The 113,202-nt window shown below is 33.1% G+C and overlaps 5 protein-coding genes and 2 long non-coding RNA genes across 7 annotated transcripts; 4 read left to right on the top strand and 3 right to left on the bottom strand.

Annotated features, from left to right (window-relative positions):
- Window positions 1-362: 362 nt before the first annotated feature.
- On the bottom strand, window positions 363-8,000 carry LOC134239733 (E3 ubiquitin-protein ligase RMND5A-like). The gene is made up of 9 exons (XM_062721885.1): window positions 7,846-8,000; window positions 7,466-7,611; window positions 7,196-7,333; window positions 6,981-7,081; window positions 6,025-6,191; window positions 5,585-5,750; window positions 4,634-4,736; window positions 837-991; window positions 363-546 (listed from the first exon to the last, which is right to left on the bottom strand). Exons 1-9 carry the CDS (start codon window positions 7,979-7,981, stop codon window positions 483-485), a joined length of 1,176 nt encoding a protein of 391 aa, XP_062577869.1. The 5' UTR covers window positions 7,982-8,000; the 3' UTR covers window positions 363-482.
- An 11,100-nt stretch (window positions 8,001-19,100) lies between these two features.
- Window positions 19,101-20,316, top strand: LOC134239732 (fatty acid desaturase 6-like). The gene has a single exon (XM_062721884.1). It carries the CDS (start codon window positions 19,165-19,167, stop codon window positions 20,224-20,226), a length of 1,062 nt encoding a protein of 353 aa, XP_062577868.1. The 5' UTR covers window positions 19,101-19,164; the 3' UTR covers window positions 20,227-20,316.
- A 21,226-nt stretch (window positions 20,317-41,542) lies between these two features.
- On the top strand, window positions 41,543-44,338 carry LOC134239728 (uncharacterized). Its single transcript, XR_009986281.1, has 3 exons — window positions 41,543-42,315; window positions 42,929-43,000; window positions 43,636-44,338. It is a non-coding gene; the product is annotated as an uncharacterized LOC134239728 (long non-coding RNA).
- A 3,672-nt stretch (window positions 44,339-48,010) lies between these two features.
- Window positions 48,011-49,587, bottom strand: LOC134239729 (uncharacterized). The gene is made up of 2 exons (XM_062721882.1): window positions 48,386-49,587; window positions 48,011-48,094 (listed from the first exon to the last, which is right to left on the bottom strand). Exons 1-2 carry the CDS (start codon window positions 49,352-49,354, stop codon window positions 48,011-48,013), a joined length of 1,053 nt encoding a protein of 350 aa, XP_062577866.1. The 5' UTR covers window positions 49,355-49,587.
- Window positions 49,588-53,625: 4,038 nt separating this feature from the next.
- LOC134239731 (cholecystokinin receptor type A-like) lies at window positions 53,626-94,253 on the top strand. Its single transcript, XM_062721883.1, has 2 exons — window positions 53,626-53,735; window positions 93,128-94,253. Exon 2 carries the CDS (start codon window positions 93,159-93,161, stop codon window positions 94,233-94,235), a length of 1,077 nt encoding a protein of 358 aa, XP_062577867.1. The 5' UTR covers window positions 53,626-53,735; window positions 93,128-93,158; the 3' UTR covers window positions 94,236-94,253.
- A 12,169-nt stretch (window positions 94,254-106,422) lies between these two features.
- LOC134239730 (uncharacterized) lies at window positions 106,423-108,808 on the bottom strand. The gene is made up of 3 exons (XR_009986282.1): window positions 108,032-108,808; window positions 107,352-107,422; window positions 106,423-106,901 (listed from the first exon to the last, which is right to left on the bottom strand). It is a non-coding gene; the product is annotated as an uncharacterized LOC134239730 (long non-coding RNA).
- Window positions 108,809-109,263: 455 nt separating this feature from the next.
- Window positions 109,264-110,008, top strand: LOC134239735 (uncharacterized). The gene is made up of 2 exons (XM_062721886.1): window positions 109,264-109,410; window positions 109,490-110,008. Exons 1-2 carry the CDS (start codon window positions 109,264-109,266, stop codon window positions 110,006-110,008), a joined length of 666 nt encoding a protein of 221 aa, XP_062577870.1.
- The last annotated feature ends 3,194 nt before the right edge of the window (window positions 110,009-113,202 follow it).

Genomic DNA, 113,202 nt, shown 5'->3' with positions numbered 1-113,202 from the left:
TATTTTGATTTGCATTGCCTTTGGATTACATGTAACTTCAGTCTAGATGAAATCCTATCTAACAGACAAGGCTCTCAATGAAATTATAAAGGCTTCCTGATTTTTTGTCTTTTTTCCTGTTCTGATGATGGATCATTTACAGATGAAAGACACCAATAAATCACACCTGTCCAATATTTCACTTGAGACAAACGTAATTCTTTTAAAACAAAGATTCTTACTTTGGTACAAGTCTTAACAAGGGGTCAGCACAGCTGACTGATTGATTCTATATTGGGTGAACTATAGACATAATCAGACTGGTAAGAGATCCAATCACAAATATAAATCTGAATAGCAGGAAATCTACACCCCCTTCTTTATTTTTGCTGTATCATTCACACTGATTTATTCCTCCAGACGTTAAAACACTCTGAATATCATGAGATACATGTGAGTGTAAACATGCCTCATTGTTTGCTGCACGTTGAGATATAAGTCACTCAGAAGAAGACTTGTTTAGCATCTGATGGGAGCTGTTCTACCGGGCAGTAGGGGCACTTCACTCTGCAATAAAAAATTATACAGAGTAAAACTCATTTCATCAACATTTATTTTCAAAGAGTATAAATATTTAACACAGTGATGCTTTGTTTAATGTTTTATTGAAGCTAAGTATTTTTATTTGAAAAATCTGGAAAATATATTCGCCTTCAATGTCTTTTTTTTTATGATGATGGGACAATTCAATTTTTAAGGAGTAGAGAGAGGATATAAAACTTTACTCATAAAAACACATACAATTTACTGCCTTACAAAATGTTAAGGCTCATAAAAATGTTGTATTATTTACATACTTGTTGTTATTTGAGAGTTTGTTGAGGGCGTCGCGAGAGATCACATGACCACAGATCAATCTCATTGGAGGGTTGACATCTGTACTCTGTTGTCTGAGGATCGGACAAGCAAAGATAGAGTGATATCTGTACTCCCTACCCAGGTCTATCTCCACCTACAAATATTATCATCAATAACATCAACATCATAAAATTAACATCATCAACAAAGATAGAGTGGTATCTGTACTCTCTGCCAAGGTCTATATCTATCTACAACAAGAGGCCCTTGGGCCTTATAGGTCACCTGAGAATCATGCAACAACTGTCAAATGATAGAATTTGGCTCAAGTTTTAAGGTAGATGTTATGGCATTCACAATTTTGAAAGAGACTGGCAGTCTGGCACCATTGCTAATCATAACTATGAACTTTGCAATTGCTTAGTTTGGTTACTTAAAGGGGCTGGGTGGTCGTGGCCATTTTTAGACTATTTCTATCTCCTTTAAAAGAAGAGCTCCATATAAAGATAAACAAAAATAATCAAATTTTAAAACTAATATGTATAAAATTTTTCTTTGTCAAATGATAGTTGACAGCTAAAGATATCATATCATTTAAGTTATATCTGGTGGTTAATTTGTTGTTAATTTGTTGACCCCAAGCCTCCTTAATACCCATGGACTGGATAGGGGAACAAAAACCAAACATGAACCCCTGACCCTAGGTCAACACATTGCACAATTTTTGAAAAGGCACACTTGCTTATCAAAAATGTTTGATTAATACCAAGGAGCAGATTTCAAACAATTCATTTTCAGTATTAAGAAGAGCCCTACCCCCCCCCCCCCTCCTCCCTGGTATCCCTGACCCAGGAGCCTGTAAGTTCACAATTCAAGAAGAAAAACCCTTGCACATCATAACTATGTAAGTAGTTCATCTGCTTATAACCCAGGAGCAGAGAAGAAGATTTTCAAAAAATTAATGTATTTTCACTATATAATCATTATAGAGCCCCGCCCTAACACCAGGACCCCTGACCCTGGGGCCATGAAATTCACAATTTTAAAAGACGCACTCCTATTTATCATAAGTATGTACTTTAGTTATTTTAATTAATACCCAGAAGCAAAGAAGATTTTCAAAGTATTAATGCATTTTTACTATATAATCAATAGAGCCCCGCCCTAACACAAGAACCCCTGACCCTGGGGCCATAAAATTCACAATTTTAAAAGATGCACTCTTACTCATCATAGCTATGTACTTGATTATTCTAATTAATACACAGAAGCAGAGAAGAAGATTTTCAAAGAAATAATGCATTTTCACTATATAATCAATGAGCCACGCCCTAACACCAGAACCCCTGACCCTGGGGCCATGAAATTCACAATTTTAGAAGAGGCACTCTTGCTCATCAAAACTATATACTTAGTCAGTTTATTTGATACCCAGAAGCAGAGAAGAAGATTTTCAAAGAATTAATGTATTTTCACTATAAAATCATTATAGAGCCCCACCCTAACACCAGAGCCCCTGACCCTGGGGCCATAAAATTCACAATTTTAAAAGAGGCACTCTTGCTTATCATAACTATGTACTTAGTTAGTTTATTTAAGGTAAGTCACTCGTCAGCTTTTTAGAAAAGTTCACGCAGAAGCTTTTACTTCAAAACTACTTATTAAAATTCAATTTTTATAACATTTTTAAATACAACAATGTAAATTTTTTAAACTTTTTTTTTTTTTTTTGAAAAAACTGCTCAAAAATCTACAAAGAAGAAAGATTTATGAGGGACTATTTCTTTTGGTGGAAGGATATTTAGCAGAAAATTCTGCAAATCTGCACATTTATAAAATTTAATGTGATGGAAATTCAGCCTCACATACTTTTACTCGGAGAATATTTTCCGTTTTGATATTGCTAAAAATATTTAATATAGGTCTTAATTTATATTTTTAGACTAAGTTTTACACCTTCCCTCAACAAACTTTTCAAAAAAATGAAAATATATTAAAGAAGTCAAGGTCAAATTTACACCATTTTTTGCCTGAAAATCACATATTTTGACAAATATTTCAAAATTAACATCAATGACCCCACCTTTTTCTTTCATTATTTTAAACTACTCGATACTTGTGACTGATCAGCACTCAAGTCGTAAAAAGTTTGATATAAAAATTTTTTTTATTGCCTATTAAGTTTTTTATATCCCAAATATGTTATTTTTTTTAGTGCAAAAAGGTCACACAATAATTTACGCGCATTAATTTGCAAGATTTGTTTAATGATAAATATTATTCAAACTATTTTACGTAAAATAAGATTATATTTATTGCCATGCTTACATCTAATCAAATATAATAAGGGTTAAAGTAATTAATCAAAGAGATGAAATTTAAGTGCAAAAAGGTCAACTTAAATGTACCGTAGATCAGTAGGATGCACACTGACCCCCTATTTTCTTTGCGATTTTGAGTTACACTTTATGAGTTCTTATCCAAAATATACTTCTCAAAAAATCCTTGATATAACAAATTTCAGGAGTGACTTACCTTAATACCCAGGAGCAGAGAAGAAGATTTTTAAAGAAATAATGCATTCTCACTATATAATCTATATAGCCCCGGCCTAGCACTAGAACCCCTGACCCTGGGGCCATGAAATTCACAATTTTAGAATAGGCACTCTTGCTTGTCATAACTATATACTTAGTCAGTTTATTTGATACCCAGAAGCAGAGAAGAAGATTTTCATAGAATAAATGTATTTTCACTATATAATCATTATAGAGCCCCACCCTAACACCAGAACCCCTGACCCTGGGGCCATAAAATTCACAAATCTGGAAGAGGCACTCTTGCTCATCATAACTATGTACTTAGTTGGTTTTATTTAACACCCAGGAGCAGAGAAGAAGATTTTTAAAGAAATAATGCATTTTCACTATATAATCTATATAGCCCCACCCTAGCACTAGAACCCCTGACCCTGGGGCCATGAATTTCACAATTTTGGTAGAGGACTCAATGCTGATTACAATCATGCAAACAGTTTGACTGCTTGATGTCCAGGAGTAAAGAAGAAGATTTTCAAAGATTGCACTAATTTTAATGGTTTTGGCCCCACCCCCCAGGCCCCAGGGGGGCAGGGACCATGAAATTCATAATTTTTGTTCATCTTCACTCATAGATGCTATATGCCAAAATTGGTTGAAATTGGTTCAGTGGTTTCAGAGAAGAAGCTGAAAATGTTCAAATGTTAACGCACGACGAACGACGCACGACGAACGACGACGGACGAAAACGGATAGCAATAGGTCACCTGAGTTTACTCAGGTGACCTAAAAACATCAACATTGCTATCTACATCAACATCATCTTCATAGACATCATTTCATCAAAAAATTCATCATATCATCAACATTATCATCATAAAAATCTTCATCAGTGTAACAATATTACAAAACACATGTACATCGCACAGACTTAACTTAGTTTGAAATTTATGTTCTTATGTATACATTTGTGAAATCTTTTTTTTTCTCTATGTCTATTGACTGTAAACCAACTTTTATTTGGCTGCGAGAAAAATTCGCAAGTTTCATGCCCTATTTTAAGTCATGAATATTAATCGCCGCGGACCATTTATTTTGTTTTGTTTTATAGAAAATGTTTACTTATTTGTGGAAATTGATAGTCGCAGATTGATTTCAAACTGATGAATTGCAACTAAAAGATGACGCGAGTAATAGTTGGTTCACAGTATATTGTACTTTGTGGTTATTTGACAAGGTGCCATTTAACCAGTACTGACCGGCAGTTCCTCCTTGCTGCTCCAGACCCCAGACACCTGTCTCTGCTGCATCACCTGTCTGATGTTAAGGAGTGGTGGTAAGGCCAGGCAGCCAGCGCGGATACTGAAATAGAGGAGCAGGGTTAACTAAAACTATATAAACAGAGGAGTGGTGGTAAGGCTAGACAGCCAGCACGAATACTGAAAATAGGAGCAGGTATAAGATTTAACTGTATAAACAGAGGAGCAGGGTTAAGTTATATCTTAAGGAGTGGTAGTAACGCCAAGCAGCAAGCACAAATATTGAAACAGAGGAGCAGTGTTAACTATAACTATATAAATAGGGGGGGGGGGGTTTTTGTATTAAAGGAAAGAATTCTTTTTAACCAGAAAATAAATATAGTATAAGTTTTCTTAATACTTATCAACTGTAAAAGCAAAATTATATTTAGGCACCTTCCCCTATCCAACAAGAGATGTTTGTAAAACACTTATGCACCACTTCCCCCAAATTGGAATTTTTCCAAGTCCAAAGGGCATAACTCTGTCAAAAATGGCGCAATCATACCCAAATCAGAACTTGACCTTGATATTCATCTGATATATCTGTATACCAAATTTCATTTCAGTATGTACAACGGTTGCGAAGAAAATGAACGGAAACGGCAAATAATTGAAATTTTTCTAAGTCCTAGGGGCATAACTCTGTCAAAAATGGTGTGATTGTACCCACAACAGAACTTGACCTAGATATTAATGTGAGATATCTGTATACCAAATTTTATTTCAGTATGTGCAATGGTTGCGAAGAAAATGAACTGAAACTAAGTGGACCGACAAACAGACCAACCGACCGACCAACAGCAGCAAAGCATATTGCCCTCCCTTCTTCGAAGAGAATTTATACACACAAATGTGTAACTAAATCTCCTTAAACTCCACTGCAAGGGGATAATAATTTTAACTGCTCACCTGACACTGAGTGGACTCTCTACAGACATTCCTAGCAGTGTGCAGGCGTCCCTGGTAAACACATCACAGATCTCGTCCCAGTAGATTGGGGCCAGGAGGTGGGAGTATGGAGAATTCTCAATACCCTGCTGTAGATACAGCATACTGCCCATCAGTATCTGTAAATCTGCAGGGGAGAAAAGACAACAGAATGAAAACAATGCCCTGCTGTTTATACAGCATAGTATCGAATATGCATATCTACATTGTAAATTAAAAATACCAAAATCCTAGTTATAGGAGAAAAATTATGATAAAAATTCAAAAGGAAACTCCCTGAATCAAGTATCAAAAGACAATTGATTCTTTAAAGAAACATGTAACAAAAAACAATGTATTATTTAAAAGTCCATCCATATTGTGTAAAGAAAAATTTTCTGTCCAGTAGACAAGAATGTTACCTCTAGCGTGTCTGTCTGCGAATGGGGCGAAGTTCCTGGAGTACTGGAGGGCCTGAGATTGGAGGGAGGGGCCCTGTTTAAGGAGATCAATAAACTGCAGGCGATGGAGCTTAAACTCCAGGGAGCTCCGAATCTCATTTAACCGTTCTCTGTTCTCCTCCGCCCACCTATATAAATAAAGTTAATATTATTTAATATTAAGGTTTGTCATGCTTTAACTTTCATACTTTAAATATGCTCAAAGAGAAAATTTAAATTAGTCATTTTATATCGGAATTACATGTATGCCATATCCATAAACTCTTGCTTTAAAAACAACTGCTCCATAATAATTCATGGTTAGTAATATTTAGATATATGGAGTCATGATATGAATCAGTTAGCTGCAGATCTGTAGCGTTATGGTTTTATTTATTTGTCTTTGACCATAACGCTACAGATCCCGTAGTGCAAAAAAAGTGCAATTTACGGCGCAATATTTTTTGCGCTCTTTTGGGGAGAATTTCTCCACTTTCCAGCATCGTTCAATCAACTACCTTTCAACCCCTAATTCTAGACACATTACATGTATTTAATTAATCTGTATATTTTATCCATCTCCCAACCCTTTATAGTCATCTCTACAAGTGATAAACTCGCTTGATTAAAATTATTTGTTAGATTACTGAAAATTCATATCCAGCGAGTTCATTGCATGTAGAGACAACTATAAATCGTTGGGAGGTGGATAAACTATACATATTGGCTACAGAATGTGTCTACAATTAGGGAGTGAAAGGTAGTTGATTGACCAAAGCTAGAAAGTGGAGAAATTCTCCCCAAAAGAGCGCAAAAAATATTGCGCCATAAATTGCACTTTTTTTGCACTATGGGATCTCTAGAGTTACGGTCAAAGACAAATATATAAAGCCATAACGCTACAGATCTGCAGCTATGAATCAGTAAACTCTGGTCACCTTAACGCTGGATTCAGATCCTTCTGTTTCAGTCCCCCCAGAATCCTGTGAAGCTCCAAAAACGGCTCCTTCTTGTCTGCAGCAATTTCTAAATTTGCATCCTAGAATGCAAAAGAAATATTTTGGATCTTTTTTTCACTTTAAACAGATATGATTTAGAGAGAGGTACTCGATACAAATGTGATTCAGAAATAGCTTAAATTAGTTTCTCTTACCTCAATCAGAGCATCTGCAATGTGCAGCATGCCCTGTCTCATGAAATGTTCCGCAATCACTTCATTTAGTAGGAGTTTCTTGTTTTCGTCCTCTAAATTACAGTCTTGAGATATGGAGGTAAAGTCTGTCACAAAATTCTGGGAGGAGAAAGTGATATGTTATGGATAAAGCAAATTAAATTCTAATACAAATAAACTCTTTTTTATTTAATCCATGCTATGATGTGCTTTCAAATAGAAACTAAACATTTTACAAGCATAAAATCTCACCCTATCGACAGCCTTGCCAACTTTTGACACGGTGCTGTGTAGGTCTTTGTGTTCCTGACCCATCCTAGAAATGGCTTCTTTTATTTTCCGAATTGTCTGCATCAGGATTATGGACTGTGTGGGTGTAATTTCATGATCAGTTGGGGCTACAAATCACAGAGGAAATTCGAGTTAGAAATTTAAGAACTCCTAATAAGTAAAAATGGATTAAATTTAATTAATATTATTAATAATTCTTATGATTTATATGCAATTGTTTTAAACTATCTTGAATGTATTAAAGTATTAAAAGAAGATAATTTCAACATTTCCTGGACAAAGAACTAAAGTCAGTGGTGTTTATATGGAAAATATTACATTCTGGAGGATGAAACGCATACCTTCATTAAGTTCTTTTTGAATACTCTGTATGGAAGAAATTAATTCTTCTAAATTTTTCTTCGAGTGGTCCTGGAGACCGCTAAATTTTGATAAAACTCGTTCCACTTCTCTCTCCACTGCTAAACACGACTCCATCTTTGTTTTTCGTCCTTCACCTCTGGATTATGGGATGATTCATTAATATTATTACATTTATGCATAAATCCCCGCTTTTTGGATGAATTTGAAAAATAGAAAAAATATTTTATTTAATAAATTCATATTTTAATAAAATTAAATAATACAAAGTAATTTTTAAGTGAGTTTTATTTAATATTTATAAAGTTACTTTTCTAAATTAATTATTATTCCCTTGGGTTCAAAGTGCACCACATGATTATAGATAGCAGAAGGATAAAACGTACGCTGAACTAGGACCTGGGGTCCCCCGCAAATAGTTCGTCATTTGCGTAGTAATAAAACATTCTAGGAACTCTCCAGGCATTAAAGGCACAAAAGTAAATTCATCGATATCATCAATACGCAGACCTCAGGTCACCTTATATATTAATTGAATTTTATATGATAGACAATTTTCTTTGTCTTACTCCAAAATAATCATATTTATAACTTTATAAAGATCAACTTTCTAATATATATATTAGCAGAAACGAGAAATAATAAAGGGTGACCAGAGGTAACCTAATATTTTACATCAATATAGGGGCCCAAAGATCACCTTACATTGTACATCGGTAGGGGGACCAGAGGCCACCTTATATTTAACATCATTAGGGAGACCAGTTGTCACCTTATATTGTACATCATCAGAGGGATCATAGGTCACCTTACATTTTAAATCAATAGGGGTCAAATGATAATCTTTTATTGCACATAATAGGGTGACCTGGGGATACCTTATATCGTACATCATTTTGCGGACCAGAGGTCACCCTATAATGTACATCAGTAGGGGGACTACAGGTAACCTAATATTGTACTGTACATAAGTAGAGGGACCAGAGAACACCTTGTATTGTTCATCAGTAGGGAGACCAGAGGGCGCCTTATATTGTGCATCACGGGGGGGGGGGAGGACACCTTATACTATACATCAGTAGGGGGACCAGTGGACACCTTATATTGTACATCAATACGGGGACCAGAGGTCACCCGATATTTTGAATTAGTACGGGGACTATTGGTCACCTAATATTGTACTGTACATCAGTAGAGAGACCAGAGGTCACCTTATATTTTACATCAGTAGTAAAACCAGAAGTCATCGTATATTGTACATCAGCAGAAGGACCAGAGGTCACTTTATATTGTACGGGGACTACTGGTCACCTAATATTATACTGTACATCTGTAGCGGGACTAGAGGACACCTTATATTTTACATTAGTAGTAGGACCAGAGGTCATCTTATATTGTACATCAGCAGAAGGACCTGAAGTCCTCTCTTGTATATAAGTAGGGGGGCCAGAGGACACCTTATACTATACATCTGTAGGGGGACCAGAGGACACCTTATATTGTACATCAGTGGGGGAAAAGGGGTCACCTTTTATTGCACATCAGCAGGGGGACCAGAGGACACCTTATTTTGTACATCATTACGGGGACCAGAGGTCACCTGATATTTTACATTAATACGGGGGCTAGTGGTCAACTTATATTGTACTGTACATCAGTAGAGGGGCCAGAGGCCACTTTATATTGTACACCAATAAGGGAACCAGAGGACACCTTATATTGTACATCAGTAGGAGGACCAGATGACACCTTATATTGTACATCAGTAGGGGGACCAGACACCTTATATTGTACATCAGTAGGAGAAACAGAGTTCACCTTATATTGAATATCAGTAGGGGGAACCAGAGGTCACTTTATATTGTACATAAGTAGGGGGGACCAGAGGTCACCTTAGATTAAACATCAGAAGGATGACCAGAATTACATATGTACATCAGCGGGGGTACCTTATATCACCTTTTATTGTACATCAGTAGGGGGACCAGAGGTCACCTTATATTTAACATCAGAAGGATGACCAGACGTCATTTTATATTGTACGGGGAATAGTGGTCATCTAATCTTGTACTGTACATCTGTAGCGGGACCAGAGGACACCTTATATTTAACACCAGAAAGGGGACTAGAGGTCACCTTATATTGTACATCAGTAAGGGGATGAGAGGTCACTTTATATTGATCATTAGCAGTTGTACCAGGGTTCAACTTATATTGTACATCAGTTGGGTGACCAAAGGACACCTTATATTGTGCATCAGTACGGGGACCAGAGGTCACCCGATATTTTTCATGAGTACGGAGACTAGTAATCACCTAATATTTTGCTGTACATCAGTAGAGGGATCAGAGGTCACCTTATATTGAACATCAATATTGGGGACCAGAGGACACCTAATATTGTACATCAGTAGTAGGTCCAGAGGTCATCTTATATTGTTCATCAGCAGAAGGACCAGAGGTCAGCTTATATTGTACATAAGTAGGGTGACCAGAGGTCACCTTATATTATACATAAGTAAGGGGACCAGAGGTCACCTTATATTTAACATCGGTAGGATGACCAGAGGTCACCTTATGTTGTACATCAGAAGGGGGACCAGAGGTCACCTTATATTGTGCATCGGTAGGGGGACCAGAGGCTACCTTATATTGTTCATCAGTAAGGGGGACCAGAGGTCACCTTATATCTAACAACAGAAGGGGGACCAGAGGTCACCTTATATCTAACATCAGAAGGAGGACCAGAGGTCACCTTATATTGTACATCAGTAGAGGGACCAGAGGCCACTTTATATTGTATATCAGCAGGGGGACCAGGGGTCACCTTATATTTAAAATCAGAAGGGGGACCAGAGGTCATCTTATATTATGCATCAGTAGGGGGACCAGAGACCACTTTATATTTTACATCAAAAGGGGAACCAGAGGTCACCTTATATTTAAAATCAGAATGGGGACCAGAGGTCATCTTATATTGTACATCAGTAGGGGGACCAGAGACTACTTTTTATTGTACATCAAAAGGGGGACCAGAGGTCACCTTATATTTAACACCAGAAGGGGGACTAGAGGTCATCTTATTTTGTACATCAGTAAGGGGATGAGAGGTCACTTTTAATTGATCATTAGCAGTTGTACCAGGGTTCACCTTATATTGTACATCAGTTGGGTGACCAGAGGACACCTTATATTGTGCATCAGTACGAGGACCAGAGGTCACCCGATATTTTTCATGAGTACGGAGACTAGTAGTCACCTAATATTTTACTGTACATCAGTGGAGGGATCAGAGGTCACCTTATATTGAACATCAATAAGGGGACCAGAGGACACCTAATATTGTATATCAGTAGTAGGACCAGAGGTCATCTTATATTGTTCATCAAAAAGAGGTCATCAGAGACCACTTTATATTGTACATCCAAAGGGGGACCAGAGGTCACCTTATATCTAAAATCAGATTGGGGACCAGAGGTCATCTTATATTGTACATCAGTAGGGGGACCAGAGACCACTTTTTATTGAACATCAAAAGGGGGACCAGAGGTCACCTTATATTTAACACCAGAAGGGGGACTAGAGGTCACCTTATATTGTACATCAGTAAGGGGATGAGAGGTCACTTCATATTGATCATCAGCAGGGATACAAGGTGTCACCTTATATTGTACATTGGCAGGGGGACCAGAGGTCACCTTACATTGTACATTAAAAGGGGACCAGAGGACATCTTATATTGTACATCAGTAGGGGTACCTGAGGCCATTTTTTATCATTTTATATCAGTAGGGGGACCAGAAGTCACCTTTAATTGAACATCAGAAGGGGACCATAGGTCACCTTATATTGCACATCAGTAAGGAGATCAAAGGACACTTTATATTGTACATCAGCAGGGGGACCAGGGGTCACCTTATATTGTGAATCAGTAGGACCAGAGGCCACCTTATATTGTACACCAGTAGGGGGACCAGAGGTCACCTCATATTGTACATCAGTAGGGGACCAGTAAGGGGACCAGAGGTCACCTTATATTATACATCATTAGAGGACTAATAGAGTTTTATGAAGAGACTTACTTTTACATTAGACAGCTGACTTTTACATTTTAAGTAATGGAGTACGTCATAGTTAAAATTGTAAAAGTCAGTAGTCGATTGTAAATGTAAGTCTCTTCATAAAACTCCAGTGGTCACCTCATATTGTACATCAGAAGGGGGACCAGATGTCACCTTGTATTGTACATCAGTAAGGGGATCAGAGGCCACTTTATATTGCACATCAGTAGGAGGACCAAAGGTCACCGTATATTGTACATCAGTAGGGGGACTAGAGGTCACCTCATATTGTACATCAGTAGGGGGACCAGAGGACACCTGATATTGTACATCGGTAGGTCACCTTATACAAGGGTCGTTTAATAATGTCTTCGGTGCTCGGAAAGAAACAAAAGTCGCTTTTCAATAATTAAGTTATAATGATTTAACCTAAATTATATTTTTATTAAAACACAAGTAAGTAACATTTTTTATCCAATTTCTGATTCATTTTCATTTCTTTTTTGAACTCATTTTCTGGTATGAACCTTGGTATACTGGATTATTGCAGATCCTATGATTTCCTAGACTTGTTTCTTCCTTCTGAAAGGCGTTTTCTCAAGTTTGGCAAATGGAACAAATCTAAAGGCGAAAGATCTCGCGAATATTGTTAACGTGAATGAACATTAACTTTTGTTTATCCCCTAGACTCTTTTACTCTTCAAGGCTTTCGGATTTGGACGCTGGAAAAAAATCTTATGTTGTGGATTCCTTATTCTCATTAACCTTTTGATTTTTTGCCAATAAATTGCTTTCTAGATTCCTCCAGAAATTAAACTGCATCCCCGAATACGAATCTGAACAATAGGACCACTAATATTTAAGAAAATTGCCTATAAATCTATCCTTGTGCTCTTGCAATTCTCTGCTCTTCTTAGACCTTTGCTTTTTTTGTCAAGTACATCTTATTGTAAATTTGTTTTGAGGGTTTTAAGCAATAGATTCAAGTTTCATTATCTGTTTGAAATTCAAATAAACGTGGATAACTACAATTACTGATATTTTTAATAATTGTTCATATATTCTTATATGCAGTCGTTTTCACTCATTTTTTTAATGGTTACTTTTGAGTAATAAGCTTTTTTTTCTGACAAACGTTTTTAAAACAGTGTGAACTACTCCCGAAATGATGTGTATTTTGAAAGAGGGCGTATAAGGCGTGTACAATCCCCCGCTCTGACAAAATGTTTTTCAATTTTTAAAATCCACAAAAAAGCTATATTTTTCTAAAATCATGTTTTCAGTAATGTCATCTTCAAAATATTTTATCATTTTATTTTTCTGAACGACTTATCATTTGATAATATTTATTTCAAAGTTGAGAATTAAGCATATTTAGTGGAAAATGGGTTTAATAGAGCTATAAAAAACGAATTTTGAACATGAATGGGTCAAGTCTCCATTCTTCGTGAACGCTTAAATGATGAAATGTTACAAACCCGTCCATTGAATTATAAATTATTCATAAATTATGAAAACAATGAAATAAAGAATTTGATATGTAAAAGATGATATAAACCATAAAATTTTGAAAAAAATACTACTTTTCGAATTGAGAAATATCTTTTTTCAGAGCGCGGAATTGTCCTTGCCTTGTACGCCTCCATTCTTTGCTATGTGTCGTATAGTCAATCATACACCATCAGTGATTATTTGTTAAAATTTGGCAAACAGTACATTATTTGTTTAATTTTTGTTTGCAAGTAAGGTATTCATTTTTGATGCCCATTATATACATTTTATCAGTGAAATCCACCTGCTCAATTGTCTATAAAACAAACATTGATTGCAGTTAATTTTTACATATTTCAGTGAGTATTTCTTTGGGATTCTTAACAAATTTTACAGCAGCTTTAATGGACGGTTTAATTTTACTTTAGTTTACTGATTCTTTACAATTTATTTTTAATGCAGTGTCTCGAATACCCTTGTTTTCCAGCTTCTCACAATTAAACTATGTGATGAAAAGTAGTCACATCAATTGTTATAAATTTAACCTTAGTATTGTATGTAATACAGTTCAGGACACTATTTATTGAACAGCCCTCGTAATTTTTACATCAGTAGGGGGACAAGAGGTCACATTATATTGTACATCATTAAAAACTAATGATAACACTATTTTGAACGACAATGAAGAAACCGGAAGACACTTTATATTTTACATCAATAAGAAGACCAGAGGTAATCTTATAATATTATATTGTAAGTCAACAGGGAGACCAGAAGACACCTAATATTTTACATAAATATTGAGACCAAAGGACTCCTTATTTGGTCACCTGAATCAACGCATGTGACTTATTGCTATCAGTTTTTTTTTTGGCGTCGTGTGCTGTGCATTGTGCGTTAACATTTGAACATTTTCAGCTTTTCTCTGTAATCCCTCAACCATTTACAACCAATTTTGGCATAAAGCATCTATGGGTGAAAGTGAATTTTTTTTTTAACTCATGTTCCCTGCCCTCCACCCCCTAAGGCAAGAATGTTTGGGCGTAATTACTACAATTGATGAAATCTTTAAAAATCTTCTTTACTCATTAACATCAAGCCGTCGAACTGTTGGCATAATTATTATAAGCATTGACTCCATACCAAAATTGTGAAATTCATTGTCCCAGGGTCAGGGGCCCTGGGGTAAGGACAGGGCTATAAAATTTATATTAATTTATAATCTCTCTCACTTCGTCTGTCCGAATATAAATTAATTATACTTTTTATTCTGTATTGAAAGAATAATCAACTCATATGTATGGAATGCTGCTCGTCAGAACGTTTAATACAAATTTAACACATTTGTATTCATTTCAACACACGTTATTTTTAATCATTAAATAATACTTATATATACATACATATATGTGTGTGTGTGCCTAATTTACTGGTTTTCATTCCTTACACGTTCTGTACGAGCGGTAGAGTAACTTTTTAAGCATGCACCTGCTATTTATATGACCATGTCACGTGACATAAAAACCACACAGATCCACCATTCTGTTCACACAGGAAATACCCATTACGACAATAATAATAATTATGAAATGTATTTATTCTTTGAAAATATTTCCCTCTGCCCCTGGATATTAAACAAACTAACTACATGCAAAGTTGTGATGAGGAAGGGTATTCTCTCCAAAGTTTTGAAATTCGTGACCAAAAGGTCAGGGGTTCCGGTGTTACGCTGGGGCTATATAAACTGTAAAGTTTATAATCATTAAAGAGGCTGAGGGGTGGCAGCCATTTTCAGACTATTTTGATCTCCTTTAAAAGAAGAGCTCCATATAAAGATATACAAAAATGATCAAATTTTAAAAACTAAAATGTATGATTTTTTTCTAAATGCCAAATGATAGTTGACAGCTTATGATACCGTATCTAAAAAAATAAGTTAAAACTGATGGTTATTTTGTGGTTAATTTGTTGTCCCCCAGCCTCCTTAATTCTTTAAAAAAAATCTTCCTCTCTGCTCCTGGATATTAATTAAACTAACTACATATAGTTATGATAAGCAAGGGAGTGTCTTCCAGAATTATAAATTTCAAGGCACCTGGCTCATGGGTACCATGTCATTTGTAGACAATACTGTAATTGAATTAATGCTTTGAAATTTGTTCTTGGTATAAACCAATTTTTTTATGAACAATGGTCCTTTTTTTCAAAATTGTGAAATGTATGACCTCAGGATGAGGGTTTTTGTGGTCAATGAGCACTACTAATTATTGCTAATTATTACCGCTTATTTGAAATGAAAGTTTTAAAGTTTTACAAGATGTTCAAATGACCTATAAGATCCATAGGCCTCTTGTCGTGTTCTTAAGTGAACGTCTAGCATCGCGTTAATATGCATTTTATCTGTACCCACTGGTCCGTCCTTGTTTTCTTTTTAGGTGTCTGTTGGTTAAGACAAGTCTAGAATCGTTGATGCTTTATCTCTCTGCATTCATATTATATTTTTTATGTCTGATTTCTTTAAAAATGTACAACAAAGGGGACCACTGGTCTCCTTATTTATGTACAATACAAGGTGACCTCTGGTCCCCCTTGTGATGTAAAATATAGAGTGACCTAAGGTCCTCATAATGATCTACAACATAGGGTGACCTCTGACCCCCTATTGATGTATTAGGTGACCTCCGTTTCCCCTTATGATGTACAATATAATCTGACGTCTGCTTTTGTACAGTATAAGGTGACCTATGTTCCCCTTTCTGTTGTACAATATAAAGATGACCATAAGTCTCCATAATGAAATAACATATAAGGTAACCTTTGGTCAACTTATTATTGTACAATATTAGTTTACATCTGGTCCACCCAGTAACAAACGTTAAAACTGAACTGAAGGCTCTGTCTCCCTACTGATGTACAATAAAAGGTGACCTCTGGTCCCCCTACTGTTATCTCCAACTGATGTACAATATAAGGTGTCCTTTCGTCCTCCTAATGTTGTACAATATAAGGTAACCCCTGGCCCCCTACTGTTGTACTACATAATGTGACCCCTGGTCCCCCTACTTTTGTAAAATATAAGGTGACCTCTGGTCCCCCTACTGATGTTCCCTACTTATGTACAATATGAGGTGACCTCTGTTCCCCCTACTGATGTACATAAAAGGTGTCCTATGGTCCCATTACTGATGTACAATATAAGGTGACCTCTGGTCCCCCTACTGCTGTACAATATAAGGTGACCTCTGGTCCTCCTTCTTATGTACAATATAAGGTGACCTCTGCTCTCCTACTGATGTCCCCTACTGATGTACAGTATAAGATGACCTCTAGTCCCCCCCACTGACGTACAATTTAAGGTGACCTCTGGTCCCCCTACATATGTAGAATTAAAGGTGACCTCTGGTCCCCCTACTGATGTAGAATATAAGGTGTTCTCTGGCCCCTTTTCTGTTGTCCCCTACTTATGTACAATATAAGGTGTCTTCTGGTCCCCTACATATGTAGAATTCAAAATGCCCTCTAGTCCCCCTACTGATGTACAGTATAAGGTGCTCTCTGGTCCCCCTACTGATGTACCCTTCTGATGTACAGTATATGGTGACTTCTGGTCAACCTAATGATGTATTATATAAGGTGACACACTGGTCCTCCTACTGATGTACAAATAAGGTGTCCTCTGGTCCCCCTACTGATGTACATTAAGGTGTCCTCTTGTTCCCCTACTGATGTACAGTTTAAGGTGACCTCTGGTCCCCCTACTTATGTACTATATAAGGTGACCTTTGCTCTCCCTACTGATGTCCCCCTACTGATGTACAATATAAGGTGACCTCTGGTCCTCTTACTGATGTACAATATTACTTGTTCTCTGGTCACCTTACAGTTGTCCCCTACTGATGTGTACTATAACGTTACATGGAATAATATCAGGCTTGGGGTCAATTACTTTAAAATGTAATTAATTACTTTCAAATACATTAACAATTTTGTCAATTACTTGCAATTACAATTACATTGATTTTTTCAAATGTAATTAATTACTTTCAATTACTTTGACAAATGTAATTAAATACATTTCAATTACTTGAGTTTTATTTAAAAAAAAATAAAGATTTTTTCTATAGTGAACTTTTATTCAGTGTTTTTGTTCTTGGGTATGAGAGGGGTTCACACCTGGACAAAATTAGACCTTTACCTAATGCCTTGGGCAGTGTGACACACTGTATAAACGGCTGCATTTCATTTCCGGAATTTTTGGTAATTATCAACTTTTCATTTCCGACATTTTCTAGTTTACATTTCCGACATTTTTTTGTTTTCGTTTCCGACATTTTTCAAATACATATGTAGTACATATAGTAACAGATTTGATAACTTTACATATGAAAAATTTTAAGGAATAAATCATAAATAAATCATTGAAATCCAATTTTGTAAATCTATCAGTGACTTGGACATATAAGTATGGTGCTGTCACTGACATTTAATTTAGTGCACATTAAATGTCTTGAAACAAGTTTTATGCTCATTGAACTTTTTTACCTAGACTTAGTGCTACATATATGCATATATGTATACATATTCTTTTGAATTTTCATTAATATTTTGGTATAAATACTTTTAAAATTCAATTTCCCTTTACTTAGAAAGCATTGAATTGCCGCACAGGTAAATTCCGGAAATGAAAAGAAAATTATGTTGGAAATGAAAACAAAAAATGTCGGAAATAAAATAAAAAAATGTCGGAAATGCTATGCATATTTCCGGAAATGAAATGCAGCGGTATAAACAAATCAAAACATTATGAGACATTTGATTATTGTACAAACACAAGCCCATGCTACACCAGTATAGTGTATGGGAAAATCTTTTTTGTTACTTTCTCAAATCCAATTTTTGAATGAAATAAATAATATTTCTCACAAATCTATTCATTATTTTCTATCTTAAAATGTACAGAATACAGGTAAATCTAAAAGGGGATGTAGGTAGTCTAATTACTGTAAAAACAAATAAACCATCTTATAAAACAATCTATTGGTATTTGCAAGTGGGAATAGGTAGAATTTAGATTTTTAAAAAGTAGGGATAGGTAGTATAAACCCATCTGTATAAAGACTGTGTATCAGTATAAGACACCTTTTTTTTATTATAAACTTTCATTTTGAAAAAAAAAGTAATTGAAATGTAATTGAAAAGTAATTGAAAATACATGACCTTTTTTGAAATGTATTTAAATACATTCAATTACTTGTAATTGAAAGCTCAATCAAATACAAATTACTTCCAATTACTTTGAAAAATGTAATTAATTACGCTCAATTACAATTACTTTATTCAATTACCCCATCCCTGAATAATATCATAGGGAGACCACAGGTCACCTAACGTAATCAATAAATGTTAAACGCTTATATATCATATATCGCATAAAATTGCAGTTAATGTTGCTCAGCACCCACCCTCCACCCCCTCTATCTTTTCTAATACCCATCAGATGGTTATTCCTTTTAAAAAGTTGTTTGTTTTACACTTTAAAGGCTTCACAGTATTACGATTTATTCTATTTTCACTTTACGTATGCAACGCACTACATTTTGTAGCGGAGTAAACAGGCCCGATAGTCGTGAACTGAGCAGGGGACCTCAGGTCCTAGTTCAGCGTACGTTTTATCCTTCTGCTTATAGATATCGTTGGCTCAGCATTTGCTGTCACTTTTCTCGTCGTTACCAGCGACCTCGCATCAAGATGTCATTCGCTGTCTCGGAGAAAGATCTCAACAAAGAAAGTGGATCGGAGATTGTGTACGATCGCGTCAATATAGAAAAATTACCGAAATTCTCAGACTTAAACAAAGAAGTGACTGCTTTTGTGAACCAGTGCAGTTGGTGGGATAGATATGGTGTGGACTGGTGCATCACTTCTATGGGATTTATCGCGGTGTATGTGGCGCTGATCTGTATGCAGTCTTCAAATGTGATGACCTTTTGTCTCGGAGTGTTCATGTATGGGTATTGCTTTCAGATGTTTTCTGTGCGCTGTGCTCATTCGAGTGTGCACAATGCAGTCTGCGAGTCCCGCTTTATGAATCGCTTATGGGCTTTTTTCTTCGGAGACATGTGTGGATCATTTTCCGCTGATGTTGGATATGATATTCATATACGTGTACACCACCCCCACACCAATATTATCGGCCTGGGAGACTCGAGCAGTTGGAAGGTTTCCTTCTTGCCCGCCCTTTTCTACATGTACTTTGCCCCCCTCCTGCTTCCGTTACTGTCCATACCTATCTCAATCAAAGAACTTTGGGGCCAGTGGATGAAAATGACCAGATATATCCTCCTAATGCTGACTGGATTAGTCGTCAACTTCACGCTGCTTATGAGAATTTCTGGATTTTCCTTTACCGGGGCTTTGTTATGTATACTTATATCTCGATCCCTACTGATGATACCTTACATCCATGTCAATATATTCCAACATATCGGACTTCCCATGTACTCGCGAGACCACCGACCAAAGAAGATATACCTGATGTCTACTGGAGTGTTAAATCTTCCACGGAATCCCATACTGGACTTTACGTTCGGACATTGCATCATCAGCGCTCATGTGGAACACCACCTGTTTCCTCATATGTCGGACAACATGTGCTTAATGATCAAACCAATCGTGTCCCGATTTCTAAGAAAAAATGGACTCCCATACAATGAGGACACTTATTTCAGCCGGATGTGGCACTTCACGGTGAAATACAAAGAGTTGATGGTGAATGCTCCTCCGATAACTCACTTTGTTGGGATTCAATGAACAAGAGCTGACGCTTAATTGTTATTTCAGTTACGTATCTGTGGACACCATGGTAAGGAGAAAAGCAATCTTAACCAACTGTTAACATGCTTCAGTTTGAATATGTTGAAAAATTTAAATAATTTTATTCGCTGGTATAAAGTCATTTCAACATACATTTTGTAGCCTACAACTTACTAATTTTTTACATTTTCCAAATGATTAATGAGTCTCTGAGGTATCAACACCCTGGTAAATACTCAAAAGTCGTGAAATGATATCAATGACCTCCACTGTTTCAAAAGTGATTTAATTACCATGTATACGGTATGTATACCATGGTGCTCTCAGATAGAATTTGCTTATGTGTTTGAAAGATCGTAGTTATACAATTTTTAATATTATTCACATTGTTAATACATTGTATTTTGTTCTTTATTAATTTATTGATTTTTTGTCAATTTCATCTTGACTTAAATTTATTCGCTTGCTGTTGATAAGTTTAACCATGTTAACTGTGATATATGCTGATTTCAATGCAATTTGTGTATGTGCCATGTCATAACTTCATTGTATGCTTCAATAATTAAGGTTCCTCATCTCTTTCCTTTCTTCACTCAGAAAATTTTGTTCTTTTATGGATGCTTATTGCTTGCATAAAGAGACCCATTTGATTGTTGTTTTTACATATCTTGCAAAGAAGAATGAGACAAAAATGCTCGTTTTAATTTGACTATTTTATTTTCGAGAATAACATAGTTTTCCAAGTTAGATTTATCTCTCTTCTCAAAGGGTCATTGAACCTTAATCATGTTAATGCTGATTACTTATGTGTTACATTAAGTCTGTGTAGAGTTATCTCTCTTATCAGAGTATCAATGAACCTTAATGCTACTTTACAGTTAATCTGTATGTGTTAATTATTTATTTTGTCTTGTTTTTAATTGTTGTTAAGATGTTCAACATTAGCCCATCTTTAAAAGAATGTTTGCTTGCCCTTTCGCAATCAAATTTATTTAGAAAAAAATTGGTTTGTTGGTAGGTAGGAGAGAATTTTTTTTCCCTAGAAATATTTCAAAAAATATATTATCAGAATGAAAAAAAAAAATTATGGAATTAAAAATTATCAGTATCTGGAGGTCTAAAAAGTTCTGAGTTGGACATTTTTAAGCAGTAGGGAGACAGGGCAAACATATATTTTTTTAAAGATGGCCTAATATATTCTGTGATTTGATGTTAACTTTATTCAGATATATATATTATGATCTGTGTGGTATGCAACTATCTACAATCATTTTTTTTATCACTGCTTTAAAATTTGGATTTTAAATAATAAATGTATTGAAGCAATATCAATTTTTTTTTACTTTAGTTTATAACTAGATCAATACACATCCAAAGTCAAGGTCCCCCAATTACACATATATTATACACTTGATAAAGGGTCATAATTTATCTGGATTTATCTCGCCCTTTCAAATTCTCTACCCATTATAAAACAGTATATACAGATGAACTTTATATACGTGTACTTGATAAAGATTTATATCATCTATGTCTGAAATTTAAATTTTCAAATTTTATTTGAGAAATCTATATTAGTTTAACCTCCTCCCTTCTAGCAATTCAATCTGCAGTCATCATTTTAATTAAACATACTATAGTAGCTTATTTCCTGAGTTAACTTCCATAAGGCATTACACCATGTAATGAAATTCAATATTTTGAAACTATCATGTTCAGAATTCAAATACTTCTATAAATTTAAGCATTCATTCTTTCATAACAATAACATCTTGCATGGCAGCCCTAATTAAGCATTCAGTAAGAAGATCAGTATTTCAGAATCACAATACAATGTATTATATCTAGCCCTCTACTCCAGTCCATGTAGCAATTTTAATACTTAGTACCTTTGAAAAAAGGGAGTATAATTTTGCAGTCATCTTGTTTTGGTAAGTCATCTTGAGCATTAAACTAACGAGAGGATTCAATATTTTATACCTTCCCCTTATACTTTAAACATGCAGCTTCACCTCAAAATTTGTAGATATAATACATTGAATCTTAATTCACTTCTCTTGAGCATTTTATCACATTGAGGGGGGGGGGGGTCAATAACCCTTAGGCTAGTTCATAATCTCATACCCTCTCTTTAGCAATAAAACTAGATTGGTAGGGGATAACATTTGGGAGACATTATATTTGGACCCTTCTTCTCTTAAGCATTTCACCAGAGAGATGATTCAAAATACTGTAGCTATGATACATGTAGCTTGAACCCCTCCTGTACTGTAACAAGAGGATACAATTTTAGTAATTCTAAAAATCTAAACTGTTCTTCCAAGCGTTAAACCACAAGAGAGTTTCAACTTTCCACAAACTCACGATGTACATGTATTTGCACAAATAACTCGAGAAGATTCCTGCATGTCGACAGCTGTTGTAAAAGTTCTTCAGATGTCAGAGAAGTTTTGCCACGTTTGAGACGGACTGAGTACATTTTCATTTCTGAAGATTTAATTTGTTGATTTTTTTCGTTAGCAAAATGATGTAAACATGAACGTGCATTCTCATAAAATATGACGTTGTGCTTTTTTAGATGTTTTTAAGACAACTCCTTGCACAAGGTAAACTGTGAGATTCTGGATGGAATCATAAAGAGGGACTACATGGAGTGTCCTGGAGTTCATATTTCTGACAACGAAAACATGTGGCACAGATATCTACCCACAATTCAGTTACTGAATCCCAAGGACAAATTCCACCTGTCTCCAAAGGGAACATCCATACTAGCGTCCAACATGAAGAGAGCAATTCACACCGTATTAAAGATAAGCACTGTCTCTAAGGGACATGCGAATAAATATCAAAACAGATTCAACTACAACCAGGAAAAGCATTTCCAGTCGAATAACGGGGACCATTACTACAAGGGCAACCCGAGCTGGAATTATGGATACCAGGGCAATAGTTATAACCGCAAATTTAAACAAAGTCCAAACTATTTCCGCTGAACATAGAAAGGGCCATCAACACAATGGTGATAAATACTTGAAATTGTAAATCAAAACTTGTTTTACATCTGAAACTACAGAATCTTTGAATTTAAATAACTTAGTTAATTTTCTTTATTTGTATAACTCTTAATTCAGTAGTATACAATTAATAGTCCAATATGGACAAGTATATGTATAAACACACATAAAAATTTGTTACTGGAATGTTGGAGGAATTTTTACACAAGGTGAGAATAAGCTAAATGATGAATTATTTTTGAAGGAGGTAAAAAACTATGATCTTATTATATTAGGTGAAACACATGTTGGGTATAATACAAATCTTTTTATTGATGGTTTTTCATACTTCCCTGTATGTAGGGACATGTCTGCAAATGGAAGATTTTATGGGGGAATTGGCATTTTTCGTAGAAATTGTTTTAAGGAACATATCAAGTTGTTACCAGGTACCCAGAAAGATTTTCAATGGATAAAAATTGAAAAACAGTTTTTTAATCTTCAACAGGACATTTATCTTTGTGCATGTTATATTCCACCCTCAAATTCAACCTACTTTCAGAAGTTAAATTATGATGTTATTGAAATTATTGAGAAAGATGTTAATAAATTTAAGACTAAGGGGGAAATAATGATCTGTGGGGATATGAATGCACGCACTGCTGCATCAGATGATTTTATTGTACATGATGATGTAAGGTACCTTCCTCTGTATAAAACTTACAAGGTTGATAATGATTTTTGTAAACGTAGTAACCGTGATGTCATTTTAAATGAAAGAGGAAAAAAATTGATCGATTTTTGTATTAGTAATCAGATGAGAATTATAAATGGTAGATGCATTGGGGATTTTTTTGGTGATTACACATGTTTTAACACGCATGGTCAAAGCACAGTAGACTACCTTGTTGCAAGTGAAAACTTAGTAAAACAAATTTTATATTTCAGGGTATCTAGTTTTATTCCTACTCTTTCTGATTGTCACTGTAAAATATCATGGGAAGTTCTAGCAAAGTTTCAGGAGAGTTCAAATGTTACTAATACCAAAACCTTGCACCCTGCCCCTCAAAATTTTAAATGGAATGATGATTCCCCTATTAAATTTCAATTGGCTCTAAGTTCAGATAAGATACAAGAAAAAATCAAGTCTTTTTTAGATTCCTTTATTACAGAAGCTACATCTACTGATATTGAGAAAAAGGCTGAAGAATTCAATGATATAATCATAACTGCTGCTAACATGTCATTAAATAGGACAAGTCATAAAAGAAAGAATGTTAAAAAGCATAAAAATAAAAAGTGGTTTGATTCAGACTTGCAAACAATGCGCTGTAGACTGATTGCACATGGAAAAATTTATAGCATGTTTCCTAAGGATCCACTTGTTAAGAATCATCACTATAAACTTTATAGAGAGTACAATAAATTAAGAAAATTTAAGCGTAAAAATTTCCAAAACTCTATTCTAAATCAACTTGAAGCACTTCAAAATAAACAACCAAAACAATATTGGAAATTAATCACTGACCTAAAGGATGATAATAAAGATAATTCTGCAGCAAACATAGATCCTGAAACATGGGTTAATCATTTTCGCAATCTTCACTCTGTGTGTGATAACTCTTTTAATTCTAGGATACAAGAGATAGATTTAATTTTGGCTGACATGGAGAATAACCTATCCTTTAATGAATTAGATTATATGATTACAAATAAAGAAATTGTTGATGCAATAGCAAATTTAAAATATGAAAAAGCCAAGGGACTTGATTTGATATCTAATGAAATGTTAAAGCATAGTCAATCTTATTTACTTCCCTGTATACATAAACTTTTTAATAGCTGTTTCACATATGGTTTTTATCCTCAAGCTTGGAGTAATGGGTACATAAGTCCAATTTTTAAGTCTGATGATCCAAACAATCCTTCAAATTATAGGGGTATCACAATTACCAGCACTCTTGGCAAGTTATTCAACAGTGTTTTGAACTTTAGACTAGATAAATTTCTTCAAGAACATAATTTAATTCATCAGTCTCAAATGGGTTTTACCAAAAATGCACGAACATCTGATCACCTATTTGTTCTAAAATGTCTAATTGATAAATACTGTAGCACAAAAGAAGGAAGACTCTATGCATGTTTTGTTGACTTTCATAAAGCTTTTGACAGTGTTATACATACAGGATTAAAGCTGAAATTACTTAACATGAATGTTGGATCTAAATTTTATAATATCATTAGTAATATATATAAGAATAGTCAAGCATGTGTGAAAATTGGGAGATTCTTCTCAGATCCATTTCAAATAGCTATAGGCGTCCGTCAAGGGGATAATTTGAGCCCCTCCTTATTTAAAATATTTATCAATGACTTTCCTTCATATTTAGATTCATGTATTGATGAAGTATCGCTTCAGACACAAACTGTTAATTGTTTAATGTATGCAGATGACATTGTTATTTTATCCTCATCAGCTAAAGGTATACAAGCAAGACTCGCTAAACTTGAAAAGTATTGCTCTGATTGGTGTTTAAAGGTAAACATTCAAAAAACAAAAGTCATGATCTTTAATAAGGCTGGTCGTAATATTACACAAAAAGGAATGTTTCAAAATAATATGATAGAATGTGTGCCCAGCTACAAATATCTTGGAGTCCACCTAAGTGTATCTGGAAGCTTTCATGTAGCAAGATTAGAGCTTTATAAAAAAGCATTAAAAGCATATTATAAACTAAGAAAGGATTTTATTGATTTGAACCCTGGGATTAAAACCAGTATACATGTATTTGACTCTACCATTAAACCAATTCTTTTGTATAATGCAGAGGTGTGGGGTGCAAGTAATATAAATACTAAAAAATTCCTAAACTGCCAAAATTTAACAGTTGAAGACTGCTTTAAAAATCTACCCTGTGAAAGAATACATCTTAAATTCTGTAAATATATTCTCGGCGTTCATAAGAAAAGCACAAATTTTGCAGTACTGTCTGAATTGGGAAGGTTCCCCCTGCATTATGATATTGCCAGGTTGTTGATTAAAAGTTGGTATAGATTTGAGAATTTGTCCATAGAATTTCCTTTACTTAAAGATGCATATGAATGTAGTAAAAAGCTTTTTGTGAATGGAAAGAACTCATGGTTTGCATTTATACAGAAATTAAGAAAATTACTGAATATTAAAGATGAAGTTATTTGTTATGGGAAATATAAATTTAAGTCATTTTGTCATAAAATTTTATTAGATTATTATGTGAAGAAATGGTATACAAGTTATAAAAGTTACACCGATGGCAAATTATCCACATATGTGAAACTCAAACAAAATTGGGGTTATGAGAATTATTTATCAGTTGTTAAAAATTTTCATCACAGAAAATCTTTATGTAAATTAAGAATTTCCTGCCACAGATTACAAATTGAAGTGGGAAGATTTACCAATATTCCTCGAGAAGATCGATTATGTAATAGATGTAATTCTAACAACATAGATGATGAAACTCATTTTTTAATAACATGTAAAAAATTTGATCATCAAAGAAAAGAAATGTTTCAGTTAATTAATCATAAATTTCCACTATTTTCAGCTTTAGATGATGAACAAAAACTTTATTGGTTACTCAATACAGAAGATAAGGAAACTCTTAATTTTGTGGGCAAATTTATAAATGATAACATGTTATAGTACCATTAGTCTTTTACACATACATGCATATTTGATGTATTCCTTTTAGACAGGATTATTGTTGAAATGATTTATGTCAACCGCTAATTGTATAATTGTTTTGCTATTCATTGGCTTATCTTTTCCTTATTATTGTAACAATTTCATACTTGTCTGTTATGGGCTCTAAATTAGAAATAAAATGTTCTGTTCTATAAAAACATCTCTGCGAGCAGCTAAAGGGATTCGTTTTAAAGACTTTCTTCTCATGCCACAGACAGCACAATACCAAGAAGACCTGGTACCCACATAAAACACCCTGACCATAATACTCTCTTTTTCTTTATTTGTACAATTCAAATGTCCCCTGCTGTATCAAAAACGTATAAAACATGTATATGTGGAAATCATAGTACACAAACAAGTTGTATAAGTATTTGGTACTCCGGTCCTTCCAAGAGAAAGAGAGAGAGGGGGATAAAATGAATGGGTGATTCTCTATTTTAAAAGTTCATTTTCCGGCCTACGATAAAATCACTTGAAAATGAAACATTATTTACTAAGTACGTGTATAGGAAAAATTCACACATTATGCACAGCAAGTGTTGGATAATTTACATGTAAAGAGTCAACGAAAATAAAAGGATTGAAAACTTTTACACCTCTAGTAATTGTTTAAAACTGACCTCCTTCCGTACTTTTTAGTCCCTGTACCTTTGAACTTTTTCCTACATCCGTTTTGAGGAGATGGGGAGGGGATAGATGTTGGAGAATCATTAAAAATGTCTCTATATAGCTAAGCGTTCACCTATATATAAAACAAATATAACACACCTTCCTATGGTATTGACAGTGCAGTTATATATTTCTGGAGACTTTATGTCTAATATCATATTTCTTGATTTGATTGTTTTTCTTGAAGTGAAAGATACATAATTTACTTTTGATATTAAATTCTATTTTCAATGTATAGTGAAAGCTGTCTATATCGACACCTGTGCATGTCGGTCTAGAAGGTTTCACAGTATATTGCATACATTATATTTTTGATATATGATGAAATAAATGCAAATGGGATGATATCTGTACCTAGCTTATCTGAACTGCTTCGAAAACATGTACTTAAAAATTTTATCATACATGTTTGTAAAATGAATTTTAATTTAAAACAATATTCTGACGCTCATACTCTGTTTGCTAGGGAAAAAATCTTGACTGTAATTATATACATGTTTTCGATATCCATTGGTTCATCTGTTCTTTCTTCGAATTCTTAAGCTTGTTTTCTTTCTAAAATATAAGTAAAATTAGCTTCTTTTTTTCATTTTGAGCTTCTTAAATAATCGATCGCTCTATTGGCACAATTCTATATCTCATGCGTAACGCGCACTGTTCTATTTGTTTTGTTTTTTTTTTCATTTTCTAAACCTAGCTGTATAGTGCTCCAAGGCCTACATGTTCTCAAGGTTTCCGCTATACAAAAAAACATTTCCGGAACATCTCATAAACCACTAATTTGAGTTACATGTATCTAACAGCGAGCTACTACATGTAGGTTAATGTTCGATCTGTTTATTGTTCTTATATCCTTCACCTAATTTCCATCCAGTCCCCATTTGCAAATTTATATATCACTCCTTGTCGCAAGTACAGACAAAACAGCTTTTGTGGTTTATAAAGCGTACTGTCTTCCCACAATTTTTATTAAAGAAAATTTCGTGTTATGATTTTAATAAAAAATTGTGGGAAGACAGTACACTGCAACCAAGTTATATTATATCAAATAACATAGATTAAAATAAGCTTAATTCCTTAAACATTTGAATTTTGCCTTTCAAACTTGTTCGCTGGGAGTATATTCGCTGTCAATTAATTTGGGAGTCAAAATTCAAAGATATATAACATTTTTACTATTCAAAATGGTCATCGCAGGGACCTGTGTAAACCCTGTATCACCAAATAAATGTTCTGGACAGAGAATGGGGAAGACCACGCCTAAATTTTCTTTATACATGGGGTGGGGGTGGGTGGGGTAAGAGATTAGTAATTGCACTAATACATACCCGTTACAATATTGTTCTCGATGAATGGAGATTCCACAACAAATCACAGAAAATAAAGAACTATGTGACACTGGGATTAAAAAGCTACAGGATCATTTTGAAGAACTAATAGCCAGACTGACAGAAATCGGAAAACATTATGAACAAACAATAAGAAACAATTTGGTTAAAAAGAATGACCAACTAAACCTTGTGAAATCTGAGTTAGAAAAGAAGAAAAAAGGAATAATTGACACAGTGGAATTCATGGAGGAGAACAACAGCACCATGTCAGATTACAGCTTCATTGACAACCACAGAGAACTGACAAAAATGTTGTCTGAATTAATTGGAGGCTCATGTAAAAAATAATAAAAAGTTTTATTATCACACAAATAGTCCGTAACTGAGTACGCCTTTCCGTAAACAACAAGAAGAATTGAGGATTAGAAAACCAGAGACAGCCTTTCCCTTTGATGTAATGGCAATGTCAATTGTGTTGGAAATCTTTCCAGTCTACAGTGTAACAGTTTAAATGTGATGGGACTTTTTAACCATACACAGAGACGTTACTCTGTCCCTTTGAAACTTTTAAATATTCTTCTTGAAAAAGGCAAAGGAAAGTCCTATTTTTGATTCCTCGACACCAGAATATTGGCTCGGATCTGTGATTATGGATATTGCGAATCATAGGCTTTTTAAACCCGCACGTTTTACTGAAGAAAATGCAGCTAAAACAATCCGCGTCTTTTCCTTAAACTCCAATATGCCAATAAAGGAATTTACGCGCGGTTAACACCGTATAAGTAATATTCTTAATCACAACAGGGTCCAGCCTTATATTCAACCATATTTCAGGTTAAAGACTACACCTTGTATTTCCTACGTATATATATCGACCATTGCTTCCAAACTTTTCAATTACAAAAAAAAAAATTACATTACCTTGATACCGAGTATCTGAAACATAATCCTCCATCGTGTTCATATGTTCTTCTTCGCCCTATAACTATATAGTACTGCTGGACACGTTATTACAGATGGCTTAAATATAGTTAATAATAAGGAGCTTAGATCACTTATTTCAAAAGGTCCTAAATATAGGGAACTCCGATCCTTCAACTTGCATCGGAATTTCATAAATATTATGGATTCTGTTGAAAATTACCCCAGACGATGGACCAGATATGAAAAAAAAGACGTTTACACTTTGTCAGACTGGCTTAAACGTTTCAGATCATTGTTAAAGTCGCATATCAAAAGATTGAGGGGCAATATGAAAACCATCTATCCTTCTGTATTCAATAATCCAGAAATGAAAAAAGAATTACATGTAGATAGATTATATGATCAGTACGTACTGGTCCTCGCCGACAAACCAGGTAACAACATCGTCTTCGTTTGTAAGGCTCCTTATATAAATTGCATTCTAGAAGAACTTGGATTCAATTCTACAAGTGGTAATCCTATTAATACTCAATACTACGCTTTCTAAGGAAGAAATTCTTCAAAATCATATGCCAGTTTTGAATATTTTTAATATTCTACAGAGCCAAAGTGAATTTGAACTACCCTATATATATTGTATTCCGAAACTTCATAAAAATCCTTTCAAACAAAGATGCATTGCAGGTGCCAGTAAATGTTCAACAAAGCCTCTTTCTTACTCCTCACTGAGATATTGACAGTTGTGAAGGAAAAACTTCAAGAGTACTGTGCAACCATACATTCAAGAAGTGGTGTGAATCAGATGTGGATACTCAAAAATTCCAAAGAACTTTTGGACAATTTGAAATGACCAGATTTTACTAAAATAAACAGCTTAAATACCTATGACTTTTCATTTTCATACACAACCATTTCCCACGATAATGAAATTCCAGGCTTTCTGAGATCATTGACAGCTGCTTTTTCAATAAAAATGGAACTTGTAAATTTACTTACAGTGTACCTGGTCATTGGTCATTTGCAAAATTATTTTGTTAAAAATTTCTGATTGCACACACTAGTACTCTGAAGTTGACATCAAAAAGATGCTTAAGGTCTTAAACAGGATGACATAAGCCGGCAATTGCTCTTTGAGCAATAAGCCCGGCTAAAAATGTATTTCACTTTGAGAATATAAACAGGAGCTGGGTAGAGTACGTTTTTATGCGACATGAAAAATTCGATAAAAGGGGAAAACGGCCTTTCAATGAAAATATCGATAGTAAAAAGGAATAAAATGGTAACGTGGGGGCGGGGGGGGGTCCCCCCTTTTCTTGCAAATATATACATAATATAGGCATTGAAAATTGGGGTTTACCTTTTTTTGTTGGTTTAGCCCCCCCAACAACTAGATACATAATATATTTACTTCCATAAAGTGAATCTTTAAAAATAGATATGTTTTTCATATTTAATATATAAAGTTGATTATCATTTACTTTCGAAAAAATGACAGGTCCCTTTTTTTAGAACATCGAATTTTACCTTTCGCAGAAAAACGTACTCTGCACAGTTCGCGTTTTATATTTAAAAATTGAAAAATTAAATACATTTTTGAATATAGGTGATCCATGAGTCTAACTTCAATTTATATTTTATGCAGCCAACATTTACTCGAGGAATTGAAGTTTAAAATGGTATCGTATAGACGCATGCCTTTTCACACATATCGAAACGGTTTGATGATCAAGACTCATTTCCCATTGTTTACTTTATATATTTCCCGGGCGATAATTGATGGTTACATCAAGGTATTCTTGTTTATCTGTTAATAGAATATAAACGTATGATTCATGTAAGAAATTCATTCTACTCTGTAAATGAGCCCGGCTCTCTGTACTTCTGAGTACTTTGATTTTAAATATCTAGGCGATGCATGTGTCTGGTATCAATTTATAGGGTTTATTCCCACTTAGCCAAAATTCTGAATTTCTTATTCCCATCTAGCCAAAATTGGGATTTTCACACCTGAGTGGTCACATGTGTATAGTCTGTTTTAGGCTTATTACCTGTTATATTTACCTGTGGTGTAATGGTTCATTAATCAAATAAATATCATGAATATATTTCTAAAATTCGTTTGTCCTCGCACAACCTATTAATTGAAACTGGTAGGCATAAAAATATCTCAAGAGACCAAAGATTTTGTCCAATTTGTAAATCACATAAAGATATAGAGGATGAATATCATTTTATACTCATATGCCCTAAATACGTAGACTTGAGAAAAAAATTCATTAAGAAATATTATTGGAGTAAACCCTCTGTGTTTAAATTTATACAGCTTATTAGTGTTAATAATGTCAAAGAACTCTGTAATCTTGGAAAATATATTTTAAAAGCTTTTGAAATAAGGAACTGCCAATAATTTATATGTATGATATATGTAAACTTTACATGCATATTGTATTTATTACATTTGTAAATCTGTAAAGGACAGTTATAAGATCCCTGTCATACAGTATCATTGTGACTTTTTTTCCCATCATATGTACAACCGTTCATTTCCTATGTAAATATTATTGTACATTTTGTTATATGCCATAGGATGTTTATCCTGAGCAATAAATAAATTACAAATTACAAATTTGTTTTAGATATAAGACTAATTAATAAAGTTCTACTTTGTATCAATTAAATGTTTAAAAAGAACATAAAATAATATTTGTATTTAAAAGCACAAGTTATGGCAATAGCTATGAAAAGAGAATGGAGAATGTTAAGTATGATTTATTTAAATGAATTAATTAAAAAATGATTTAATAAATTGTTTTTCAACATTGATTTAATTTTTTTTTACTAATAACTAAAAAATAAAGAGATCGATAGAAAAATTGAAAAGAATAGAAATTGAGTTAAATTTATTGTGCAGAAATATTAATGCTAATTATTAGAACTTGTGTACATACATGATTGAAATTGAGATAAGTGCTTTTGTGCATAGGTGTTTAAAATTAATTTGTTATACGCCAAATTACAATGCACATGCACTTGTTTCGGAATAAAATTTTATCACATAGTATGTTATTACTATAGTATGGTTAATTTTTTTTAGTGTTTGTGGTACAATGCCATAGAAGTCTTTTTCTGATAAATTTGTTATCCGATAAAAATAAATATTGACAAAAAAAAAAAAAAAAAAAATCAAAATATAAAACACAACTCAGATAATCCTCTATTGTTGTAATATTGAATTTGTTTAAATGATCATGATATATTTGATTAATTCAGTATACTAGAAAATGTGTCCGAACTGATATTTAATTCATAATGTACAAAAAATCTTTTAGAAGTAGAATCTTTATAAAAATGTCCATATTCCTTTGTAATTGCTTGTTTATAAGGATTAGAAATCCAGCATTTTATGCATGAAAGAAAAAAAAACCTTAGTATTAGATGCAAATTTAAAATGAACACTATTTGCAGTAACATTAATTTTATAATACAATCATCCTATTAAATTCAATTGTTTTTTTTTTATTTGATTTCTTTTAATTACATGAATCAGAATTTTACTCATTTTCATTTAAACACATGATTTATGGTACAGATTCCAGATTTCAAAAGCATTACCAGTACCTTACTTTTGCATGACTGTGTTAATTTTTTTTCACCAGTACTGTGATACAGAGTGTAATAGAACTGGCACTAAAACATTTCAAATAAGTTAATTTATCAAATCTCATGAATTAAAAATGAGTAGATATAAAATAAAAAAAAATACAAATTAAATCAATGCAAATAAAATAAAAAAAATTATTATAATACTTAGTAACTATTAATTTGAATTAATTAAAATATGAATTTATTAATAAATATTGATTTCAATACAATTCATTAAATTGTCAGACTTTTTCTAGTGTTCATCTAAAACAGACTATAGTTCACATGTAATTAATTTCTTTTGTTCTCTCCCTCCCCTTACCTGTACACCATTCCCACTTAGCCAAAACCAGTTACCTGTACTTTTTTCAGAATTTTGGCTAAGTGGGAAGACACCATTTATAGTTATGCGGGGACATTTACTTGAGGAATTGATAAAGTTTAAAAGGGTATCGTTTTTGTTTGACTTTCACCTGACTATAAGTTTTCAAAATCTTCTCGACTATCTTCTCCATCATTTAGACGCATGCCTTTTTCACACATACTAGTAACTAAGCGGTATGATGATCAAGAATCATTAAGGTTTCCCGTTTCCAACGGAAGACCTGCTGATTCTGTTGGTAAAGTTTCTTCTACTTCCTAGACGCCAACTTTGAAGCCTCATATCTCACTCATTTCTCAATTGATTTCGCTCAAATTTTCAGTACTAGAAGTTACTAAACTCTATCAGAATGCTGTCTAAAATTTCAAAAAGTCACTTCCGGTTTTGAGTTATTTTCCTATAAATGAAAAATTATAGGCTTTCGTTTCCAGACAAAGGCTCAGAGACAGCTAAAGCTGGAGCAGAAATTCTACTGATTTTATATAATAGAAGGATTGAAATTGTGCACATCGGTTTTTGTTTTTCGATTTCTCTATTCAAAATAGTGCTATATATGGGTCAAAAATTAGAACGCTTAAAAGAACCAAAAATCACTCATATTTTGCTTTTTATCTTCTAAACTAAAAATATTTTGTTAAAATACATAGAACATAATTTGTGCAGAATAAGAAGATCTTTCAAATGATATGTCGGAAAAAGGGGCTGACCCCTAAATTAAGGGATCTAGAGGGGCCAAAAAATTTTTCCAGATATCTCAAAAAGTATTGAGAATTTGTTATACATCAAAGAAGCAAAGTTGTTGAAAATTCCAAGCTTAGTCTAATGGAGTCGTCAAAATACGTCCAGCGTCGTCACTTCCGGCCAAACCGAAAGTAGTCGGAAAACGCGTATTTTTGCCGTTTTTGACAAGTTTTTGGGTAACATATGTCTCTGGGAGCTTAAAAATTAATTTTCCGTGCGTCGTCGTCACTTTCGGTCAAACCGGAAATAGCAAAAAATGGCTTATTATTATTGCATTAATTAACATAGCTTTAGAGGATTCAAAGCATTTTGGGGAGCTATTTCTCATTTTTGTTAAAAATGAAAGCTACTTCCGGTCAAACAGGCCGGAAGACCTACTCGTTGCTTTGCAACGGGCTTTCCTCTAGTTTTCATTGTTTTCTTATTTATTTCCCGGGCGACAATTGATGGTTACATCAATGTTTTCTGGATAGATCTGTCATGACTTCATGAGTATCTGTATGTGGGATAACAGCACAGGGCATAAATCTTATTGAGTTTATTTTCTTCCCAACAAGTTTTCACGGAAAATGATAAATTGTGTTAACAGATATAATAAGCAACTGCTAATTAAAAAAAAAACATTTTTCTCCACCCCTTGCACCACTTAACTCAAGAGACTCCACCCCTTGCACCACCTAACTCAAGAGACTCCACCCCATGCACTTTCGGACATTCCATTTTGGAGACTCTATTCTCAGCATTTTACACTAAGCCTTCGAAAAATTGTTACTGGTAACAAAGTAATCTCTTTTCATTTTTTTTCTTCTAAGAATGATATCTCATTTTCGCGTCGTCGTATATACCTGTACTTTTACATTTCATCACATAAAGGTGTCCTATTTAATAAATTTAAAGTATGTTTTAAAATTTATTGCACGCATTCAAGTGATTAATTCTTATAGTTATCTAACATGCGCACTACATCCAGGACAAAGAAAGGCAACACCCGACAAACATGGCTGCTAGTGCTAAAAAATATTCACTGGGCTCTCCTCAAGAACACATTGTAATGTGTAAATCCCATGATTTACCAATAGATATGATATGTGAGGACTGTGATGTATTCATTTGTGGGAAGTGTGCTAAAACAGATCATAGAGATCATGGATGGAACACTCTACCAACAGCAGCCACCCAAAGGAGGAGGGAATTGAAAACATTTCTGAGGAAGATCAAGGAAGAGGATCTGCCTGGAATAAAAGGAAAACTAAAACAAATATCAAAACAGATCACAGAAAAGAAAGAACTGTGTGACTCTGAGATTAAAAAGCTACAGAAACATTACGATGAGATAATGAACAGATTGTCAGAAATCAAAAACAGCCATGAGAAAACAACGAAAGACAATTTGGTTAAAAAGAATGATAAACTGAACCGTGTTAAATCTGAGTTAGAGAAGAAGAAAAAAGGAATAATTGACACAGTGAAATTCATGGAGAAGAACAACAGTACCATGCCAGATTACAGCTTGATTAAGAACCACAGAGAACTGACAAAAATGTTGTCTGAATTGGAGGTTCATATGAAAAACTGTGAACATTCAGTTAGGTTTACTAGAGGTGTAATCAGTGATGACTTTCTTTATTCTGTGGTTGGAAAAACTGGATGATATTGGTGTGACCATAAAAAACACATTTAAGTATGGTGATGAAGGAATATGTGCTCTAGAGACGTTTAGTGAAGACCAATGCTACATAAATGAATTTGAATCAACATATATAGAAGAAATCAATGAACAAGGCATAAAAAAAAAATAAATTTAGTATTTTTCCGAATGACATGTGTGTGACTGATACTAGTGAGGTTTATTTCACTGACATCAGTAACAATTCCATCAGCTGCCTGACACCATCAGGATCTGTGTCTACAGTCATCAGTACAGATCCACTGGGACCAATAGGAATATGTCAGTCCGTGAACGGTGGACTACTGGTCACAATGAGAGATAAGGAATCAGATGAATACAAATTAGAGTCACACAGCAGACGTCTGGTGAGACATATCACATTGACAGGTGATGTCGTCCATGAGTATGAGTACCAGGAGGACGGTCACACCAGACTGTTCACATTGCCAGTCAGAGTCATACAGAACAGTAACCGTGATATCTGTGTTGTGAACAGTACAAGTGGAAATAGAGGTGAACTTGTAATAATGTCTCCCTCTGGTCATATAAAATCTGTCTACCGTGGACAGAACCCGACAAAGCACTTTAATCCAACTGATGTGTGACTCCCTCTGTAACATCTTTATTACTGACTCTTTGAACAAAAATATCCATCTGCTGAGTCATGACGGGGAGTTCCTGAAGTTCCTACTGATAGACAATGAAGAGAACACTCCATACTCACTGTCCATAAACAAGTCTACGCTGTGGGTGGGATACTATGATGGACTTGTCAAGGTGTTTCAAAATATATGACAAATTGTATAAAGTACAAAATATTATCAAATTCATCAATATGAAATATTATTGCTTTATGAAATACATGTATGATCTTCAAGAAGAATTATCAAAATATAGTTTCCTATATGTATTTGAAAAATTCTCATATTTTTAATTGTTTCGATCTAGAATTAAATTCATAGCATTCACAGATTTATTAACTTTGAATTTATATTTCTGCATCATTAACATACAATGATGCTTTCCCTCAGTTGAACGAGCCAAGGTTATTGTGACCTTCATCTTCTGCTGGAAGGTTAATCAGATAAAGATAGATTTTTTTTTTTGGAATTCATAGACCAAGAGAACAAATTATGTATTTCATGATTTAAATATTACCTAGAAAGATTAATATTTCATACAAAATGCATTATAACTGTATATAACGACATGCTACATATTTCAGAATTTATTCCCTTAACACACACAATATTTTCGAAATAAAACAAATTAATTTAGTATTATTATGATTATGATGTTTGCCTTTTTAGTTTTACCATATATTCTTATTACCTATATTGTGAATTATAGACAATAGTATTTTCTAATTTACCTTGATTTATATATTTAAACAATTTTTTTGCAAATATATACATAATATAGGCATTGAAATTTGGGTTTTACCTTTTTTTGTTGGGTTTAGCCCCCACCCCTACCCCACTTTCAATTAGCCCCCTTTTTAAATCCCCCATTTCCACTTTAAATTTGCTTCCGATGCCTATGTTTATTTATATACTGAGTTACTGTGTTGTTTTTGCTTCTTGTTATTTTTTATCAATTACACCCACAATATCCTTTAATTACCATTTTGAGTTCGCCTAGACATTAATTAAAAGAAAAATAACACAGATTCATATTTTTATACCGTATATTCCTTTTTACTATTGATATTTTCATGGAAAGGCCGGTTTTTTCCTAACTTTTATTTGCAATACATGTATATAAAAAAATTTATTACAGTACCTTCCCCAACCCCGCACACATTTTTGGTTTTTTCAAAGTTTTTAAAGGAAATCTTTGACTGAATCCCTTTAGAAAGGAGACTACATCCCCGTACAATATCCGTTTTGAGTACAAACGTAAACAAAGAGTCCCCTGTATACCCTGTGTTCTCAAATCAATGTTATGGACAACTTGCTATATACATCGGGGGAGGGGGGGGGGGGGAAGAGACCAGGTTAAGGTGCCCACTTATCTTTAAGGGTCAAAGTTACATGTACTTAGAGTCCGTAACGATATTCAGTGAAGTATTTCTTTTTCTTAAATACTGAAGAGGTAGATGGAGGTGACTAGAAATATCTTTCGTTTATTTACTCTACCTTTTCGCATATCTAAATGATGTGACAATGACCCAACGGTACTTTTTACAATATTTCAGAAATGAAATATATATCTGACCATTTTCAAAAAAGGATATTATGCAAAGGGTGGCGGCTTCCAAATGGAGTATCACAAAGTGCAAGGTGTGGAACCTCTTATGTCAGAATTTCGTTTTTTTTTTATCTTTAATTCAGTTTACAACCACAATACCCAATTAAATATATCCCGAACTCATGAGTACCAGTATGTCAGATGCACAGGGCGTAAATTGCATTCAGTTTATTATCTTTCCAACAAGTTCTCAAGGAAAATAATAAATTGTTTTGACAGATGTAATAAACAAGAGCTACACTTTTTAACAATTTTCTCCACCCCTTGCACCATCTGACTCAAGAGACTCCACCCCATTCAATTTCGGACATTCCATTTTGGAGACTCCATTCTCAGCATTTTACACCAAGCCTTGTTGCAATGCAAAATGTAATAACAACGCGAAATGTAATAAACTTGGATTATAAAATTTTGCGTTATTACATTTTGCGTTGAGATCAATGCAAAATGTAATAATGCAAAATGTAATAAAACGATTTTTGAATTATTACATTTTGCATTATTACGTTTTGCTTCGAGATCAACGCAAAATGTAATAACGAACTTTTTTGCGTTATTTTATTTTTGCCTTGAACACAACGTGAAATGTAACAAAGTAATATGTAATAAAACAAACATAATTAATTTAATTTATTGTGGTTAGCACAAACAATAAATTGATCTAAATATGTAGAGAATATCTAGATAGTATGCTTTTATATAGGCTTTTACCAACGAGTTGAAATGGAGTATTTTTGCGTGTAGCGAGTATGCAAGCGGATCTAACATCTAATAATAATAAGATTGTACGTTTCTGTACATGCTTATTGTTATTACTGTAAGTGTAACAGTTCTTTTCTGGGGAAACCATGGTAAGGGGGAAAGCAGCCTTAAGTTTGAAAAATTTAAATAATTTTATTCACCGGTTTAAAATAATTTCAAATACATTTTGTAGCCAACAACTTGCTAATTCTTTTTTACATCTGCCAAGTGATTAATAAGTCTCGGAGGTTATTAATGCTCAAAAGTCATAAAAAAATATGTGACCTCCACTTTGAGGTTTCAAGTGCGATTTATACGTTGTATAACATGTATACCATGGCGCTCTCAGAAAGAATTTGCTTATATAATGTTTGAAATATCACAATTATTCCATTTTTAATATTATTCAGATTAATTGTTATTTTGTTATTTATTTATTTGTTGATTTTTTTCCCATTTCATCTTTTACTTAAATGTATTCACCAGTTGACGTTGTTACTATGTTTAGCTGTGATACATTCTGATATCAATGCAGTTTGTGTGCTATATCATAACTATATTATATGTTTTTATCATGTTTATAATTAACAAAAAATTAAGGTTCCTCATGCCTTTCTTCACGAATTTAGTTTTACATATGCTTATATTTTTTCAGAAAGAGAGAATCATTCATAATTGTAATCATTGTGAAACACCTTTACCTTGCTTCGAAGAACTGGGGCAGAAATGACCTTTTTCAGATTGAAAAAAACTTAAATAATTTACAAGATAAGGCTATCTTTAAGAAAATGTTTGTTTGCTCTGTCGCGTGGTTAAAAAAAGAATGGGTTGGTAGGTAGGGTGGAATTTTTTTCTTTTGAAATTTAAAGAAATACATGTTATCAAGATGAAAAAAAATCCAGGAAAGAAAAATTATCTTTTTTTCCTGGAGCTAAAAAAAGTTTTGAGTTGAATATTTTTAAACAATTGGTTGGGAAAGAGCAAATTAATACTGTTTTTAAAGATGGCCTAATATATATATTCTGTGATTTAATGTTAACTTTATTGTGTGGTTTGCAACTATCTACATGTATAAGCATTTAAAATTTTCACTGCTTTTGGATTTTTAATAATAAAATGTGTTGAAGCAATATAATTTTTTTTACTATAGTTTATAACTAGATCAATACAAATCCAAAGTCACCCCCCCCCCCACACACACACACACGCACACAATTACGCATATATTATACACTTGATAAAGGGTCATCATTTATCCTTAACAAATTCTCTACCCATAATAATTTATAAAAGTCTATACAGGTCGAACTTTATATACATGTACTTGATAAAGATTTATATCATTACATCTGAAATTTAAATTTTCAAATTTTACTTGAGAAATCTATATTAGTTCATCCTCCTCCTTTCTAGCAATTTATTTTGCTGTCAAAATTTTAAAAATAGCTTATTTCCTAATTTAACTTCCATAAGGCATTACACCATGTAATGAAATTCAATATTTTAAAACTATCACGTTCAGAATTCAAATACTTCCATAAATTTAAACATGCATTATTTTATAACAAAAACATCTTGCATGACAGCCCTTTAAGCATCCAATAAGAAGATCTGTATACATGTAATTTCAGAATTTCAATACAATGTATTATATCTTACCCTCTAATTCAGTCCATGTAGCCATTGTAATACATAGGCAATTTAGCCACATATGATCCACATATGCATTGCCTTTCATATGAAGATCATATGTGGATCATATGAGAAACATATGTATATACAATCATATGAGAATCATATGTGGCCAATCATATGAGAATCATATGATCATACATATGTGAATCATATGAAGTAATATACATATGATTCTCATATGAAAGATCCTGCATATGATAATCATATGAATATTCTGACAATAATCATATGAGAATCATATGAAACTGAACATATGAGAATCATATGAAACAATGTTCGCTAATTTGTCCTTGTTATACTCAGGTAAAATTCATACGAATGTTTTGACTGTGATCATATGAGAATCATATGAAACGGTGATCATATGAGAATCATATGAAACAGTGTTCACTTATATTTCCTTGTTATACTGAAGTAAAATTGCAATTTCAATTATATATATCAAAAGATGAATTTAAATGTACATTAATTCAAAAGAATTTGTTAGTAACTAATTATATGTAAAGTTCTACTCTGTTTACCCAACGCCCCCCCCCCCCACCCCCCCCCCACCCCCTTTTCTTCTAAAAAAAACCTTTCACAATTTTTTTTCTGTTATAATGCATTTCCCAGACAAAATAGATAAAGAATAAATTAATTTGCTTTTCATTTTAAATCTTTTGGGTTTGGCTTAGTAAAATTAAAATAATTCCGTATTTTTCTCCGGGCCGGTTTTGTCTTTTATCGGATGAAAATATACGTCAATTTTGACGTCACTGCTGCAGCAGACGTGTTGGGTGTTTGGAAAAGGCAAGTGATCTCCTAACAATAATATTTTAAAGACTTTTGATTCATATTGTTTAAATATAATTTCATTATTGTTACAGGTGCGTATGAACTCTCTATATACTCTTATCACTTGCATCATGCATGTAATTGTTAAATCAATGCATTTCGTAAACCTAACGTTCGTGATCTGTAAGTAAGTTTGGATAAAATTTGTTTCTGAATGAATGTAAACATTACATGTTAGGCTAAAGGCATTACTACTTTTTAAAACTTGAATTTATTTTCGTTTTGTTACGTACTGATATGAAAGTGAAAGTAGAAACCTTGTATGTCAGTTGGCGTTATGTATGTTGAGATCGTTATCAAGTCCGGATTCCTTCTTAAACTTAATGACAAATGTTTGATTTTATGGCATATAGATGTATTCGGCAACTTGAGTTCAGTGTCACAGTGCTGTTTTTTATTTCTGTCCAAAGAGCCCGAAGCTGATAAGACTGGCGATTGATCCTGAAGCTGATTTGACAGACGATTGCATCATCACAATATTGAAGGTAAAAATAAATACTTGAAATAAAAAATCAAAGTATCTGTAATGTCTCTTATGACAAAATATTTCTTGATAATTTTTCTTTGTTCTTTTATAATTCTACATTGTTTGCATGGCTTCATCAAAAATAAATTCAACTCAACTCAATACTCTAGAAATTTTATTCTACATTATATAATTTTAATCCAGTGCACTTAAAATATGCAAAGTATGAATAGATTTTGCTGGCTGTAGTGTAAAGGCTATGAAACTATATAGTATACAATAAATTTGTGGGGAAAGGGGGGATAAATTGGATTTTTGAATTTCAACTAAAAATTTATAACAGTGACATCCAACTTTAAAGGTATGAATACATGTGCATGTGTGTTGAAAGAACATCAGTTAGCTAATCAATTGAATATTTACATCTATGTATTCATTTACTGACAATTATTTTTTCCCCCCAACACTAGTGAATGGTGTGCGTGCCTATAGTTTCGGGTTAAATGTTAGATATATTTATGACTATAGAGAACCTACAAACTTGTACTCTCTCTTTTTGATAGTTTAAGTTTTAATTAAATGTATTCTTAGAAAATATCTACTGTGTGAGACTGTTAGTATTTGTCTTACAGGTTCAATATACAGTAAGCCTCTCGTAAGATAAAGAACAAATCCCAAGATCCAAGGCTTGCTTCAAAGTTAAGGTAACTACACACTGTTAAATAAACTTTGTTATAGTCTTCCCAAAAGTTTGGGATATCTTGGAATCACAATGTCTGTTTTTCTGCCTGTCTACTTGTCTGTAGTATTTTTTGTCCAAAAATAATATACATGTATCTGTATCAGAATCTTCTTAATTTTTTGACAATCTGAATTAATATACAGTGAAAACTGTCTAATCCGACACCTGAATAATCCGACACGCTGTGAATTCCGACGTTAAATTTCTTTCCCATTTTAGTATTTTCCTTATTTTTAACACTGTGCAATCCGACACCCTGTCTATTCCGACACAAAATTTGTCTCCCAGTGCATGTCGGATTAGACAGGTTTCACTGTATACTGTTTGAACATTCCAAATTTAATTGTCAAATATAACAAAAAAATGCTTTTTATGATTTTATTATGAAGCATATCTTTCAATAGTGTAATTGTTTTGCAAATTACATCATAGGATTCCTCAAAACACCTAGTATAACATATATAACATTAGTTTTATCTTGTATCATATCATTGTCAGTGAATTGGGCATACATTTGTTTGCTGATTATACCTAAGTAACTTTTATAACTCATAGAATTTAAGAATTATTTTATTTTTACTTTTGAAATTTTTGTAGAGACCATTCTGTGCCGCAAAGAAATTGTTCAGGAAAAGGAGAAGTGGTGGATATTCATTTTTGGTACGGTACAGTTCAAAGAGATTTTCAAAATGGTCATGGAAGATCAAAGGGAGGACAACTGAAAAAACTGAAAGATACAGAAGGAAAAAGAGCAAGGAAATATATGGAATAATTATGAAATGGGGAGGATGTACACAATCTTGTCTGAATTTGACCTGAGAAGATTTCCCATATTGTATGCTGGAATAATCAATAACTTGATTTTTCATAAATTTACAATAGAGAATACATGACAAATGTTATTGCTGATATTTCAATGTTGCTTTGGACACTTTCATGTCATATGGTATTTTTATACATTACCTAATTATGTTATTCATTTGTACATGTACAGTATACATGTTTAACTACTAAATCATTTTGCTGAAATCTTATAATTTGTACTCATGTTAGAATGTGTTTAATACATGTATCGACAAATGCTACTGACTTGTTTGTATATTTTCTTGTTTAGAATGTACACTGTGAAAAATAAGTTATTTCTCTTGATGAAAATAATTTTATCAAAAAAGTTGTGTAAGCATTTTAAGATATTTTAAAATATTTAACCAATGAAGATAGATCATTGTAATGTAATGAATTTTCATCTAAAGCAGAAATATCTGATTTTTAAATGTGTACAAGAATGTGAAAAATATTGAAAAAGAACACACAAGTGTTTCATATGATTTACATATGATGTACTTTTCATATGATTCTCATATGTAAATGGCTTGAAACACACATAAGTGTTTCATATGATTTACATATGATGCCATTTTCATATGATTCTCATATGTAAATGGCTTGAAACACACTGAAATCATTCATATGAAAATCATATGTAGTTATTTTCATATGATTCACATATGTGGATCATATGTAAATCATATGATTTGCTTCATATGATTCACATATGATGCCCTTTTTCTATGATTCTCATATGAAACCAATCATATGAGAATCATATGATACTCATATGAGAATCATATGTGGCGAAGTTGCCTGTGTACCTTTGGGGAAAATAGGGGGTTGGTAATTTGCCGTCACTTTGTTTTAAATAACTTAACTTCTCTTGAGCATTAAACTTAACCCCCTCCCCTTAAACTTAAACAGGTTCGTCTCTTTATTTTGTAGACATGATACATTTCTTTTTCTTTCTTTTTAGTATAAAATGGGATATGTCATTTGTAAATCGTGTATAAAATCAGATTTCCGTAACATTCTAGTGCATGTGAAACAGAAAGGTTTGCAAAAAAAAAAAAAAAAAAAAAAAAAAAACAATTAACACTGCACACTAAAAAAAAATATTACGAATATAGTACGAATTTCCTCGACAATACATTATATAGAAAATATACAGTATCCTTGACCCAAGCGCCCATGGAATAACGTAAAATGTATATATGGACATCACAGTGCAAAAATAAATTGTATAAGTATTAGGTATAAGTATTAGAGAAAGAGAGAGGGTAAAATTAATGCTTAATTATACAAGTTCATTTTCTGGCCCACGACAAAATCACTTGAAAATGAAATAGCATTTAGGTACATGTATTGAAAAAATTCACACATTATGTGCATCAAAAGTTGGATAATTTACATGTAGACAGTAAACGAAAATTAATTAAAGGATTGAAAAGTTAACTTTTTTATGAAAGAAAACTGCATTATAACAAACGCCTCTGGTAATCAATTAAAACTGACCACCTTCCATACTACTTGTACCTTTGGACTTTTTCCTGCGTCCATTTTGAGGAGATGGGGAGGGCATAGAATACCTTATCCAGATTTTGAAAACGCAAAAATCGGATCGCGGAGCAGGTTTAGTAAGTTACGAACAATACACTATATAATGTCCGTAGTCTGTAAAATGAACCAGAAACGAAAAATAACCGAGAAATCCAAATTTAGACTTGTTACATCAATTTGTATTCCAAATTATGGCTTAATACGAATTTTGATTTGTTGAAAAAAAATCAGCTTCAGAAGATACGTAGTCCTTTGAAAAAGACAAAAACGATGACGCTTTAGAACGTTACAGAACAGCAGATAACGATGCAATTTTGTCTTTTACTCAGGAAAAATCCTGAATAAACTAAAAAAAGAAATGTTAAGGGAATCAAAAACTATGTCACAAGCGAGTTGTGCATGTGTGTACAAATAGTATAGACATCATTTGAGTGACAGAGACTTTGATTCAGATGAGGACAATCTGTGAAGAAACATTTACCTGTAAAAATCTTAACAAAAACTTTAAAAAGTTTGAGCATCAAGGAAAGACATGGGCGTTTTAGAGTTGCTTACCCTGTGAAAGTAAAGTTTAATATTAAAAGAAATTTTAATCCTAACAAAGGAAAATATACACCGAGAACAATTCTTAAAAGATGAATTTCAAGTATTAGAAAAAGAATTCAATTAGGCATTGGATTATACTTTGTGAAATGTATAAGAATACTATATTTTGACGTTACTTTGTCGTTAAGGGTGCCGTGCGGGTAAAAATCATGTTTATTTTGAAATGAAGTAAATTGATTTCTGTTAAATCGAATGGAATGAAACATCACACAACAACAAAACAAATATTTTTACACATTGTATTATACTTATTCTAAATTTCTAGTGAGTAATAGAACGCAGATTGACATCGTCCACGAACTTTTCGAACAACCCTCGTACATGTATAAAACAAATAGAACACACCTTCCTATGGTATTGACAGTGCATGCAGTTAGATATTTCTTAAGACTTTACGTCTAATATATTTCTTGATTAGAAATTTTTTCTTGAATTAAAAGATACAGAATTTTTAAAATTTTATTTTCAATTTACAGTGAAAACTGTCTAATTCAACACATTGTGCATGTCGGTCTTCAGAGGTTTCACGGTATATGGCATGTATTGTATGTATCTTTAATATTTGTTGAAATAAATGCAAATGGGATGACATCTGTACCAAGCTTCACTCACCTGTTGCGTGTATACGGGGTACCTTTATCATCCATGTTTGTAAAACGATTTTTATTAAAACGCTCATGCTCTGTTTGCGAGGTAAAACACCAGATCCGATACTTAGCTGCTACTATAACAAACTTATTAGTGTTATGCTTATATATTTTTTTCTTTTGTGACATGAATTGATAGTATAAAAGTTACTGTTGTTCTAGTAATTTAAAAAGATTTTTTAACGGTTAGTATATTCGCAATCTCTAAAAATATTATCTTTTTTATAACATGATTAGCCAATGTGTTTAGATTAAGAAGAATTTTGTAAGTTTGTAGTTTTATTATAAAGTCACAGCAAAGGCAGAAAACAATGGTACATGAAAAGTTCAATTACATAGATCTCGGATCCAAGATCGTGAAAACTCACATAGTCATTGCATCACAAAGGTTTCAGATCTAAGTTCGTAAAAGCTTTCATAGTTCGTCTCGGAGCTAGGTTGGTATAAGGTCTCATAGTCCGTCTCGGAGCTAAGATGTTAAAAGCTATTGATACTCATTGGGCTTTGTACAAGAAACAGCATCCTAGGGATCACATATTTGGTAACAGCAATTAGTGACTTAGAGTGTCACTTCATTAATATAAATATACATGTTGTCCGCCCCTCACTGAAGCTCTGTCTCTCATCTCAATATAGGGTATGGCAATGTCCACTGCTTACATTAACAGTGTCAATGTTCGAGAACAACACAACGTAAAAACTAATTGTCCGTCAAATGAAGACGCTCTCTTAATGTATCCAATCACTCAGAGTTTGTAAACAAGTTCGTAATAAAGATATAATTGTCCGTCGCTCTAAACACTGATGGTATCAGTAATAATTCATAATACAATATTAAAACATAAATAAATGCACTGTACAAATTAAAATATCAATTAAACTTATAATTTATACGCCAATTGTGTTACATTTTTTCATTTTATGTTCTTTAATAAATATCGTTTTGCTTATGACAAGAAATATTACGATTGGCATTACATAACTGAATTTGGAAGTTTTATAATTAATTAAATATTCAAGTCATATCTCTAAAACAGTTGAATTTTCCATTGGTCGTTTCAAACCGGCGAGGCAAACCTCAATGAAGCAAAAGATGGATAATCGAAGGTTCAACAAATAAAGTCTTCTGCATGAGACAACCAACAAGATGTTAAAATAAAAAAAAAAACAATTTTTTTATTCCAAGATTTGTAGTATGCTTCTTTAACAATAAGTTTATCATTCATACAAACAATTTTTAAAGTACTTTTTAAGAATTAATAAATACAACATATACTGAGTATAATATAAATGTGCGTTTCATCGATAGTATAATTTGATGTCCAAAACTAGCACCTGTTCTCACTTGTCAACATTTTGGGTGTTTCACACGCACTTCTGAGTTCCGTAGATTTAGTACTTCCTGTCTTTTCCTTCAATACATTTTTGTACATAAGAATTGTCCTTTTATTACAAACAAAACCCAGAAATATAAACACGCCCTGTGATGTATTTAAGACGGATATAATGTACGTGAAATAACTTGGCGGTAAGATACCGTCCAAGATCTGTAAAAGCCAGAAGACTCCCTTTATAGGAAATAAGCGTACACATATCAAAAAATCGTTCCTTTCGGGTTTATTGTTAGAAACTGTTGGAGAACGTTTAATTGCACGTATCGTCTGCGTAAAGAAAAAGACGTTAAAGAGGCAAAGTAAACCAACCGGAACTAGAAATGTAATTATCAAGGACATCATTCCATCTATGAAACAGATTTGCTTTCCATAACCAACATTCTTCCGACTTGAAAACATAACAATCATATTCCCCATAACAGTACAAAGTGGCAGGAAAAAGATGTAAATACAATACTTCATAAACAGGTACTTGTTCATCAACAGTGGTACTCTGGATTGAAACACCCGATACATGTGGAAACAACAGGTGTTCATACTCGTAAAAGACGAGAGCCAGAGGTAATGAAGAAGAATGCCAACGACGGTACATTTTGTGCTGTTCTTGTCTTCCTCGTAACTCGCCAAAGATACAATATTGATGATAAATATGGTAGACACAAGAACCATTATCATTTTTCCTGGAAGTGATCTTAGTTCTCGAAAGAAGCAGTAGGTGAGGAACGTTATCAACAGACATACACACGATAAGATAGAAAATACAGCAGAAAGTTTACTGAAAATTCTTCTCGAATTGTTCCCCGTTTTGAATTTAGTCAGCAGGTCATCAACACAAACTCGGAGAGTACCATTCACTGAGATATCAGCATTAACAGCAGATAGAGAAATATCGTAACTCTTTAAAAACACCGCGTTTTGATTGCTATCAAATTCAAACTCCTCTAATTTCAATTCCACCTGTTTGCACATTAATGCGTTAGTGATATGAGCTGCACGATATTGAAGTATATGATTCCATAATGAACCATAATTTGAATTTGAACATCGATCTTTCTCCGTTGCTAGTTCTGTTATGTTGCTGTTATTTGTCCCTAACGAAAAATATTTGTTCTTCAAATCAAACAAAATAAAGGTATCATTGAAGATATATTCCAATTTAGTTTCAGTAAATCGTAAAAGTAATCTTTTAGTATCTAGTCTAGGAACAGATTCATTGATGAAAATTGTAGAGTGCATCCATCCATAGAATTTTCCGGAGTCATTTTGGACATATTCCATACGGAAGATATTGAAATAAATATTTTGTGTTAGCTTTACGCTCTTCTTTATTTTGAATGGTATCAAGTCTGTAATTAAATCTTGAATATTTTCCTCTGATATTTTGTATTTAGAAATTCCCTTAAAAGTTATATCTAAGTTATATCGAAGATTTTTGGTGACCGAAAAGAGCGGGATGCAGCTTTCTCTATGAGATAAATACTTCCCGGGATAACATGTTATATTCCTGCAGATTCCCTGAAAAAAAAAACCAGTTGTCTGTTAATCTTTTTTATATCTTTATGACAATAACTTTTCCCTTAACTTATCAGATGAAAAAGAATTAAAAGAGATTACTAAGAAAGAAACCTATATAGAGATTACCTATATATTAAGACACCATCCGATATAATCTAAAATAACATATTTTCGTGGGGTCCAATTTTCGAGGTTTGAAGAAAAAATTAATTGTTTGTTGGGATTTGATATTGTGGGTAGAGATTGTTAAATATTGCATAACATTTCTCATGGAAAGAATTCAATAATGAAATAACTTTTAGGGAATTGGTCGTAGATTTGGTCATTTGAATAGATCCGATAATGAAATACCTCACATGGAATGGGTCGTAGATTTGGTCATTTGAACAGATCTGATAATGAAATACCTTACATAGAATGGGTCGTTTGTCATTTGAACAGATCCGATAAAATGAATTAAATAACTTGGAATTGATCGTAGATTTGGTCATTTGATCAGATTCAATAAAATGAATTAAACAACTTACATGGAATGGGTCGTAGATTTGGTCATTTGAACAGATCTGATAATGAAATACCTTACATGGAATGGGTCGTAGATTTGGTTATTTGAACAGATCCGATAATGAAATACCTTACATGGAATGGTTCGTAGATTTGGTCATTTGAATAGATCCGATAATGAAATATCTTACATGGAATGGGTCGTAGATTTGGTCATTTGAACAGATCTGATAATGAAATACCTTACATGGAATGGGTCGTAGATTTGGTTATTTGAACAGATCCGATAATGAAATAACTAACATGGAATGGGTCGTAGATTTGGTCATTTGAACAGATCCGATAATGAAATACCTGACATGGAACGGGTCGTAGATTTTGTCATTTGAACAGATCCGATAATGAAATACCTTACATGGAATGGTTCGTAGATTTGGTCATTTGAACAGATCCGATAATGCAATAACTTACATGGAATGGATCGTAGATTTTGTCATTTGAACAAATCCGATAAAATGAATTAATTAACTTACTTGGAATTGATCGTAGATTTGGTCATTTGACCAGATCCAATAAAATTAATTAAATAACTAACATGGAATGGGTCTTAGAGTTGGTCATTTGAACAGATTCAATAAAAAAAAACTTACATAGAATGGGTCGTAGATTTGGTCAATTGAACAGATTTGATTTAGCAGCGCATCGAAATCTTTTTCTTCATATTCATCACTGACGGAAAACAAACTGCGCAGCAAAGGATACCAAACAAGGGAATGTGAAACAAAGTTCTCTTCTTCTTCTTTAATTCTACCCTTTCCCCCGCGTATCCCAGATAACCCGACGCCATTGCATAATGCACAATAGAGATTCTTGTAGGGGGCATAGAAGTAAACTTTTGGTAAAAACTCGCAATGATCTCCATCATTAGAAGTATATAGACACTTATCAATTGTTATATCTACAGCTCTATATGGGTTGCACATAGCACAATAAACGTTTTTATATAAATCCCCTCCAAACTGATCAGGCGCTTTCCAGTCATGTACGCTAGTGTATGGAAGATCTTCGCATGCCCAACTTACATCTAAGTCTGTCATTGGCCAGTGTCCCAATTTGTTGCATTTCTCTATAAGATGAGGCGTGATCTCGTCACATTTTCGACTGTTCGTCGCTGGATAAAGCGTCAAATTGCAATCAGCTCCTCGTAAAGATTTGAAAAAATTACTATAAAGCAAGAAGTTTGTGTGTTCAATATATGAAAAACAATGTGATTTTATCGTCCAGGGTTTGTAATTTTTTTCTTTTCGAGAAACACTGCACAGTAAACAGTACATATTTAAATATGGAATGCCTGTTGATAAATCGGTGACTGGGTGAATAGAAAATGCGTCTCCCTGCGGTTTCCTACACCTCTCTCCTATAAATTCCGGATAGCTATCTATACCATAACATCCGTTTGTCACTAAACTTTCGTTAAACGTTTTATTTGGTTCCGATGTCGAAAATATTTTTTCTTTTAGGCAGGTTCTAGGATACATGAGGAGCAGATCTTTACAGCAGTGATCATAATTACTTTCATTATTAATAAGGAACATACATGATGCATCACATGAGCAATTTGTATAGTGCATAAGCTTTGATGGAAATTTGTATTCACCACACGTTCTCGATACACCCCGCATTGAAAACGTTTTATGCACAAGATTTGTTAAATCACTATAATTGTGTTTCATCAATACTACACCACGTGATTGATTTATAATTTTCATTTCTCGAAACTGTTCAAAAACTTTTTGTTTTATTAAAAGGAAATATTCCTCTAGAAATTCCTGCACATTGATTTCAAAGAAAAGTATAGGTACGGACGACCCGTTACGGAATGAAAGCTCAGTATTCATGTCTAAGCTTACATCGAAAAAGGGAAATTTCGATGAATTTGGTCGGTTACACAAATAACAAAATAAGTTCTTATATGGCAATGTTCCAGGATTATCTCGGTAATATAAACATGCATTATTTACTGTACGGTTAAACGTATCCCACAGTCCACTGACGTTGCACTGAGATATTGTGTTGACCGCAGTAAATATTGGATTACACATTTTACAAAACATATTTTTGAACATTGTTTCATTATTAAAGTAATCGGCGTCACATCCATATTCAACATTATGTATATAATGTTTCCACGTCCCTGTTTTATTACAAGCATTAAGATATTGCTCGTTTTCTTTGTAACAGTTGTAAGAGATATTTTCATTTGGAGGATATGACTGTAACACACATTCACGCGCAATGGCATTTTTTATGACGTCATCAAAGGTTGAAATAAAATTGATGTCCAGAAATTGATCACAGAATATATCGATAGGCCAGGTAAAAAAAAATTGAAATCATTGTTGCAAATTGCACAAAACCGGTTGTAATACGTTCGAGATGTATTGTAACTGGTCACCGGTGGGTATTTTAGTTTATCGACGTCATTGATGACATTTTCGCATCTTTTGAGAACATCACTCTCTGCGTTGCGGGGACAAGAGTCAACCATTAAATAAGATGTTCTTTGGTTTCTTTCAGGGTAGTTTGATGACGCATTAACGATTGTGACGTTCTTACAGGTCGGTACTGGAGGAGAAAAGAACACATTAGGACAGCAGTCACCTCTGACGTAACACTCCTGATCGCAAAAACATGGCGGACAACGCGGGTATAGTACTGAATCCTGGACTTCCCAGGGAAACAGGGTATTATTTAGGTAACAAAAATGTCCAGTTCCGCACAGAGTCAAAATTTGTTCAAGTAACTTCGGGACTTCTATATCCTCCATGCTCATGTTTGATTGAAACACCTCACACATAAATATGCTTTATCCTGCAACTACCCCTTGCATTGACCTAATAAAGGTAACCTAATAAACCAAAGCTTTATCCGGTCACTGCCCTAATAAAGCCTCGTGCATGTATTCCGACGTTCCAAAAGCATTGTGACGTCACGTATACTGCAATGTTTACGCCATGGCGTCATAGTTTCAACTGCAGAGATGTGCCTAAATCTGTCGGAATTAGCTTGTTTTGGACGCTAAAATGTAAAATTTTGTTGCAGGATAAACAAAATACATGATAACTGTCTTGAAATATAAGCGATATTTGGGCTCGGGTCGAAAACGTAAGAGGGCTCGGCAAGCCTCGCCCTCTATCACGTTTTCTTACCCTCGCCCAAATATCGCCTATATTTCAAGATAGTAACCATGTATTTTATATGTAGAGGGTGATCCGCTGCATCACTGGTCAATTGCTCTATATCGGCGACGCTTTCTTATGTATTATAAATTCTCTAGTATAGAGATTATCATGTATATGATTTATGACAATATAATAAATTGAGTGTATTTCATCAAGTATTTATGAACAATTCCCTACCAATCAATATGTTTATGATTACTATAATCATACTAATGGTATCTGGTGTTGTATTAAGGCACACGTCCCATCAAGCCATCATATAAACAGATTTCATTTATTAATTCACGTCTATTACAAGCTTCATGTCCTATAACACAGTTACTGCAGATCTGTAGCTTGCTGGTCTGAAGAATTTGAGATGGACGACCATTGAGCTGTGTGAAGTGCTACCAACAGTGGTATGTGTTAAATTGATATATTTACATTCGCTGTGTTTTTCTAGTCAGCCAACAGTGAAATTGATTTGAAAACTATTTTCGTGTATACTCACGCGTAGAAATATACACGAAGAAACGTGCTTTAACGTGACGTCACAATGAGGCTGCAGCGACGTTAGTAAAAATCCGACGATATAGGGCAGCGAGAAATTCAAATATTTAGCATATTTTGGTTGCTTCCCAACTGTAAAATGTAAATATAAGGAATGTTTATCAGTTTAGTGTGAATTATTGGTGTGTGAATCACACAGACCAATAACTCACACAAAACTTAAAAACATTCCTTAATTAAGTTTCTTTATGCAATGTATGATTTCTTGCATCACATTATCATGCATGTTTTAAAATGACTAAGGTTTGTTTATATAATATATGATTTTTTTTGTATCAAGTTATCATGCATGTGTTATAATGAATTAGGTTTGTTTATGTAATGTATGATTTTTTATATCAAATTAAGTTATCAAATTGAAAACAAAAAAGAAAAGAAAAATGTTATAATTCAGGACTGTAAATATGGAGGATTGAAAATGGTCGATTACACAGAATTTATTTCTGAACTTAAATCAAGCTGGGTTAGAAGACTCATTCACTCATATGCAAAATCGGTAAAGTTGTTTAAAGTTGAAATAAAAACAGACATTGAAAGCTTGTGGATTAGGGGCTCAGATTACATTCTAAATTTAACAAAGAATTTAACAAACAATTTGTGGTAAGAGGTCCTTAATTCCTGGGTAAGACATAAATATAAACCAAGAAAACAAACGTGTTATTAGAACATAATTATACGGAAAAACACACATGTAATGATTAACAGAATCTTTTTTCGGGAAAAGCTATTTTGATGAAGGCTTTGTCCTTTTAAATGACATTTTTGATAATGATGGCAACTCTTTATCCTTTGATACCATAGTAAACTCAAAAGTGAAAACAAATTTTGTCGAATATAATGGCCTTAAGAGGACAGTATTAAAAAGTATTAAAAAGACTGAAGTATGCAAGAATAGAGGACATTAAAAGATTAAAGATTATTGGACCAAATATTCCAAATTCAACTTTCATATTTTATAGAAGTACCGTATATACTCGCCTATAAGTCGGTCCGCCTATAAGTCGATTGTATTATTTTTAGGTTATTTTGCGGGAATTTGCCATTGACCCGCCTATAAGTCGGTACAACTTTTTGTCAGAATCAGATGACAATTTTTAATAAATGTTCTGATGTTTAAACCTGATTTCAATAAATAATTTTATAAATTTAGTCGATATTTTCCTTTAAATCGTTAAAAAATAAATAATGCATTCTTAAGGTAAACAAAAATTAGATATATGTATATGAATACTTGTACTTTACGTTTTATCTTAGAATACATAAATCGTAATGATATGATATATCCATACTTTATTCAACGATAACCATGTTTATAGAATACTACGTTTAGCCGACCAGAAAAATACCAATCCTTTTATGATTCGCCTATAAGTCGGACATAGACTTTTGGGCTAAAATTTAACTCCCAAAAAACCGACTTATAGGCGAGTATATACGGTGTTAATAAAGGGTGTTAAGATATGTATAAAATATTTATAAATAATGAGAGATAGCCAATCAGTTCTCATTTAAAATGGAATGAAAAAAAATGTTTTCTTTGATAAAGCAGATTGGAATAAAATATTTGAACTTCCCTTCAAAGCTACTCAGGAATCCAAATTTCACTGGCTCCTATTTCGATTCTTACACAGGATTATTCTCTAGATTGAAGTTAATTGATTCACCTGCTTGTACATTTTGTTTAAGTGACATAGAAACAATTGTCCACTTGTTTGTACAATGTTTTAAAGTAAAAGATTTATGGTGTAGGATTGAAGAATGGGTTTTGGAAAAATTTGAGATTCATGGTAGTTTTGACAAACAAGCAATACTTTTTGGTAAATATGAGTACATGAATATATGTAGATTACAAAACTTGTTAATACATGTATTGTAAAACAATTTATTTTTGCTAGTAAATATAAAAAGTGTTCCAAAATTAAGTATCGATATTCTAATAAAGAATATTATAAATTTTATTATTGATTATTATTGTGTAAATATGTATCATTTACAGTGTCAAGTCTATTTAATTTCGCGTTTTCTACGGACATTTTTTGCGCCAAATTTTAACGTTGTCCTTTAATTATGACGTCATAATAACGACGTTATCATGTCATGTTGCTATTGTTATTCAAAATCCACTGAAGAGCCGAATGGCGAAAGCGCTTTGGAATAAAATGTGATCATCTTTTCCAAACTCTGGATTATATATATATATATATATATATATATATATATATATATATATATATATATATATATATATATATATATATATATATATATATATATATATATATATATATATATACTTTGTTTTCTTGTACAATACATTATATATATTATTAAAGCTTAATATTCGATATACATACATGTAGATAGTGACTAGTAAAAATGGTTTTAATAATACACGTATAAACAATATATCCTCGGAGGTCCATGAGTCGTTACCCTATTGAGCTAATGTCGTTTTTAAAATAAATTTGAAATACTGTTTCATTTCATGTCATACCTTAATTAGTTGTAAATATTTTTTTCTTTCGATTAAACCGATAGTTTAAAAAAAATCATGCCTTTATTGATTGCTTACATCTCGTTTAAAGTACCTATGTTTACCCGACGCCATTTTGAAACACAGGTCCTAGGGTTGTGACCTTAGCGAAATTACATAATACAGACCCAAATATTCCAAAATTGATATGTGACTTCTGTTGACTTTATATAAACAATGTATGCCGTAGGACCAATACACTTGAGATAGTACGTAAGAAAAAAAATGAAATATTTTCCTTCTTAACATATGCGGTAATAGCGAATTTATGCTAAGTAAGGGGAAATTTTTGTTTCTGTTATATACTCTGCTGCCTGATTTCGTCCATATCATCTTCAGCAGCTGTAAAATATGACAAAGTCAATCCAACTAATTTTTTTCTGACGATATGGTGCAGTAGGGCTCAAAATCATGCAAGATATTCAAGAAAAATAAAAGGTGACGACTCTAGGACCATAACGAATTTAGGGCCTCCGACGATACATTTAATATTCCCTTCAATATATATATATATATATATATATATATATATATATATATATATATATATATATATATATATATATATATAAAGCACATTTTACAACAACTCTTAAACTAATATAACTGCCCTAAGTGAAGAAATATTAATATAGAAAGCACAAAGAAATTCACTTTTACATGGATACCCACTTCCGCCCCAGCCTGGGGTTGAACTCTCGACCTTCGGAATCTGTCTCCTAGCAGTGCAGGAACAGCGCGCTAGACCGCTCGGCTATCTAGGCAAGTCAAAAAACTATATATATATATATAAATATATAAATAAAAATATATATATATATATATATATATATATATATATATATATATATATATATATATATATATATATATATATATATATATATATATATATATATATATATATCACTAAAAATGACCAACGACACGAACAATAAAAATTGTCAAATTTTCGGGACGCCCTGTCCCTTCCTCAGGACAAAGAAAAAAGTTAAAAAGTCATAAGAACAAAGGAAAAAGGGAAACAAAAAAAAACAACTAGCACTACCACTAAACTACTAAACACTAGATATTTACATACTTAATTACATGTTGAATTGGATATTTTTAAAAACACTAATAAAGAAAGAAATCCGGACCGCTATGAAATGCGTCCGGTCTATCGGGTATACTCGGGTGAAGTGCGATTTACATAATTGAACGAATTAATTATGCTAATTAATTACGACAATCAGTAAATCGTACATTGTTTCATTCTCTCAAAATGGCGTAACTTTACTTAATAAAGAATAATGAAAAAAATCATATAGTAGGGATATTTAAACATATGAATTGTGATCAATTATAAATTTTGAAATATTTAAGGACTTATTATCGGAAAAAAATAATTAACAAAGGCGTAAGCAATACATAGTTTTGTGGTTGTTCGAGAGTTGGTGGCGCAAATTAATGTAGAGTTTACATTAAATTGAGAGAATAATTTTTTTAGTATGATATATATATATATATATATATATATATATATATATATATATATATATATATTTCAAAACAAAATGAAGAATCGGTACAGTTTTTGATATATTTAAAAGTAGAAATCCAAAAATATCACAAAACATTTACTGCAAGCGCTTTCGCCATGTTCGGCTCTTCATGCAGTTATACAAATGTCAGGTAGGTTACCTGGTAACGTCAAAAGCATAAAGTTCATTGTGACGTCATAATAGATGTAGGTAGCGTTAAGTTGGCGTAATTGTTAATGTACAAATCTTGCAATAATTTTCGCACATTATACAAATGAAATTTCAAAATATAAAATATACAGTATCATTTGCGATTAAGTTTGGGTTTAAAGAGGTTGATAAAATAGTCTTCTTTTGCCAAACGTAAATTTTCGTTTTCATTTGGAAGTTTATAAAAGGGGAAAATCTTAAATATTCCTTTGCCACATTTTGCGAAATGTTCACAACACGGTGTATTACGCACACTAGGGTCTTTAATTTGTTGCTTGTGCACACGAACCCTGGCATTTAATTTTCCCGTTTGTCCAATATAATATTCTTTACACGTCGGACAGATGGCACAGTAGATGACGTTTTCCGATTTACAGTTCATAGATGAGTTGGTTCGAATTTCCATTCCTGATTTAAGTTGGATTTTATTCCCCTCTTCTAAATATGTACATGTTCCGCATCTCGGATCTCCGCATTTTTTAATGGTTGGAATTTCCTCCTGTGTAGTAAAACGGGCCTTGGTCAACAGTTTTTTAAGACTTGGTGCTTGTCGTCGACTGTTTATGATATCATTTGGCTGAACTAAACTTTTCATGTTTTCCGATTGTTCTAAAATGGGATAAAATCTTTTAGCGTCCATAAGGATGTTTCTGTTCCTTGGGTTATGGGTAGCTACAAAGGCTATTTTCCTGTCATCATCGGTGTCGTCTATATGGCGTGGATTTCTTAGGTCTTCCGATGCCTTTTCTATTCCAATGTTTATTAGATCCAATGGATAATTTTGTCGTCTTAAATATATTTTTAATTCTTCCAAACGTCTACATCGTAGGGTTTCATCTGTAATAATTGTACAAATTCTTCGTGCTAAATTAAACGGAATATTACGTTTTGTGTGAGATGGGTGGCACGGTCTAAAATCCAAATATTGGTGCGGGAAAATTAAATGCCAGGGTTCGTGTGCACAAGCAACAAATTAAAGACCCTAGTGTGCGTAATATAGGCCTTTCAACTGCCGCTAGGGGTCGGTGTTATGAACGATAACTCACTGCTGAAACTTGTTTAGAGCAGGCTCGGGGTATCTAACTGTTTACACGCAAGGCAGTTTTTAGCATTTCGCAAGTGTTTCTTTGCTCTCAGAAGAATCCAGTGGTTTTAAAATTTAGTACCAATGTTAAACTTATTTACTGTATAGTTGCGGACACCGGTTTACTGCATATAATTAAAATTTTTAATTAAAATAAAAAGTGAAATCTACCCTCCTTCTCAGTTCTAACCTATTTAATTTTTTATACTCGGTCGTTCCCCTTCGTGCTTAGTAACACAAATAATTTACTTGTAAAAAGATATAGATTTACACATGAAGCGAAAAAGCGCGAATACAAAAAACATGACATTAAATTTTCTTCTTTATAATAATCGTCAAAGAGAGTTAAAACTATTGAATATAGTCTGTTCCCCATTCATTTGACCCTGTTATTTCAGGTAGAGTGAAGGCATTCTCTTTCTCTTGGTCAAATCTTTTTGTGTACAAAACAATGTAAGGAACCCTTTTGTGTATACAACAATACCAATGCTGAAGCAACCTATATGTCATTCTTATAAACGATAACTCATAAATCGGCACTAAGTTGGTAATTTTTCACACCTGAGTTACCTGTCCTTAAACACAACATCGGAAAAGTCAATTATAAATGATTAAACTTTTTAATGAGGTAATTAAAAGTATGCATAAGTTATTATCTTTTTTGATAATTTTATGTACCTATAAATCTATCTATACAATGTTTTTTACCATATGTGCAACTTGAAAAAATAGTTGAAAGGCCTACGTAATACACCGTGTTGTGAACATTTCGCAAAATGTGGCAAAGGAATATTTAAGATTTTCCCTTTTTATAAACTTCCAAATGAAAACGAAAATTTACGTTTGGCAAAAGAAGACTATTTTATCAACCTCTTTAAACCCAAACTTAATCGCAAATGATACTGTATATTTTATATATCCTTTGCCTGAGCGACAGACTGAAAAGTCACTTTTTAGGGAGGTTTTACTGTGTTGGTTTGGTAACAATAGACGTATCACATACAAAATACTACAAAATTTACCAGTTATTTTTATACTTATGTAATTTAAAGTGCTTGCGACATCCAAATTGCGAATATGGACGGATTATGTGAGAATAAGATGATCAGTCCTCGAGGTGACGCTTTCTCAATTTCTTACCGAGTAGTCCAGTCAATTTAGCAAAATTTGGTGCATGACCTGAAACAAATTGCAACAGAAAATTTTTTTGTGGCATACGCCTCTATACTCTCATATCATACTTAAATAAAAAATCCACCAAAATCCTCTAGAGGGAAATACTTTTTTTTTTGCCTGAAATTAATGGTGTTTTGGGTCACAAATTAGCCCAAAAATAATTCAATTGATTCATTGTTACAGGCTTTACCTTAGAGTATACCATACAAATACATACAGACATAAATGTATTTTAAAAATTAATTAATAAATGTTTACAATAAAATGTTTCTTTTGAATTTGTTGATAGTTTGAGTCGATTTAATGTCGATAAAAGTTCAGAAAGTGATCCTTATTTATCATCAAAATCAATGTCCCTAGCAACAGAATTAGAACAACTCGTACCACGGCATTCACCACAACTCATGGAATAACTATACCATGCCGTTTACAACTGCAACGTTTGGATTCACAATTTGATTTGCAGTTACCTTAATTATTTTCAATAATTCCTCAGGTGCTGGTGGGAGATGTGTTTTTGTTGGCACCAAAATCCCGTTTTCCAAATTCCATCCCCAGTCTTTTGGCTCCAGGTTATTACCTATCCACTGTTGTACTTGATGGTATACTCGGTAAATGTGATATACTGCAGCTGCATATGTCGGTGGGAGACTGCATACTTGTACCTGTTTTTCAACACGGGATGTTTTGGTGACAAATTTCCGAAATCTCAGTAGATCTAGTCCTTCGCAAGGTTGAGCGCCGAACAAACCAGCTATAACCTCTTCCCCTTGAGATGCAATCATTTTTTTTAGATGGCATCGGCGAATTTGTTAGAAAGTAAGAGGAAATCTCCTTGTAATAAGCTGAATTAGCTTTCACTTTCTTTAACATTTGTCCCTTACACAAACCATATATTCCAGAGGTAGTGTCACAACCTGTCAATGCATGTAAAAACAATATACACTCGCAAACTTCGTCTGTTAAATGTATCTTTGTTTTTTTAATGTCCCATATTTTTCCAGTTTTGTTAACTCTATCAGAGAGAAAATAAACTTCTTTGCTTTCTGCAAGATCCATATGATGCAATAAAAGCACTAAAAGGTCTGTGTCTTCTCCAATAAGAGAGACATTATTTTCTTTTCCTTGCGATAACATTGTTTGAACAATCATGCAGTTTGAAAGTTTGGAAGCAACGTATCTTGAATATATATTGGATATATCACCAAATGTTGATTTGGAAGTCCATGGTAATTTGTGCAATAAAGACCCACCATCCAGTACATATTTAGTATCGACTGGTAAGGCATCAATCCCGCATTCACCCGACGTCCAAACTGCATCTGCAAGGGTGCTTTTGTGCGCTTCTCGTGGCATTCCCGAATTATCAAACAGAGAAGAAGGATGACTTGACAGTTCAAATTTAAAAAGTTCACTCATTTCGGGAAATGAGTCTCGGGCTACAGTTGTTATCCTCTGAAATAAAAGTTGGGGATCTACTTAGGCAGTTTCATTTTCGATTGTTAAGGCTGTTTTTGTGTGCATGGTTATGGCTTTGTTCTTTTTCTTGAAAGAGAAGGTGGCTGCATCATTTCCGGACAACGAAGAAATTATCTTTGATCCAATCTCATTGCATCTGTCAACATTCACATCTTTTTCTGCTGTCATCCCTGTTTCGATACTTCGAAGTTGATCAACATTTCTATCAAAAGGGTTTCGCTCCGATATCCGATTCACAAGCACTAACAGGTCTTTATGGTCTCTTTCTTGTCTGCTTTTTGTAGTTTCTTTATTCTGCTCACTTGTGCTGTAGTTCACTTCTGTCAATATCTGTAGACTCTGAGTAATCTCTGCACATATTGGGCTGGACAACAACCACAACGCTCTTTGATACTCGGACATTCCTCTGCCTCTGGTTAGTCCACCTGTTGTTTTCAGGCTACGCATCAAGATCTGTTCAATTGATAAATCGGTAGATAATCCTGCCCAGTACTTACTGGATCTGCGAACAACGTGATAGCCTGCTGCAAAAAGATTATGGACATCAGGATGAGTCTCTTCTAGTTCACACATTTCCTTCAAGTAAATGTATGCAGATTTAACATATAGATTATGTCCAGCAGCAGCTAAATATGGCAGCATTTTTTGAACTGTTTGTAGGTGTAGAAACCAATCCCCTGTCCTTTCAGCTTTTATAAATGTGTGCAGGAGGGAAACCATGTTAAGGTATTCAAACCAAAGAGTAGCTGTGCGATTCGAGGAGAGATCTCTCATAAATCTTGAAATTTTGTCTTTTATGCCCTTAAAAACGGCATTTTTACAAGCTTCATCCGCTGGTAAGTTTTCATTGCACATATCGTCATACAGTGCACAAATAATTTGTAAGTCAGGATGCCACATGTGAAAGCTATCGTCTCTGCCACTCAAGTCCTCATCTTCATTACTGCTGTCCTTCTGTGCAAGATTGTGATTCTCCATATCTAAATCTGTGTCATCAGTCATTGAAGTTCCCTTGATTCATCGTTTGGATTTTATTCCCCTTCATTTTCTTCATTTGGAATTTGTATTCCATAAATCTCAGACAGAATTAGGGCATAAAGAGTAGATTCAACCAAAAAATGACCTCTGACGGCTCTTGAAATAGCCTTTCCACTGAGCATATGTACAACAGCATTTGGAGCATAGACACACTCAAGAAGCTCTTGTAAACCTGATCCACACATGATATGGCCAATGGCACCGAGGAAGCTCATCTGTAAATGAAAACCTCCAAGGCGTATCACTTTTCTATTTAAGTCACTTTCCCTTTCATTTCTAGTAATAAGAAGTGCTTTCCAGTACAAAGGTTGATCGAAGGTTATTACGGGCGTTTTGTTGTACCTCGAAGCTTCCTTACCAACAAATTTGAGTGTTGTGTAGATGCAAGACATGTTACTTGGATCAAGGTCTATCATTGGGAAAAAAACTGACGAAGACTGTCCAGGGAAGTTTCCAATACTAAACATCTGTAAAAACCCAGACCATGCAGGTTTTGGATATCTCAACGGCCAAATTATGGATGACATGAAGTCTAATTCCCAAAATTTATTTTCTGATTCCAATATTCTCAGTTCGGCAAATGGTATCTTTTCAGTCTTTGTTTTCTGCTGGTACAGAAATACATCAATTGTTCCAATGTTCATTACTTCCTCTTTTGAAACATCTCTTCTTGGAACTTGAAAATCTTTTTTTACAACTGGTGTTATTGCTGCCATGATTCCCATTCCATGGAAAGTATTCAGACCATCAATCGTACAAGCGTTGTGATCAACATTGTCTGCGACAAACTGCAAACAAGACTCCTCTCCAACATCAACCTGAAGTGAATTGCCCTGTACTACAGCAGCGGATGATTGGAACTTTTTTATTTCAGAGTAGGATGTGCAGAAGCCAAGATTATGCAAGGTGTCAATAAGGAAACGAGAGGCAAAGTGTTGATGCAGAACAACTCCCAGACTGATTTGTAATGGTGAAATAATGACCCTTGGCCTTGCCGCCTGAATAATCGCTTGACCAATTGCTGCTATCTTCAGATTAGGATTTTTTTTCTATGAAAATGCTATCTAGAAATTTTTTCAGTGACAGCGGTAAGAAATTTGTATGAAAATTCATCGATCCTACTTCTGTTGGGGATGGATAAGATTGCTTGGAAATGGACATGCACTTAATGTCACTGCGTATGATCTTGGATGCAGTGGTTATTAAAGCAAGCTTGTCTGACTCAGGATCTTTTTTCTGTTGCATGTAGAAGTCATGAAGAATTGATTTAGCTGTGTAACAAAATTTGACAACATCCAATTTGCCATTGACATCGGTGAAGACAATGTCTTTGTCATATTTTTGTCGAAGCTTTTGTTTCATGTACACAACACTGTAAGGAATTTCACAAAATTCTTCCATTTTTTTAACAAGATCTACTATGGTAATTTGCTCATCGTCATTTGCCTCTAAATAATCAGTTATTTTCATGAATGCTTTTTGTTGTATGAGCTCTGCTGGTCTACCTGGGGTACATTCCTTTTAAGGTCACCTGAGTAAACTCAGGTGACCTATTGCTATCCGTTTTCGTCCGTCGTCGTGCGTCGTCCGTCGTCCATCGTGTGTTAACATTTGAACATTTTCAGCTTCTTCTCTGCAACCACTGCATCAATTTCAACCAAATTTGGCACAAAGCATCTATGGCTAAAGGGGAACAAAAATTGTGAATTTCATGATCCCTGCCACCCTGGGGCCTGAGGGGTGGGGCCAAAACCACTAAAATTAATGCAATCTTTAAAAATCTTCTTCTTTACTCCTGGACATCAAGCAGTCAAACTGTTTGCATGATTGTAATCAGCATTGAGTCCTCTACCAAAATTATGAAATTCATGGCCCTGGGGTCAGGGGTTCTAGTGCTAGAGCGGGGCTAAATAAGTATATAGTGAAAATGCATTATTTCTTTGAAAATCTTCTTCTCTGCTCCTAGGTATTAAATAAACCTACTAAGTACATAGTTATGATGAGCAAGAGTGCTTCTACCAAAATTGTGAAATTTATGGCCCCAGGGTCAGGGGTTCTGGTGTTAGGGTGGGGCTCTATTGATTATATATAGTGAAAATACATGAATTCTTTGAAAATCTTCTTCTCTGCTCCTGGGTATTAAATAAACTAACCAAGTACATAGTTATGATGAGCAAGAGTGTCTCAGCCAAAGTTGTGAATTTTATGGCCCCAGGGTCAAGGGTTTTGGTGTTGGAGGGGGGGGGGGCTCTATTGATTATATAGTGAAAATGCATGAATTCTTTGAAAATCTTCTTCTCTGCTCCTAGGTATTAAATAACCTAATTAAGTGCATAGTTATGAAGATCAAGAGTGCCTCAACAAAAATTGTGCATTTTTTGAGCCCAGGGTCAGGGGTTCAGGTGTTAGGGCGGGGCTCTATAGATTATATAGTGAAAATACACGAATTCTTTGAAAATCTTCTTCTCTGCTCCTATGTATTAAATAAACTAACTAAGTGTATAGTTATGATGAGCAAGAGTGCCTCAACCAAAATTGTGAATTTTATGGCCCCAGGGTCAAGGGTTCTGATGTTGAGGGGGGGGGAGCTCTATTGATTATATAGTGAAAATTCATGAATTCTTTGAAAACCTTCTTCTCTGCTCCTAGGTATTAACTAATTAAGTGCATAGTTATGATGAGCAAGAGTGCCTCAACCAAAATTGTGAATTTCAAGGACCCAGGGTCAGGGGTTCTGGTGTTGAGGAGGGGGGGGGCTCTGTAGATTATTTAGTAATAATACATGAATTCTTTGAAAATCTTCTTCTCTGCTCCTAGGTATTAAATAAACTAACTAAGTGTATAGTCATGATGAGCAAGAGTGCTTTTACCTAAATTGTGAATTTTATGGTCCCAGGGTCAGGGGTTCTGGTGTTAAGGCAGGGCTAGTTTGATTATATATTGAAAATACGTGAATTCTTTGAAAATCTTCTTCTCTGCTCCTAGGAATTAAATAAACTAACTAAGTACATAGTTATGATGAGCAAGAATGCCTCTTCTAAAATTATGAATTTTATGGCCCCAGGGTCAGGGGTTCTGATGTTAGGGCGGGGCTCTATTGATTATATAGTGAAAATACATTAAATCTTTGAAAATTTTCTTCTCTGTCTCTGGGTATGAAGCAGATGAACTACCTATATAGTCATGATGAGCAAGGGCCCTAATCTTGCAGAATTGTGAATTTCAAGGACCCTGGGTCAGGGGGGGGGGCTCTACTTATATACCGAAAATGAATTAATTGTTTGAAATCTGCTCATTTGTATTTATAAAACATTTATTTATCATTTGATAGGCAATTTTAAGAGTGCCTTTTAAAATTTGTGCAATGTGTGGACCTAGGGTCAGGGGTTTATGTCACAGTGTTAGGGGCACTACTGATTTTTGCTGAATATTACTAATTAGTTGGAAAGCATTTTTGTTCCCCTAACCTGCGTATGGGTATTCAGTAACCAAGTTAAGCAACTGCTAAGTGTACTGTTATGATGATCAATGGTGCCTATTTCAAAATTGTGAATGCCATATATCATCTGGCTTAAGTTATAACATGAATCAAATTCAATAACTGGAAAGTTGTTGCATAATGCTCAGGTGACCTATAAGGCCCGTGGGCCTCTTGTTTTGTTTTGCTGGTATTGGAGAAAATGTGCAAGGAATGTTTTTTTTCTTGTACGGAAATTTACACTACAGGTTTGGTGATATACAGCATCAGCTGCGTGTAGGTCATTTATAACTCCCAGCCTTCCTTTAACTTCACGGCTCCAACTGTCATTCCTTTCATAGCAAATTTTCCCAATGGTCTTCTGAAATTCAAATGTTCTAACGCTAAAGGCATCGTTTCCACGTTTCCTGTCATTTATTTTAGCTGGAAATCCACAGAACAAACAGTGGTCCCGGAAGTCAAAAGATGAATGAGATCTGAGTTTTGGAGGTTCTGAGGTATCGTTGTTGCAATTTGCTATTCTCCGCTTTGCTACAAGAATTCTTCTCTTATCAGTAAGGAATTTTCTGCAGTCTGTGTGAACGACATCACCAACGATACAAAGTATGTCCTGTCCTCTTTCTTCACTAGCTGCATTAATAGTTTTGCTTCCTTTCGATGTCAAACATACAGTAGCAAGGGGACCATCACATATTTTGCAGACCTCCATAATTGCTGAAAGGTTTGAAAAGAAAAAATACATTTGTAGATATGTTAAATTTATCACTCTTGATTAATAAAAATCAGTAATTTGAATAGGCAATTAAATTCTGATTTTAACGTTAAATCTCAAGCAATACACCGAGTATATTAATATCAACAATTTGACTTTTTTAAAAAAAAATTTTAAAAAAATTATTTAAATTGAATGAAATTGGGATACATCATACATTTAAAGTTTGAAATACAATTACATACACTGTATTCGATGAATATAATCCCCTTATTTATTAAAAAAGAAATCAATTATTCCATTGCAAAATAAAAAAAAATTAAGAATTATGCTGTATTTTGTTAATTTTTTACCCAAATTGCGTTCCATAATTTTTTTTCCAAATTGCATGACCCCCAGCGAATATGTTTAATTTCTTACAAATTACAAAAGATAGGCTTTCTTATCTAATGCCGCACATAATAACTCTAAAATTAAATGAAAACTTTCAATTTTTTTCTAAATATATCTGGCATTTATAATATAATTATGCCGTCGTATTCGAGATCGTACTACTGACCGATTCACGTCTGGTGTGGATTGATTATTTTTGAAATGGAAGGAGATCAAAACATGTAAAAATTTTCAATTATTACTTACCTCGTAGAAATACGGCTAAAACCGTTACAGTTGCGTACAATGTGATTTATTTACCTTGCAAACGTATGAGCAATTACTATATAACTTTATTGACGATTGATAACTTGCTGGCGGACTAATAGTAACAATTTCTCTGATGTACTCTGTACAATTTACAAATCAATGGTGTCAATGCAGGCAGAATCTCTGTTTACAACGATGACGTCACTCATCATAGGAGATTCCCATGTAAACAGACTTCGTCTATATATAGATCCCTGTTAACCTGCTTCTGATTCATTCAAGATTCGAGAATTAAGTTCCGTGAGATATTATGATATTAATGGTGGACTTGTGAGGAATAACAATCATCTACGTAGATTTTCCTCCATTGTGCAGGAGATCAACCCACACCATCTTATTGTGCTGTTAGGGGGTAATGACTTGGACGCACCGGGTCCAGTGGAACTTTTTGTGACAAAGTTTGTTTCATTCTTAACACAACTTAAACATCAGTGTCAGCTTAAATCTGTGACCGCATTGAATTATTTTCCAAGAGAGAATACAAGAGTGGTGTCCACAGAACTATATAGCCAAAGAGTAAACCAGGCCAATGAATGTTTAAGAATCAATTGCTTGGAACACAAAATAACATTCTGGAATTTTCTGACCACTTTACAAAAAACTGCCTTTTACATTTTCATGTACTCTATTTTGCAGTTGTACTTGTAATTGTATTTTACAGGGAATGTTAATTTTGATTGTGTTTTTTTCTTCTGTCATTTATTTTCGGCCACATGTCTTGTGCAATATTTTACAGGAAAATAAATGACATTCAACTCTCTGATTATCTTATTTTCTATTGGCATAAGGCAGACGTACATAAAATATAATATACTGATAAAGTACTGAATGAAATATAAAAAGATTCAAATTCCACATAAACATGTATATCTGTCTGACATTAGCATACAAAATAAACTTCATTTTACTAATGAAAGAATCACATTTAAGTGTCGAGTTTACTTTAATTTTTTTTTGTCATTTAAATGTTAAATCATTTCAACTGACATCTTTCCCTCTCTCCCAACAAGTATGCTTATAGCTCAATGTTTAGATATTTATAATCAAAATATTCATTCAATTCTTTTTGCTCTTTACGATTTATGTATTGCATAATAGTTTAAAAAATCAAAACAAAAAAACTCATTTTATAATTCAGAGAAAAACAAGGCGAACTTATCTAACCGTGGCATATCTTTTCTGAGAATTGGAACCGCAATGCGTATAAAAGAAGGAGGAAACCAATTCAGCAACACTGATGATCTGATTTTCCTGTCGAAGTAGGCACATTTTCTTTTGGGAAGAAAAAGGTAAATGAATTCTTTTTGATATGTAAATGTAATAGATCATTGCAAACATGTTATGATTAAGCATGATATATGTTCCACTGGGATATTTTTATAAACTTCGGATCTTCGTTAGTACACTCAAACTAGAATTATTTAATCAAAATCGGTCATATTGATTTTCTTTATAGATATCTGTTATGTATCCTTCAATCTTTTTACTTGAAATTTCTCAAACCTTTCTTCTCGTATGACTTTTCTTCAGAGAAATCGCAGTATTGATCAAACGTCCTGGGTATGATATTTATATAATAGTGTTGCATTATGCATGTACTATGCCTAAATAGTAGGCAGCCTCCGGCTCGTGCACCATGTGTCAAACCCTGCCTACTATTTAGGCATAGTACATGCATAATGCAACACTATTGTTATTATTATGCTGACTGTTGTTATTATTTATGCGGCAATCCATTTGATTTTTTCATGAAAATAATGGTGGTAACACAGCGCACTTGCAAAAACTCATTCAAAATCTTCATTCTAAAATTAGTTGCATGCTTAGTTATTTTGGTCGCTAGTATTTTCTCAAAATAAGTCAGAATTTTCTGTCCCAAAGATACTCATCTTTATTACCGTCTTCCAGGGAAGACGGTATTGTATAGTTGAAGTTTTTTTACAGTCTTCGGACTATGCACTTCCTCTCTTTTGTGATTGGTAGAAATTGCATGATGAGAAATTTTTCAATGATTTCATTGGTTGAAAAGCTGTTCAAGGCAAGGGAGACAACTTTCTGATGATCTATTTTTCGTACGACTTAACAATTTTGCAAGATTTCCAATCTTAAAAAAATGACAAAACGAACAACAAAATCAGCAGTAATTATTTCTTAATGACATGATATTATTTAAGGCAATAAATAAAAAGGTCTCTTTAATTTCATTATAGATAAAATTTGATAGTTATTGCTTGCAGGCTTTACAATTTGTTATTATTCTTTTCCCCTTTATTGTTTGAAGAGTGAATGGGAATCAGCCGAGGTTTGCCGAAAGCTCTCGGCCAGTCAAAACGGAGATGACCGAGCGACAACCGTGGTAGGGTTAATGCCCGTAAAAAGCTAATTTAAAAATACAAAATCAAGAAATTCAAAAGAATTATACGGCCCGTTAAGTATAATTGTTTACTGTTTAAAATTGTTTCTAAAGACGGTAAGCTTTTTTGAAAAGCTCTCCTTGTTTTCTGTTTTGTTAGCAAGACTGATTTGTTTACAGACGTGGATTCTCATTGATAATTTTCTTTTACATCCTTCAATCAAGCGCTATATAAAAAAGCGTTTTAATGACCCCATGGTATCAATTCATCTAGCGATCTGTATGTAATTAGTTTGAAACTTTGTTGTGCACATTTATCTAAGATTCCTTAGAATAAATATAACTGTTTTCAAATAATATTTGTCTATTTTCTCCTTCTTGTGTCAATTGTATAAATAAAGTTTATATATTTAATAAAATTCACCTAATCAGTGATCGTCTCTGTGGTGTAATCGATAAGGCATCGGACTGACAACCTCATGGTCGTGAGTTCGATTCCCAGTGAGTCTATTGAAGAATTTTATTCAGAAAATAAGGCAGTGCACTATTTCGGCATAGTATGCTTACGCTATATAAATCCTTAGACCACTATGCGAGAATAGTAGGGTTTGGGGTATATAGAGACAAACTGACAGGAAGCATAATAATAACAGATAACAAGTGTCAATATTATTATAACGCCAAAAAAAAAAAAAAAATATTAACACTCTGAGCCGGAAAAAAAATCATGTTTCTTGAAAAGTCGTATGAATGTAACTGTTTTGTAATTTATATGTAATATGTTATTTTTTTTAATGTCAAAATAATAATTGACTTGAGATTATGACAATATCTTTTGATCCTTGAAATACGGTAGGTAGTTAATCAATTAATCATTAATATTATGGTTTTTTTTCAGACAGCCATTAGAGCATGATTTTAAAGCCAAGATTTATATATTTATTCCCCCCTTTTCATTTTTTCAACTGAAACATATGTAGATAACGAACAGTATTCAAGGTCAAAAGTCCAAAAAACCACATAAAACCAAAGCAGAGCAAACACGGACCTCTAAAACATCAGAGGTGAGATCAGGTGCCATGGAGGAGTGAGCATCCCCTGCTGACCGGTCACACTCGCCGTGTGCTCCTTGTCGTCATCGGGAAATAACGGGAAAATAGAAACGTAGACTACCAACAAATTTAATTATATTTGCGATGTAATTACAAGTTTCAAAACAGACTCATTAAAAATTCAAGAAAAGAATTCTATGGTCTTTATAATTAACCTCTTTAGAAAAATAATCCATCATTGGGTTGAATTTGAAGTAATTTATGGGAACCATTGTTTCATAGCTTCATAACACATAGTTTTTCACTTCTCCACGACTCTTTTCCTATGTTACGAACTCATCGTCTGCTAAAAGCATCTCCTCTGTTGAGTTCTGAAAACACAGGTAATTTAGGTATTCTTTCACAACAACCTGGACAACATTCAAATTGCAAATTTTGGCAATACTTGAATACATGATTCAAATGTATTATTGACTCATAGAGAATTTTTACATTGCGATGTTGTCCAACTTTGCAATCAGTTTGTCGATAAGAATCGCTCTTCCTCCAACTGCATATCTGACACTAAATAACTTTTTATTCGTTAGAACTATATTTTTACGCAATTATACTCGCAAAAAACCCCGAGGCTCTCGTGTTGCTGTATTTCTGGATAACGTTAAAACTTGAAGTTTCTCAAGTTTCCCCAACCGGTGTCGTATAGTGAGACTTCCCCCATAGTGAGTCTTCCCCCCGGAAGACTGGCTATATAGTGAGCCTTCCCCCCGGAAGGCTGGCTATATAGTGAGCCTTCCCCCGGAAGAATGGCTATATAGTGAGACTTCCTCCACGGAAGTTTCACTATATAGCCGTTCTTCCGGGGGGAAGGCCCACTTTATAGCCAGCCTTCCCCCGTTCATAGCGAGACTTCCCCCTCTTATTATAGTTTCCGAAACATTGTTTTATTATTTTAAAAAATTCTAACAGTGTTAATTTATGAATTATCTTCCATATATATATACATGTATTTTTATATTTATTTTATAAGCATGAACAGTTTGAACATCGTTTTAACTGTTTGATATCCATTATAACATATGCACATTGTACATTGAGATGATATAATATATATAATATGTATACTCTTTCCTTTACATGTATTGATAACGAATAATTTTATTAGTTCACGAGTCACTTATATGAAATGTTCCGATTGTTTTCAGCATTTGAATTTGAAAAAAAAAATGATAGCATAGTTTTGTTTGTTTGTTTTTCTGTTTGTGTACAAACATTAGCTATTTACACATTAGATATCCTTCAACCGATTTAATAAAAAATGTAGTGAAAAGAAGAAAAATTTATAGCACTTTAAGACTATGCGAAAAATAAAATAATTGTGCTCGAATGTGAAAAATAAAACTTGCATTCCAAATCTCAATTATGATTTCCTAGTTCCTAACGATATTTATCGAAAGTTTCATGTACATAAAGTTTAAATCTACTTTAAGGATAATTTTAAGCATCAGTTAATAGATATGCTGAAATGTAAAATTGATGGGAAAATATTTCATTTACTTTATCCACAGGAACATTTACAATATTAAAGACGAAGTAGATCAGTGGTTCGACAAAAATTTACACTACAGCACATAAATCTCAGATTTTTATGAAAGGTCCGTAACTGATCATGATTCAATTTGCTGAAATCACGAGAGAGTCAGTGATTTGAGCGCCGTGGTCGTTTTTCCCCAAATGACGAAAACCAGTATGCACGCATTTTATAAACAAACTTTTAAATTATTACAACTTTATTTATTAAATATAAGCAGATAAAACCCGTTTTGATAACAAAAAATATTGGAAAAGTAATAGCTCACCGATTTTCTTGAAATAATATATTATTTAACTCAGGATCAGAGGCGCTTAGATTTATTTTTATTAAGGTCTTCCGTTTCTAACGGAAGACCTTCTACTGATTCTGTTGGTAAAGATTCTTTTTTTTTTCTTCTGCTTCCTAGACGCCAACTTTGAGGCCTCATACCTCACTCATTTCTCAACGGATTTTAATCAAATTTTCAGAGGTTATAGACGTTTATAAACTCTATCAGAATGCTGACTAAAATTTCAAAAAATCACTTCCGGTTTTGAGTTATTTCCCTTTAAACGAAAATTTATAGGCTTTCGTTTCCAGACAAAGGCTCAGAGACGGCTAAAGCTGGAGCAGAAATTTTACTGAATTTAGATAATAGAAAGATTGAAGTTGTGCACATCGGTTTTTGTTTTGCGATTTCTCTATCTAAAATGGCGCTATATGGGGTCAAAAATTAGAACGCTTAAAAGAACCAAAAATTACTCATAGAGGGCGGAGCCCTCCCGAAAGGCCCGTAAAGCGGAGCTCTCTCTATAGGTAACACCTATGTATATGAAAAATAAAAGAAATCTATTGTAAACTATATGTCATATACAATACCTATGGAACTGAGATTCCTGTCGCCAATATGGCGTCGTCACAAATGGCGTCGATTTTATCCACGCGCACATTCTCGTTGTTGATGAGACTTTCATCAAAGTAAAAAACATTTAATCCAAGGATAACGTGTAGTAATTCTTTTTTATTAAAATCAAATCCATTAGTAATCAGGCCCTTCCTACTTTTGTTTTAGACGTTTAGATTTATTTATAGTTTGCGCTAACAAGTAAAACGACATTCGGTAACTGGAAAAACCCGAAACCCCCCGATTTTTGGAGAATACCCATACAGTAGGGGTGAAACCCCAATAAAGTGGTGGAAACCCCATAAAATTGAATGTAATGGGGTACTATAAGGCCTAAGGTGATGTTTAATTGAATGATATTGACATCCGTAAATTTTTATAGCCAATTTTACCTCAGAATCGACGGGTTTCTTCTTGTCTTGATATACTGCACACCACGCCCGATCTAAATTCGCGATCGCTGAAGTCGTTTCGAGTAATCCGTGGAAATAATTACTGTAATCTTGATCAATATGAATATTATATTATGTATGAATATTATTTTTAAAAAAAAATTATTTGTAAGGAAACCATAAGAATATAAAAGAAGTATGAAATATTTATCATGTTGAAAGACATTACAGTGCAATTACAGTTTAATTGAACTTTTTTTAATGAATTTAACTAGTCCATTAGTCAAGAAATAAAGTCATTTTTATAAATTCCAATCATTTATAATATGTAATTAAATTAAATTAATTAATGAATGAATCTGTTAATGTAATTATTATAATGAAAAACATTACAGTGAAATTTTTAATTGAATGTTGTTTTTTTTTTTATGAATTTAACTAGTCCATTAATCAAGGAATAAAGTAATTTTTCTCAATTCCAATCAGTTATAACATGTAATTAAATTAAATTAACTAATAAATGAATTTGTTAATTTAAAAGTGTTTGTTTTGAAATGTTTTCATCTATGTTTAATAATTAATTTTTAAATTCAGTATTCATTCATTATTATTTTCCAGTTACTAATTTTTTGTTTTAATGTTTTTGGTTCTGTTTTTTTGGGAGAGTTTTTTTTTTTTTTTTTTTTTTTTTTTTTGTTTTGTTTTGTTTTTTATGCAAGTAAATAGAAAAAAATATACTCATTGATATGAGAAAGCAACGTGTATCCATTACAATGAAATTATTAGAATCCAGGTCTATGAAATAAAAAAGTCTGATAAAAAATAATAAAAATGTGCATGTTGCATATGTGAATTCTTGTACAGTTGGTATTGTAACATTATCGTGAGAATATTATTCACACCTCAGCTAGCTCTGTTGTTTTGTACTGGGATAGACAGGCACCCCTGTGTGTGTACATGCACTATATACACAGCTGTTGACACCTTTTGTTTAAACACCTGGGTTCCCAGCTAGTCTGACCAACCCCCCTCTGGCAGGGCATGTGTATATACATTGAAACTTTACTATTCTCAATTGTACAGTTATGCTTTACAGAATTTCATTTTAAGGACGTTAGTACACACATAAGGAAAATATGAATTTTGATAATTTTGATAATTCATGACAAATTAATAAATAAAGACCTTTTAAATTAGTAATAACTGAAAATATTCATAGTTTCCTTATGTTCCCAGCTCTAGCCACGTGGAGGCCTCCTTAAGTGTAGAGCCATGATTTGAATTTTGAAACAAAAATATTAAAACCAAAGGACCGAAAGATGACCGAAAGATAAAAAATAAAAAAAAAACTTTAAAAAGATTTTTAAAAAACTTAAAGATACTGGATCATTATTCCTAGTCAATTTTTTGTTCATATATAAAAATATTACAGCCAAATGAAAGTAATATACATGAAATAAAATAACATAATAAAAACTTTAGAGAAAGGAATTTATAATTTAATTAGCAACATTTAAAAAAACAATAAAATTCCTAACCTAACCTAACCTAACACAACACCAAACAGTATTCACTGGTCTGCACCCATCTGGCGGAGGAGGAATACTGCCTGATACTAATCCTACTCTAATTTCTAACCTAACACAACACCAAACATGCAGTATTCACAGGTCTTTCAGTGACAAAGATACTACAACAAAAAGCTTTATTTATAGTCAATCTTTTGGAAGAGCAGTTGAATTTTGTCCAACAAAAGTGTTTCTACAAGTGGGACTGGGAGAAAAAGATATAAATTCATCTTCTGTGTCAGAAATAGTGTTAGGAATCCAAAACATTATTGAAAAACTGTTAAGAAATGATTCGGTTAAAAAAATATTTATTGGAAGTCTGTTTAGGCAAATGATTTGTGGTACTATGGATCCAGGAAAGTACAATTCTGCGGTTTTTGATATAAATAACACACTCCGGAGGAAATATGGAAATTCTCAGAATGTGATATTTTGGAGATGTAAGGGTTTAACATAGACCTAAAACGAAGGGTTCGTTTTAGGTCTACGGGTTTAATGAATTCGAATAAAAACATTTGGCATGTCAATGGGATTAGTTTGAACAGAGAGGAAATGGAAATTTTTAGTCGACAGATTCAGCTTGCAATGAAATGTAAATTTACATAAAATACCTGTGCTTAGAGATGATCAAATAATTTCAGTTATCTTTCAACCAGTTTAGACAGACATTTTTCATAGTTAAAATTCCATCAAAACTTCAGTTCTTTTATTTTGTTGTGTGATTTTTTTTCCTCTGTTTTTTTCTTTTATTTCATATTTGTTGTAATTTAAAGACAATTCAAAATGTAAAGAACTGATGTAAAATATATATATATATTTTTTTTTCTAAGAAAAGAACATAAAAAAGTTACTTTGAAATAAAATATCTATATGTTTGAAAATTGATATTTATTTTAATTTACTATTTATTCAGGTTTCAGTATTTTCATCTTTTGACATTGATTTATTTTTTGTTCTCTTTGTAACATATAAGTAATTAGTATTTTTATTTTTAATTATTATTGTTGCTTTGAACCTTTGAATTTCAAATTTTTATATACCTACATTCAGAATTTGTCTAAAATCTCAAAAATAACTTCAGTATTTTCATATTTTGAATTTTATTTATTTTTTTGTTCTCTCTGTAACAAATAAGTAATGAATTATCTTGTACTATTTTTTTTGTTAATGTTGCTTTGAAGCTTTTGGATATTTTCATATCTCTAAATTCAGATTTTCTCTAAAATATTATATCCTAAATGAATTTTTTTTTAATTATGGCTCTACCCTTACATTTTTTGTTAAATACTTATTACATAATTAATATTTTACTATTATCATTGTAAAACAAATATAATTGCGGAAATTATAATGAATTATTTTAATATTATCTATACAATTATATTGACAAACAGCTCGCTTCGAATTTAGATCGGGCGTGGTGTACGGTAAACTCGTAATGGCGCCCGATTTCTGTCGATTCTGAGGTAAAATTAGCTATAAAAATTTACGGATGTCAGTATCATTCATTTAAACATCACCTTAAGCCTTATTGTACCCCATTACGTTCAATTTTATGGGGTTTCCACCACTTTATTGGGGTTTCACCCCTCCTGTATGGGTATTCTCCAAAAATTGGGGGGTTTCGGGTTTCTCCAGTCACCCAACGACATTTGATTGGTCAGAATTTCCCTAAAGGCGGCGCTGTCGTATGCACTATGGAGGAGCGGATCTATTTGTGGCCCCTTTCACAAGAATATCCTTATTTATTTGTTAAATAAAATTTGTTAATAATAAATGTCTTCAGGATTATACTTGTCAATGCATACCAAGCTAGAAATATAGGATTTTTTTGACAGTATAAGTTTTTGAACAGTTAAAAATGTTTTAAAATTGATAAAATAAAATACCCTGTGAAAAGTCTAACAGGAGACTCAGTAAGAGTGTGTGGATTTCTTTTTTTCTAAGGTTACCTGGTATCCAAATTGTTTATGAATATCTACTTGTACGTGGATACATAAATATTTAGCAGAGGCCTAAAAAATATGTTTGTTTCCTGTAAATCGACCGACCAATTCAAATTATCCCCGGGTGGTTTTTTTTTCTGACAAATGGCAAAACTTCGTTTGATCAATCAGCTGATTCTATTAAATTAAAAAATAGCTTGTAGCTTAATTTGAGACATAAAATATGTCAACTTAGTGTACATTTACATTAAATATAAAGAGTAATCATTATTGTAACAACAGTTTCCCCCTACAACTTTCTGAAGTTCGTTTTCTGCCGCTAAGCAGCCATTTTGGATGCCATGTTGCGTGTCCACTGTAAATATAACACCTGGTATTTTCAGTCCGGGATGTTTGACCATTCAAAAGCAAAAAGAAAAAAAAAAGAATTTCCGACCTACCGACCCTTGATTTTTTGGGAATGTTACTTGAAACAAACTTATTTTTTTTTAAGCCAGATCTATGGAAGTCTGAGTCTTATTTTTGTTGTGATTTTTTTAAATTCAATATTTTTTTGTATGAAGTTTTTCAAATGACAAAATTTCAGTTTCTTAAAAAAATCACTATCAAAAGAAAAATCTTGTATGATGTATGAATTTTAAAAATTCAAAAAGATTTTTTTTGACAACTAGAATTACATATAAAGTCTAAATTAAAGCAGGAAAAATAAGTTAAACAATGTATGATGTAGCATGGAGAGGTAGTTGTTCAGTCTACATACATCTTTCAGTAAATGCATGTAAATATCCACAAAGTTATATGACTTCAAAGTGCAGTGCATGCTGTTAATGTATATGTACCTATATGTACACTACAATACTCAAATTTAACACACATCAAGCATATTAATATAGTTTTCAATCCTAATAAATGTGCTTATCTATTAAAAACATGTATTAAGCAAATATTCAGAATCTTTGTTTAACATCGATAAAATATTCTATTCATAATTTCTCAAAAGAGTACTATACCCTATTATTATATTATTCACAAGTGTTGGTCTTGAAATTATATAATTAACTATTAATGACAAAGATACCAGAAAAAACTTTTAATTTCAATGTTTTTTTCCCCAGGTATATAACTGTTTTCAATACGATTGTGTTAGATTTAGAAAATTCTAAAGACTATTTAAATCAGATTTGTTTAAAAAAAATTGAAAGGTGAAATTATACATTTTTCATTAAAATAAAGAAAACCATAATTATAATTATGGGTTACCAATAATGTAAAATAAAAAGAAATAAATAAAAAGAAAAAAAAGATATACCGGTATCATAACAGGGACATAGTATTAAATGTCCCTGATCACGCATCCTTTAATTTGCAATTTTTTTTCTCATAAAAGTGGTGATGCTGTTATATTTTCAACCCTTGTGATAGTAAAACAGTTGGTCTGATGATTAGAATCATTCAGGAAGTAGATCATCTGTCTGTAGTTTGGGTCCCAAGTTCGTCTTCTGATCTGGTCTTGACAATATTGTTCTTACTTTAGATAACGTCATAACCATGTAATGCGAGTTAGAACAGTTGTGAAATGACTGGAGGTTTCTAGATACGTGTTGTTAAATAAGCATATAGATCAAATAGTGAAAGAAAAAGAATTGATGCTCAAAAAAAGTTTATGAATTGATTATTGTTGGATATATTTTGGAACGAGTTTACTGTTACGTGTATAACTATTAATTTGAGGTGTCGTTGGACAGAGGTATCTCCTTGGACCCGGTATGTTGAACCCATTACTGGTCCAATGCATGCCCCTCTTTTTTCCCACGACGTTCTTCGACTTTAAGCATGCGCACCAGCACGTAATCTTCAGCGCTCTGAAGTTTTGCTGTATTTAGAAGAAGAAGAAGAAGTGCTCTGGCTAGACAACCATTCATGATGAAATATCTTAGTTTTCAGACTTATAAGCCCTTAATTTGCATTATTTGAATGAAAATTAATGAGGTATATGTAAGAGGTGGGAAGGCCTTTTTTTCAAGAGAACTGAGTTCTTTGTTATGATTTTCTGACACTGACCATAGACTTGCATGAAGCGAACCCTTTGCTTTAGGTCTATGCAATGACAATATCAGAATTTAACTGATTACCTGATTAATCATTAAACACTAAATTGTAGCAATTTTCTCTTCATGGCTCCGCCCTCACTAACGGTCACACCGTCAAACATATTATTTTGCTTTTTATCTTCTAAACTAAAAATATTTTGTTAAAATATATAGAACATAATTTGTGCAGAATTAAAAGATCTTTCAAATGAATCAAATGAAAAGGGGTGACCCCTAAATTAAGGGATTTAGAGGGGCCGAAAGTTTTTTCCAGATATCTCAAAAAGTATTTAGAATTTTTTTATATCAAAGAAGCAAAGTTGTTGAAAATGTCAAGCTAAATCTAATAGAGTCGTCAAAATACGTCCAGCGTCGTCACTTCCGGCCAAACCGGAAGTAGTCGGAAAACGCGTATTTTTGCCATTTTTGACAAGTTTTTGAGTAACGTATGTCTCTGGGAGTTTAAAAGATAATTTTCAGTGCGTAGTCGTCACTTCCGGTCAAACCGGAAGTAGCCAAAAATGGCTTATTTTTGCATTTATTAATATAGCTTTAGAGGATTCAAAGCATTTTTGGGCTTTATTTCTCATTTTTGTTGAAGAATGAAAGCTACTTCCGGTCAAACAGGACGGAAGACCTACTCGTTGCTTTGCAACGAGCTTTGCTCTAGTTAAACACATATATTTCAGAACATATACGTAATTTTATTTAACCTAACTGAGGAATTTAAAATGAAAAAAAAAACATATAGGAATGACTAAAATATACATGTTTACATGTAATACGTATTTTGCAGAATTTTATTGAATATCTCCTCCCCCTCTCTCTCTTTCTCTATTAATATATGTACATGTATTTCTCTCATTGTGATTATTTTTTCAATTCTGTCTGTCCGTTCGTAATACAGTCCATGTTTTTCGTTATGTCTATTCCTTTTTTTCATTTTCTTCGTCCGCTGTGTGTTATTGCGAGTTAATTAATTAGATAAACTTTCACTCATTTGAGTAACTCCTCACAAGTAGGATTTTGAACCAAATATCGCGGAGGTACGTTCATACTCCCTCGCTCCTGACTTTGTCATAGGATCTAGCCTATGAATATTTCGCAAATATAATTGATTTGATATGGAACATTTTTAAATATTTGTCAAATAAGTGACAATTGCAATGCAGTATATATTTTGTTTTTTAATTTTACGTATTTTTTATACGTGTATTCAAGCATCCAATCGTCCAAACCCAGTTTAATAAAATATCTTTAAATAAATAAATTGTTTTAAAACACGACCAAAATGAAAAAAATAATTGTATGAATTGATGTATGGGTGTGATGAGCAGGGGATGCGCACATTTTCATGCAATTTTTCCGGTCATAAATTAAAAAAAAAGGGGGGGGGGGTTAAGCCCAATCCATGCATTCGGTGCGTTTGCTAAAACATGCATGAGTCAGAATTTGATTTAAAGTGTATTAGAACTCAAATCCATCTTATTTGATTTTATAGTGATGTAATTTCATTAATATCACGGAAATTTAATTTCAAAATGAAATACAAATCCTTAAAATACTTCATAAAATTTATAAAAGTTAAAAGGTCCCTAAAGCATACAATAGATATTTAATTATGTCAATTTATATAAAATCCAAACCGAAAACCGAAGGGGGATTTAAGACTCACTATGGTCATTATAGGGGGAAGTCTCACTATATAGCCATATTTCCTCCAAGGGAGAACCCTCATTATATAGCCAGACTTCCGGGGGGAAGTCTCACTATAAGACACCGGCACAGTTTAGTGACTACTTTTTCAGTTTGTGCTATAGGCACCTTCATTTTTGTCTGACTTTCGTAACACATTAACTTTCCATCCTTATATACAAAGCATCATCCTGCATACCAAAAGGAATCAACGACTGCAACAATTGCAAACAATCGATTCGGAATCAAAGTGGATACAATTGCTTCTACTGTCAACCGCTGGCATTCTATGCGAACCATAAGTTTTTGTTCCTCCACCAAGGGATGTTCATAGCAGGATTTGGTCTTCGTTAAAAACTGGCAAAAAGTTTGGAACAACCACAACCTGAAAGTTAAATCTCATAAAAAACCGAATCTTAGCTCCTTTTAGAATCGCAATAAATTTTTCGACAGACGAAAACAGATAGCATATAAACCGCCTTAGCGGTGGACTCATGTCTCAAAAAGAAAGAAAAAATTCCAATTTATTTTTTCAACGTAGTAATGAAAACAATCTAATTACAGTATATTAGTATTTATTTCATGTTTTATGAGGTTGGTCCTAAGATTCATTTTAAAATATTTTTATATTTTCAGTCTACATATTTATCACAGTGTCTAACCCACATACTAAACAAACCTGAAGTTCTTGCGTATCGAAGCGTGTAAACAAGCCTATAGAGAAGAACAAGTACCCGTTAAAATGCAAGTTGAGCATTATTATTGACAAACAAACATGCTGAATTAACATAATTATCATTCTGCATATCCCGCTGAATAATGTCACTTGTTTCTGTTAAAATTGAATGAATATGTAGATTGAAATTTTAAAAACGCAATCGTTAGCTCACATATTTTCACATGCATGTATCGTTTGAACCTTGTTATTGGAGTTTTATGAAGAGACTTACTTTTACATTCGACAGCTGACTTTTACATTTTAGTATATGGAGTTTGTATGTGTTTAAATTGTAAAAGTCAGTCGTCAACTGTAAAAGTAAGTCTCTTCATAAAACTCCTCTAGTCCATAAGAGATATAATTATTTCCCGAAATGGCAAATATTGAAAATTATGATACAAAACAATGTCATGTATGCTTCGGAGTTTTAAATTTAAATGTTAAAGTTTGAAATTAAAAAAATTAAAACACCCTTGTCATTCTAATCACTGTATGCGTCGTTTCAAACGAGATTGTTCGAACTGTATTGTTCGTTCCTACAAAAATGCAAGTTGTACCGGCATGTAATTGAACAAACAAGAAATCCACATGCCTGACGGTTCCCTAAGTACCACAGTCCATACATACATTTAAACTCACACTCAGGGAGTTTCTTTCATTTAAACCTAATTTCACACCTGCTAATCGATCAATTGCACAACCAGCACTTGTGTATAACAATCAAAAGACATCAATTTCCGGTTGAGAATTAGATGCGAATAATTCCAGTACACAGGTACAGTAAATGGACCCGATTCAGGCAATAATTGATATTTTTATTAAAATATAAGAATGTTATTCCATGAGAAATTTATTTTCCTTTAATGTTACACTCTCATAAAATGCAGTGATTGTCGATTAGCGACGATATTTGTTTTGAAGCAAGGGCTGGTAGAGCAAAAACGCTGATTGAAAATAGTATTCGCCGACTAAAATTCGTTTTAATCTCAACTAACCTTGAAAATTCAATGTCCACCATGAGTATACTACAAGTGCGTCCTATCCACCAAAATTGGGACTTCGATATGTGTATAATTTGACAAATATTCGAAGAAAATAACATTGATTATGCATGCAAAAATTCAGTTGTGAAAGAGATCTCGGGTAATGCAGGAGATGAAGGATAAAAAGTTACGAAAGTATTACACAATCTTCATAATTCACCTCTTATACTATTTTATTTTTGTTAATTATAAAATTTTAAATATTGGCTATAATATGAAGACGTTGCAGTGGCAGATCCAGCAATTTTTGAAACAAAAAAGGGAGGGGGAGGTGTCCAGGTGTCCAACACTCATATAGGCACTTCTAACCTGGCAACACTGAGTTTTCAACAGTTCTATGGGGGACTTTGACAAGCCAAAAACAAACAAACAAATAAAACACAAACAAGCAAGCAGTAGATATACATGTAGCTATAATTCGCTGGGATCTTCCACAGGTTTCAAAGTGAAACTTTGTGTCACCGGGATCACAGGTGCGTGAAAGTCAGTCAATATATCGGGTCTCAATAGCTCAGTTGGTTAGAGCGCTGGCACGGTACGCCAGAGGCCCTGGGTTCGAGTCGCGGTTGAGACTTGATTTTTCACCACCTGTGACATTTAGCGCCCAACGAAATAACCCACTGCTCCCTTGGAATATGCTTCACGCATTTCCTTAACTCATAGAATTCGAGGACAAATTTCTACAAAAAGGGGGAATATGTCACCGGATTCACAGGTGCGTGAAAGTCAGTCAATATATCGGGTCTCGATAGCTCAGTTGGTTAGAGCGCTGGCACGGTACGCCAGAGGCCCTGGGTTCGAGTCCCGGTAGAGACTTGATTTTTCACCACTTGTGACATTTGCATAGGACGTGTTGGTAGTCCACCCAGGGCTGGGATTGTGACGGTACTCGTCGGAAATCATATTAAACGAGGGAACTCTATTTATAGCGATCAGAAAGGACAAAGATTGAACAACATTTACAGTGTATTTATTTTATTCGAAATATTTTTTTTTATTCAAAGTATTTATTTTATTCAAAATATTAGACGTAATAAAATATCCATGTTACATCTCTCTCTTTCTCTCTCTCTCTCTCTCTCTCTCTCTCTCTCTCTCTCTCTCTCTCTCTCTCTCTCTCTCTGTGTGTGTGTGTGTGTGCGCAAAAATCAAATGGGGGTTCCAACCCCAGGAACCGCCTTCTAGATCCGCCAATGATATTCAGTCAAATTTTGCAGGCACATTTTGACTTTTTCAGCAGCAGCGGTCGATCTCTTTAATAGGGAAGTATTTTTCATTAGTTCTGTAAACTAATCTTAATTTAAAAAAAAAACAAAAAAACTTGCTTTATTGTTGTTGTTTCAATTTCATTGTCATTTCTAATTGGGTAATAAATAATATATGGTTATATAGAAAGAGTTTGTACAATAGGTACTTCCCAACCAGGGAGTGTTCAAGATATGAAAGGAAATCGTCATGATTTTCCGGATAATAATGAAGTGGTAAAAGTTGCAAGGTAAATGAAAAGTTTTTCAACAACACAGTAGTAAAACTTGTTTTAAATGTGCTACAGATGTGACAACAAAGCTTTTTCTTACATTTTTTCCATCATACTACGCTCTTTGAGTAGCCTATTCTGCCGAAACCATGGGTATTATCACGTGTCAGACAAAGATCCAGGGTTTCAGCATGTGGTTCATCTTGAGAGGTCTACATCTTCATTCATACATTCATATTCATCATTGACTTTTTTATTAATTCATTGATGACTCATTGATGCTTTTGAAATTAAGAAAGTACTAGTAATTTTTGAAATTATAAACTTTGCGGCCGATTTGATGCTTTGCATCAATTTTATTTGAAATGTTTAATAGGGGTATTTTTTATTGAACGATTATTTTTGGTTTTTGACGATTTTTTCCCCTATGGTATACATGATGGATAAATGTAATAAATATCATTTGTGAGAAAAAAAAGTGTCCAACAAGTCTGGGGGTTGAATATCGGGGGGGGGGGAGGGGGGGGTTCTGTCCACAATTAAGCACCTGTGATGTGGCGTTGTCATCTTGATCCTTTCCATCTCGATAACAAAATACAGGATACCGAGATTCAAACCACCAGGAAATATTTATCCCATGGCAAACACATATCATCAAGAACCTGCCTCTTATTTTTTCACATACAACACTTTAACTATAAAATATATATGAAATGAAAGTATGAAAAATTCGGTATTTCCCTCCACTTTTCTTGCAGTACCGTCAAATAAAGGTAAATAAAAGTAAATTCTCACAAATTCAACTTATTTGCAAGAAAATCCTATAGTTTTATTTTTTGAATTTTGCAAGACTACGTTATAATTATATAATGTTTAATTTTATTTATACAGTTTGAAACTTTTTGTTCTTCATCTCATGCATAACCCAAGATCTCTTTCACAACTTAATGATCGCATGCATAATCAATGTTATTTTCTTCGAATATTTGTCAAATTATACACATATCGAAGTCCCAATTTTGGTGGATAGGACGCACTTGTAGCATACTCATGGTGGACATTGAATTTTCAAGTTTAGTTGAGATTAAAACGAATTTTAGTCGGCGAATACTATTTTCAATCAGCGTTTTCGCTCTACCAGCCCTTGCTTCGAAACAAATATCGTCGCTAATCGACAATCACTGCATTTTATGAGAGTGTAACATTAAAGGAAAATAAATTTCTCATGGAATCACATTTTTATATTTTAATAAAAATATCAATTATTGCCTGAATCGGGTCCATTTACTACTTGTGTACTGGAATTATTCGCATCTAAAGCACAACCGGAAATCGATCTCTTTTGATTGTTATACACAACTGCAGGTTGTGCAATTGATCGATTAGCAGGCGTGATTTTGACCCAGATTCGCAAAATAAAATCGACGTAAAAATTTCCAGATTTACGGTATGGCGTTGACGTTCATCCCATATTCGGTAATAATTGTATCAAATAATGAGAAATAGAAGTATTGGGCTATTCAAACGTAATTTTTTCCTAATTATGATTGGATTATCCTTAATTTTTACTGATTTAATCAAAATGCGACTGTATCCGTCGTTATATATCTACTGTATGTGTCGTTGTTCGGGACAGTATTTTCATTGTACGAGTCGTTCTTAAATTATGTGCGTTCTTAATTGAAAGGTTCGAGTATAAATTTATCCTATTTTATCTTTCCTTCTCATTTACATGACTCCAAATTGAAATATCATTGTGGCTTGTGTTTAGGCTGTTTTTTCTTGTGGAAATGGGATTAAATTACAGACGTTTTGCGATAATACCACTTTTTTCAATATAGAAGCTTTTAAAAGAAAAGTGAATAAAATAAACCCAGTTACATAATTTAACTTCCTATTAACAGAGACTAAAGTAAAAATCATTTTTCCAATTACTTTCCTATAAACGACTGATAAAATCTTGTCGCTAAGAAAGCATTAAACGTTACAAGAACTTATCCTCCGATAAAATTTAGGTAAAAAGTAAATTCATAAATTATAGTTTTCAATTTATTATAACTGTTATAGGTATTTAAAGATACCATTCGTTTACTGTATATGGTTGTTATGCGTTTATCAATCCTATTCTTTCAATTGTCAACAGATTCATAATTTACAAACGTTCCTTTTTTTCTATGTGCAAACAATATAGTAATAATATAGTAAACACAGCTACATGCACTATAATGCTACTATATGCTCCCTCAGTATAAAAACCGTATGATGACGTTTTTTGCTTGTCAGGGAAATTTTCAGAGTTGATATTGCCCCTCCCCTCCACAATGAATATAGGTTTTGTTTCCTACAGGCCTCTTTAGCGCTGTATAAGCACATAAATCAATGTTGCGTCATTCCATTTTTGATGCCTTTTCAACTGTCTTTACACATATAATATACAGTCATTCCTCCTTAAGGAATTTTGAAAGGAAATTAATTATCATTGCGCATTTGTTTTATAGAAACATTGTTAATGCAACATTTCAAAAATATATGTAGGTCTTGTGAGTTATCCATTTGATCTTTTCTGTTGTGGTTCCCGTTTGTCGATATATGTCGTGTGTTCACAGTTTTATTTATTGTTTTATACCCCCGCTTGAAAAGCGGGAGGGTACATGCATATCGGGATTCCGTCCCTCCGTCTAGCTGTACGTCCGTCCGTCTGTTACGCTTTAGGGTGCCCATCTCTTATCCGCAACCCATCTAAGAACTTTCAAATGAAATTTGATAAGACTTTCACAGAATCTTTATTATATATTGCTATTGTGCCTCCTATTTTACTTTTTGATCCGACACATACATTTTGGGTTTACCATGGCAAAACATGGACATTGTCATTATATTTATATGGGAGGCGGGGGTATCATTTACTGAGCTCATTGCTCAAAGTACCTCTCTTTTTTAGCTCACCTGAGCTGAAGGTGTAGTGTAGATTCAAGTTTGTTCAAATAATTACCACCGGGGGTAGGGTGGGGCCAAAATGGCCAATCAATGTTTAACATAGGAATATATAGGAAAAATCTTTAAAAATCTTCTTTTCAAGAACCACTGGGTCAGGAAAGATGAAACTCATGCGGAACATAGGAATATATAGAATTTTTTTTAAAAAATCTCCTCAAGAATTACTGGGCCAGGAAAGATGAAACTCATGTGGAATCATCCCCAGGTAGTGTAGATTCAAGTTTATTCAAATCATGACCCCCAGGAGTAGGGTGGGGCCAAAATGGTCGATAAAAGTTTAACATAGGAATATATAGGGAAACCTTTTAAAATCTTCTTTTCAAGTAGTTCAAAGCCATGCTTAGTGATATTTATAGGGAATCATCCCCAGGTATTGTAGATTCTAGTTTGTTCAAATCATGACCCCCTGGGGGGGTTAAAATTCAAGTCCCCCCCTCGCCCTCATAAAACTTTCAGTTCTGATCTAATCTGTGCTTTTTCCTCACCAATTGCTCAGGTGAGCGATGTGGCCCCTGGGCCTCTTGTTTGGTTTCGTTTTCTTGTTTGTTTGTTGTTTGTTTGTTTTTTTCTTTTGTTTGTTTTTTTTTGTTTGTTTGTTTTTTTTTTTTTTGCTTGTTTTTCTTCTTTAATATTTTGTTTTGTTTTGTTATTTTTATTTATTTGTGTGTGTATATTTTGTTTTTGTTTGGTTTTTGTTTTAATCTTTTATTGACAACTATTAATAATGTCGTTAATTCTCCTCACGTTTAGGCGCCAAAATTCACGCCTGCTAATCGATCCATTGCACAACCAGCAGTTGTGTATAACAATCAAAAGAGATCGATTTCCGGTTGTGCTTTAGATGCGAATAATTCCATTACACAGGTAGTAAATGGACCCGATTCAGGCAATAATTGATATTTTTATTAAAATATAAGAATGTGATTCCATGAGAAATTTATTTTCCTTTAATGTTACACTCTCATAAAATGCAGTGATTGTCGATTAGCGACGACATTTGTTTTGAAGCAAGGGCTGGTAGAGCGAAAACGCTGATTGAAAATAGTATTCGCCGACTAAAATTCGTTTTAATCTCAACTAACCTGGAAAATTCAATGTCCACCATGAGTATGCTACAAGTGCGTCCTATCCACCAAAATTGGGACTTCGATATGTGTATAATTTGACAAATATTCGAAGAAAATAACATTGATTATGCATGCGATCATTAAGTTGTGAAAGAGATCTTGGGTTATACATGAGATGAAGAACAAAAAGTTTCAAACTGTATAAATAAAATTAAACATTATATAATTATAACGTAGTCTTGCAAAATTCAAAAAATAAAACTATAGGATTTTCTTGCAAATAAGTTGAATTTGTGAGAATTTACCTTTATTGACCTTTATTTGACGGTACTGCAACAAAAGTGGAGGGAAATACCGAATTGTTCAAACTTTCATTTCATATATATTTTATAGTTAAAGTGTTGTATGTGAAAAAATAAGAGGCAGGTTCTTGAGGATATGTGTTTGCCATGGGATAAATATTTCCTGGTGGTTTGAATCTCGGTATCCTGAATTTTGTTATCGAGATGGAAAGGATCAAGATGACAACGGCACATAGGTGCTTGTGGACAGCCCCCCCCCCCCCCCGATATTCAACCCCCAGACTTGTTGGACACTTTTTTTTCTCACAAATGATATTTATTACATTTATCCATCATGTATACCATAGGGGAAAAAATCGTCAAAAACCAAAAATAATCGTTCAATAAAAAATACCCCTATTAAACATTTCAAATAAAATTGATGCAAAGCATTAAATCGGCCGCAAAGTTTTTAATTTCAAAAATTACTAGTACTTTCTTAATTTCAAAAGCATCAATGAGTCATCAATGAATTAATAAAAAAAAGTCAATGATGAATGATATGAATGTATGAATGAAGATGTAGACCTCTCAAGATGAACCACATGCTGAAACCCTGGATCTTTGTCAGACACGTGATAATACCCATGGTTTGGATAGGCAACTCAAGGAGCGTAGTATGATGGAAAAAATGTAAGAAAAAGCTTTGTTGTCACATCTGTAGCACATTTAAAACAAGTTTTACTACTGTGTTGTTGAAAAACTTTTCATTTACCTTGCAACTTTTACCACTTCATTTCCTTTCATATCTTGAACACTCCCTGGTTGGGAAGTACCTATTGTACAAACTCTTTCTATATAACCATATATTATTTATTACCCAATCAGAAATGACAATGAAATTGAAACAACAACAATAAACGCTCAGTTTAAAGCAAGTTTTTTTTTTAAATTAAGATTAGTTTACAGAACTAATGAAAAATACTTTCCTATTAAAGAGATCGGCCGCTGCTGCTGAAAAAGTCAAAATGTGCCTGCAAAATTTGACTGAATATCATTGGCAGATCTAGAAGGCTGTTCCTGGGGTTGGAACCCCCCCCCCTTTGATTTTTGCGCACAGAGAGAGAGAGAGAGAGAGAGAGAGAGAGAGAGAGAGAGAGAGAGAGAGAGAGAGAGAGAGAGAGAGAGAGAGAGAGAGAGAGAGAGAGAGAGTTATGGAACATGGATATTTTATTACGTCTAATATTTTGAATAAAATAAATACTTTGAATAAAAAAGAAATTTCGAATAAAATAAATACACTGTAAATGTTGTTCAATCTCTGTCCTTTCTGATCGCTATAAATAGAGTTCCCTCGTTTAATATGCTTTCCTCCGAGTACCGTCACAATCCCTGCCCTGGGTGGACTACCAACACGTCCTATGCAAAGTTTCACTTTGAAACCAGTGGAAGATCCCAGCGAATTATAGCTACATGTATATCTACTGCTCGCTTGTTTGTGTTTTATTTGTTTGTTTGTTTTTGGCTTGTCAAAGTCCCTCATAGAACTGTTGAAAACTCAGTGTTGCCAGGTTTGAAGTGCCTATATGAGTGTTGGAAACCTGGACACCTCCCCCCCCCTTTTTTTTTGCTTCAAAAATTGCTGGATCTGCCACTGCAACGTCTTCATATTATAGCCAATATTTAACATTTTATAATTAAGTAAACAAAAATAAAATAGTATAAGAGGTGAATTATGGAGATTGTGTAATACTTTCGTAACTTTTTATCCTTTATCTCCTGCATAACCCGAGATCTCTTTCACAACTGAATTATCGCATGCATAATCAATGTTATTTTCTTCGAATATTTGTCAAATTATACACATATCGAAGTCCCAATTTTGGTGGATAGGACGCACTTGTAGTATACTCAGTGAAAATGCTATTGATTAATTTTTGCGTTTCAAAATTTTGCGAATGAACACTATTTTGTTTACATTTTCTTATTGTCGAACTATTTTTAAGAAAAATATTTTTGCAAATGTAATGAACTCGCAAATTTGCTAAAAATTTATAACAGCAAAAATTTCCAGATTTACGGTAATAATTATATCTTTTCAAGTCTTGATCCAACTACACTGCACTGCGTTTTGCATTTTGTTTAAAAACAAAGCTGCATGTTTGCAAAATTGTGTTTCCTGGGGAACCTTTCATCATAAATCTATGCGTTTTAATACACAACACATTTAAATACTTAACATGTATTCGATTAATTGCCGGTTTATTGTCATAACCCAGTGACTGCATCATGTTGTCAACGAAGGTAAGAACTTCCGGTTTAATTGTATGTGGGTTAGACACTATGTTTATATGAAAATATTGAACATCTCTTAGATCCATAAAGTATTCCTGATTTGGCACCTTCTCTGAAAAACCCAGCGTGGGGTCTTTTTCCCTTTTGGACAATTCTAGTTGCTGATTGTGTCCCAAGGCTAATCAACTCGGACCGGAATAATCATGTCCGATGGTATGGAAGCCTCACAAGAGAAAAGGCTGAATTACTTACTTGTTTGTAAAACTCCGTCAATCGCTATAAAATTAATTTAACTGTTCAAAATATGGAAAATAAACTGTACACCTTCGACCTATACATGATATTGATTAATTTATAACAATAAGTTATAAAACCTGACAAGGATCCGGAATGCACTGAAATCCAAACCATTATTTCTGCATCTCAGCAGATTGCAGCACAGGGTACACTTATTCCTTTTACAAGATGCTATTCCTTAAACTTTCACTCATAATAACTCCTCTTTAAAGTAGTCATAATCTGTACATTTTAGCTCTTTTGGCCAGAAGCCGAAAAAGGAAGGTGCTCGCCGTCTAACCGAACCGTCTGTTTGTCTGTAACGTTTTTTTGGTGGGTGGGTGGTTATCAATTTCGTTATTGCCCAATCAGGTTCAAATTTCCTATGGTAGTTCAGTAGGCAGAAATACATATTTTGATGCTAAGTTGGGTTCTCTGTGTCTTCTGGTTTGGAGCTAGGGTGGTGGGTAGATTCCTAAACTACGCATAAGAATGAATGGGCAAAGAGAGATAACTGCTGGGAATGTTACCATTGTAAACTGGGAAGGCTGTGCAATTTGTCCTTTGGGATTAATCAACCTTCCACATGAAGAAAATCCTAAGCATTATCTTTATCTGTCACATTGAGATTAATTACTGTACTGTCTCTGTCTGCAATGAACTTTGATTTGAAGTAAAGGTCAATTTTGAATGATGTGTACAGTATATTCTTTGAAATATGGATTTAAAATAATGTTCATACTTTATTTTAGTTAAAATACTGTACACAATGATTTATGATAATTTTATTGAATTCTAAAATCAAGATAATTTTATATATTAAGGTACCTTTTTTTATTATTAGAAACTATTTTATTTTTATAATTATTTATATAATTTAATTTTTTTGCTGCCTTAATGCTGTTAACAGATAATCAGATAATAGCCCCATTTTTTCAATGCTGAAAAAAGTTCTTATTGTAAATTTAGAAGAAAAGGATGGGAGAGCAGTACAATTAATCCCCCGGGATTAATTATCTTGCTAGCTGCAGAACATTTAGAGGCTTATCGTTATCTGTCACATGAAGATTAATGAACAATTTTGTCTGCAACTGATTTTTGTTTTGAAGTTGAGGTCAACCCTGGATGATATTTGCAATTCACTGTAGGCTTGCAATTTATAAAACATCTGCTTAAATCTTTTTTAAATATACATTAAATTTAGTTTTTGTTTTTTATAAGATATGAGGTTTTCCCTGTTTTATGTAAATACAAGGTTAATATTTACAGGTTTTTGGACATTTAGGAATTATCTTGAAATTTTAAAAATACAGTTGTTACTTATAATCTTCATATATTAAAAAAAGTGTAATCAAGTAAAATTCTCATTCAATGAGCTGCACCATTATATTTCTACCCCTCAGCGGGGCCCTTGCTGACTGGTCAGTTTTCTAGTCTTAATTCTTTCTTTAACATTTCCGAAATAGCTGCTCCTATCCTCTGATTTTGAAAGTTCTAGCTGATATTCGTCAATACTAATGATATTTTTACCTTTAAACATTCAATGAAAACACTGGCTATATTGCAATAATACCTTTTGTAGGTATACCTCTTGCATCTCATTAAAGAACAAGATGGAGAATGCGGAGCTAGATATGCAGACGTACATTGCTATTGGCTACATGTCCATATTTTCGGTGGTGGGGACGATCGGTAACGCCCTCGTTTTGTACGTCTTTCCCCGGTACAAGAAAAAGCATACCTCAACCATTTTTATCCTTACTCTGGCCGGTGTCGATTTCGTCACGTGTTGTGTTACAATTCCATTTGCCATCGCTACAGAAGCAGCCAATTTTCAACTTAAGTATGACATAATATGTCAGATTTATCTTTTTCTTATTACGACAACTGTTCCGTTTTCGGCATCTATCATGGTAGCAATAGCGGTGGATAGATATTTATGCATTGTGTACCCTTTCAAACATGCAATCATTATGACAATACGACGAGCGAAAATTGTTGTTGGGAGTCTGTGTGCGTTTGCTTCACTTCTTGGGATTATATGTTGCTCTCATTACAGAATAACACCAGTTCCCATGCTAATCGCAGTGTACCAAAATATCACCTTGTTGCCAAACTCATCAATATCTTACACTACACGTTATGATTATGTTTGTTTGCCACAAGAAACGAAATTCTTTTATATTTATCAGAAAATATACTCGTCGTTGTTTGGAATGTGCGCCCTAATTATCATCATTTTGTACGGTATGATATACAGATCCGTTTTAGCTCGTCGAAGAAAGAAGAATGCAGAACAGACCAGGATCACTTTCCTTAACAATATAGACGAGACAAATGTGCAGGACGCACACAAAGTAGAAGAAAGATGTAATAAAGCTGTGCAAAAGAACGGAAATACACAGATTAGCATCGGGGACGTTATTTTAAAACTAGGGGGAGTATCAAAAGCCAGACTTGAGAAAATGCGCATTGCAAACATTAAAACGACCTTTTTGCTGTCTATCGTAGCTTTGGTGTTTATCGTAGCTTTTCTTCCTTCATGGTTAGTGGCCCTTAAGGTCCTTCCATTAAATATCATTGTATTTTACATGTATTTCATTTACCATGTTGTTAATCCTGTCATTTATGCCTTCTTAAACGAGAAGTTTAGGGAACAACTATCACAAAGATGTTGTTGTAGAAAATAGTAAATAGAGGAATTCTCAGTGAGTATCCGATTTCATTTTTTTTTGCTTCGACAATGACGTGTTTTTTGAAGCTGCATGTTAGATTCGCACTGTAAATACGATGTACATGTGTTGCATAGTTAGTGCAAAATATCTTTCAATTCTTTATTCGCTCAAAACCAGATCACTGGTACAAGAGGTACATATATACATATATACAAACAAAAAATGACAGTCAAGGGTCAATAAATAGACATGTATATAAAGAAACAAGAAAAGAGTGAGAAAAACATGTAGTCATGTATAAATAAATCACACGGAGGATTCATGAAGGACAGACAGTATTAAGAATTTTCTTTATAAATTTTGATAATGATTTTTGTATTTCTACATTATTACTACTCATTAGTTCATTGAATTTGAAAGTGTTAGGATTATAACAATATCTGTTTGGGAGAAATACTTTACTGTCTTTCGAAAAGTAATTACAATCCATAATTTAGTGATATTCATCACCAACAGTTTTAAAATCACAAATGGTACATATTCTTAAGTTTCTGTCAATATTATGCCATCTACCCTTTTCAATTGGCAAATGATGATTACAAGTTCGGAGTTTGGTAAGTGTAACTCTTAAATCTTTTGGTAAATATATCAGATAATTTTCTAAACAAAACTCTGTTTTAAAAATTCTTTAATTAATGCACTTGGATGAACTATCAACAATGCTTCTCCATTCTTGTTCAAATTGACATTTTAAGGTATCTTTAATGATTGACTTAAGCCAATTAAAACTAATAAATGATTGACTTGTCCATACATAGGACAATCCACAAGAATTAAGTACATCTTGTACACATTTTATCCATGGATGTACAAACGACCCATCACTATAACATCATTAAAAATATGAATAAATAACATTTGTAAGCTTACTTTCATGAGCTGTTAAAATTTTTGCCCAGTACATAACTATTTTTAATTTTATAAATATAGACAGAGGGTATCTACCTGTTTCACCATACACCATACAATTCGGGGTACTAGATTTAAGACTAAGAATAAATTTCAGAAATTTCAAGTGTACTTCTTCTATTATGTCAAATTTTTCATATTCCCATACTTCACATGAATAAAGTAAAATTGGGTTGATGACTTTATCAAACAAATCTAACTGACAATTAATTGGTAAATTAAAATATCGAATTTTTCGTAAGACTCCATACATTGCTTTTGATGCTTGTTGGGTTAAATGTTTTTTTGCATTATTAAACTTTCCACTTCTTGACAGGAATAAACCCAGGTAACAAAATTCTTTCACATTTTCAATAGCTACACCGTTATATAAAAATTTACGCTTTGTCATTGGACCTTTAGAAAAAATTAGGACTTTTGTTTTGGCTATGTTAACGCGGAGTTTCCATACGTCACAGTATTCAGCAAAAACATCAAGTGACTTTTGTAAATCAGAAGCAGATTCAGACATTAAGACCGTATCATCGGCATAAAAAAAGTATACACAGTTTTAACATAACAAACATATCATCTTGAGTTTGGTGACTAGGACATGTAAAACCATTAATTTGATTTCTTGTTAAATAATCTTCTAGGTCATTAATGAACAATGAAAATAAAAAGGGTGATAAATTTTCCCCTTGTCTAACACCAACATTACACATAAAAAAGTCTGATAACTGGTGACCTATTTGTACTTTTGACTTAATACCTTTATACATATTTCTAATAAATCTAAAACATTTTCCGTCAATACCACTTTGTAAAATTTTAGTCCATAGACCATGTCTCCAGACCGTATCAAAGGCTTGCTTGAAATCTATAAAGGCACAAAATAATTTCTTTTTATTATTCAGGGCATATTTACTCAAAAAATCAATCACAAATATATTATCAGTAGTAGAATAACCTTTTCTAAATCCTGTTTGAGATTCATTGATTAGCTCTACCTCATCCGCAAAAGTATTTAAACGGTCACAAAGTATACTGGTAAAAAGTTTTCCTAAACAACTAAGTAAAGTAATTGGTCTGTAATTTTCAGGATGGCTTCTATCACCCTTGCCCTTATAAATAGGTTTAACTAATCCTACTAACCAGTCCTCTGGTATTATGCCACTATCAAAGATCACGTTGAATAATTCTACATACAGCGGCAGAAAGCTTGAAATAGTTGTTTTCATACACTCATTCAAAACATAATCACCCCCTGGCGTTTTATTGGTTTTTAATTTATTTACTGCATTCTCTATTTCTTCACCTGTGATAGACTGATTAAGGATACTATCATTACTTAAGTCTACGTTAATATCTATGTCATCATCTGGGACAGTACTTTCATTTGTTTTCTTTAGACAATCAAACTTAGAATCTATATCAACACTTGTTTTATTTTTCGGGTTTGAGCTATTTAAAATATGCCAATATTCTTTCGGTTCTATGCATCGGATATATCTTTTTGTTTCAAACTGCGCATATTTAGTAATTTATTTATTATTTCTGTTTGAATCATGCTTTTTGTAATCACATGAAAAAACACGTGTTATATTAAGTTTTTTTAATTGTCCGTTTATCCGAAACAAATAAAAAAGTGAAAACCTCACAATAAGATATTGTGAGTTTTGTTTTTTGTTTTTTTTTAAGGTTGGCAAAATTTAGTTCCCGATAAGAAATGAATTCTCTAATAACCTCATGAAACATGATTTACAGCTCTTTTATCTATAAGACAAACATTTATGGAAACTTTTGCTACAGGGAACAACACGTTTCCTTAAGATTTCCACTTTCTCAAATCTTGTTTAGAGAGGCAATATCTGTTATGATGATTAAATGCTTTTTCGTATAACATAATATAATTTTTCTTAGAATCTCAGTCCACAAAAAAGTATGTGTTCTTCAGCGCGGAAAACTTAAAGAGAAAAAAAACATTTTTCTCTTTCTGCCTCTAAACATTTAAATTCATAAGTGGTCCCAACCTACCCCTAAAAGGGAGAGGAGGTACCATTTGAACAAAATTCAATCTACACTAACTAAGGATGCATACATTTCGTTTTTACTCTGACTTTTTTCATACATGCATAAGTATGAACTTTTATTGTGGCCCCACCCTACCCCCGAGGGCCATGATTTAAACAAACTGAAATATACACTATCTGAGGATGTTTCCATACATATATGACCATTCATGTCTTTGCTGTTCTTGAAAAGAATTTTTTAAAAGATTTTCCCTATATATTCCTATGTAAAACTGATCGCCTACTGTGACCCCACCCTACCCTTAAGGTCATGATTATCGGACAAAGTTTGATAAGCAATGCATCTGAAACCTAATCATCCAACGTGTTTATATTGTTACCCCTACAGTAATAATGTTGTTGGACTTACGTTATTACTAGGTGACGTAAATATCGTTAATAATGAGGACCTTAAATAACCCAGTATAAGAGGGAAAAAGATTATGGATGAAATATATGGCTACAAGTATAGACACAGCCTTAAACAGTTAACATGCATTTACACCCATCAGGCTTTATTATTCTTGAGCATTTTTTGGTTTGTACTTCTTCGTCTACATTTTACTGACATTACCCATACCATGTGAAATCCCCCAAAATGCTCGGCTTTCTCCGTAACTCTGACTCTGCTGCTGTTCGGAGTTTATGGAGAAAGCCGAGGGTCTGGTTGAATGAAATTAAAAAGACAGTGAAAAACAAACAAAAAAAAATAACTACCAGCTGAAAAGGCTGGCATGCGATAAAAACATTTCTGTATACGATGAAAGTTTAGAAATGCCCTTTGTGGTTACTACAAGAAATAAAGTGTTATTGGATTTATTTTTTTGCTATTTTCCTCTGTTTGTTTCGTCAATTCAATTTCAAGATTGAAAATCTTAATATAAAATATAGAAAATTTCAAATAGATATATGCATAAATAAACAAATTATGAAATTTTATATTATGCATTGTATCGTCTTACGGCGCACGGATGATAACGTCAAAGCGCCAAAAACAGCGTCGGGTACCTCAAGTTTCATCTTTGCGCTAAAAATAAAGTTGAATAAGTCCCTTTTAAATTTCATTGAAGCACATGCTTAAGTCTCCATAAACAATTGAGGAAACAATCTGGCACAAATGTACGATCTTCTGATGATTTATTACTAAGATATGGACAATATTCCAACATCATTCAACTAATAGACAGTCTTATATTGACGCGGTCAACATTGACAGCGTCTTTAGCTATTACAATTTTAGTTTGTCTGTATGTCTTGTACTACCTCAAGACTCGATCAAGAAAGAGTTTATTCAGAAAACTCCCATTTCATTTATATACTAAAGATCTGGAAATTTTGGGGGATTTTTTTTCTTCTGTATTCATTTCAAGTTTTATACGGCGTTATTACACCATCTAAATCTTAGCGAACTGATCTCCGGTGCGCCGTAACGTTACCAAACGTCACCATTTTTCGTGTGTTTTGTTTACCACTTTCCCATTTCAAATGCTCAGGAAACTGTCAAAAATTGACCAAATGCATTGAAAATTTTAAGAAGAAAACAAAATAAATAGTGGAATTGAATAAGGATAATTTTTACCCTAATCTTATCTAATTAAATCTTTTGTTTCAAATCAATATTCCTGTATTCTCTTATAAAACCTTCGTTTTTTGACCGTGCGCCATAGGGCCTTATCCTGTGCACATTCAAGCATTATAAAATCTATATTTTTGTGTATATTTTATCCAAAGCATTATAATTGACTTAAATATGATAAATAAACATTCACGGAAAATTTCAGCTTAATACGTCCATTATTTTTCGAGAAATACGCTTTGTCCACGATTTTACTGGACAACCCTCGTAAATATATTAATCTTGTCGTTTGTCATTTGCAGAATTATTTTTACTCTGATACTACTTAAGTCAGAAACATACTGACATTTCCATGTCTTACTGACAAACTTAGACAATTACCGGTCCTGACGATAAGCTGCCTAGACAATTACCGGTAAGGACAATGGGCTGCCTTAACTGCAGTCTTAGAACATTACCGGTGCTGACAATACGTTGCCTTTACTGCAAAACTTATATAGACAATTACCAGTGCTGACAATGAGCTGCCTTTACCCAAAACTTAGACATTTACTGACCTTTTTATTGCCGGTGCTGATAACGTTAGAAAACTGGCTCACCTCAATATCTTTTTATTTGAAAATTAAAAAAAGAGTAAAAAAGATATAAATATTTTTAATGTGAATTTTTTTGTGTATAATTTTATATAATACTCATTTAATCATTTTTTTTAGAATTAATATTAACTTTCATGTAAAGTTTTCTTTGCACGATATTTATGCCATGTGGTCTTCTTGCAAAATGCAAGTGAAAGTTTTGTCAAAATCGCTTGAAATCTAAAAATATTCTATCTGGCGAGTGCTCTTCTGTATCATGCAACAGTGGCACCTAAAAAGATTTTAAAACCACCAGATAAATAAGAATTAATTGAATTTATTAGCAGCATTAACAACACTGTACATGAAAATGAAACATATATTTAAAAAATAATTATTATGACTTAGATATACTCTCGCTAAATGAAATTGGACTTTGAAAATTTGTTTCTTTCTTCCCTTCAATTTAGCTAGAAATTTATTTTTAAAATTTCATCTTCTCTGAATCACTTTTAAGAATTTTCAAAATTACAATGCGCTATAAAAAATAGAAAATGACGTAAGATAAAAGGGATACCGGAGAGTTAGTCTTAATACTTGAATAGGGTTTTGCTTTTTTCTATTTGTTAGTAAGTTCTTGAGTAAAGTGTGGCACTGTTTGATTTTATATATTTGTTTTCTGTTTTCTTATTTTAAATATACTTCTCAGATTGTCCCTCGCTTGAATAGTGGGGGATATTAATTTGGGTCCGTACGTCCGTCTGTCCGTCTTTATGTCTGTCTGTAACGCTTTCGTTTCCACACGATATCTCAAAAACCCTTTGAGCTTTTGCAATGAAATTTTGCATAGCAATTCCCTCTGGACTTAAGAAGCCCCCTATTTATTTTGAGGTCAAAGGTCAAGGTCATAAATTCGCAAATTCTGTCTGTTATAACACTTTCGTTTTCGCGCGATATCTCTAGAACCCTTTGAGCTTTTGCAATGAAATTTTACATAACAACTCCCTGTGGCCTAAGGAAGACCCGTATTGATTTTGAGGTCAACAGGACAAAGTTCAAGGTCATAAATGTATACATTCTCTTAGTGTGCAACACTATCGTTTTCGGGCGATATTTCAAGAGGATGTTGAGCTTTTGCAATGTAATTTTATACCAAAAGTCCCTAGGACCTCTCTCAATCCTCTCAAAGTATCCCAGCCTGTTTGTTTTATTAGTATTGATTGTATTACATGTCGCTATTTTAGCACAGGGGCATGAAGGAGAGTTGTTACGTATAAAACAGGTTCTCGGCGGACTTTATATTCTTATTACATCTATTAGAACTGTTTAATAAAGGTTAAATTAGACACAATGCATTTTGTTAAATTTTGGCAATATATCGAACGTGAATATATACATGTATGTGATTTTATATTTGTATATATTTGCATATCTACTGCTCTCTCCCACTATGAACACGTAGTCATCAACTGCGTTTATACGACTATAGACGCAACTGCTTCTTCTATGTGTGAAATTGCTCTATCACACTCGTGTAGGACAATCTTTGCTACACATTTATACCGTGTTGAGAAGTATATATATATGAAATGTTTCATAGGAGGAATAAAAATAAGTTTTTAATAATATTTCTTTGAAAAAAAGGAAATTCAGAATATTTAAAATTTCTGATTTATATCTTTAAAAATTCAATTTTGGTCAATGTATTTAATTGTATAATAAAACTTTTTAAAATTGTAGAGAACTGCCATATTTTCATAAACTCTTCACACTTGGGTAATAACATTCAGAAAGAGAAAATTTCTTTAAGTAGTATATCTATAGGTTCAAGAATGATTTCAGCTATTAAAAATAAATAGAAAAACTAAAAAAAAATTATAGAAAAGCATTCTGGAGTAATAATCATTCTAAAACCATTCTCATTTTTCAGCATAGTGTTAAATTATTGATTTTTGTCAGAGGGTTTTCATAACGTTGATCGATGACGTCACAACTGCATCAAAACAAAAATGTGATGACAGCGCTGCTTGTATCCAGATAACTGTATGAGAGGGAAATAATTTATAAATTGTTTGTGATTTATTAGAGAAAAGGAGCATTAATCAGGTTTACTGATTTTAAAGCCGTATGTTTTTCTATACTGAAGACAAGAAGCTGCGTCCTTATGTAAGTCAGGATTTCCTCTGATAACACATACTCTTGAAAAAAATCAAAAAATGCAAATACATGTATAAGTAATAAACAACGATTATTCAGTGAACATGGTATTATGAATAGCAATAGCTCTGCTGGCATATTTTCCATGATGCGCTAGCGCATGTTGTTTATTTCTTAAATAATTTTCGCCTTGATAACGCGGCTCCGTGGTCTAGTGGTATGTCTCTCGCTTCTCGTGAGAGGGCCAGGGTTCCCATCCCGCAAAATCTAAATGTTTTTCCGAAATACTTTTTTTTTTACTAAATGATAGTATTCAGCATGTGAAATGAAAACTTTATGAGGTCTGGCTTGTACAAACTCATAAAATCATCATTACAGTGTGATAAATATTCCATATAAAAAGAGTCTTCTACACACATAATAAAGAATAATCAATCAAACCTTTATTTCCATATTGGCATATTTTATTGCTTTAGTATACATTTAATAATTCTACAAATTCAGTCAAGGGGATCCGACCCCCCAGCCCCACCCCACCCCATCCCCACCCCCTGCGCATGGTTTACTTTTTCCCTAAGCGGAGGACACAAATTCTATGAATTAGCTTGTTTCTATTTATATTTAATAGAAACTAAAATTTTATGTCCCTCTATCTGTTAATCCAAACCTTAAGATTTAAAGTTTGAATTCTTGCTTAAACCTTGATGATATAGAAAGAAAAAAATCATTCCAATTAACAATGGATACTTGAATGTTTGTAACTCTTAATTATGTGATTTCATTTTTTTACATTGCTTTGCAATGTATATGCCGTGTACGACAATACTGTCCTTCACAGTAATTATACATGTCATCCATACCCATCGGTTGCTCGTATCTTTCTTAAGATTTATACTCGCTTTCTGGAATTAAAACTGCACTTCTATTTTGAGCTCCTCAAAAAAGATATTGATAATTTTCTAAGAGAGAAAAATAATATTTATGCATTTTTGGCTTAGATGACTGTACTTTGATTGAAAATTTTTAAAAGCTATCATAATTGTTGTTTGTATGGAAAATCATGTTCATATAATATTTTTTTTAAAAACAATGACCTTGTCAACAATTAAGATTTTTCATTGAGTAAAATGCTGATTGTTAGTCCATTATTTATAATATAATAATGAGTTTAAAACAATATTTTACTCATGACTTTACATGTTGTCCTTTAAGAATAATTTTACTGAACTAATTAAAAAAAATAACTTCTCATATCCTCATGTGCACTTTCTAACAACTTCAAATAGATCGGCTACTGCAGCCGATAATAAAGAGTGTCGAATTGTTTATTAACATGCTAATTCAGAGGATTTGTGCCCCCCCCCCCCCCACTTAGGAAAAAAGTAAACCATGCACTGTTCGGTGGAGGGGAATTTGTAGAATTATTAAATGTACATATGTATACTGAAGCAAATAACATATGCCAATACGGATATAAAGATTTAATTGCGTATTCTTTATTATGTGTATAGAAGATTCTTTTTATATGGAATATTTATCACACGGTAATGATGATTTCATGAGTTTGTACAAGCCAGACCTCATAACTTTTTCATTTCACATGCTGAATATTATCATTTTGTAAAAATAAAAGCATTTCGAAAAAAAAGAAAAATAATCGTCCGGGATTCGAACTCGGGGCCTCTCACATGTGAAGCAAGAGACTTTTTTTTTCACTACACCACGTACGGAGCCGCTTTAATCTGGCAAAAATTATATGCAAAGAAGAAGTCATATACATGTTCCGTTCGATGTTGTCAAAATTTTACACATTGCATGGTGTCTAAATTACACTTTATTGAACAGTTCAAATAGATGTAATAAGAATTTAAAATCCGCTGAGAACCTGTTTTGTACGTAATAACTCTCCTCATTCCCCTGTGCTAAAAATAGCGACATGTAAAACAATAAATGCTAATATAAAACTCAAACAGGGCGGGGCACTTTGAGAGGGGTGAGAGAGGCCCTAGGGAGTTTTGGTATAAAATTACATTGCAAAAGCTCAAAATCTTCTTGACATATCGCCTGGAAAGAATGTATAAATTAACGACCTTGAACTTTGATCTTTTAACCTCAAAACCAATAGGGGACTTCCTTTATCCACAGGGCATTGTTATGTAAAATTTCATCGCAAAAGCTCAAAGGGTTCTCGAGATATAGCGCGGACACAAAAGTGTTATAGAAGACAGAATTCGCGAATTCATGACCTTGACCTTTGACGTTTTGAGCTCAGAATCAAAAGGTTCTTCTGTAGTCCATAGGGAATTGCTATGCAAAATTTCATTTGAGTACCAAGCTTTTTTACCGTCAGACGTTTCTTAAAAACAGTGTAAACTACTCCCGATATGATGTGTATCAAATTTGTTATGTGTCTTAAAGTCAATCATACATCATCAAATATTATTTGTGGAAATTTGGCAAACAGTACATAAGTTGCTATAATTTTGTTGGCAAGGGCGGTACCTACTTTTGATGCCCATTATAATTTTTTTTTTATCATTGAATTCCACCTTTACATTTGTCTATAAAACAGGCATTGGTTGCTGTAAATGTCACATTTCAGTGAATACTGTATACAGGGAAATTTTCGCCCCCGTTTTATTTTCGGCCCTTTCGCCCTACCCTCATTTGGGCGAATTTAAAACGGGGCGAATTCAATGAATACAGTACAATTTCTTAAACAAAACTTCGACAGGGCGAATTTAAAGCGGGGTGAAATTTTTCGAAGTGTGAAAGGGCGAAAATAACACGGGGCGAAAATAACCATGTATACAGTATTTCTTTGGGATTTTTAACAAGTTTTACAGCAGCTTTAATGAAGCTTTTATTTTCACTCTAGTTTACTGCTTTTTACCATTCATTTATAATGCAGTGTCTCGAAGAGACCTAATGTTTCCCGGCTTCTCACGATGAAAAAATGTGATGAAAAGTGGTAACATGAACTGTAATAAATTCATTAAAGATTCAATAATGAGAGAAAGTCAAGTTTTATTTCAAATGATATCTGTATTGTATGTCATACAGTTCAGATCATTATTTATTGAACAGTCCTCGTCATGCTCGTATGTATGAAGAAAACTTGGTTGTTTATAAAAAAAAATCCGCGCCTGAAATGTCACAAGTAATGTTTTAAGTCCACCGGAATTTATCTATAAACAAATTAATACTATATACATTTAATAACAGATCCCGTGATTCAGACTGTTGCCCCATGGTTTGCAACCGATTTGGACCCTTTTTTCTATTTGTTTCCTGTAATTATCTAACATGCCCACTAACATCTGACACAAGGCAACACCCGACAAACATGGCTGCTAGTCCAAAACATCCAGTGGTCTCTCCTCAAGAACATAATGAAATGTGTAAATCTCATGACTTACGAATTGATATGTTATGTGAGGACTGTGATGAGTTAATTTGTGGTAATGTGCCAAAACAGATCATAGAAATCATGATTGGAATACTCTACCCACGGCAGCAACTGAAAGAAGGAGAGGTCTGCTTAAATTTCTGAAGAAGATCACTAAAGAAGATCTGTCTAGGATTGATGTGTAGATAGAGAAGGTTTCAAAAGAGATCACAGAAAATAAAGAAATTTGTGACTCTGAGATTAAAAAGCTTTAGAAGCATGTTCATGAGATAATAGCCAGGCTAAAAGAAATCATAAAAGGGCATGAGAAAACATTGAGAGACACTATGAAAATGGAAACTGATTAACTGAACAATGTGAAATCTGAATTAGAGAAGAAAAAGAGAGGTATTGTTAAAATGGTGGAATTCATAGAGGAGAACAACAGCATCATGTCAGATTACAGCTTGATTTACAACCACAGAGAACTGACAATATTGCTTGACTTTGATTTAAAGGGCCATTCCACAAATTGTAAATATTCAGTGAGATTCACTAGAGGTGAAACCAAAGATCAACTACTTGAGGCCTTGGTAGGAAGGACTTGGGATTTAGATGATATTGGAATGGCTCAAATAAACACATTTCAATATGGAGATAAATTCATATTTGTGTTGGAGACAATCAGTGAAGATCAATATTTCATAAGAGAAGGGGCATCAGAATATATAGAAAAAGTTAACAAAGAGGGTGCAAAAAACAAATAATTCGAATCAATGGTAATGACATATGTGTCACTAAAAACAGTGATGTTATTATTTTTTTTTTTTTGCTGACTTTACTAAGAAGTGCATCAGCTGTCTGTCACCATCGATATCGGGATCTGTCTCTACACAGGAAAAATGTCCACATGTGTTAAACATATGTTAAACATGTGTTTAACATATATTTTTTACACATGTAAAACACATAAAAAGAGCACACATGTACAGGGTGTTTATTTTTACACATGTTAAACATATGTTTCACATGTGTTAAACATGTGAAAAAATAAACACATTGCATATTTATACATATGAAACATGTGTTAAACATGTGTTTTATATATGTTGTACTTTATATGTGAATTATACGTGTATAATATTACTGTTGTACTTATTATCATTTTTATACTTTTTTCATGCATGTCCACATATGTGAATCATATGAAAAGGGCAGCATATGTAAATCATATGAAATAGTTACATGTGTTCTCTTTCAATATTTATCAGAAGGAAAAACACATTCTTGTACACATTTAAAAATCAGATATTTCTGCTTTAGATGAAAATCCATTACATTTCAATGATCTATCTTCATGGGTTAAATATTTGAAAATAAATATCTTAAAATGCTTACACAACTTTTTTGATAAATTATTTTCATCAAGAGAAATAACTTATTTTTCAGTGTACTTTCAAAACAGGAAAGTATACAAACAAGTCAGTAGCATTTGTCGATACATGTATTTTACATATTCTAAGTTGAGTACAAATTATAAGATTTCCACAAAATGATTAAATAGTTAAACATGCATACATGTACAAATGAATAACATAATTAGTCCATGTACTTGTTTATAAATATGATTTGACAGGAAATGACACCAAATCAAAATTGAAATATAACATTTGTCATGTATTCTCTATTGTAAATTTATGAAAAATCAAGTTATTTGATATTACAGCATACAAATAAGAATGGGAATTAAATCTTTACAGGTCAAATGCAGACAAGATTGTGTACATCCTGCCAATTTCATAATTATTTCATATATTTTCTTGTTCTTTTTCCTTCTGTATCTTTCAGTTTTCTTCAGTTGTTCCATGAGTTTGACCTTTTTGAACTCTGTTTGAACTGTACCCAAAATGCAAATCCACCATTTCTCCCTTTCCTGAACAATTTCTTTGTGGCACAGAATGGTCTCTACAAAAATTTCAAAAGTAAAAATAAAACAATTCTTAAATTACAAAATCAATTCTACAAGTAATATTAAAGTTCAGCAAACAAATGTATGCCCAATTCACCAACACAGATATGATACGAGATAAAACTAATGTTATATATGTTATACTAGGTGTTTTGTGGAATCCTATGATGTAATTTGCAAGACAATTACACTGTTGGAAGATATGTTTCATAATAAAGTCATTAAAAACATTTTTTTTTATTTTGACAATTAAATTCGGAATGTTCAAACAGTATTACTAATTCATATTGCCAAAAATTAAGAAGATTCTGACACAAATATATTTTATTTTTGGACAAAAAATACAAGAGAAGTAGACAGGCAGAAAAACAGACAGTGTGATTCCAGGATATCCCAAACGTTGTTGGGAAGAATATAACAAAGTTTATTTAACAGTGTGTAGTTACCTTAATTAAGCTTTTAAGCAAGTCTTGGATCTTGGGATTTATTCTTATGAGACGCTGACTGAATATTGAACCTGTAAAACAAATATTCATGCAGTAGATATCTTCTAAGCATAACTAAAACTTAATTAAACTACAAAACTACAGCTACAAAAAAGAGAGAGTACATGTTTGTAGGTTCTAAATAGTCTTAATTAATATCTTACATTTTACCAGAAACTATGTTCTCTAGTGTTGGAAAAAAAATTATAAATGTCAGGCACATGATAGATGTAAATATCCGATGGATTAGCTAGCTGATGTACTTTCAACAATCAACACATTTATATGCACATGTACTTGTACCTTGAATGTTGGATGTCACTGTTATTATTAATTTTTAACTGAAATTCAAAAATTCAATTACCCCCCCCCCCCTCCCCGAAGTCATTTACAGTACATGTACCAGTTTCATAGCTTTTAAAGCCAGCAAATTCTATTCATACTTTCCATATTTTAAAAGTGCACTGGATTAAAACTGTTTTATAATATAGAATAAAATTATTGTAGTACTGAGTTGGACTTATTTTTTATAAAGTTGTGCAAACAATATAATGTAGAATTATAAAGGAACAAAAAGAAATTATTAAGAAATATTTTGTCATGAAGGAGTCATTACAGATGTTTACTTTGATTTTTTTTACCTTTAATATTGCGATGATGCAATCATCTGTCAAATCAGCTTTAGAATCAATCGCCAGTCTTATCAGCTTTGGGCTTTTTAGACGCAGCACTGTGACACTGAACTCAAGTTACTGCATGCATCTATAGGCCATAAAAACAAACACTTGTTATTAAGTTGATGAAAGAATCGACTTGACAGCCATTTCAACATACATAAACACCAACTGACAGTCACAATGGTTTCAAGGTTTCTACTTTCACTTTCATATCAGTACGTAACAAAAGGAAAACCAATTGGGCCTAATGCCTTTAAAAAATAGCCTAACATGTAATACTTACGTTCATTCAGAAACAAATTTATCCAAAATTACTTACCTGTATACAAATTATAAAAAATAGTTATGCCTTTAGCCTAACATGTAACCGCTTACATTCATTCAGAAACATTTTTCTCCAAAATTACTTACAGATCACTATCGTTAGGTTTACGAAATGCATGACAAGTCACAATGATAGGAGTATTACATGTACATAGAAAGTTCATACGCACCTGTAACTATAATGAAATGATATTTAAACAATATGAATTAAAAGTCGTTAAAAAATTGTTTGGAGATCACTTACCTTTCCAATACACCAAGCACGTCTGCTTCAGCAGTGACGTCAAAAATGACGTACATTTTCATCCGATAAAAGACAAAACCGGCCCGGAGACAAATACGGAATTATTTTAATTTTACTCAAGAAGTAAGCCAAGCCCAAAAGATTTAAAATGAAAAGAAAATGAATTTATTCTTTATCAATTTTGTCTGATTAATGCATTTTTACAGAAAAAAAATTGTGAAAGTTTTTTTAGAAGGGAAAGGGGGGGGGTAAACAAAGTAAAACTTTACATGAGTAATTACTAACATTTACAAATTCTTTTGTACACACATATGAGATAAAACTTAAACATGTGTATAACATGTGTATATGAATACACATATATTTTATATAAATTAAACATGTATAATTCATCTGTATTTTCACACACATATATTACATATATATAATACGTGTTATACATGTGTGGTGAAAAACATGTGTTTAACATATATATAATCTCACAGGTGTATTACATGTGTATATTATATATGTTTTACATATAAATAAAACACATATTTTTCATATGTTTATTTACACACATGTTTTACATGTGAAAAACATGTGTTGAACACATCATAACATGTGAAACCAAACACATGTTTTACACATGTGGACATTTTTCCTGTGTACAGTCATCAGTACAGATCCACTGGTACCATTAGGAATCTGTCAGTCAGTGGACGGTGGACTACTGGTCACCTTGATTGAAAATGGAGCAGATTACTACAAACTGGACTCACACAGCAGACGTCTGGTGAGACATATCACAGTGACAGGTGATGTCATCCATGAGTATGAGTACACTTCCATTCGTACCAATTGGAATTTGTCAGTCAGTGGACGGTGGACTACTGGTCTCCCTGAGAGAAAGGGAATCAGATCTTTACAATTTAAAGTCACACAGCAGACGTCTGGTGAGACACTTCACAGTGAGAGGTGACGTCATCCATGAGTATGAGTACCAGGAGGACGGTCAGACCAGACTGTTTACATTGCCATACAGAATGACACAGAGCAGTAACAGTGGTATTTGTGTTGTGAACCGTACAAATGAACATGTAGGTAATCTAGTAATTATGTCTCCTTCTGGTCGTATAAAGTCTGTCTATCGTGGACAGAACCTGAAAAATAAATTTAGTCCATTTGATGTAGATTGTGACTCCTTTTGTAATATCCTTGTTACTGATATTTACAACAAACAGATCCATCTACTGAGTCCTGGAGGGGACTTCTTGAAGTTCTTACTGTCAGAGAATGAAGAGAACGCTCCATACACTTTATCACATAACAAGTCAACATTGTGGGTGATGCATTGGGAAGGACTTGACAAATTGATTAAATACAGAGTGTAAATAATAGCACGCATTTCAACTAAAATCATTAATGTAGTATTGCGTACGTTTTATTAAGCAATGTGTTATCATCAAACATTAATTTGATACGTAGTTCCACACGAGTTCTCATGTTTTTGTTTTCTTCAAACGTGTTAAATGTGAAAGAGGTAAAGCCACGAACCATCATATTTGGCCCTGTGTTTTTCACAAAAATCGAGTTTCTATTCATGGCTGGTATTATACGTTAATTATTAGAGGACTACATACTTCTTTTCCTTACGTAACTCATTTTATTAAATAATGCGCTGTTGCACGTGCGATGATTTGAAGATGCGATGGTTTCATAAAAACGTTAAAAAATGCCGATTTTTCGACAGATTTTCCCCAAATTTAGTTCTGGTCACAGTCAAGAACAACTTTCATACTTACCTTATGTATAAATATTGCTGATACGAATCTACACGCTTAATATAATCGTTGTTCATACGTGTGGCCAATATGAAATATGCCTTAACATTTAAATTTTGATGTCGCAAAGATTCACCAGTTTTGTTAGACATTCGGTAATATTTGGTTTATATAACAATAATTGTATAAAAATTGTACATAAAATATACAAAAGATAGTCAGTAGTTCGTTTGAAACGAAATTTGTGGAAAGGCATGATCTTCGATTTATATTATCTGAATTCAAAACTCAAAAACATATGTTACATTTCTCTTCGTCAGCCTTTGAACATGACGTTTAAAGTAATACAAATGCGTCAATTGTGACGTCATAAAGACTGTAATTATTTTAGATGGTAATTGATTTCTTTCAAGATGAATCACTTAAAATTTACTCGATATCATTAAATTACATGTATTAACAAAGGTCTATTTCTATTATCTCCAATTTCACCCCCTTTCAATCGCCTGTTTTCGTTTTAAAGTTGTACAATATCTTCGTTGTAATTCACAAATTGAAAAAAAAAAATGGAACACCCCCCTTTTCTGGATTCATATCACTGTGAAAACATCGAATATCATAATCACGTCTGCCCTTCGTTATACAAGCAAAAATAATATTGTGCTAGCTTGCTGCTAAGATATTAACAAAATAAGAAATAATGTACGAAATTGAAGAATTTAGATATTAATTGTCTGCAATTCCACGTAACAAAATCTTGAACTTGGATGAGTATATGTCAATTTCAAGTTCCTTATAATATTACGAGAGGTAGATTCAGCACTGTTACATATTATAGCCGCAATTTACATACGTATATCAGCCATCGATTTATTTTACTTTTAAACAAATTCTTCTGAAACAGTTTTATGCAGGTGTAGAAAAGTTAATTTTCATACTGCTTCAAAAGCTAAAATCCTATTAATGATGCTGTGCGTAGCTTCGCAAGTGAGGACATCGATGTATGTAGATATGTATTCTGTATATTGATATTTTCATCAATATATATTTCAAACAATTATAATTCCATTTGGTACAAATATAAAATACAGAAATATGTCAGTGCATTGGTGTGTCTTTGAATTCAGTATTTATAAAATATTTTCGCAACGCAACTTTCGCAATGTGCTTTAAATATTTACCTGTAGGTGTTCCAAATATTTCATAAGTAATCTATGCTTCAGGTTGTCAGTTAGTTGGAGGTAGATGCAAGGGCAAATCTAAAGAAATTAAACCTACATACACAATCGAAAAAAAAAATCAATTTTTACAAGTGAAAAAACTGACGAAGTGAAATCTATAGATTTATGGGTTAATTTATTGTGTATGAACTGCCCATCTGAATTGCTTAAAATGGGTTATCATTCCTGTTCTGCTTTCTTGAGTCATGTTAATGCTAATTGAAATCTACACATTTTAAACGAAAATTTCATTTGAATATTTTAGATTCGTTATATCTCATTTTAGTTACTATTAGTGTACATATTTGTGAAAGTCAAAATAAAATAAACGTTTTTTTTTAATCAGCACGGAAATTAATGGTGTACCAATTGCTGTAAAGGAACTTCATAATTGGAAAAATAACCTCTTTGGCATTGAAATACCGCTTGCTTTCTTTTTTTTTACTTTTTACCTCTCATTGGTTTCTTGGTTGATTCTCTTTGGTTCTAGTTCTCTCTTCTTTTGAATATAAGACATTTGCCTGCCCCTCGCAGCATATGCAAATCAAGCATGAATATGAATTCTTTTTATTACAATTTAAGAGTGTGATATCTTTTACATATATAATTTAAGACTTCTTTTACGTATAACTGTGAATTACGTATACATGGCTCCGATAGGATGTTTTTATTTTACACTTCATATTGAAATTATTTGACAATTCCTTTCTAGTATCCCACCCACAGCGTAGACTTGTATAGCGATAATCTGCATGGTCGATTCACTTCATCGTCTGTCAGTAAGAATTTTAAGAACTCCCCGTCAGGACTCAGCAGATGGATCTGGTTGGTGTAAGCATCAGTAACATGGATGTTACAGAGGGAGTCACTAGCTACCTCAATTGAACTGAATTTGTATCTCATGATCTGTCCACGGTAGACAGAAGTCACACGACCAGAGGGAGACAAAATCATTAGATACCTTGTGTAGTCACCTGTATCATTCACAACACAGATATCGCCGTTTCTGTTTTGTGTGACTCTAGAAAGAAATATAAAAAGTCTGGTTTGACCGTCCTCTTGGTACTCATACTCACGGATGACATCGCCTGTCACTGTGATATGTCAGACGCCTGTTGTATAAGTACAGTTTGTAAAAAAAAAAACCCTGTCAGTGACATATTTTGTCTCTTAAGGATACCAGTAGTCCACCGTCCATTGACTAGCAGATTCCTAGAGGTACCAGTGGATCTGTACTGATGACTATAGAGACAGATCCTTATGGTGACAGACAGTAAATAGATTTGTCACTCTCATCAGTAAAATAAGCATCATTCATATGAGTCACACACAGATAATTTGGATTATGGATTTACTTTGTTCTTCACCTACGTTGTTGACTTTTTCTGTATATTCTGACATATAATGCCTCATATAATATTCGACATCACTGAATGTCTCCATCAAAATTACTTTATTTCCATATTGAAAAGAATTTATTTGAGTCAAACCAATATCATCTAGATAAAACGTTCTCCCAAGCAAAGATTCTAGTAAGTCATCATTGATTTCACCTCTAATGAAGCCCACTGAATGTTCACATTT

Source organism: Saccostrea cucullata, unplaced genomic scaffold, assembly GCF_032062105.1.
Source record: "Saccostrea cucullata isolate Sc308-1 unplaced genomic scaffold, CSIRO_AGI_Scuc_v1 ctg1045, whole genome shotgun sequence".
Lineage (NCBI taxonomy): Eukaryota > Metazoa > Mollusca > Bivalvia > Ostreida > Ostreidae > Saccostrea > Saccostrea cuccullata.
The sequence above is the reverse complement of the archived record's forward strand: the minus strand, read 5'-3'. Positions and strand labels throughout refer to the sequence as shown.

Excerpts from the sequence above, each read along its gene's own strand:
- LOC134239729 (XM_062721882.1), bottom strand. The coding sequence starts at position 49,354 with ATGGAATATGTCCAAAATGACTCCGGAAAATTCTATGGATGGATGCAC. Across the intron at positions 48,095-48,385 it reads TAATTACATTTCTAGTTCCG|GAAAAGACAGGAAGTACTAA; the intron begins GTTGGTTTACTT and ends AATGTATTGAAG.
- LOC134239735 (XM_062721886.1), top strand. The coding sequence starts at position 109,264 with ATGTGGACATTTTTCCTGTGTACAGTCATCAGTACAGATCCACTGGTA. Across the intron at positions 109,411-109,489 it reads ACTCACACAGCAGACGTCTG|TCAGTGGACGGTGGACTACT; the intron begins GTGAGACATATC and ends GGAATTTGTCAG.
- LOC134239732 (XM_062721884.1), top strand. The coding sequence starts at position 19,165 with ATGTCATTCGCTGTCTCGGAGAAAGATCTCAACAAAGAAAGTGGATCG.
- LOC134239731 (XM_062721883.1), top strand. The coding sequence starts at position 93,159 with ATGGAGAATGCGGAGCTAGATATGCAGACGTACATTGCTATTGGCTAC.
- LOC134239733 (XM_062721885.1), bottom strand. The coding sequence starts at position 7,981 with ATGGAGTCGTGTTTAGCAGTGGAGAGAGAAGTGGAACGAGTTTTATCA. Across the intron at positions 4,737-5,584 it reads GAGAGTCCACTCAGTGTCAG|TATCCGCGCTGGCTGCCTGG; the intron begins GTGAGCAGTTAA and ends CCTCTATTTCAG. Across the intron at positions 992-4,633 it reads GCAGCAAGGAGGAACTGCCG|GTGGAGATAGACCTGGGTAG; the intron begins GTCAGTACTGGT and ends TAATATTTGTAG.